This window comes from Podarcis raffonei, chromosome 6 (genome assembly GCF_027172205.1).
Source record: "Podarcis raffonei isolate rPodRaf1 chromosome 6, rPodRaf1.pri, whole genome shotgun sequence".
NCBI lineage: Eukaryota > Metazoa > Chordata > Lepidosauria > Squamata > Lacertidae > Podarcis > Podarcis raffonei.
In genome coordinates this window covers 67780639-67896139 of record NC_070607.1, presented here as the reverse complement: position 1 = coordinate 67896139, position 115501 = coordinate 67780639, and the positions used below count along the sequence as shown (strand labels likewise).

At 41.9% G+C, this 115501-nt stretch overlaps 5 protein-coding genes across 26 annotated transcripts; 2 read left to right on the top strand and 3 right to left on the bottom strand.

Moving 5' to 3' along the window:
- Positions 1-3796: 3796 nt before the first annotated feature.
- On the top strand, positions 3797-36270 carry DENND2D (DENN domain containing 2D). Its single transcript, XM_053393743.1, has 12 exons — positions 3797-4087; positions 10452-10633; positions 14885-14997; positions 16420-16489; positions 24483-24560; positions 25089-25229; positions 30792-30940; positions 31491-31668; positions 32651-32692; positions 33758-33842; positions 34957-35196; positions 35765-36270. Exons 1-12 carry the CDS (start codon positions 4024-4026, stop codon positions 35824-35826), a joined length of 1404 nt encoding a protein of 467 aa, XP_053249718.1. The 5' UTR covers positions 3797-4023; the 3' UTR covers positions 35827-36270.
- A 2215-nt stretch (positions 36271-38485) lies between these two features.
- On the bottom strand, positions 38486-65011 carry CEPT1 (choline/ethanolamine phosphotransferase 1). 5 transcript variants are annotated; one of them, XM_053393736.1, is made up of 9 exons: positions 64901-65011; positions 62644-63049; positions 56389-56536; positions 53885-54026; positions 45601-45685; positions 41598-41729; positions 40522-40680; positions 40040-40165; positions 38486-39555 (listed from the first exon to the last, which is right to left on the bottom strand). In XM_053393736.1, exons 2-9 carry the CDS (start codon positions 62980-62982, stop codon positions 39436-39438), a joined length of 1251 nt encoding a protein of 416 aa, XP_053249711.1. In that variant the 5' UTR covers positions 62983-63049; positions 64901-65011; the 3' UTR covers positions 38486-39435. The 5 variants fall into 5 exon arrangements, with proteins under 5 accessions (XP_053249711.1, XP_053249709.1, XP_053249708.1 ...); XM_053393734.1 differs by having other exon boundaries at positions 62644-63053; positions 64901-65007; XM_053393733.1 differs by lacking the exons at positions 45601-45685; positions 64901-65011 and adding exons at positions 50396-50480; positions 64771-64894 and having other exon boundaries at positions 62644-63053.
- Positions 65012-65146: 135 nt separating this feature from the next.
- DRAM2 (DNA damage regulated autophagy modulator 2) lies at positions 65147-81884 on the top strand. 5 transcript variants are annotated; one of them, XM_053393739.1, is made up of 9 exons: positions 65148-65229; positions 66178-66304; positions 70410-70567; positions 73120-73187; positions 74030-74169; positions 75000-75177; positions 76581-76663; positions 79142-79234; positions 81190-81884. In XM_053393739.1, the coding sequence occupies exons 3-9, from the start codon at positions 70437-70439 to the stop codon at positions 81295-81297; spliced, it is 801 nt and encodes a 266-aa protein (XP_053249714.1). In that variant the 5' UTR covers positions 65148-65229; positions 66178-66304; positions 70410-70436; the 3' UTR covers positions 81298-81884. The 5 variants fall into 5 exon arrangements, with proteins under 5 accessions (XP_053249713.1, XP_053249714.1, XP_053249717.1 ...); XM_053393738.1 differs by lacking the exon at positions 66178-66304 and having other exon boundaries at positions 65147-65229; XM_053393742.1 differs by lacking the exons at positions 65148-65229; positions 66178-66304 and adding an exon at positions 65242-65265.
- A 1468-nt stretch (positions 81885-83352) lies between these two features.
- Positions 83353-94035, bottom strand: LRIF1 (ligand dependent nuclear receptor interacting factor 1). Of its 10 annotated transcripts, none has more exons than XM_053393725.1 (5): positions 93884-94035; positions 90483-90643; positions 88071-89565; positions 86202-86453; positions 83353-84567 (listed from the first exon to the last, which is right to left on the bottom strand). In XM_053393725.1, exons 3-5 carry the CDS (start codon positions 89415-89417, stop codon positions 84103-84105), a joined length of 2064 nt encoding a protein of 687 aa, XP_053249700.1. In that variant the 5' UTR covers positions 89418-89565; positions 90483-90643; positions 93884-94035; the 3' UTR covers positions 83353-84102. The 10 variants fall into 10 exon arrangements, with proteins under 10 accessions (XP_053249700.1, XP_053249701.1, XP_053249698.1 ...); XM_053393726.1 differs by having other exon boundaries at positions 93896-94035; XM_053393723.1 differs by lacking the exon at positions 93884-94035 and adding an exon at positions 93701-93807.
- A 7609-nt stretch (positions 94036-101644) lies between these two features.
- Positions 101645-114902, bottom strand: LOC128416248 (cryptochrome-1-like). 5 transcript variants are annotated; one of them, XM_053393715.1, is made up of 11 exons: positions 114683-114902; positions 112695-113158; positions 112246-112362; positions 111049-111199; positions 109458-109598; positions 107357-107527; positions 106908-107048; positions 105951-106102; positions 104136-104233; positions 103407-103517; positions 101645-101881 (listed from the first exon to the last, which is right to left on the bottom strand). In XM_053393715.1, the coding sequence occupies exons 2-11, from the start codon at positions 113105-113107 to the stop codon at positions 101775-101777; spliced, it is 1602 nt and encodes a 533-aa protein (XP_053249690.1). In that variant the 5' UTR covers positions 113108-113158; positions 114683-114902; the 3' UTR covers positions 101645-101774. The 5 variants fall into 5 exon arrangements, with proteins under 5 accessions (XP_053249690.1, XP_053249693.1, XP_053249691.1 ...); XM_053393718.1 differs by lacking the exon at positions 109458-109598; XM_053393716.1 differs by lacking the exon at positions 112246-112362.
- Positions 114903-115501: the final 599 nt, after the last annotated feature.

The window sequence follows — 115501 nt, the reverse complement described above, 5'->3', positions numbered from 1 at the left end:
TTGCTTGGGGGGGGGAAAGCCCTGACTAAGAATAAATATGTGCTGGCGTTTGAGCACCTCTTGAGTTTGCGAGGCTAAATCCAAGAGTATAAACCTTCCTATGAAAAGTAACAGAAATAATTGACCAGCAACAAGCAAGTGGCAGATGAACCACTACTAAATGCAAAATAACGTTGAACTGTTAATATAACCGCAGTTATAATCACACAATTTACTTAGGAGTTGCTGTGAATATCCCCAGAAATACTGACGCGACATATTGGAGCCAATAAAAAAAGCTGGGGATTATTAGGAAAAGTACAGAGACTGCTGTAGAGTGTATAATTAACAGTGCACAATGAGACTTTAATTTATTTTGGCATTTATACTCCAGCCCAGAGAGTTCAAGGTGGCATACACAGTTTTCTCTCTCCCCATTTTATCTTGATAAAAGATTCCTGCACTGCAGAGTGTTGGGCTGGATAACCCTTCCAACTCTATGATTCTGTGATTAACCTTGTGAGGTAGGTTAGGCTGAAAGATAGTGACTGGCCCCAGGTCATCCAGTAAGCTTTATAACTGAGGGGGAATTGGTACCGTCTTCTCCCAGGTCCTGCAGCAGCAGTGTAACCATTACATTACAGTGGTACCTCGGGTTACATACGCTTCAGGTTACATATGCTTCAGGTTACAGACTCTGCTAACCCAGAAATATTACCTTGGGTTAAGAACTTTGCTTCAGGATGAGAACAGAAATTGTGTGGCGGCGGTGCAGCAGCAGCAGGAGGCCCCATTAGCTAAAGTGGTGCTTCAGGTTAAGAACAGTTTCAGGTTAAGAACGGACCTCCGGAACGAATTAAGTTCTTAACCCGAGGTATCACTGTACACTGGCTCTCAAATACAGTATAGCAGTACCCAGTATAATACAATAAAATGTATAGTGCAGAATGTATAGGAACAACCCAGGCAAAGCTAAGCACTTCTGCTGATTCACTGGGAGACGGAGTGAAGCACATCAACCATTGTTTCACTTCGGCTTTACAGTCTACAGTTTTAGCACTTAATAATAAGCACCTTAAATACTTATTGCGAGGTAAGTATAAGCGCATAGCCGGGTCCGTTCTTTAGCAGGGACCACTTTCCCTACTTTCTCTTTGGGCATCATAGAGTAACTATGACTGAGTATAATCGCTTTACATCACATATAACATTCCTTAATGTTCCATAGAGTGGGTGCCAGGGTGAGACCATGCATGCACTTTATGAGTGTGAACTTAATGGATGTCAGTTGCTAAATTATAGTTTCAAGGACTTTTGAGTGACCCCAAAGCATTCCCAACCTGCCACCTGTTATCTATTTACATAGTCTGAGAGCAAGTCATTTCGTCAGGGAGAGTACAATGTTGACAGAAAATAATTACCCGGCTTCTGCTGATGGACTCTAGAGAAAATGTCTCCCTTCTGATTGTTTCTTCTGAGAATCAACGGGGAAAGTGACCTTGCTGTATGTTCCGTTGCTTCTTTGGCTACCAGCCCAGTCAGCACAAGAAGCGTCCTATGAGGGGACCATTCATCCTTTCACACTGTGGGTGGCTGTTATTGTCTCCCCAGAAAGGGAATTCAGGCCAATTTTTCAAACTGAAAACTTCAGCTGTACTGCCCATACAAAGGGGGTCCTTTTCCTAGGGTAGCAGAGCATAAGAAACGTTAACTCTGTTCATGAGACCAGTCCTATCATTAGGCTAGTAAGTCAGTTGAATCAGGCAGCAGATTCTGGGGAGCAGCTAGCAGTAGTGAGGTAGTGGAGAACAGATCTGTGTATTGGTTGCCTGGGATGGTGCACTAAACTAGCTTGCTGCCCTCAGGTGTGGTGGAAGATGCTCACCCATCACCTGTCACCAGGGCTGAAGTAAGATTCAACTACCAGTCTGGTTGGCTTAGGTACATGCAATGGAGAGGTGTTGCCATCTTTTCTCTCAATTCGGGCAGCAAAATTACTCTGATTGGTGTCCTTGGACCAAACAGAATTAATCCAGATGCTTTCAACCAATCACATTGCAGCTGCCACAATTCTGTTCTGAGAGAGGAGCTTGGCCAGGTAAAAAGGTAAAGGACCCCTGGCCAGTTAAGTCCAGTCAAAGGCGACTATGGGGTTGTGGCGCTCATCTCACTTTCAGGCTGAGGTAGCCGGTGTTTGCCCACAGACAGCTTTCCGGGTCATGTGGCCAGCATGACTAAACCGCTTCTGGCGCACGGAAACGCCATTTACCTTTCCACTGTAACGGTACCTATTTATCTACTTGCACTGGAGTGCTTTCGAACTGCTAGGTTGGCAGGAGCTGGGACAGAGCAACAGGAGCTCACCCCATTGCACGGATATGAACCGCCGACCTTCTGACTGGCAAGTCCAAGAGGCTCAGGGGTTTAGACCACAGCGCCACCCACTGGGAAGCACCAGTTAGATTGTGTTGCTTTGGTTAAAAAGCACAGAAGGAAACTATGACAAGAAGATTGTTTGATTTGCTGTGCTGAGAGAAACAGATGTCCTTCCTTGCTGCAGAAATAAACCCACCTTTTCTCTCATATGCTAGCAAATAGCCTTTTTCTTTCTCCACACCACCTTTTAACCTATTCTTTCCCTTTTTCAGCCCACAGCCTTGCTCTCTTTCCCACATACCCCTATGTGCACATCTGTGTCAAGTCTTCTCTCCCTGTTTTAACTTCTGCCTGTCCTGCCCTCTGCCCCACAAGCTTCAGTGGACAGTCACCCCTGAACATTACTAATGCAAAGTCCACACTGCCTGGAACAAACCATAACAGCATTTATCCAAATGGCAAATTCGGTCTGTCTAAACCCAGCATTGTAAAGTTTCTTCATTCATTCAGATATATATGTTACATATGTGGCTCCCAGAGTGGAAGATCTCATCCAAGAAGCAAATAATTACAACCAGATTAAAGAGAGTTCATTATAAAACCACAGCACCAAAACAGACAGAATATGTGGATTAAATAATATTAGACACAGCCCTTCTTTAATGCACCAGAACGCAACAAAACATATTACTTTCATTATCAGTGCGTAATTGGGCATATGACATAAGGCCTTGGCTGGACAAACAGATTTGCAAACTAATCCTATCCCAAATACATGTTTAAAAGACTATCTTCTTGTAAGAGACTGGAATCCTTTGGGAGTTTGCTCTGCTTTAATCTCCTTTAATTTACCAGTTTAACTCCTGAAAGCAGCGCTTTCATAATTGGAAAATTAAGGGAGACACAATAGAGTCTGAATGTCTATGAAACCCACATAAAATTGTGCATTTCAAGGGTGTACGTTTTCCCAGTGTGTGCAGTTGGGAATTGAGAAACTTACTATTGTGCGTGTTTTCAATAAGATTGATATTTTCTTACCTTTTATAGCTGTATTTTTTACTGTATTATGTGTTTGTATAGTAAGTATTTGTTTTCTGCTCCGTAGACTGTATTTCATGCTTGTGTTGTTGTTGTTGTTGTTATTATTAAAAACACGTTTTGCAAAACCACCTTGCTCATAGTTTCTTCGCAAGCCTGCGAGTTATTAAGAAACTCTGAACACCGTTGGAAAAACGGTTTAGAAATAATGCCAAGACGAGACAAGCGCACCGTCTCCGGGCAGCAGAAGACACCCACGTGCGCGCGCGTACTCGTCGAGTGGGTTTGGACTGCGCCCTTTGCCTACAGGAAGGGCCTGGCCGTCCAACTAACCAATCCGGGCAGGGTCCACCCCACCTCTGCTCAGGTGCTCTCCCTGCGGCCTCCAGGGGATGCTGCTCCCTTGGCTGCTCCGCTCTCGTCCGCTGGGGAGCGACGGGGCGCCGCCTCCCTCTCCGCGCGGCACCGGCTCCTTGCGCGCCTCTCAGGTGTGCGGCGGCTCCGCAACTGCGGCGCCAAAAGCGAAAGCGCGCCAGGCGGCAGAGGAGGAGGAGGAGGGCAGAAGCTGAGCGCCCGCCGAAGAAGCAGAGGGCGGACCGGCCGCCCGGGGAGTGCGCGCGGCTGCGCGCCATGGCGGGGGAAAGCTTCGTGCGCTTCTTCCGAAACAGCCTGCGCCGGAGGTCGTCCAGGAGAGGTGAGCAGAGCCGCGGCGGCGCCCTTGCCCGGGCTTCCCCACCCGGCGACCCCTGTCCGGCCGCCCGTCAGCCTGGCGCCAGTTCCGGGTCTCCTCGGCGCCTGGCTCCCGCGCGCGTCTTTCGGAGGCAACAGGTCTCCCCGGTAGCAAAAAAACAAAGCGCGCGCCCGACCCCCCCCCCCCAGGTATCTGCGCGCGCCCCCGCGTGTGAAATGCGGGGTGGGGGTCCATTGCCACTTCCAGCGTGAACTTCGCCGCCAAAGCTTCCAGGAACAGGCCGAGCGAGGCCCGCCCCGGGGGGCAGCCCAGCCAGCGCTGTTCCCGGACGCCTGGAGAATCCCGGGCTGGCTCTCCAAGAGTCGGAAAGTCCCCACGCGTGCTTGGCTCTGGGGAGGGAGAGAGAAAGCGCCGTTTAAGCATACGCTGTGTGGGGAAATGGGTGTAACTACCATGGACATTTCGGGAATGACCCCGGGAAAGAGTGGGAATCCCAAGGAAGGGCGATCCCTCGTTGGAGTGCTTTTTAAAAAAGACAAGACGGAAACGCACAGCTCCCTTATCGACGCATTTGCAGTGTGTTTTCTTTAAAGTCGTCGCTGCTGCTTTCAAGTGCGCGTAGGATTGCAGCCTCAGGCTCGTTTTCACCGTCAAGGGGTGTAGACAAAATTACGTAAAATGGGCTAGTTGCTTCTTATTCCCCTGATGCTAATAATGGGATATTAAAATAGGAGGCGGGTGTTTTTTTTAAGAGCACTACTATGCATGCTTGTGAGGACAGGAATCTAATTATATTTATAATTGGAAGTACCAGAGCAGATGGCTTTTGTTGTTCTGGGTTAATTAAAGCAGAGAACAAAAGCACAGCCTGCCAACTTATCATTGCAAATGATTTTTAAAGGTAGCCTTTTTTAGAATATATACTTCTGGAGGAAGTACTAACTAATGCAGATTAGTGGTTGTAATACAGAATACGAATAGAGGCTCTCTAAACTGTGTGGTAAGGAGGGATGAATGGATCTGTTAATTCTGGTTTCCCAATCTTAAATTCTCTACCAATTAGCATTTTTTTAAAAAACCAAACAAAAAAGAATTTGCCAGCATTTTAATGTAAATTTCTCTTAATACACACATTTTTGCAAAGCGCTTTCCTCTAATATAATGCTTTTGGGGTTTGCTATTTTCACAAATACATGCATTTTTATGCACACTTTACCCTAGACTGATGAGATAAACATTTGAGTACAGAATAAAGAAGAAAGTCAAAAACCACAAGGCCACAACTTTTGCTAAAGTTTATTGTGTGGCTGCAAGTTGGCAACTGTCGTTGATTTTTCCAGTTGTTGCATCCATTTTACAATTACACTGTCAGTACTCCAGTTTCATACTTGTAGTGGTTCTCAGAGGCCTGCTATTGACAATTACTTGGCTGGCAAACGTTTTTGTGTGACAAGAGGAACAGAAACATACCTTCCCCGCAACCACATGAAAGATGTTTCATATGAAAATGTGCTTCATGAGAACCTCAAATCACACAGACTTCCAGTAAGGGAAGGATTGCATCTTGCCCCCCTATGTTCAGTGCAGCTGCCAGGTTTTTGCAAAGAGGACACAACATAAGAGTCCTGCTGGATCTGGCCAGTGGCTCATCTGAGAGCCACTGTTAAGAGCGATAGACTTGTAATCTGGGGAACCAGAAGGAACCAGCCGCTTTGAGACTCCTTCAGGTAGTGATAAAGCGAGATATCAAATCCAAACTCCTCTTCTTCTAGTCCAACATTCTGTTCTCACAGTGGCCAGCCAGATGCCTGTGGGAAGCCTGCAAAAGCATTCTCCCCCCCCCCCGCACCTGGCATTACTATCTCCAACCATGGAAGCAGTGCATAGCCACCATGGCTCGTAGCCATTGATAGCCTTACCCTTCATAAGTTTGTCTAAGCCTCTTTTAAAGCCAGTCAAGTTGGTGGCCATTTCTTCCTTCTACAGGAGCAAGTTCCATCGTTTAAAAACAGGCAAGTCCCAATTTACGTTCCAAGGCACCACACTTTTAAGTGTAATCACATACATTGGAAACACTATTGAAAAAAGCCTGAAAACCTTTGGCTGTACTGATAGTCTTGGATTCCGAGCCCCCTTCAGGGCAGCCAGCACATAGCCAATGGCCAGGGATGATGGGTGCTGTAATAAAACAATACCCAGACACAGATTCCCCATGACTTGTTTAGGGTTCATATTGACATATTTGGCTGGAGAATAATATATTCTGGATTGGAGCCAACTGAGTTCTACTTTTACTATTAAAAGTAATGGAAATAAGTTAAATTCAGTGAATCTACTCAGAGTAGACAAGCACCGGCTACAACCCTCTGTCTTCTTGAAGGAAAAAGATGATCACAGCCACATAAAAGATCACAGCTACAAACATTTTGCATCTCTTTAAAGAGGAATAAAATGTCTGTCTTCCAAATTCAGCCACATGCTATGTGCAGCGCTCTATAAAAGCCTTAATACATGTTTGCAAGCACTCGCAATCATACAGGTACACTCACTGAGAAGTCCATATTGACGGACAACTTGCCACCATGTCATGTATGAAACTATCTCATGCCTGTCCAGACACACCAACCTAGTGTAGCTGGGGGCAAGGGGGCTTAACAGCCACTCAATTTTATGTTGTGGTCACAAAGACTCGTTCCCAATCTGCCCCAAGATTTCAAATGCTGTGTTGTTAGGCTTATTTCTATAGGGATAAGGTACCGACTTGTCTAAATATCAGCTTAGAAACCAGCTTGGTAAACTCTCCCTGGCAGTTATGCTGGAAGAACAGTAACTCTATTCAGCAGCTGTTCCTTCTGCATACCCACATACATCCCATGCTCTATAATAGGCACTCATCACCTCATTATCTGCAGTGTCACCTGCCTAAGGCAAACACGGAAAGGGTTCTCCCTACATACCTTCTGCTTAGAGATCTTCACCTTTGCTCCCCAGACTGCCGAATGCACCAATTGGAGCAAGCTGCTTTGCATCTTATGCCATCATAAATGGAGACTAATCCCTAATCCAGCCCTAACTAGATGGGCACTATGAAAATTGGATGTGTTTTTATCTGCAGATTGGTTCCGTTTATTTTGGCCTCGTGGCGCAGATCCTTTCCATTCCAGGAAAGAGAACCATTCCATTATTAGGAAACTGTGTATAAATAAAGCATTTCTGAGGTTGTTTTGCAAAGGTGTGGTGAGCCCCAGTTGGTGGCTGCTAAATTCATGTAACACTCAAGTGAAGTGTTTTAGCACAGTGTGTAACTTGGCTCTAAACCAGCCGGGATGTTGATGGGGCTGGTGTAGCAAGAAGCACCAGAAGCCCTCTGTTTGTATCAACCCCCCCCCCAAAAAAAAAACTTGCTGTGGAAAAGCCCAATGAATCTATATTGGAAAGCAGCCAAACTTTCCCCACATTTTTGGTGGTTCAGGAACTGCAGAGACCAGAAAGCCTTGCAAGTTTACCAAGGGAGGGTGGAGAGAGAACATTTCCTTTGTTCCAGTCTATTTCTCACAGTTACCTTATTACTGAAGCTAATGTTGGGGAGATGGCACGGTGGTGAAGCAGGATGATTGAGTTGCACCTAGTGGCGCTGTTAGCGTAGGCACCCAGGGCGCCTCAGCAGAACAGGAAGGAGGGCCTCAAAATGCGGCACGGCAGGCTTATTACAAATGGAAGCAAGCAAAGCAATACACATTACCACCATAAAACGGTTAAGTCTAGAATTGTGCCAGTGATGACTCCCTACATAGAAGCGAAATAATTTGGATTTTTTAATTTTTATTTTGATCAGTAGAAGGTCCCCCAAAGGGGAATGAATGTGACATTCATACGCAATAAATGCACAGTAAAGGTACAGTTCAGGCAGGTCTTAAGAAGCAGGAATAAAACTTTTAAGGGTGTAATCCTTAAAGGGGGGGCACCACAGAAATTTGTCATTGGTGGATTTACCCTGGACTAAATGGTGCAGCTGAACCAGGTTGCACAAAAAGGCTCCCACAATAAATGAAATAGATAGAAACAATAAAAATAATAATGAAATAGTAATAATAGAGATGAATGATATACATTAATCCTGGGAATACAACAGAACAGAATCTGGTAACTGAGGGCACCAACATCTTTTAAGTGCTTAGGGCCTCTGAAGGTCTTAATCCAGCCTGTCTTTGAGCCAGTTACTTGTTCTCATAGGTGAACAATCCTGTCTCCACAGTCTAATACTAGCATTTAGTGGTCTCAGTGGGTGATTGCAACAAGCACAATTCCCCAGTGTGGAACAAAGGCCTGATTTGTTTTCCTCCTGTGCAAACAGCCGCCTATAAGTTTCTTGAACTTGCTGCTGTTTAGGCAGGTGGGGGAAAACCTGCTGTAGCAGCAGCCAAAATCAGATTCTGAAATTAACCAAAACCGATCCCTAGCTGCAGAATTGCTGCCAAACCTGTTGTAACAAATGACGCAGGCTTTCTGTTTGCCCTGTTTCCTTTCTGGGTGCATTCAAGTGAATTTACTTCCTGGGTGGTGTTAATTCTTTATTCCTCCACCCAGTCTTTCTGATGCAATTGTGATTTTTCTCTTTTTGGGGCTTGGACTCAAGCCATCTAAACTTTCTTGCTGCAATCAGTCAGTCAAAGAAAGAAAGAAAGAAAGACTCACTCCTCTGTGCAGCAACCAAACACCTGTGCAGAGAAAGCTGTAAAACCTCAAGATCCGGTAGCATTGAAAACAATTGCGCAAGTCACCTGACTTGAGTGTTTTGTGGCAACCCTGGGACGTTCCACGTCCTGTAGCCGTTTCTGAGGAAAGAAGCAGGTCCTGTTGTAAGAGTGAATTTGAGATTTCTTTGGTTCAAGCTACAGCTTGCATGAATTTACCAAGGGATGGGAAGTTATGGGCTCTTCTCCAAAGTACGGAAAGAGTCTCCTAGTGTGGGCTTTTTTTCCCCATTTCAGGAAACATAAGGTTATTTACAAGGCAGGTAAGTGTGCATTTGATGGGTCAATGAGCCATGCTTAATAAGCTAGCTAAGGGAAGGATCCAGACATAGCAAAGCTTGTGGGGGATTTACAGCTTGAGCATAAAGTCTAATGAAGTACCTTGGGGCTTAATCAGTAACTAGTTTTAGAACTATAGCCTTATTCTCATATTTATGCTGGATCATGCCCCATTCTGTTTGTTCAAAGGTTAGCATTTTTGTGGCTGTTTGCATAATCTTATTCCGCTGAATTTGGCTCCTGATCCTAGTAGCATTCTGGGATGTGTTGATCATACTTTTTGCCCCATAGGCATCTCTGGCACGGTGAACATTTTTATTTTTCCATTATTCCACCTTTCCTCCAAGAAGCTCAATGCTTCTCTCCCTCCTCATTTTACCCTGACTCGGCCATGTAACTCACTGGGTGGCCTTGAGCTAGTCACTGCATTTTAACCTATTTTACCTCACAGGGGTTGTTGTGAGGGAAGATGCATACACAAATACAGTTGTATATGTATAGAGCCCCTTTTCTCATTGGTGCCAAAGATGTGGACCATGGGGGCGTTGACTAGTGGCATTGTGGGTATAGTCAGTAGCCTCAGAGGGGTCTGGTCCATTAGGGCAAGTGGAGCCAAGTAGCTCCTGCCCCCGCCTGCCTTTTTGCAGGGCTGGCCCAAGACATTTTTGCACCTGAGGTGAACCACAAAATGGCACACGCAGACACACACACCCCAGCCAGGAGAAAAGGGGTGTGTGAAGATCTACATCCAGAACAAGGGGAAAACAAAATTATACATTAGGAGCAAGGATGGGAGGAGACCAGCAGCGCCCCCTATTTGCCACGAGGCTGCTTAGAAGAAGAGGAGGAGTTTGGATTTGATATCCTGCTTTATCCCAAAGAAGTCTCAAAGTGGCTAACATTCTCCTTTCCCTTCCTCCCCCAAAACAAACACTGTGAGGTGAGTGAGGCTGAGAGACTTCAGAGAAGTGTGACTAGCCCAAGGTTACCCAGCCGCTGCATGTGGAGGAGCGGGGAAAGCGAGGTAGCTCTGCCCGTCATTGGCTGTGGTTCCAGCTACTGGTCTCCCCACCTTCCTCCCCACCAGTTCCAATGAGCACTAGCCACTACTGATAGGCAAGGCCCAGCTTCCACCAATGAACACCCTGGAAGATACATTCTGAAGCAGTTGAACACAAATTCACTGTCTCCTGAGGCATTTGTTTTCCTTTCCAGACCACTTTCCTTGTGCGCAGGCCATCATCTGTTTGGTTTTTTTCAGAAATGGTTATGTATCCCTCAAATCCTTCTGTAAGGCCTAATTCTTGTTTTTGTGTCACTGTCATCTTGTGCAGCGGATGAATCCCGGGATGCACACCCTACTGAAAGCAAACCTGATATTGGCGAGAGGCCGGGAGAAAGAAGCAGCTTCCCCAGCTCTGCAGGACACTTGTTCTTTGAATATTTGGTTGTGGTCTCGCTCAAAAAGAATGCTAAAGGAGATTATGAGCCCAAGATTACCTATCAGTTTCCAAAGGTGAGATACCCAGCATGATTCTTTTGCCAGATGAGAAAACTGGAGTGCATTAGTGAGGAACGCTCCTCAGATATTATACCTTGGAGGGATGAATGCTGGAAGCAAAGCAGTGCCATGATGGCAGGTTCTTCCTGAGCCTTCCCTAACCTGGTGCTCTCTGTATGTTTTGGATTACAGCTCCCATCAGTCTCAGTGACCAGGGCCAAAGGTCAAGTATGAGGGGAGCTATAAATCCTTAGCAAATATCAGCAGGGCACCAGGTTGGAGAAGGCTGCTGTACTCCAACCTCTCTGTTGTTTTGAGATGAGCCTATGCCCAGGCAAGTGTATGTGTGTATCATTCAGAAGTTGAAATGAAAACACACAAGTTGGAGTGAAGTATGATTTTTAAAAAACAAACAAACCCAGATTGCTTCAAAACAGAGGGAAACCGGAATGTTGGGCCATTTTTGCTGTTGCAATTCATGACGGCTGGCCCAAGCATTCCCTGAAAATGAAGGCAGGGGAGGGGGGTGCTGAAAAAAAAATGCTGATTTGGATCCTACATCTTTTAAATTCTCTTTGCCTGCCTTCCTCTCCACTTCCACAGAATTTTGCCTGCATTGCAAAATTTTGCCTGCCTGTAAAACTCCAGTAGAATTGATTTATCTTAAGAAATGCAGAAAATCCTGCTAACAAAAACCAGTGTCTGCAGCAATCTTTCTCTTTTGAAGTGTCCCTCAGTGTTTTGCTTCATGGTGTATCTTCTCTCTATCCATTGGAGTTGTGCCAAGGAAAGTGCTCCCTTGGTAATTGTGAAAGTAGGAGGGATGCTGCTGATGGAGCGAGGAAGGAACATCAGGCCCAGCGTGTCAAGAAGGCATGAGAAAAAATATCAACATAAGTGATCTCTGTGGCTGTGGAATATAATCCTAGGCCATCTGCAGGGCAAGCCATCTTTGTTGCAGGCTACATAAATCTTACATATCTTTTAGACCTAGCGCTGACTGGGGCCTCTTTCTGGGCTGTGCCACTTCAGACCGCAGGGGTTGGAGCTCAAATGAGTGAATGCTTCTCCGTACCAAAATAAATAAATCCCTCCATGTAGCAAAGCTGAATGGCAGGAAGAAGAGTTCTAGATTAGTATCTGAAGAAATTTACTTATTATTGTGGAGGCACATTCTGTCTTGTAAGCCCTTACCTGCAGCCTGCAATGGCATACATCAGAGGTGGACTTACTCCCTAAGTCACTAAGCTAGGACAGAAATGACGTTGCCTAGGCCCTTCGCAGCTAGTGCCTCCAGATGTTTTGGTTTACAACACACATCAGCCTCAGCCAGCAAGGACATTGGGCAAGGCTCGTATAAGCAGGTGTGAGAGCAGTGAAAAGAGCACACAGCAAATGTCCCAAGTGTGTTGGCACTTCCGCACTCATCTCTGGGTTAAAATCATATCCTAGAAGATGAGGGGGTGGGGGGAAACATCTTCAGCTCAGGGACTACATTCCCTTGAGGCAAAAGCAGGCAGAGCAATAGATGTGACTCTTAATTTTGTGCTGCATGTTACATTCCATCCATGTACGTGTCAGAGGTTTCTGCTCACACACCTCATGCATCTTTCCATGCTCCTTCCAGGCATGCAAGAGGCATGTCACAGTTCAAGGGACACATTGCAGCCAGGCAACAGCACCCAGGGAGCATATGGCCTGTGGGAGAGGGCCTGAGGAGAGTCCTGAGGGCCAAGCAGAGGTCTGCTGGCCTCTGGCCTGAGGTTACTCACTCCTGCTGTAAGCTTAAGCATCTCAATGAAATAATTTCCAGTTCATATGTGTGGAGTTGTGTTTAAGGAGATGGCTTGTGTATTCTTTACCTGACTTTATCTAGCACTGCTGGCGCAGCATTCAGTGCCACATTATATCTAAATGAAGCACCCTGACCGCTAGAGAAATGCAGGGGTCTTCCACAGAATGCCATGCTGTCTTGATCTAGTGTTGTGTTTTACTAAAGTAGTTCTGCCTGATTGAAAAAACTCATGTGAGGCTGAAATCCTTGTCACTGAGTGGGGTGGCTGGTCTTTGCAAAGTGATCACAGAAATAGGCTTGTTACTCTTATTGTTGTACAAGATGCAACAGCCGTTCCGAAAGTCTGTGCCTCAGCGTTTCTTTTAAAAGCAGAATAAAACCATGTTCCTTTGTGGCTTCGCTTCATGCAGCATGATTTCACACTGCAGCACTTTCATTTTATCTGGGCATACCTTCTCACCACTCGGTCTGCATGGAGAGGAAAAGTACAGAATTGCTTCAGACTCAGATTTTCTTTTTAAAGTTATTTCATGCATGTGTCCTGCAGGCTGTGTAGTGACACAATCCACTGCTCAGTGTAGTATGTGAATTTAATATGTGACCTTCTGCTTTAGGCCCAGGTTGAACTTTATGCAGACAGCTGTGCAGGTGCCCTTAAGTCCCATGCTCAAGTACTGCCTTGCTCAAGAGAACTTTCAGTGAAATCACCAAACATCACTTGCAAACTAGACCCCTCTTCATCTTGCTAGCCAGCAACTGTTTTCCTCTGCAAAGTACTATCTGCTGCTAGGTTCCTGTCATCTCAGTCATAGAAACATCTTCAGTATGTATTTGCCACGTGTCTTCTTTTTCCAGGACACATCCTCTCTTTCAGGGGTAAAATTTCTGTCTGGGTGGATTTTTTTAAGTTTGCCAAAATGTCTCTAGCTATGCATTCTGGATGAGACCTAGACATAACTGGTGGCTGAAGACTTGCTTTCCTCTTCTCTTCTCCTGCCCCCCTCAGCAATATATTACAGCTTCTGTAGCCTACATATAGTAGGGGTATTTTGCTCTTCAAAATATGGCAGCCCTAGTATGGCTATGTAAAGCTGTCTTATGCTGAGTCAGATCATTGAGCCGCTATTGTCTTCTTTGACTGACAGTGACTTTCCTGGAACTCCAGCAGAGGTCTTTCCCTTCATTTGCAATCTGACCACTTGGCAGGAGGAAGCCTGTTTCCTGAGGGTACAATAGGATATTTGGTTAAGGACCTCTACCTCAGTCAACCTCTAGATAGCCAATCCTTGCCAGTTTTTGCCTTATTCTCCCCCCCCCCCCCGAGTCAGGCGGTCTGATCTTTAAACACTTGTCACAAAATGAGAGTAAGGGGTCGGGGGGGGTGATCCCATCATGCCACACCGGCCTTGCCAGCTTCTCAGTCCGGTGTGTGAACCAAAGAACAGGCTGCCATGAGCTGCCATGTTAACGGTGCAGTGTACTTCGTATATAGGTAAAGGTACCCCTGCCCGTACGGGCCAGTCGTGTCCGACTCTAGGGTTGTGCGCTCATCTCACTTAAGAGGCCGGGGGCCAGCGCTGTCCGGAGACACTTCCGGGTCACGTGGCCAGCATGACGAAGCTGCTCTGGCGAGCCGGCACCAGCACAGCACATGGAAACGCCGTTTACCTTCCTGCTAGAAAGCGGTACCTATTTATCTACTTGCACTTTTTAGGGTGCTTTCGAACTGCTAGGTGGGCAGGAGCTAGGACCGAACGACGGGAGCTCACCCCGCCGCGGGGATTCAAACCGCCGACCATGCAATCGGCAAGGCCTAGGCACTGAGGATTTACCCACAGCGCCACCCGCGTCCCATGCTTCGTATATATTCTCTTATAAATCCTTACCGTGGTGTACCGTGGTGTAATACTGTACTTACAAATACAAAAATGATGGTCCACACATAAGGACTGAGGACTTTCTTTCAAAGTCCTTTCTTACGGCTACATTTGATCTTCAGTCTTATAGAATGCAGACAAATGTCACTTGAGAATGGTGGTATATCACCTTATAAGACTGGCGGTCATATGCATCTGTCAGAATTGACCTCGGAAGCAACTCAGATCTTCTGTGTGGACTCTTATACCCCATAGCAAGTGAGCCAGTGTGGTGTAGTTGTTTGAGTGTCGGACTAGGGCCTGGATGACCGAGGTTCACTCTCCCATGAAGCTTACTGGGTGACCTTGAGCCAGTCACTGCCTCTCAGCCTAACCTACCACACAGGACTGTTTGGGGAATTATATGAGGAAGGGTGACCTGTGCGTGCCACCTTGAGCTTCTTGGAGAAAAAAGTGGAATGAAAATGCAATGAATGAATCAGTGAATCAAGTAAGAAAGTAAGCAAGCTAGGCACTTCATATTTCACCAGAAATCTCCTAAGTATCATGGGATAACTTCTTTCATTTCTTTTTTTGCTTTTTTTCTAATTTCAGCGTGAGAACTTGATGAGGGGACAGCGTGAAGAGGAGGAAAGGTTGCTGCAGGCCATTCCCCTTTTCTGCTTTCCTGATGGCAATGAATGGGCACCGCTCACAGAGTTTAACAGGTAAGCGCCGTGCGACTTGTGAGTCAGCAAGGGACTAGCGCTGTATTGTCCCACAAGAGATTAGGAAAGCAAAATAGACACCAAGGGGCAAAGACGTAGTGCTACATACACATGATATACGTTTAAACCACATTTAAAACATTTGGCCTCTCCCAAAGAGTACTGGGAACTCTAGTTTATCCCTCATGGAACTACAGTTCTCAGCCACCCTTAAGAAGCTAGTTTCCACGATACAGCTTTAACTATATGGTGTGTACTTCAAATTGTATGTTTGTGAGCAGAACCTTCTTTTCGAAATTCTGTAAAACCACCTGCTCATAATCGGTGGACCTTTATAATGATGCTTTATAATCCTGTTTCTAGTTTAGCCAGCATCTGTTGAGTGCAGAGAGTGTTTTGTTTTGTTTTTGCAAAGGGCTGATGTTAAACTGTCATTGTAATCTCTCTCTGCAGATTGTGATAATTGATTATTTTTGCACAATCTCTTACCATTCTCTCTGATGATTTAAAATCCTGATAGTCCTCCCTTAAGACAAAAACAGATGCTACATTTTTCAGTGTGATAAAAATCTTAGGGTTTCCCCTGCCTCTGAAATGCACTGGCCACACATAACAAATGTAAAAGTTTAGTTCCGAGTACCTGCTCATTTTTTTCCCTTCTACACAACTTCTGCATCTGACTGCCCTAGTTTTGAGTAAGCCTTTGTTATCTTCCACTTCCCTTCACAGGAAGAGGTAGTAATGCTTGCCTGTTGCAGTGCAGTTTGCTAAGGGAAGCTGGTAACACCCGTAATGTGCCTCGAAAACGTGACCTTTGTATGTTACCCAGTTTGCGTTTATAACTTAAAGATCTTCAGGGGAATACTGCTTTGCTGGTTTCATTCTTGTAGTTAACAGGTTCATTGGAATCACTTGTCATAAAAAAACCAAACTCCTGCTTTCCATGCCACTGCTCAGCTTATGTTCGGAAGAGTGAGGCTGCAGTGCAAAATCGTAGTTTATGCTTGCAAGAAATGGTTCAGATGATCTGTTTGCTCCCAGAAATGTTGCCGACCAAGCAGGAAAAAGAATACACTCTTATCTTCTGCTGAGTGGTGTGAAGGCACTTCTGGGGGAGCGGGGCATGTTTTCCACATGTTTGGGCCAGTCATAGAATCTCTCTGACACATGGATCGTAAGGTTCCTGAGTTATTACCTGAAGACTGTATTTGCTGAGCCCTGAAACATTCAGAGACTAATTAATCTTGTCTGCTCATAAGTAAGCCCTATTGAATTCAGTAGGTTTTACTCACAGCTAAGTTGGGTGAGGATTGCAGCCTGCTTCCCAAATCTTCATTTAAGTAGCCGATTTGTTCTGCTTTCCCCCCATACAATAGTTAGCAGACTGGTAAAACTCTTAAGTCTTTTATTCTTTTTTTACAGTGAAACCTTTTCTTTTGTTCTCACCAATGTTGATGGAAGTAGGAAGATTGGCTACTGCAGGCGACTGTTGGTGAATATTTCTTTTACTACTATTTTTTAAATGTTCCTTTTAGTTTGTTGTTTAGGCTCTGGGGGGGAGTGGGGCTGGCTAATCCAAGGAGCTCATGCAGTTTTTGCAGTCAGGCCCAACCCCGCACTGAGTTTGTAGTATGCCAGAATAGGCATAGTTTTTCATATTGACCAATAGTTGTAAGACTTACAAAAGAAGGAAGTTGCTAATACATGTATGAATCCAGTGCCTTAGCCCCAGTCCTTACTGAAGTGCCAAATCTGTGCTTGGGTGTTTACCAGTTTAAACTGCACTCCCCTCTCTAAGCACAAAACACACTGATCACGCTAATCTTGGTCAGTACAGGAAACATGATCCAGTGTTGCCCTGTTGCATATTTTGGATCCAAGGTGGCCATGAATCGTGATCTGCGCTTCTTAATGTTGAAATTGCAGTACCCTAGTACTGTTCTTTAAGGAGTCCCCAATGCCATGCCCAAGACAATCTCACTGCTCACTCAGGGAGGGAGGTGGTTATGACAACAGCAGGATCCCTGTTCTGTGCCAGATGCCCAATACCAAGTGTTCATAGTCAAATGGATTGTATCTTGGACTGGGCATCTGGCAAGGAGGAGAGGATCCCTAGGCACTACTACAGCAATCCCATCTTCCCACCCAATGACCATAAGTTGCTCTTGTACAAAATAACTGGCTTGAATTGACTGGGACCAAAAAGGTTTTGCAAGGTCTGGATAATACATACCAGCCAGTCAGCTTATTCATCCTTGATCGTATCTGTAGTGATGCACTACTTTGTACTTCTTTCTAAAGATGTGATTTAGACCCACAGATTTCATTTAGTCCTAAATTCACTATCAGAAAACAAGGTTGATAAATTCAGCAAGTGGAGAATACAATGGACAAATGCATTAGTTTTGCTGTAATGGGATTTTTGTTTCTGAAGCCTAGCAGTGCAGGCAAGGGCAGAGAGTGTGATGGAAATTCTTGACTCTGCAGCAGGGTGTTGGGTGAAGGAACTGGGGCCTCTCTAGGGCATGAGAACTTGTCAAGTCCTTGTCAGCCCTGGGCTATTGCTGGATTTGGCAGGGATTCTATGAAAACCACCAGATTCTTCCCCAAAATGTACAGAGCATTAATGAAAGAGCATTGTCAGGTATAAAAAAGAACTTACACATTAGAGGAGAAAGGCAGAATGAAAGTCAAGTACTTATTTCAAATGATAAAAACAACCCAAATTAGTAGTAATAGTAGCGATGGCAGTAGGAGAGTGGGCTAGACTGCCAAAGATCTGGGTTGCTTCTCCATCACAGGCATCATCATCATCATAATAATAATAATAATAATAATAATAATAATAATAATATATTGTAGACTGCCCTTCATCCAAAGATCCCAGGGCAATTCACAACCTTCTTTTTATATGAACAGACCATTGCAAAATATGTGCCCTTATCCAAGCATAGTGTTACGACTTTTATAAAATGCATCATGGGACAACTGCTGCTGCAGAGTGCCCAGCATGCCCCTTGCCCTTGCCACAGTCCCTTATCAACTTAAAAGTTGATAAGGCTGTTCTTTTGCGGAGGTGGAAAAGAAGGTTCCCCTCCCCCTCGTGTGCAAGCAGCTCTTTCCACATGAGTAAAAACACCCACTGTTTTTTAAAATTAAATGTATAAATAAATAATAATGGTAAAGGGTCTCGTGGGGTCCCAGCCCTGGTGAACACTTACGTAGAATCCATGCTTAGAATGGAGCATTTGTTATGTCCCTACAGCCTTCCCCAACCTATTTGGCTGGGGCTGATGGGAGTTGTAGTCCAAAACAGCTTGAGGGCACCTGAGTGGCAAAGGCTGCTCTGAGCTATGTCACTGGTGCCCTTATCTTTAAAAATCTGTGACTGTGTAAGCAGCTATGGTGTGTGTTCCTAATGTTGGACCTCTAAAAAGGTAGAACTCTTGTGTTGGAGAGTGGCTGGGGCAACCCAGCCAGATGGGTGGGGTATAACAATAACAACAACAACAACCAGATCACCTCTTCCAAATAAAATAGGAAAAGAGAAAAGCAAGTATCCACAATCACATTTAGGTCCTGGTTGTGGCTAAGAGTTTTGAGAGGGGAGGAAAACAGCCTTCTTTTTGAGTGACTTGGATCTACTCCCATTTCTGTAGAAATCAAAAATGACCAGCCAGAGCTCTGCACTGTATGTTACAAAGGACACTTGGATCATAGTCAAGGCCCTTTGCCTCTGGAGACATCTAGGCTTACATTCCAAGGCAATCTGATGCAAATTCTGGGGCAATTTCTCAGATAAATGAAACAACAACTGATCTTTTTTTCCTTGTTTTTTTTTAAAGTGTGTTTGTATCAATCACAGCACAGTTGCCCTTGAGTTGCTTGCGGCTTTATGTTTATTATGTTTGGTCCTTCAAGGGAACAGTGGGAGGGGAGGGGGGGCTTTGTTGTGCAAAGAGTTGGACAAACACACTGGGATCAAAATATAAATAATTAGCTTGAAGGATATACAGCCTGAATAGACAAGACAGACATAGAGAGAGGGAAGCAGAGAGGACCAGCAGAGACTGCTGGTTCAGGCAGCTACGTATTTCTGACCAGGGGTGAACAAGGCGAGGTGACTAAAGTATTTGTTTGTTTTTTTAAAATACATACACAAGGTGGGATTTTTCCCTAGCAGCAGATAAGGCAAGAGCAGAGAAAGAGAGAGAGAATGGGAGGAGACACCTTCCTGCTACCAAAATCACTGTCATTCACCTGGACATTGTAGGGACAAGTCAGGGGGATGGTGAGATTGGGGTTGTGTGAGCATGATGACCTCCATCAGGTCATCATGCTCCATCAGGGCATGGCATACACAGCCCCAATCTCACTGCTGCCTGCCCCCCCCTCCAGTTAAGTGGTGCCAGTTCAAGAGTGCACCTCCATGGCACTGACTGCTCTTGGTTGCAACAGTGACCATTTCTGGAGCACTCCCTACGTAAGTTGAAGGGAAACCTTGGCGGTGTGGTGGGGATTTTGGCATTGGCTCAGTCTGGATCATGCCAGTGATGGTGGGAGGCCAGAGGCAAATGTGGATGAAACATGGGCACAAGTGCGCTCCCACTCCCCCCCCCCATCCTCCCCTCCTGTTTCCCCACTTGCTACCCACATGAAATCTGAACAAAGGCTGCACATAACCTCCAGTGCCACAGTTTCTCTATTCCTGCTGAAGATACAGAGCAACCAGAAAGTAGGACAGGAAATCAGAGCCTTCATTACTGGTTCTTTAACTCAGATGATAACAAAGGGACAGGCTTTTGAAAGATGTGAAACTCCAAGTCCCGGAGGGCGGGGGTGGGAAGCAGTGAGCCCTCAAGTAAGGGCTGCTGTGAATAAGGCCTCTTGACCACTCTTTGTACAGATGAAATGGGGGTCTTCACAGCTACCTCCACCCACTGTTCAGCCTTAGACTGAACAACCATCATTCATTGCGATATGTTCCTTTTTCAACACAAGAGAGTGTCTGTTGTCTCTTTCTATTCTGCAGGGACAGTTGTTTTTTGTCCTCATTTCACTTTCACGTAAACTTTGTGACCTCTTTGAGGAAGCCTGTTCTGTGCACTTCCTTAAATTTGAGGTGGGGAACTGGAATATTCATATCTTAAATTAACTTGTTAGACATTCTGCACTGCCTTTCTTCCTTTGCCTTTCAGTTTATTTTGAATATTCTTAATATCCACCTGTAAATGGGAGATGTAGATGATAAGGGCTTTCTCTTTGCTTGTTTCCAGTTAGCCGAAAACAACACAGTCTACTAGTTTAATTCTGCTACAAACTGATTCATAGCAGTCTGATTCAGAAGTTGGTTTGTATGTTCTCAGAAGTTTACATGTTGGCATTCTGTTCGCTAGTGTAGCCAACACCTTTGTTTGGGTTGTTTGCTCTTTTGACAAGATATGCAACATTCAAAGCTTACAGTCAGATTTCATTGCGCTTAGAAGTACAATGAAAACTGGCTGCAAACTGTGCATGTCGTAGATCAGGGCTGGACCAAGAGATTTTGCTGCCTGAGGCAAACTACAAGTCAGCATGGCATACATGCCCATTCCAGGTTGGCAGTTGAATCTTCCTTCAACTCCTTCCCTGCACCTGAAGACTGCAAATTAGCTTAGGGGATGCAGGCCAGGCCGCATGGCACACACAGCTCTTTAATCACCTTGCCACTGCTCTAAGCCCTGAGGCAGTTTCCTTCCTCTGTCTCATGACAAGACCAGCCCTGTATTCTATACTGTTCTGAAGATGTTCTGGTTAACATATGAGGCATGCTATGTACTTTGATTTCTGCATGTCAAACAGTTCCAGTTATTTGTTAATAATAGCATTTATGTGCACGTGGAATCTGGACTCACTTTAAAGCAAATTGATTTCTTATGTGTGATTGGAAGCTGAAATGGAAAATTATCACAGATTGGGAATCAGTATTTGTCGTGATAATGTCCGACATTCAGATTATCTTTTTTTAAAAAAATAAATATTTATTAAAGTTTTACAAAACAAAAGATTCATCATTTCAAAATGTATCGTTTCCATACATAAAGCTCATATAAAAAGCAAATACATAAAAAAAAAACAAAAATATATAACAGAAAAAAGAAGAAAATAGGAAAAAAGAAAAAAGAAAAACACACTTTCTTGAATTTATAGAGTTCCATGCCCCTCTGTCTTGACCTCCTCACATCCCCCTTTTTTGTGTTCCACTTTATTCCAATCAAATTCAGCAAGTTCAAAACCTTGTTTAAACCATACTTAATTTTATATTCTAATTATTATGTCCCAATTTTCCATTATTTTAGTCCATACCTCATCTTATATAGTATGACATAATAATGTTCTGTTCATAACCCCCTATCCTTTTTAACGTTCTTCTTTTCATTCACATTTAACCAAAATCACACAAACCCTGTTGCCTTCACTTCCCACATCATATTAACACTCAAAGATTTTACAGTATTTTTGTAAATAGTCCTTAAACTTTTTCCAGTCCTGTTCCATCAGTTCTTCTCCCTGGTCACGGATTCTGCCAGTCATTTCAGCCATCTCCATGTAGTCGATCACTTGCGTCTGCCATTCCTCCACGGTGGGTAGATCTTGTGTCTTCCAGTACTTGGCTAGAAGTATTCTTGCTGCTGTTGTTGCATACATAAAAAATGTTCTATCTTTCTTTGGCACCCATTGGCCAACTATGCCCAAAAGAAAGGCCTCTGGTTTCTTAGGAAAGGTACTTTTAAATACCTTCTTGAGTTCATTATATATCATTTCCCAGTAAGCCTTGACCCTTGGGCACGACATTCAGATTATCTTGTACATTCTTGAGAAGTAATTTACTGAATGAACGAATGCGTTTGTGCCCTACCTCTTAGGATACAGACCCACACCAAGGGGATTGCAACACACACTCACATACAGCCAATACATTTTAAAATAACAGAACAACCTGCAACCCCTCTCTTAATGAACCAGATGTGGCTGTTTCATTTGCTGTGGCTGAAGAACCCATTGTTGCCTAGTTGAAGGTTGGTGATCTGGTTCAGATCCTTCCCCCAGAGGATCTCAGTTGGAAAGATGAACTCTAGTCCTGGGTAGCTCAGTTGCTTAGAGCGTGGTGCTGATAACGCCAAGGCTGCAGGTTTGATCCCCATATGGGACAGCTGCATATTCCTGCATTGCAGGAGGTTGGACTAGATGATCCTCAGGATCCCTTCCAACTCTACAATTCTATGATTCTTGGCCAAGGTGCTAGCTGGGTCTCAGTTCTTGCATCCGTACAGTGAGGTTGAAGCTTGAGGCAGAAGTACCTCCTTTCACTTCCTGTGACACAAATACTTGGCTCCTCAGAAACCTGGTTTTCTCGCTTGGCATGCACCCACACCATAACACTTCGTGAGGACAAATGTTGTGTGCATAAGAATTTCTGCATAATAATTACAGGGCACAACTTTCCAGCTGATAAAGCTTTGATGTTAGGCAGGGGAGGGGGGAGGAGAGAGAAACACATACACATCTTTCAGGGCAAATATTTCAATTGCTGCTTAGTTGAAAAGTCAACAGGAAGACTGAAGGCCTTGAAAGGTAAAGAAAAAAGAAAAGAATGAAAAGCTGACTTTGACGGGTTTTTGCTTTATTTCATATGTTAACAGAACTAGTCATCCCATAATTCCTCCATCAACCCATGGAGACCTGTGGAGAGACTCTTTAAGTTAATCTACAGGACTTCACAGTGAACACTATTGCAGCAGATATTCTGTGGTTCTGTTTGATGTTGATGTTTGCTATTTGTATGTTCAGAAAACCACTCAATAGAAATATTTACAAAGAAAAATTCCAAACAGCTGAAGGGACAGTTTGGGGGGTGGGGGTGGGAAATACTTGAAATGTAGTGATTCAGAAGAAGGGGGAGGCAGTTGGATGTGTGACCATAAAGAAGGAATTGTCTTGAGGCCAAACAGGGCATGACATGGGGGGGGGGGTCCACCAACAAACCCCCACAACTGGGTGTGTGGTTCTTTAAAACATACCATAGAAGGGGTCTGAGCTTCTGCCTCCTTACTGCCTTTTTAAAAAGCCATTTCCCCCCTCCCAGTGGTATTCTGTGTCCACATATAATCCACTCCACACACATAGGGAGAAAAGTGGCTGAAGTGGGGCTTTAGGAGAGGTTTGTAGGTGAGGGAAATGCTTCACTCCGACCACCAGCCCATGCTACCCTTTAAATCTGTATATTCACATTCTGTAAGGCTCTTGTATGACTCACTTTGAGTTATGCCATCATTGCTCCTACCTGTGTTCTGAGGAAACTCCAGACTCAGAACCAGGGCGTGTGCCCAGGGAAGCTTTCCTTGTGCCTGTTTCAGTGCTTTAGTGTGAAACTGGAAGTTCAGGAAGCAGTGTCGCCCCTGCCTCTCCAGCCCCCAAAAGTAGGTATCTCATTGCAGTGCCCTGGACTTGCATGCTGATTTCTATTGATTTGTCATGTGGACTACCAGGAAACCTGCCATGCTTGTGTCCAGGTGCTATGTCCTACATGCAGTGACAGTTTGCTCTCACTTGGCAGCACAAGTCCTATGCACATTTTACTCAGAAGTTAATTAACTTAATGCAGCTTGCTCCGCAATAGGTGGGTTTGGGGCTTCAGAGCTCCAAAGGAAACACCACGCAGATGCCTTCTGCCCAGTCAATATTCATCCATGCAGAGCTGTTTATACTTGGTCCCTCCACAGCTTAGGTTGTTTTCTATGGTGACAAAGAGCTTAACCATCTGTTCACCATCCGGTTTATTTCACATCTACTAAATTCTCATGTCTCAGGCTGTGGGTAAGGGGGGGGGGGAGGAAATCACTTGAGGCTCATTTTGTGTCATGAGGATGCTTCATGGAAATGCGCAGTGTGACTTAATCAGGACTCGGCTAAATTTAGAAATAAACTGTTTAGTTAGCTTATAAAAAAACCAGGAGATTCCCCTCTCCCCCTCTGTTGGCATAGTGAAACTGCATTGCTTCCTGTTGCTAAACCCAATTTTCAAGTTCCGTGGGTGATTTTCACAAAACTGGGTCATCCAGAATTCACTTTTCTTCTGTGTTCAGTGAGTTAAGCTGGTGTCTTGTTGATCTTGAGAGAGAGCAGGAGGGCGTTCAAACTGGTCTAGTGTTCAGGGCTTTCTTTCTGTCCTTATCATCCTAGATGACAAAATGTGTTCCATCTGCTGCAGAAAAGAAGAAATACACCCCACCCCAAAGAGGCTTGTTGCAAATAGCCCTGTATTTTTGCTTTCACCACTCCATAACCAACAATCCAGTTTAGGGGCCTTGAAAGTTGTGTTTAGTGACTTAAGCCACCTCTTCTTGTTGCTATAGGAATGTTTTTGTGTATTTGCATACTATAAACATGCAGTTTGAACACGACGTTTAGTGGTGGTTAACTTTTGTGCAAAATGATTTTTTCAGCCATCTGGACGAGGTGCACGTCTTCCAGAGGTTTACTGCATTGTAAGCTGCCTGGGTTGTTTTGGCCTGTTTTCAAAGGTAGGAGTTCTGGACTATCTTTCCCTGCACCCCAGTCATCCCTTTTACTCTTCAGCACATACAGAAAAATAGACTTGGCTCAGAATTGCTTGTTTCGTTATTCCATGGTTAAATCTACCAACTTCTGGTATTCCCCTTATGAGGAACCAGTACAAAGAAAGAGGCTCCATCTCACCTAGATGACATGCCTTGTAATCCCAAACCTATTGATCAGTGGAAATGTGCTCTGCACATCATTATTAAAATTAAGAGCCAGTGTGGTACAGTAACCTAGGTATGGGAAGCACTGCCACTCAAGCTCCCCAGTCCTGCAGAGTGGTTGGGAGGATGAGATGCCCTTAGAGGAAAGGCAGTTTACAAGAGGAGTTGGCACCAAGATGTCGAAGAAGAAAGAAGCAAAATTAAGTCTTGTGCATCATAATGTGGCTTCCTTGCTGAGAATTCTGTTTCTTTGGTAAGTCCCTGGTGGGTTGCAAGCAGATTCGGAGTGGCTGTCAAGTGACTGATACCCTTCTTTTTTCCTATTAGATTTTGGATGAGGTGGAGAAAAGGCGGCAGATCTCTGCAGCTGTCATCTACCCCTTTATGCAGGGTCTACGGGAATCCCCTTTTCCAGCACCAGGGAAAACGGTCACCATTAAAAGCTTCATCCCCGACTCAGGGACAGAGGTTTGTAGCTGCTGATAATAACCTCAGCTGGTTCTATCATGACTAGTAAATAAGTCAGTAATGGTGGTAGTTCAGCAGGGAGTGCAATAAGGCAGGAGCTGGTGATCACAAAACACTCTGTGGCTGGGTTCAAATGTTAACTTGAAACCATGGTCTGAATGTCACGGTTTCATGTTAACATCTTAACCCAAACCTGCCCCAAAAACGTAGTTCTTGGGGATAAACCAGGTGCTGAAGCCATGGTTTGAAACTGGTCTGCAAGTTGCAGTTTGAGCTAACTATGGTTTCGCATTACATCACAATTCACAGAGCATTGACAAACCACTCTGAGGGCCATGCTTCCTCCTGAAGAGACTACTGCACAGTGGAGATGGCAGTGAATTTAGGAAAAGGAATGGTGGATAGATGGAAGGGACTGGTCAAGAAGCTCTAAACTATGGTTTGCCCGTTGTACACATGGAAACTAAAATGGGTTGCTCACTTAACTATGGTTAGCATCACAAAACATACATCTGCACTACATTTGAAGTGAGCCTTTATGTGGCTAACTTTTGTTTATATGTGTCTACCTGGATTTTATCATCTTGAAACCCATGGACCACATGGGTTGTTAGTCATGGACACAAACCACAATTTTCCACTTCAGAAAGTGGTATGACTAACAAAACTGATGACTTCTCCACTGCAAGCGCACTGCAGTTGAGATAGGAGGCAGGGGAAGAAAACTCAATTGGCATGGGAAGATTAGACACAAGAATTGTCCAATGTGTGCTTTGAGAGGCTTACGTGCCCACAGTCAGGAACTTTGGAAAGTACCCTATACCAGGTCAGGCTATTTGACTGTTGTTTGTTCTGACTGAAAGTGGTTCTCTAGGACTGGGATGGGGAACTTGTGCTCCTCTTGATGTTGTTGGGCTCCAACTCCCATCAGCTGCCTCCAGCATGGGCAATAATCTGGGATGCTGGGAAGGGCCACAGGTTTCCCACTGCTGCTCTAGGATCTCAGAAATAGGCCTTTCATGTCACATACTACCTTACCTTCATTCCATCTGGACAGGTGAGGGATTGAATCTGTATGCAAAGAGTGTGCTCCACTACTGTCATTCAGGAGGACAAGAAAAGACTCCTAGGCTATTAACAGTTGCGTAGGAGAGGGAATTTATGTAGGTGTAGTCGTACCTGCCAAAAACACCCTGTCGTTTATAACTATTAGATATCCAAAATCTGTGACCGCTTCTGCATCTACCTGCCCCATTAGTATTGCTTGTCTGATCATAACAGCATGAGTGGTTTGGATTGATATTGGCATGCTGAATCACAGGGTAAGAATATCCCTACAATGAGACGGGAATGTGGTTTTCTACTTTGTAAAAAGTTGCCAGATACAGTGGAGGACAAGACTTGTGTACATTTTAATATTTGCACAGATTCCCTCCTGCCGTACTAGGACATGACAACAGCACCTACCCAAATTTCCTCTTTGATGCAACCATGAAAGGTGTAAGAGACCTGCCCTCTAATGTGTCTGGCATCTCTTCTAGCCCATAGCAAGTTTCCTCCCTAGGGAGAGGTCCTCTTACTTAGAAATATTAGTTAGGTCCTCGGCCACAAAGCGTGACTTGCCTTTCTGTGCTAGTGAGTTTTGACTTCCTGTTATGATGTCAAAAGTTTGTTTCTTTCAGCTGCCAGAGAATGAAATTCTGGTATGATTTCCTGGCTTGCTCAATGTTTAAGGCAGCTGGAAGAGTTAGATAGTGGGTGCAGCCTGCATTTTCCTCAAAAGCATCAGCGTCTTTTCATTATCCTTAAATGGGCATAGCAGTATGTTTCCACCAGACACTTTTCGACTTGGCTTTTATAGAGCAGGAGAAACTGCGCACAGAAAACAGATTATTTCAGCAGTCACACCCTTGTGGAAGTGCCCTTGCTGCCTTTTGTGCACATGTATAAACCTCCTCTGCAGGATTTTGCTCAGGAAACCAGTTCCTTGTGCTTGCACTGCAGACTTTGCTCAGGGAAGAGCCAGTTTCTCATCTTTGCGGTGGAAGCTAGGGCAAGACGGAGTGGCTGGAATGACGTCATTGTCACTAAACTACATTTTCTCACCCCATTACAGGAATAGTTGTGAAATGTTTTAAAGAATGATTCTGCTTTTTTAAAAAATGAGAAAGGGGGAACAAATGGAATAAACTTCATTGTGCTTTGAAAATAAATTTTAAAACCAGATCATTTAAAGCATGAGAAGTGGGAAAAGGCCCGCCTCCTCCAACCTCCTGGTTTTATAATGCCTCAATAGATGCCTGTGGGAAAGCAGGGGCTGAACACAGCAACACTCTCCATACCTGGAGCTCATAGCAACTGGTATTCAGAGGTCTACTGATTCTGACAGGACAGGCAGAGCATCTGCCTGCTGCACACTGCAATGTCAGGAGGAAACAGAATGGCGATGGAAGGGCAGGCAAACCTACAGCAAGTCCTGTATGGTGTATATAGTGTGTACTTTTGGACCTACCACACAGATTTGTCTTCTCTGTGCAAATTGTCAAAAAGCTTTTTCTGAGTCCATGTGGCTTTTTTCTGGCCACTTTGGCTGGGATTACTATGGTCTATTTTGTATTTTGTTTTATTTTAACAAAATAATCATTTATTTGTTAGCCCAAAAAAGGAGCAAAAGAAATAAAAAGAATATAACATTATAACCCATAAAGCATCACAGCCTGAAAGGACAAAAGTACAAAGATAAGGCACGGCCTCAGAGAGGTAATAAAGTATTAACTCCTGCAAAACTTCCCTTTGCCCATAATAAAGATATGGAAAAATAAAGTATTCTCCACCTGTGAATTCCATCATTATTGAGAATAAAGCTTCTATAACATCTTAGATGCACCATATGTTTGCACAAGCTGATGGCAGCGAGTCACCATGGACCTCAGTATTCGTTTCAGAAATAAAACCATGCCACGTAACAAAAAAAAAAAACTCATTCCAGCTCTGCCCTTTAGATGCTTGTAGTTTATGAGATATCTTTTCAAGAAGAGCAATTTGCCAAACCTTAAAGTACCAGCAATCCAAATTATTAAGACTGAAGGACTTCCAGGATTTGGTAATAGAGCCCCGAGCTACTGTTAAGAGATGAGAAATAAATTACTTGCTTTCAGACCCTGTTCTGTTTCCATATACAGGTTCAAAAGTGTCAGGTGGAATGATGGCTTAATAGTTAGTTTAGTTATCAAAGAGAGAGAACACCTCATCCCACATTTCTGCCACTTTTGAGCAGGCCATTGTCTCTCTTGTATGTTTTTGGTGGGCAGCTGAAATTAAGATCTGGGTTTTAACTACCCAGTCCTGCTAGGAGAAGGGACGCGGGTGGCACTGTGGGTTAAACCACAGAGCCTAGGACTTGCCGATCAGAAGGTTGGCGGTTTGAATCTCCGCGACAGGGTGAGCTCCCGTCGCTCTGTTCCTGCTCCTGCCAACCTAGCAGTTCGAAAGCACATCAAAGTGCAAGTAGATAAATAGGTACCGCTCCGGCGGGAAGGTAAACGCAGTTTCCATGCACTGCTCTGGTTCGCCAGAAGCGGCTTAGTCATGCTGGCCACATGACCCGGAAGCTGTACGCCAGCTCCCTTGGCCAATAAAGTGAGATGAGCGCCGCAACCCCAGAGTTGGTCACGACTGGACTTAATGGTCAGGGGTCCCTTTACCTTTACCTTTTATCTGCTAGCAGAAGCCAGCACAAGGACTGTCAGTAGCACGGCAGAACTTTGCCCGCCCTTGCCTCCCCCTGCACTCCCACCCTCCCCCAGATCTGCTCTAGAGGGTCAGGGGAACCCCCAGAACAGTGCAGGAGAGGAGAGAGGGGAATGTTGCAGAAATGCCTGCGCCCATGAAATGATCTGGTTAGGACTACACTGCATTCCACCCTAAGCTTGCAAAATAAACAAGAATAGTTAGTTCTGCCTGGAATCAAGCATTTGCTTCTCTGCCTTGGCTGTAGTGAGTCACTTGCAGTATGGAAAGTCCAAAGGTTACTGAAGCTGTTGCACCACTGTTGCCTTTTAAAATAAAGGATTATGGGCAAATGACAGGCTTAAGAGGAGGAAATAGATGTGCATTCCACTGGTTTTAATGGGACATACTCAAAAGTAAGTGTGTGGATGTGATTGCAGCCAAAGTTGGCACAGTCCTCCTTGCTTCCTGGCTGTCTCTCTGCTCTCCAGTCAGTGATGATGGCCGATGGGCTGCCTCTAGACATTGACTGATGTTGCTGAATGGCAAGTAGCCTGTGGAAGGATATGTCAGTTTGGGTTCTCAGGTTCTCCTTTTTCCGATCTGAAATTCAGTTCTCCACATTTCTGCAGCAAATTGCAGTTGTTATTATTATTATTATTATTATTTAAATCCTTGTGAAAATTAGTCAGCTTTTTTTGTTTAATTTCTCTCAATAAACACACACACACGGTTTTGAATAATATGCACATTTTCCCAAATATAATGGACTATTGTATGGTATTTTCACAAAGATTTTAAATGCACATTTTCCCAACAATATGTGCATTCTTGGGATCACTGCAGCTCCAAATTCAGGTAAGTTCGAATTTTGAATGACAGCTGTGCTTTTTTTGCATTTTGCTTCAGAAAGCTCAAATTTGGCAAATTCAGTTTGAAACGCAAACTGGATCAAGTTTCTCCACCATCCCTCATGGCAAGCAAAGGGAGTGGAAGAGGTGTTAGCCCAGCCTACCCCATTCACACCAGTTCCATTCCACTTGGGAGATGCTCTTTTAAGCCTGTGCTCTGCCTCACGAAACTGCAAGCGGTTGAGGCCCACCCTTTGTGCACAGCTTGCTCTTGTTTTACCTATTAAATGTATCCTGGCAGGTGTAAGGTGTATGCATATGGCCCTGGCTTGTTGGCTGTCTCAGCTTGTGGATTTTCAGACACATGATTCTTGCGGTGCCACTGGTATAGCAGGAATGTTTGCACACTGCCCTCTGCAGGCGAAAATTAGCATTATAGTATGGAAGTAAGTAAAATATATGAAACTGTTGTCTAAAACAGGAGGCTACAAGCAGCAGCAAGCCTGGAGCTCAAGTGCCGTTCCTTCTCTCTCTTCCCTGGTGTAGCTACAAGGAGATAAGTAACATTTAAGCTAATTGGATTCTCTCACTGTGTCCAAACTCATGGGGACTCTGGTTTGTTAAAACTAACTGAGAACGAATCTGGATAATAATTCACTGTTTGATGATCTTGGTCTATTTGAACAAGCCTTAGTTCTCCCGAGTTCATATGTAACGTAGAACTCAAGCCCAAGACTTGCTGCTCCTTGTGCACATAATGTAAAATCATAGTTTAGTGTTACATTCAAAAAGGGCATTTAGGTTGAATTCTAGGGCAGTAATTTTAGTTGATCATAATGATTCCTCTTCATTGAGTAGCTGGAGATAGTGTGTGGGGGAAACAGGGAGTGTTTTTTGCTAAGCCTATGATACAAAATGCACCCACTCCTGTCTCCATAGATGAACATAGTCATCCTGCCATGTCTTGCTTTCTTCCTCACAGCATATTGAGCTGACACGGCCTCTGGACTCTCACTTGGAACACGTGGAATTTCAGGCCCTCTTTCAGTGCCTCAGTCCCGAGAAGATCCTCCAGATATTTGCCTCTGCAGTGCTGGAACGACGGATAGTATTCCTGGCCGAGGAACTCAGGTGAATTTCTTGGCTTCAGTCTAGGCCGAAAACTAACTGCGCTTCAGCCCCACTGAAATCAGTGGGATGACTTTGTTGTTTGTACTTTCAGGAAGTGTAGTGATTAGTCAGAATTTCTTTTCCTGTTGGTGTAGATTGGAGTGGAGGATGACTGAATGTGGCCCATCTAGCCACTTTGTTTGGCCCTCTTTACTGGCGCTAAATGTAGTAATGAAATAAGGGTATTTGTGCGCCATGTTCAATTGATTCCGGCCTGGTGCACACCTAACCTTTCTGAGTGTTTCTCAGTACAGTGGTACCTCTGGTTACATACGCTTCAGGTTACAGATGCTTCAGGTTACAGACTCCGCTAACCCAGAAATAGTACCTCGGGTTAAGAACTTTGCTTCAGGATGAGAACAGAAATCGTGCTCCGGCGGCGCGGTGGAAGCAGGAGGCCCCATTAGCTAAAGTGGTACCTCAGGTTAACAACGGACCTCCAGAACGAATCAAGTACGTAACCAGAGGTACCACTGTAATAATCTCATCAGCATTATGACTCCCTTTTCAGCTCCCTTTCCAAGTGCATCCATGCAGCTGCAGCTCTTCTTTACCCCTTCACCTGGGCCCATACGTACATCCCGGTGGTTCCAGAGCAGCTTCTCAGCACCGTCTGCTGCCCCACACCCTTCATGGTTGGGATCCAGAAGCGCTACCTAGACGAGGTTCAGGATCAACCCATGGAAGAGGTACTGTCCTTCATGTCTCTGAGTAAGGGGAAAGTGGCATTGAATGGCAGGAGAGCAAAACATGACTCTGTATTTGGGGCTATCGCAGCACCCAAGATGGGCATTCGTGGTGTCCGCCTATGTCCTCCTGCTGGCAAGGCTTCTATTCTTCATCACTTCCACCTTCATATCCAGTTCCATGTCATCTTACAAGGCTCGGCATGGTCATTTGGCTCTCATAAAATCAATGTTGGTTGTTCCATCCAACTGCAATGCGCCTAGATTTTGTGTGTGTGTGTGCAAATATTTCACTTCGGCTCCTGGTTTAATTTTATGATGGTGTCAAAATCCTCAAGGACTCCTTCTCTCCATATGAACTAGCCTGGATCCTCTGGTCTTCATCAGATGCCTTTCCCCATGTGCCTTGCCAGTAGTAGGTACAGAGTGTGGCCACAGAAGAATGGCCTTTTCAGTGGTGCCCCCCAGTGCAGTCTGTAGGATACTCTACTTGGGGAGATGTGCCTGACACCGTCTTTGTCGGTCTTTAGGTGCCAGGCTGAGACTTTTTTGTGTGCTCAAGCTTTTGATAATTAATTTGCCTTTTACAGTGCTGTTCATATTTTAGCAGGTTGGGTAGGCCTTATAATATTCTACTGAATGTCTGTTTCATATATTTTCTATTGTTCATTGTTCCACACTTTTCTTGTTTTGAATTGCTTTTATTTGTTGTATTTATATCTTGTCAAGTTGCTTTGGGACTTTTTATTTTGTATAAAGTGACTAATCAATGCAGATAATAAAAATTAAAACTTCCATGATTACTGGGCATCAGAAGCCACAATATCAGTGAGTGTTTTGGCACAACTTGGTTGAAGCTACTGCCTTCTGAATCCCCTGCATTCTTCCATCCTTCCAATTTTGAACATTCTCTGGATAGTTTGCTCATTCTTAAAGTAGTTCTGGATAAATAAAGCTGGATCTTATTTTATTTTTACCTTTTTAGGTGCTCCTTGTTGATCTGTGCAAAGGAAATTTCTTAAAATTGGTAAGTTCAATCCAAATCCAACATTATCCTTGGGTCTCCTCTGTCTTTTATGTCAATAAGAGTCTAATGTTTTATCCATGGTTTCTTCTCCCTCCAAATAAACTTAGACAGATCTTTTTGCCAATCATTCAGACATCGTGTATCGTTAAGTATTGGAATTGTTTGGAATAGAAATAGCATTTTAACCAAACTCAGACCTGCCTAGCCTCCAAAACATTACTAGACCATGTGCTTTCAGACAACACCCTGGGATCATTTAGACAGTCTTCACTCTGCCAGGCTAGGCCAGTATAATCTGATGGCAAATCCAGCTCTCAGGTTGTCATGCTACCTGTTTCTTGGTTTCTTTGTGAGATAATCTTTCTGTTCTCCTTAGTACCCTCTCTGATACCATGAGATGGCTCCTGTTGATAGCTAATGAGAGACTGCATATCCATGCTGTCAGATGCTGTTGTGGTTGCTCGAGAGTAACCAGGCAGGACTCCCACCTGTCTTTTACAGCCTTTATTTTGGTGCAAACTATTTACAGTGAAGAGTGTCATAAGTTCATGTCTGGCTCAATCGCTAGCAGAATCCGGGAGTAGTCTGTTCTTGTACCTCCGTCACCCCCAGCCTTTTCCGCCCCTCCCTGCGCCTCAAGCTACTGCACATGATGGGCGAAGGCAGGGGCTTGCTTCCCTCCTCTCCGGCTTGCTCAGGCGCGGTGTTAAGGCTCTTTCTAGCATCCCCTGGTCCTTCCACCTCTTCTGCACTGGAGGTGGGGGTTTCCTCCTGGCTGGAAGAGGAACTGCTTCGCAAGATTTTCGGAGGCTCCCTGTAACACAATTCCCCCTTTATCTCTCACCTCTGCGCCGATGGCAATTCCCTACACATATAAATTACATCTGTTTGTACATTGTGCAGAATGTGTCTTGGGGGAGCTAGTGGCAAGACGTGTTTATAGCCCTGCAGACCTGAAAGTGCCATCAGAAAGGGGTTATATTTGAGTGACAGCCCCTTGTCCTCACATCTGCTGCTTTTCAGTGGCCGGCTGTTGTCTAAACTTCCCTGTTCATAATTCTGCAGGTTGGTGACGAAGAAGAGATTTTGCCTGCCAAGCTGCAAAGCGAGATGCTGTCCTCTCTGCCCACGATGAACAACAATGTACAAAGTAAGCCTGCCTGTCTCCGTCTCCCTTTATATACATAAAACAGAGCTATTTGAGAAATGTTATGAGGGAAGGGCTCCAAAATGGCTGTGCTTGGACAGATGAGCTCAGATAGGAGACCCTTCTTTCCAAAGATGGAGGAGACGATTTTGCATCTCTAGCTCTTTCTGCCATTACAGATTATATGCAAGCTAGTAATGCAGGTAGATCTTCCCTTTGGAGCCCTATGTTTCCATGGCAACAGCTCCTTAGCAGTTTAATGGTAGGGGATTGGGTTTTATGACTTAAGGACGCCACAGTTAATTGATGAGTTAATACGCCATACTGCCCCCACTGTGTGTAAGTGGTCAACATTTCCTCATTAAGAAAATGAGTATGCAGAGCTTTAAAGCTCTTTGATTAAAGGGGGTGTGAGAGTGAAGAGTACCTATGTTCACGTGAATTCTCCATAATCCCTATTAGCGATTAATGTCTGAGAACTCTGAAGAACTCAGCAAGGATGAGTAATGTCTGTTCCCTGGGGTCTGTGTATTTGTATATGTCACCAAGCTTCTTCTATTAATCTGCAAGGCCCTTAACAGCTTGAGTCCAGGATATCTTAAGGACCGCCTGATCCCTTATATCCCTGCCTGATCGCTGAGATCTTCTGGGGAGTCTGTGTTGTTTGTTCCCCATGGCTCAGAAATATAGCTTGTAACCACCAGGAATGGGGCACTCTGTGTTGTGGGTCCAAACCTGTGGAACTCCCACCTGGCTGAGATTAGGCAGGTGCCCTTCCTTATTGTAGCAGGCATTTTAAGGCAGCCTTCAGCTTTATGGTGTCTCTTTACTGTTTTATTCTCTGCATGGTTTATTTTTATGTACACCTCTTAGAAATGCTAAGGATTGAGGGGGTATATAAACGCAATCAATAATAAATGGGCATATATTGAACCATTTGTGTGCATCCGTGTTAAGTATTGGCTGACTCTCTCCATGCAAGAAAACACACAAGAGAGACAGAGAGGCAGGCAGACAAAAAGGCCGTCTGGTCCTGTATCCTGAGGCTTGGGAAAGGAGCAACATTTGTGCTAGACCTGAACTGTACATTATCTCATTTTCTCTCCCTGCTCCCAAGCATCTGAGGAACTCAACACACGTGTTTCAGACGCCTTCGTGCAGTTTTTCGTCAAAACAATTGGCCACTATCCGGCACACATCAAATGGGGCAAGAATGGTCAGGGCAGCTTCCAGGAGAGGTCGTTCTGCAAGGCCCTCACCTCCAAGACCAGTCGCAAATTTCTGAAAAAGTTTGTGAAGACGCAGATGTTCTCCTTATTTATTCAAGAAGCAGAAAGGAACAAGAAGAGTGTTGAAGGTAAAACTGGCATAAGTGAAAGCATTCTTCCTTTAAACAGTCCTTATAAATATAGTTTGCGTATGAGGACTCGCATTTCAGGCTGAATAAATTGGGAGTTTCTTTCTCATAACCACAATCCATACATAATTACTTATCACAGTTGAGAGCTAGGTGCAGCAGGGGGGACGGGGGGGCATTTCCCACTGAGAAATCATCCAAGTTTGTATGCTGCAAAAATGAGTATTATGCCCACCAGTGTTCTTCTGACAGCTGAATCCCCTGCAACAAATAAACAATTGCTGCACACCTGTTATGGAACTCATCTACCCAGATTTCGCTGAACATTTAGGTTTCTGGGTCCTAGTACCCCAATCCCCTTGTTCTTGGGGTTTACTGCCCCACTGATTCACTGCTCCTCACCTCCAGACAGAACTGCCTGTCAGTGAAGACAGCATTTAGATGGATCAATGGCCTGACTTCCTATGTCCCTAACATTTTACTGCAATGTGGAAGCAATGTGTGGCAAGGTTCTTTAGGTGGGGAAATCCATATGTAGTGATTGATGCATTTTGTTTCTTATTCACAGGATATTTTCAGAAGAGATTAAATGAATATGAAGAACAAAAGAAGCAAAGGAGACTCTCTTGAATTTGGGCTCTCAGGATTGCTCACCAGCAGATGGACAGGCCTATGCCTAAAGTAATTGCCTGTTTGGACCAAGATAACTTCCTAGGAGGAAGAACATCATTGGATACGCTGGTTCTCATGAGAGGCCAGCTTGGCTTCAAGCTCTACTTTTTAATCTTCCCTTCCTTTTCAAGACTGGCACTACAGAGCTTTTCTATTACATAGTTTAAGTTTGGCTGCATTTAACAGCCCAGCTTGGAAGTAGGACTGCAGTTCTTTAAGAAAACGGCAGCATAAAACTGAAATGAACCAAGTGATCATCTTGGTGAAAACAGGACTCTAGAAATTCAGTCAAATGAAGGAGATGTGGGGTGGTTAATAATGACAAAGATTGTATAGCAAGTGATGAGAAAAATTATATTAATTGGAAACATTTCTGTTCTCATTAAATGGTTTCCAAATCAATGGTTTCATGCAGTGTTTGCTTCTAATGGCATCCTTTTGTTGGAATCAAATTTCTGTTTTTATTTCATTGCTCTTATTTCCATTTTTGTAAAGTTGTGTTTCTGCACTCAGCCAGGTAGCAGTGGCTCCACTTGTTCCATATATTTTTTTTCTTAAGGGGAAAAAAGTATTGAATTTCCCTTCTTACCTAGGCTTTTGGCCCTTAGTTTAAAGGATTTCTAAGTATTTGGTGGGGCAGAATTTGCAGGACTTGTCTTTTATTTGTATAGATGGATTTGTTTTGTTTAGACTTTCATGACTGTGGTAATTGTCATTGGTTTTAGTGTTTGCATTGTGTTTGTAAATTGCTTTGTCATTTTTATGAGTAAAGCACCTAAATAATAATAATACTCAAGGGGTGTGGTGGCAAGTAGTAGCATGCAAAGGAATGAAAAGAAGGTTCTCAAACTGATTTGAAAGGAATTAAAAAATAGAAAATGTAGAAGTGAGACAGGGATTTAAAAAGCAACCTTCATGCTATCTCATACTGACACTATGAAGGGGAATAAGCAGCCTAATCCTGTTGAACCACACAATAGAGAGGTGCTAGTTCAAAGCATCCTTTTTTTTTAAAGGGACCCTTTTACCTGGCACATAAAATGTGAATTATAAATTGGGGTTGGCATGTGATTGAGCTGGAGATTGTTCCAATGGGAACAATAAAACCGCTGAATGCTATTTGAAGGACTTTGAGTTGAATGCTATTTGAAGGACTATGGCAGCTTAACCATACAATGAGGTCAACGGATAGCAAAGGCTGCTGTGATGTGACACCATAAGTGATTTTTTTAAATCAAAAAAGTTACATTTTCCCAGCTGGCCTGGTATTTTAAGGTTTCAATGAATTCCAGTTAACTCTTGTTTTAGAACATCTGCAGATTCCTACATTGTTTATTCTAAGACTTGCTTTTGTATTTTAAATATCTGTTTTCTTTTTAGAGACAAATATATTGAGAATCCACTTCTAAAACTTCAGTCCTTAATCACTAACTTGTAGAGTCCGAGTATAAGAGTTAAATCTTCTTTGAGGAAGTGCTTCTCATGTACAAAGGTAAGGATGAAACCACTTTGAAAGGCAGCATACCAACCTATTTAACTACAGGTGGAACAACTGGAATTGCTATTGCAGTTCGTCTTACCTGACTTCTGTGTTCAGTTGCTGTGGACTCAATTGCTGCTGTGAAATGCAATGCACTATATTCACAATGCCACTGGAACCTACATAATCTCAGCTGTGGAGTGTGTGCCTCACTCTTCAGGTTCCACAATGGTGTTCATCTAAATTCTTGTTCATATAGGAGAGAAGAAGGGCAATGGGGAAAGGGTGGCAATCTGCCACATGTACCAAAAGGAAAGGCTGCTGGTGCCTGCTTCATTTGAACTCAGGGACTAGTCAACCAGCAGATGCACCCTTAGAAGCATTGGTGACAACAGCTCTGCCAAAAGCCCTCTTTGTTCCTACTCCAGCTCTATATTCAGTCCAGCATTCACCTTCTAGTGCCGAGGCTCAGTCACAAGAATAGATTCTTTTGAAACATCTACTTACTTCAGAGGGTATCTCTTCCTGAAGTTTCCCTCATAGTCTGCTTCATTAGTTCCCCCCTGGTTAAACCAGCAAGTGCCTTTGCTGCTACCAAAGGAGTGGAAATCAGAATTGCCGAGATTTACCTGTATTTACCAGTATTTATATCACTAAAGAGTAAATATTACCTGTATTTACCAGTGTGCTGGGAGGAGCTGCCAGCCCCTAAATCCTTTGCCCTATCAGTTCACTGGGACTTAGGATATGGTATCCCTGTGCCCTTCATCCCTGATATGTGCTGTGCACATCCTGTTGCACCTATTCTGCCTGCAGAACCTCAACCTGATGGAGCTTTCCACAGGCAGGCCAGAGGACTTCTAGCAATATTGCCACACTGGCATACCTCCATTTTTGCACTTGGAGCCACCATTCCTTGTTCCTGAGGCCCCTCAGCCACCTTCAGCCTTCAGAATGGTCAGTGTCCTTCCTTGTCCACAAGGCTTGTCCCAGTTGCTTCACAAGAAGCCTTTGCTAGGAGAAACTAAATATTTTATGTGCAAAACATGGAGTCACTTTGACAGCAGGAATGCACTTTTATGAGTTCAAATAAATATTCCGCAGAATGGCTCAAAATAAACACAAGGATGGTCACAGTTATGAGAATTTTCTTATTTATTAAAGAGCAGAAATAAATTTTTGCATAAATTTTATACAAAAAAAGTAACTGTAAATTTTGTATAGACTTTCCACTGAAGAAAACAGAAATAAATTCTTTAAATGTTTATTTTTTAAAAAATAAAATAAACTGAGATAACCACACTACCGCATGCGGACGCTCACCCCCACATCACAGGGTACCGGGGGTAGAATTTTAAAGATAAAAGGTGCAGTTCAACAAGCACAGCAGCTGAGCAACTTGAATTCAGCAGACACACACCACCCAACTGAAATGAACAGAGACTGCCCAGCCACAGTGGATTGCTTGCAAAGATGGCACTTTAGATGCCTGGCTTCCAGTGACAGTGCTGTGCCTAAGTGTCGTTTTGGATTCTTAAAAATCTACCTCTGGTATCAGTAACAGGTGAATAATGAGATCACAGTCCAGACTCAAAAGTCAAAGACATTCCAGCCACAAAAGCTAGTGGGGGATCTGTGTTTCACAAGCTCAACTCTTATTTTTTGAGTGGGTACTAAGTGAGTTTTTTTTACTAATAGATGATTTCTTAAAATTAGAAAGCAAATTGTCTTACAGCTTGTAATCACACTGTATTAGAGTACTCTGTTATTGGGAATCCATTTCCCCAAGAGTTTATGCCGTGTAGTCAAGGTAATTACAAAGACAAAGCTTTACTCTCTGCATGCTTTCCTGGGCACACAACCAGCAGAGCAGGCAATATGCATGTTTGACTGGAGAGTGCTTGGGATTCCCCTTTTGTTGGAGGAGGCTAGCTAAGGAGTAACAAAGAGTAGAAGTTATACAACATTATTATAAATTAGATTTGTTCCTATCTGCTCCAGTTTTCATAGTCTCCTCAGTATGTTTGTAACCTCTCCTGTAGAAAACAGTTGTGAGTTATTTCTTATTGTGTCAGTGACCAAGTTAACTAATGATGATTAGAATATGTGGAAAAGGTCTTGATCCTGAAGACATGGATGTGAAGGTGGGAAGCGATCTGATTGCAAACACTGACACAGTATCGGAGCAAATCAAAAAGGGAAAAGATCTGGAAGAAGAACATAAGTTACATGTGACATCCAAACATAAAGGCTCAGAAATAATTTGTTCTGCAAATTTTGTATCCATCCTCTATGCAATGGGTTCCTCTCTTCAGTTAAGTGTAGAATTATCCTTGTCTTTCTGAAACAAAAGGCTTTTTCTAAACTCTAAAGCAGCCTTCCCCAACCTCCAGCTGCAGGTATGTATTCCCTATTCATTGATATTCGACTCCTCATAATGAATTCTCTATGTTATGTACAATAAACTAAATATAAAACAAGATTAAAAATCAAATCCAAAACAAAAACCCCAAATGTACGCCAGCATGCAAGAATAAAACAACTGCTTGGAAACTTATCTATGCTGCCCAGATTTTTTCTGTACCATTCCCTCTTTTTCATTAAACTGCTGCAAAACTAAAGTTGCTTACATTAACGTGAAAGAACACACAAGGATATTTTTCATGCCCAGAAAAATAAGGAAATACTTACCAGGGCAATCCAAAGTACAATATACTCATCAATAAAGCTATTAAAATATTGGTCCAGAAACAAGAGTGCTGGGCCTATGAATGCTGTGTCGTGCAGATGCATCTCACTCTTGGTCATATGTGCAACCTGTTGGGAAAAATTAAAACTCATAAATATTCTATTTCAGCATCTATACTGAATAATTTAATATTGGAGGGGAGGGGTAAACAACTGAATTCTGATTTCTCTTTATAGCTTGGGATATTACCAGTTCCCCAGGGCATACTCTGTTGGAAGCAAATGAGGCGTATCATTACATATACCACTATACAGCTTTTATAAATGCAGTATTTGAAAGAAGTTTGGAAAATCATTGTTTGCAGCTGGAGAAAGAAAGTAAACCTTTCACAACAAAGTATACCATATGAGACCAGCAAATAATAAGAGTTAAGTACTTTGTTTGTATTTATGGGACACCTCATAAAATAAATTCTCTAACTTACCACCAGTTTGTTAGTTATTTTAGCAGAAACAAAACCAAAAGTCAGTATGTAGAGGCAAGGATGCTTTTCAAAGAGTTGCACAGCAGATTTCTTGTAGATCATAGCGGCTAACGCAATGACGGATCCAATGTGAAGAAAGGGTGAAAGGACACTTGTTCCCTACACAGAGAAAGAGCTTTGTATTTATCAAGGGCATATTACAGAAACAAATATCTCAACAGAACAACTGGAGGCTGGCTGACTGTCCTTTTGTAACATTCTAATGCTACCTTCTTTAATCCACTCAGCGGGCAGTAAGAAAGTGCAGAGAAGGATGTCAGCTGGCTGTGTGGTTGGAGTCTCTAACAGAAAAGCAGGCACAGTGAACTTTGTGCTGCATGCCCGGCCTAAGTGCAATTTCAGTCACAAAACAGCTTGATGAAATGCAATTCTTACCCAGTTCTAGCCTAACAGATGTGAACAGATGAATTTTTAAAGCACAAGTGGCCCAGATATTTTCATCTGGATGACAAAACAAAAACAATGTCTATCACTACATACTAAAAAGTCAACCATCTTAGTTTAAAATGCAAAATCCACAAACACATGTATTGGAGATCAACAGTTGTACTAAAATCTGAAAATAAGTGTGGTAGATCAGAGACATGGTTATTTCATCGTCAGTGAAAAACGGAGAACCGTTTACCATGTGAAATCTATGAATCTGCCCTAAAACAACCAGCAGGCAAACAAAAATAAAAATGATGTCAGAAAATTATAGGCCTTCTGGGTCAGATTTTTTTTTTTAAAAAAGCAATTTCCTCATTTCCAAAGCCCCTGAAGCATTTGCATGTTTCATTTAGATTGGGATAGGGAATCAGCAGCTTGCTTGGCTTCTGTACTGAGCAGAGAGAAAGAGGTTTTGATAGGCAACAGGACTATATGGCCAAACTCCTTCCCAACTGTGTTCCTTACGCCAGTATGCAAAGTAGAAGACCGTACCAATAAAAAAGAGTCCACTCAAAGACATATAGCATTCTAAAGACTGGCAGGGGAAAAGGGAGACTGAGTTACCCAAAAGGTAAAGAAAAACTCACTGCTATAGTTGATCCATTTTTGCCCACACCACCTGTGAAGATCACACCAAAGTAGTTTGTACAGGAGAATATGGTTCCTGCTACAGTACAAAGAGCTGGAAGTATTTTCACTGGGATGTTTAGCACTGGAATCTTAACAGGGGAGGAAGAAAAATATGAACACAGTTTAAAGAATTCTAGATTTCAAGTAAACTCAAACATTCCACTTTTCCAAATCTAGTATTTGGGAACTACCTAGAAACAACGGGGTACAATATTCTTGCACACATTACCTTTCAGAAAGCTGAAGACCTGTATCCATGACACACAGGAGAAATATCAGTATTTAAGAACTTATTCCTGGGGAGAGCAGACAGTACTGAATGCACAGAGGAGTCAGTATTTAGCTTTCCATTCTGAGGTGGTCAGAAACCAGGATCCATGAAGTATGGTGTGGTAGTTAATGTTGACCTGCCACTGGCAGGAGCAGGGTTCAAATCCCCACTCTACTCTCACCCTACTCTACCTTACAAAGTTGATCAGAAGGAAAAAATGGGGCGAACCTGCACATCCCCTTGAGTTCCTAATAATAATAATAATAATAATAATAATAATAATAAATTTTATTTATATCCCGCCCTCCCCAGCCGAAGCCGGGCTCAGGGCGGCTAACAACAATCAAATAATCAAACAATCAAATAAACCAACATTCTAAAAATATTTCATTATAAAAATTAATTAAAATCAAGTTGATGGCAACCATTAAGCAAAACTCTGTGCAGGTTGCCAGAGGAGGGAGTCAGGCTGCGCCCTGACCAAAGGCCTGGTGGAACAACTCTGTCTTGCAGGCCCTGCGGAAAGATGTCAGGTCCCGCAGGGCCCTAGTCTCTTGTGACAGAGCGTTCCACCAGATTGGAGCCGCAGCCGAGAAGGCCCTGGCTCTAGTTGAGGCCAGCCTAACCTCTCTGAGGCCTGGGACCTTCAGGATGTTTTTATTTGCAGACCGTAGGTTTCTTTGTGGGGCATACCAGGAGAGGCGGTCCCGTAGGTACGAGGGTCCTAGGCCGTATAGGGCTTTAAAGGTTAAAACCAGCACCTCCTATAGGGGAGGTGAGATATACATTAAATAATATGAATAAAGAAATTGGAAGTCACATAGAGGCCAGACTAGACAGGATATGTCTAAAGAATTAGGAAAGGAAATTTCAATATATTTCAAATTTTCATGTTAAGAGCTTAGAAATGAAGAAAAGCAAATAGAAAAATAAATACACGGGGCTGCAGTGCTGGGTGAAAACATGGTCAATTTCTGTACCCTGGACAGTGGCCAGAGAGATGTTCTTGGGATGCTCGTAAAGCTAAACAATAGGGTGACGACATTCCTTGTTGTTTGTCTCTGGCATCTGACAAAGGTATACTGTCCCTGAAAAATGATGGTTCCATTATCAAGCATAACAGTCATTGTTGATCAACCCTCCATGAATTTATCAAATTCTGTTTTTAAGCCACTTATGCCTGTGGTCATCACTGGATCTTGTGGCATTCAATTCCCTAGGCAAAATAGCATTATGTGGAAAAAGAACTCCCTTTTGTCAATTCTGAACAGCCACTGTCAATCTGTTTTATATAATCAATTTGCAAAATCCTGACCACCACCAAACTACAACTGGTAGGGATGTTGCACTTACTCTACGGTATTATTCTGAAACACTTCCCCTGAAATTTGAACTAAGAACGGTACTTGAAAAACAGTGATATGAACTTAACAAAACCAAGAGAACTGTAAAGAAACAAAAGGGGCTTGTTATTTAATTTGAAGATTATACCTCACCTTTCAATCAAATGATTCTCAAGACAGTTTACAAGTAAGGGCTAAAAAAGCAAATTCACCCAAGCTCACAAATACACAGCCATGTAAGCTGATGGATGCTCTCACAAGTCCCAGGGCAACTGACAGTTGTAGCAGGGTTCTCTTTAAGCGTAAGAGGTGGGGAACAAATTTCCTGGAACAGCTGTTTCCTTGGCTAATGGATGGAACCAGGCTGATCTTCCCCTTGCCATGTCTTCTTCCTGGCAGGCAGGGGGTCCAACATCCCAATGGCCATTAGTTCCTTGTCAGTGGCAGACACTAGAGGGTGGTCTTGGCACACTGGCAACACACGCACACACAGATGGTGCTGCAAAAGCCATTTGACAAATCAGTGGGGAGCAGGACGTCCCCGCCCTTTGGCATTAAATCAAAGTCCCACAGTTTGAGTGTAACAGCATCTTCACACCAATGCTGGCACACAATGAGATTAGGGGAAGGAGTGGGATACTCAACCCTAATACACGCTTTTGGCTAATTAAACCATCTATGGCCTTTTAAAATGTGGTGCAGGGGATTATTGTTGTTTGTTTGGTATGTATTTTTGTGTTTTTATATTGTCAACTGCCCTGTGATCTTTGGGTGAAGGGTAGTATAGAAATTTAACAATAAATTAAATTAAGTAAATACTGCTTCACAGCTTCATAAACCATGTTTTATGATGACTTGAACAATCATCCAAACTAAGCCAAGACTTGGGATGGCGCAGTTGGTACAGCATGAAACTCTTAATCTCAGGGCCATGGGTTCAAGCCACACATTGGGTGAAAGATTCCTGCATTGCAGGGGGCTAGACTAGATGATCCTCATGGTCCCTTCAAGCTCTACAATTCTATGAGTCAATTAATGACAATCAACCAAATTTTCCTATTATCAAACAACTTTGTAAACAAACCATTTTTTAATTCTATAATGGCTGCACACACCACCACTGCAGCTTTAAAAAGTGCTTTTAAATTTCTTTTTAAAAAAGTGGTGAGGAACAGCATAACCATCTCTCTCCCAGCATGTCGTAAACATTTATGCAGGCATTCATTTACTCTTTGGGAGGCTGTGCACTTTCCATCTCCCTTGCTGAGCTGCATACCTAGTAGCAAGGTTAACAAAAGGCATAGAAGGTAACAGCAGTATAGTATCATCTCTCCCCCCCCCCCCCGCCGCCTTCTGCCTCTCTTCCATCAGCTGTGAAGAGAATATTGCTCTATTGTCTTGTGAAACTATTGGGCAAATGCTGAAGTGCCACAAAAAGGCCCTAGAGAGAAAAGTGGAATGATTGAGTACATGTGCAATTGAAATAATAAGCAAACATTTTAATGATACATTTTCCTCTATACAAGTGGAGTTGTGTTTTTTCCCCCCAGTATAAGAAACCACCAAAATAAGCAGCGGTTGTCAAGAAAATCTAAAAAAACCCACTGTGTATATAAATAGCACATATTAAATTTTCAGAGCAGACTTCAAAATACTTTTATGTGTTTTATACTTCAAAGAAAGCTAGGCTTACTTTTAACCAGCCTTTTCTTGACACACCACTTCCTTTTAAGCGTAACTCACATTAACATTAACTCACATTTTGCAAGTTCCACATTATTTATTTATTTATTGTATAATTAAATTGTAGCAGAAATTTGATTTGCAGCAAATTAGCTTTTGATTTTAAGATAGCTTACAAAACAAGACACACACAGCTATGTTATGGACCAAATTTTTATATTTTAGTAGACATACATATAGCATGCTCAAGCAACTATGGCAGCCAAATCATCTTAAAAAATTATTTAGTCGGACATAGTTACCAAAGATTTACCACTGCCATCGCATTTACGCTCAGGATCTGCATCCAGTTGCAATAGTCCTCCCTTTCCAAATTTAGCAGATTTGTGAACTGTCCATCAAGATGTGAATGCTTTGTTCAACCAACAGACCAAGTTTCTCCTTAATGAATATGTGTTGGGCTCCCTCTGCCTAAATGGCAGCACATAATACAAAAGAATGATGGCTTTAAATATCTTGAGGGATGAACCTGTGCAATATAGCCAAAATGGGAAGGTCTCTCCAACAAAAAGGAAAGAGATACTGTTCTAAATGTATAACAAAATGGGCTGGGGAAAATAAACAATGTAAGTTACATGTGATATACAAGATGAACAGAATTACCATCGCTTGCCAAAATGTTGGTCCTCCAATCACTGCCAGTAAATGCATGGTTATTATGAAGACTTGAACTTCAGTCACATCAATTCTGATTAGGTACAAAAAAGCCAAAAAAGCACAATTACTCAAAGCCAATTATAATCCATCTGCAAGCATGGCAGCGCTCCTCTATCATGCACAAGGTAAAACAAAACAATGGAGAAAATGTTTTCTTGATATACTCTTGCTGTACCGCTGTTTGTTAACATCACAGCACAGAAAATGGAGATCTAGTTAGGGGTCGCAATTCTAGACAGTTGTACAGCAGGCATGTGTCAAACATACATAGCCAGAGGTGTTTTAAAGGTTTCTTGTGAAGTCAATCAAATGGCTGTACAGGCAAACTGGTTTTAAGTGCAAGATAGATTTCCCATTCCACCGATGACTGGCTGCTGGACAAGTTTTCAAAACCCCTCTGGCTGCACCTCTGCTTCTCTCCTACCTACACCATGACTGTCTAGGAGTGTGGCCAAAAGGAAATGTTGGAACTTGTTTACTTCTTTCAGCTAACCATAAGCAGTTGCAGAAATGTAAGCATTAAACCTTGCCCACCAAAAAAAAGAATTCCGAGTCTTACTTTCTTGAAAAAAATGTTTGCCCTCATCACAATCTTTCTCTTTGCATTCTGTCCTGCTATTCACATAGGCATGGAACTGATATACTGCTACCAGTCTCCTAACCATGGATAAGACTTTAGGACCCTCACCTCTCAATAATAAATCTTCCCTCTTTATTTTTCCCCATGGTTAAATGTGATACCTTCGGGCAGTGACCATGCTTAACGCTAACCTGGGTTTGAAGCAGGTTTGCAAACTCTGGTTAAGAAGCATCCCTGAGTAGCACCAAATTGGTTAAGGCAAATAAGGTAAGGGGGATTTGCACTGGAGAAGGGAGGAAGGGTGCAAGCCTGCAGCTTGCTACCAATATCTTAACCATGGTAAAGAGCTTGGCAGTGTTACACCTTCAGTGAACCATAAACACCACTGTTTTCTACTAGTCTTAGCTAGTGCTGTTCTTTTGAAGGGCACTTGGTTGCAACTCTGAAGTTTGTGGGGTTTGGGTCTTCCTTAATAGGCCAACTGACACTTATGGGTAGTATGAATAAGCCATACTCAGAGTAGCCCCAGTGTAACGATGTAATGACTGCATGCAACATACATGTGTTCACCATTTATTGTTAATTATGCAGATTCATTAGCTAAGAGGCCATGGTTGGCTATAGGGTACAGTGCTCCTGTTAAGCAGGTGACCATGTTAGAAAGTGAGGGCACATTCCTTGGCACCCTCCCCTCTTCTCCTGTCTCAAAGGTGAGCAATGCCAACAAAGCTGTCAGTGCTGACTTCCTGTTCGATGGATTAAGATTCTTCCATGAGTCACAATAAAAGTTTTATTTCAGATAATCCTGCCTTGTCTTTCATGTATGAGAAGGAATGCTGCTGAATTCAGAGAGTAATAAAAAAGTTGCATATGTGTACATACTCCATTTGTATAATGATAAAGTATATAATTGTATGTACATAATATAAAGAAAAATAAATAAATCATGGTTTCTTAATTTGCCACATGCTTTCTACTCTCTTTCTTTTCCACAGGCATTACTAATGGACACCAACGCACTCCCTTATTTTCATGCTTCACAAGAGAAACATAATGTAGACCTTAGCATTAGAAATGAACTGCTTGTTTATATGTACTTTATACCTACAATCTACATAGGTTCAAGTTCCAAAGCCAAATGGGGATGTGCCCACATCCAAGGGCCAATTAAAAAGGAAAGTGTCTTCACACCCAGCATGAGTTACATAATTTCTGAAGGCACTTGCTTAAGTGTATGGCTAATAACTTCTAATAAAAACGTTTAGCCTCAAATCACTGCTAACATAACATTTAATACTCTGTTGTGGCAGATGCAATTACTGGTTCAGAAACTTTAATTAGTTTCATCTATGATGGCAGGAGGGGAAATATACACCAAGAACAGAGAAGAACTGGATTAAGCAAACTTGTGTAAATCACACTGTTAGTCAAAGAGAAAACTGAGGCAGCAGAGAGAGTACAGAAGAAGAAGAAATATCTGAAAGTGGGAACAGGATGGGTTTGTGAGAAAATATAATAGATTAACATATGAAGTCTTACAATGAGAGACTATAACATTTTCAAAACACTCCGTTCAAATACTTACAAACTGTGTTAAACTCATTTTATGTCCCACATATGATCAGCATTTCAGGACCACACTTGCACTATCAATTATGTTTGTGTCAGGGAGAATCCCTATTATAAATTGACCTTGTGAAAGAAATAATGTCTGCATTTCAATTTACTATTTTTGCTTTAATTCAGATTTTATTAACCATTATTTTATGTTTGAAGGTATTAAATGCATCATTTACATCTTTAAAATCTAAGATGTGAGATCTCAACTTTTTTACATTAAATGTAGAAAGCTGAGGTGCCAGTTAAACTCACCAGGCACAGGTTCAGATATGAACTTGCAGGACATATTACTGGCCTGAAAGAGGCACATACTGCAAATCACCAACTTATTCATTGGTTCTGATAAAATCTGAGTCAGAATTTCTAGCTTACTCCCAACACACACACACACACACACACACACACACACACACACACACCACCTACTAAACGACAACTTTGTACAACCAGAAGTCCCACTGGGATATATTTCCTGGCTGCACGAAGGTGTCAAGGGTAACCAGGGTCAGGGAGAGTTGCAGGCCTTTCTAATACCTGTGTCTTTGATGGCAGTATCCGTAAAAATCAATGGGGGCAGGTAAGCCCCCACAAAGAATACTGCCAACCCAGGGATCTTCAGGTGGGCATTGGGTTTCCCTCCAAAACTATTTTCATGGGTGCAAGCTTTTAAATCTTTCTATTTAGTGGAACGCAGCTCTATTAGACTGAGATGGGGAATTTTAAAAGATTGCCCCTGCGAAAGACCACTTGTGGTGGTGCATACTCTGAAACAATGTGGGACACCTTCTGTCTAATAGTTTTCACGGGTGCAGCTTATTTACCACAAAATGCTCAGTCAGTTATGTGCAGCTCCAGCAGCCATTCTACCTCAGTCCTCATTTCTCCATGTACTCAATTTGTCTTGCTTTTTAAAAAAAATCTGATCAGATGCATATATGAAAATAGAAATAAAAATGACAGCCGCTCCACAGAGTTGGGCCAAGTTAGTTGTAAAACTCGTGAAAAAAATATTCAGGGTCCTGTTGACTTGTCACAGTTTTATTACGGTATGAGCATCCCTCAAACCAGGAGGCCTTCAGTTCAAATGCCACCTCAACCACTACTCACTACAAGGTTGCAGCGAAGCTACTATGCCCCAGCATCTGTCCTCCTCAGGACCTTACATTGTTCCTATAAGGATTACAGACCCCATGTATGCATTTGAACAGCTGAAAGCATGATATAAATGCTATTCCCCCCCCCCCCGCGCCTTACTGATACTACATGCTGGCACAGCTGACTCTCTGTTTCAAACTTACCAGCAGTCTGCTCTGCAGCTTGTTTTGTGCCCCACACCAAGTCATCCAAACTTTATGATGCTTCATACAATATGCCAGTTATGCTTGACCAAGGTAATCAGTATTTCCTTTCGGTATGAGCATAGTACAGCTAGCTCCCATGCCCATGTGCCTGAGAGTTTTGTTTGGAATGGGACTCCCCAACCCAACCCCGCTTGACGGTATCAGGAGTGAAACAGACTTCAATCCCTAAGTTTAGCAAGTACTGAAAAAAACAACACCCATATGCTACTTGGCAACAGGTACAAATTAGACTGAGAAAGGTTGTTCCAGCAATCTTTCTGTGTGAAATGACTTTTGCTTTCACAAATAATATTAATAGAAAGAGGTGCAAGAAAAGGACAGCAAAGTTAAGCAAGATATTGAGAGATTCAGAAGACCCAAGTTAAGTTGCTTTCTTAGAATTATGTCATCTTGAAGAAATAACATATTCATACGGGATTCTACCAAGCAACAGGAAGCTCAAAACCCCTTCTAAGAGCTTGAATTTACTTTCCTAATATCTAGGTAAAGGGAAGCTGGCAATGGAACTTCGGTTTATGAGGAAATTACATCACTATTACAAAGATGGTTAGGAAAGATCCTATAGCGCTCTTTCCTAAGCGTGAGGGCAAGGAACTCTAAAACATGACTAAAACTGCAATCCTAACCCCACTTACCTGAGAATAAGTCCCACTGAATTCAGTAAGACTTACTTCTGAGTAGAAATGGTTAGGATTGCCCTGTAAAAATACTTTTCTAGCATCAATATATTTCACGATAGCTAACTATGTAAACAATTCTTTTTCCTGGTGGAAAGGTTTCTAGCAAAAAAGGGAGGAAATATTCCAAAGGTGTTCCAACAAAATTAATCCAGACCTTATGTATAGAGATGGTTCCACCACTCTGGCACTCTGCTCTTCAAAGAGGTGAAGTCAGTTCTGTATATTTTACAGTAGCCAATAGGGGAGAAAACACCAGAGTTTCAAAACAAAGCTTTTTTTGTTTTGTTTTAAAGTAAACAGGGGCGGAAAAGTTCGATAATCTGAGTGAGTTTTTATTTTTCATTCAGTCATTATGAGTTGCCTTTAAAACAAATGTCCATGAAATATCACCAGGAAAACAATTGGCATTTTTGCAGTTACTCTGTGCATGACAAAAAAGGTGCTGCTTCTAGAGATTTCATGCCATTGTTCATTGGGTAACACTGATTTGTATCTGTTACCGTGTTATTCCAGAACCCAGGTCCCAGAGTTCCTGTGAGAAGCTGAATTATTGCAAGACAGAGTTCAGACTCTGTAACATCAAATCTATGTGTGAGGGAAAGAAACATTTAAAAACAGCTTGCTTAGAAATCTTCAGCTTAATAGTTCCATAAGAACAGATTTTCATACACAATTAAGGATACAGACTTGAAATCAGCGTAATCTCCTTCAGAATGATATGACAGTTGCAATTACAATTATAAAGAGAAATGAAAAGCAGTAGTAAATCCACATCGCATACAATTCAATACAATCCCACTGACGTCAATGGTAAAGTGCCCATTGAGTTTAATGGCTTTGGACTTTGTACTCATAAGGAGTCTGAAAATATTATAAAAGCAGTACATAATTCAAATACAAATTACTAGGCAAAGACCACAGAAATTGAAATTAAAGATTTACATTTTCAATAACAATACTGAATTAATACAATGAAACTTGAAACTAAATATTATGTCAGTTGTAACAATAATATTTTAACCCAATGAATGCAAATAAAGATAATATGTTTACAATCATGTTACTTAAACTTGTGTGTAAACTTTACTTTTACAGTGGTACCTCAGTTTACGAACAGTCTTGTTTACGAACTATTCGGTTTATGAATTCCGCAAAACCAGAAGTAGTGTTCTGGCTTGCAAACTTTACCTTGGTCTACGAACGGAAGCCAAACAGTGGAAGGGCACCGGTGGCGGGAGGCCTCATTAGGAAAAGCACGCCTTGGTTTAAGAACAGATTTGGTTTAAGAATGGACTTCCGGAACACATTAAGTTCAGAAACTGAGGTACCACTGTACTCAGGAAAAGCAGCTATAAAAAGGAAGCTTTACTCACACTAGATTCTTTAAGCACTTACCCTGGTCTCTTTGTAAATAAAGCAGTAAGAAGAATGTAAGGGGGCTGTGCATCTATTTTATATTTATTAAAATATTCCACGTTAAGGCTGAAATGGTCTGCAGAACATTGAACTCACGTGCAACTTACTTCTTTCTTTAGTTCACAGAACACTATTTGTTCTGCACCAAGCAGACAGTCTACTTTCAAATTTAGCTAATGTTTCGGTCACCATGTATTGTTAAGGCTTGTTTCCCCCAACTATCATTCCTGCTTTAACATTACCTGTGAAGCTTTGAATCTAGTAAAAATGTACTCTTCAAATTGTATGAATGGTAACTGGTGACACTAGCAATGTGGCACCGCAATGAAGATAGGAGACAGAAAAGCTGAATGCGAGAAGATGTCAGGTCACTTATTGCTAAACAAGATTCCTACCCTTGAGATGGATGTGGACAATAATTTGCATGTTCCGATTTGATTAGTCAGTGATTTTATAACTTAGGAAGAAACGATACTTTTTTTTTTTTTGCCTTTTAAACCTGCTAAATCCTTAACTAGTGATCTGTAATCACTATATAAAAAATAGGCACTAAAACGTGAATTGTATTTAGGAAAGGAGAAACATTCCATGATAGGTAAAGCTAAAGAAAGGAACATTTTAAAAAATAATGACAGCATTCAACATGCAAAGTAAACAATTATTGCAATCTAAGCAATGCATCTGATTTTTTGAATGCTGTGTTTAAACATTTGGGTAATATTCAGCATTAGTTATACTCAGCGCAGCTACTCAAGTCCATTTTTAGGCCATTACAATCAAACATTTGCATTTAAATAAAAGAGAAGACCTAATGAAACAAAGCTAGCTGAACTAGCACAGTCTACCAGATTGAAATGAACTAATCATATTTTTTTTAATGTATAACACATTTTCTTAAAGGTTACAGAACAGAATGCTTGTTCTTTCTTGCTTTGTCAAATAAAACAAAATTGGTTAATCAGTGTACATTTCAAACTGTAAAAATGTAAATGTATAGCATATATTTAAAGATGTGTTATTTAATATTATTAGTTCTTTTTGCCAGCAAAGCTGCTAAGCTTATGTCTCACCTCGTATTACACTCAAGCTTGGGTTTCATTTCATGATATGCACTAACTAACCTAGTGACAGCCTAGTGACTCCCTAAGCTGGAGTTCAGTGAGCTCACCAAAATCCAGAATTGTGGGTCAAAGACAATTGCATGAAATCACTGCATAAAACAGCTACATAACATTTATCTTGAGTTGGAGAAGGGTGGGCAATAGAAAAAATAGACATATACACAGATTCCAGTAAGCATATCTTAGAATTTGCAGAAAGAAAGTTAGGCTGCAACACTTCAGCCTGAGAGAAACTCTCACTTCAGCCTGAGAGAAACTTTACTTCCATACTAGCAATTGAATGGCCTACATTTGTCTATTTTTTACTGCATGTATGATATTATTAATTAAGTAATTAACACACCACTGTAATTTTGAGGGACAGAAGGGATTAATCCTGGCAACTGTCCTTCCTTTCCCCATTTTTTTTAAAAGTTTACCCAACACTCTTGTTTGCTTGAATTCCTTTTGCCCTTCAAAGCTAGTGTTGCAATGTTTTTATGCAACACTGAACTCTAGTGCACTCCATTAAACTTTCCCACTCATTTCTTCCCTCTCCTCTGGCCTGTATCTGCATACCAAAGCAGGTAAAGCGGGAGGCATCTAAAGAAACCAGTATGGCTGTATAAGGAGCTTACAGATGAACTGAGTTTTAAGAAGGCCATGTATAAGAAATGGAAGAAAGGGGAAATCACAAAGGAAGAGTATACCCGAGTAGCCAACAGTTGCAGGGAACGTCTGGTGGGCCAAAGCTCAGAATGAACTTAGGCTTGCAAGAGAGGTTAAAAATAATTTTTAAAGTGTCTTCTTTCTTCTCCCCCTCTCCGCCCCCACCTTCCACTGTGGCCACCATGAGCAGCAAGTGCAAAAGTTGTTCCACAGCTTGACAAAGCCCTGCTAACCAGAGGAGGGAGTTTGGACTGTGGTCTAAAATGGAAAAAACAGAACTGCATGGCACCTAACTATGTCTCTAATTCCTACACTATTCCTAATCAATCTGTGCTGTTAATAAACTCTATGATCAGGGACACCATGGAGGCCGAGCTATTTTGGGGGGCCCAATTTTGAGAGGGTGGAGGAGACAGAGCGTGGAACCGAGCATGGCACAGCTTCAGTGGCCAGCTCCTCCTCCTACCACGGAAAGAGGCCACATGAGAGAGAGGAGCCACTGGCCACTGAAGCTGCACTGCACTCAGCACCATGCTGAGCCGCCTCCTGACATCATGTGCGTGACACTGCCCCAATCTCTGGTGCAAGTTGGTGCCTCTTATTTTCAACCTGATTATTCACTATGATGAAAAGGTGCTGAACTGAAAGAACAATTTAATTAGCACTACTTTTGTTTAGGCCAAAACATTGCTTCCATATACTCTTCCATAGATTATAGATTTGCATATATCTTCTGACTGACTTAATCACTTAGCAGTGTAATGTTTGGCAATATTAGGTTTCTCTCTTAGGTGGTTTACTTACATTCCAAAGCGCAATGTTCCAGAGACATATGTCTGCCAGTGTGCGCAGTAAAACATGAACGTTCCAGCAAAACAGCAAAAGAACATCCAGTCAGGATTTGTCCCCAGCTGCACAGCAATACACGTTCCCAAAACCACAAACACTGCAGAAAAAAATCAGTTAAAATGAGCATAGATTACAGATTTCAAAAGCAAAGAATGAACAAACAAATGTGTTCAATAGTCTGTAGTATGCAGTTGGCACTCTCTTTTATTTACTGCTCTGTATTTTTGATGTATGGTCATAAGAATTTTAAGATTCAAGATCAAATATATGCATAAAGTATAGTCAGAAACAAATTTCAACAGTCAAAGTAACTAAACTAGAGAAAACTGGTGGGTTCTCAGTTCCATCAGAATTTATACTGTTACACATTTTAAATATGAAAATAAAATTACCATTGAGTTTTAATAACTGCATGATTTAGATTGCAATTTTTAAACACACTTGTCTGGGAGTAAGTCTCATTGAATGGAGTGAGATTTACTTCCAAGCGGACACACATAAGACAACTGCATGGTAAGTAACATTTCATAACCACTGGGCGGCCCAATTCTGTTATGGTTAAGTTAATGTGGCACTACAGCAGATCCAGAATTGTTAGATTGATACTGTAATTCTGCAAACATAATAGGAAAGAGGAGAAATCTATTAGGATTAAGCACATTTGTTTCCTTTTCTTGTGTTATAATTCCTCCTGCTTCCCCTAATCAAGGTAAAGGAGCGTGAAATTGATGAAGCAGTATTTGAAATAGCTTTGCTCACTTTGCTGCCCTTTTGTAGCAAAGTACTTAGTACACAGGTTGTTAGACAGGAACTCAACTACCGGTACTTAACGTATCATAGCATTAAGCATCACTTTAAGCAGCACAGCTAATTTTGGTTGCAACTGGATGAGACTGTTTATAGTGTTTTTATCAGAGGTTCTTCATGTTTTATTCTGTTTAGTAGGTTTAGGGGTGCTTAATAATGTTTTACTAAACATTATTTCTTAACTAAAAGTTTTATTCTATTTTATATTTAACATCCAACTTACAGCAAAACTGTGCTAAAATATCACAATTTCAATTTTCATGTCAAAATTTGGATGTTCAGTGAGTTTAACAAAATGGTCCAACAGCTAAGAAAATTACACATACAGTTTCAGAGTGTGTGTACTTTGCACCCAAATTTTGCACACTAGTCACATCTTAGATAATGTTTTTTAAAAACCTGTTAAAGCTACTTTGGGAGCTTCAAGGAACTGGGCAGTCCCTGAGCTAGCCTACAGGACAGTTTGTAAAGCTTCTGAGTCTTAAGCACTTGCAATCACTGACCATGTGTGGATAGGACTGGACCAAGTTAAAGCAAAGCAGGGTTTCGACATATAATCTCTGTAAATCCTTTCCACCTACAGGAACAGGGCTGAGACTAAGGGAGGTCCATCACATGGACACAGGTAAGAGCTCACAGAGACTCTGCCTAAGGTGCAGTTGGCTTCAAGTTTGGTTGGACAAGTTGAGGGATTGCACAAAGCCTTTATTCCTGAGGCTCAGGAGCTTCCCTGAGTTGTATCATGTAGGCTAACTCAGTTTCTGGCATCTTATTAAACAACCTTATAATCTTTCATAAACTCCCTTCTGATGTCTAGGATTTGTTTGGAAAATGGATGAAATTCCAGGGGAACTGGAAAACCATGGTGCTTTTCAACAATAATGAAGTGAGAATGAAACTAAAGGACTCAGATCAGTTTGCACATCACATTGAACCATAATTCAAATAAGCTATTGTTTAATGTGAATGTGTAGCATCCTAAGTGCTCCAGCCAGGAAACAAACCACGGAGTGGCATAGCATTACCCCAGAACCTGGGCTTGTGGTTTGTTTCTCTCCAAACACATGGAAAAACCAAGGTATGCTAACCACTTATGGTTTGTGGGGGTTTTTTGTGGGGTGGGAAGGATTCATGAGTCCAGGTTTGGATGCAAGACTAAACCAGACTATGTATGGTCTGCATCTCAGCAACAAGGCAGGTGCAGGGGTGAAGTGCCTGTGATTTCAGTGGCATGTGCAAGCATGCTGCACGCTCACATTAAACCATCACTTCTTTTAACTATAGTTTAAGGTACTCAGCTTTACTTTTATTGCTTCTTTGTTCAAAGAATCTGGACAGGGGGTAGATTAAAAATCTAAATGCCCAATCATATTTCAAATATTTCAATATCTTAGATTTACTGTCATTTTAAAATAAGAATTTAAACTATTTACTATGAAATTAAAATTACCTAGTGAAATTTTGATTCTGTATTAAACGTACTAGCTAAACCTTGAAAGATGGCACAGGATTATACAATCAGAGTACATTATTTTCATTCTGCCAGAGCGCCAACAGTTTTTCTTTTTGTTTGCAGTTCAGTATCCCCAGTATCCTTCAAAGTATAAACCACTTAACAGACCCTTATATTTCAGTAATATATGACATAATACCTGTGGACAGTGAATCACAGCCATGGTCAAAAAGTTCTCCCAAAGGGCTACTACTATTGGTTCTTCTCGCTTGCTTCCCATCTATAGCATCCAAAGACTGGTATATGAAAAGGCCACAAGCACATGCAATATATGCCCAAGCAGGTGCCTAAGAGAGAAAGTATGTGACTGCAGTTAATGTCAATAAAAAATTTACAGGGTCTTAAATCAGATGTGGTTCTCCCATGCTGCAAATTTATTCCCAGTTTTAACTACAGTGGTACCTCGGGTTACATACGCTTCAGGTTACAGACGCTTCAGGTTGCAGACGCTTCAGGTTACAGACTATGCTAACCCAGAAATAGTACCTCGGGTTAAGAACTTTGCTTCAGGATGAGAACAGAAATTGTGCTCCGGCAGCGCGGCAGCAGCGGGAGGCCCCATTAGCTAAAGTGGTGCTTCAGGTTAAGAACAGTTTCAGGTTAAGAATGGACCTCCGGAACAAATTAAGTACTTAACCCGAGGTACCACTGTATCTGTAAAAGGTTATAAATATTCCCACTTTTCTGGAGTGTGGAAAACCTAGCTGTGATGACATGGTTTGCCTCAAGTACAGTTTAATCTGACACATGAAGCTAGTCTCACTCTGCTCAATAGGTCCCACTCCCAAATACCCATGTATTGTGCAGGATACCTGAGAATAAGTCTCGAAGTCCAACAAGTCCTAATTCTGTAATGGATCTCTGGTACATTCATCCCAGAAAAGCATACCTGGCTCCAAGCATAACACAAGAACATAAGAAGCTGCCTTATGCCAAGTCAGACCATTGGTCCATCTAGCACAGCACTATCTACACTGACTGGCAGTAGGTCTGCATTATTTTTAGACAGGGGTCTCTGCCAGCCCTACCTGGCTATGCCACATATTGAGCCTGTAACTTTTTGCATGCAAAATGAAAGCTCCACCACTGAGCCACAGACTTTCCCAAAATATTTTCTGCACCAGGTTGTGACTTTGTTTTATACACCCAAACACTTGAGTGTTGACATCTGTCTCTTACTCACTCTCAGTGGGTGGTTTTTAGCTGCTTGCAGTTTTATTGTGATGGCTTGTAATAGTTTTATAGCAAGACATGTGTACTTTGGCAACTTTGTGGGAATGTTTGATCACTTGTAAGTTTTTCATATTTGTTTACTATGTAAATCACCTCAATATCTTGGAGTATATGGTGCCACATAAATAAAATAATAACAAACTATGCACTGTTATTGTCTTAGTTTTACAGTTTATGTAACATACTGGAAAGAAACAAATTCTCTCAAAATTTACCCTTAGCACAGATTCTATGGCACACATTTTTACCAAACATTTACAATGTCTAGGATTAGGCTACTTCCCAAATTTCTTAGATTTTTAAAATTTCAATACTATATAAAACCCTCAGTAAATAACTTGTTCACACAATTACTTCTTCAGCATTGAGCACTACATTAGCTTTCCTATAGGTGATTCTTACCAGGACTAGAAACACTGCATCCTACTTGCCAAGAATGTAAAAAGGCAATCTCTGGCCATGCTTAAGATACACAAAGGAATGGGGAAATTTTCAGAGCTCATTTGGGCCAAAGCCTCAAATAATCTAAATCACTATTTCAATACATTTTCAAAAATGCATAGAAATTTCAAAGGCCCCATGTCAAGTGGGAATGTTTGATTCCTGCATTTTATTATTGCATACCACCCTAGAAACAAACTGGCACCCATTCTTGAAATAGTTAACATTTAACTACCAATGTGTATTTAAGAGAACTGCAGTAAAGGGGAGAAAATTTCAACAAACCTTTGCTATATAGATATGAGTGATCTGGGTTTTGGTGAATGTTTTTTCTGTTTTTTGCCATTTTTTGGTTTTACACAAAGAAATAATAATTTCTTATAAGGTATGAAGCCTGTCTGCTTTACTGGGTGTTGTATACTGCAGTAACATTATGCAAAAAATATGCTGATCCAGCCATCAATCCCACTCTCAAAAGGAAAACCAAAACAGTGCTCTGCAATACAGCAGTATATCATAAATGCTGATCTAGATCTTTAATGCCTTGATGAGCAACAATGCCTAAGTCTGTATCAATTAATCTCAATTTTGTAATAAATACTATTGCTAGTCATTTTACATATTTCTATGACACTAAAATGTCGCCTCGAACTATAATTTCTCTGCTCTATTTTTCTCCTCCCCCTCTATTTAAACATCATCAGAAGCCTAAGTAAATATTCTTTCCCTGTCTTACAGAAACAACTCTGTGCATGTCTCAGGGTGTATATACAGATAGTTACTCAAAGAGCTGAGGCAGGATTTTAACTGTAACTCAATATATGTCAACTTGTACTTCTCAAGGATTGCTAATCAACTGGATGTTTGCAAAGTACTATCTTACATACTTGTACTACTTGAGAATAACTTAGTAGTAGTAGTAGTAGTAGTAGTAAAGCAGCATTCTTGCTCATTGTTTAGAAGGTGACATTGAATCACACATGTATATTTATGAAATGAGTATGAGGAAGACAAATGAAATAAATAAACAAGACAGATGTAACTAAGTAACTTCAGCATATATGGGGTTTCCAAGAAGTACCTTAAATATTTAGGGAAACAAGAATTACAAGATAAAGGATGTGTCTCAAGGCCTTCCCAATTGTGTTCTGAGAGTCTGATACAAAGTACAACACTCACACTGGATTGTTGTCAGGAGGAAAATGCCTCTATTGATAGCAGAGTTTAACTGTGCTTATGAATAAAGTGGTTCTTCTAAAATGCCAGATCCATGGGATCTTTTACTTCTACAGTGCAGGTCCAGAAGTACTGATCCCCAAAATCTTATGACTATTTGCACTCCTAATTTTGCTCTTGTCTAGATGAGTAGCAACTGGAAATACTCAATAATACTAAAAGGTAGATGTAGTACTTAATGGATAGATTAAATATAAGAAATAAGTATTACCTAAGTGGAGTTATGCAAAGGCCACAGTGCTGCTCTGTGCCCTCATTAATTATCTGGATGAAGGAGTGGACAGCAAATACACAAAAAACACAGATTAGGATGGATAACCAACACTTGTTGCAAAAAAATAAAAATTCAAAGGGAGGGAAGCTATAATAGAGAAAAGTGTGAGTTTTGAAAACAAGATCCAGACAAGCAGTAGCATTACTAAAGATTTTTTGGTAACTAACAAAAACAAAATTAGCACAAGTCAACAATCTGACCTGAAATCAAAAGAGACAATTAAATGCTTACTTTTATTATTGAAGCAATTCCTCAAAGACTATGTAAACCAAAGATGGAGAACCTTTTTTAGTCCAAAGCCTGCATTACCTTGTGGGGAATATTTCGGGGGAGCACATGCCAAGTTGTACAAGGGTCCAGAAGTAAAAGTGGGCAGAGTAAAGTGACTCTTAACTTTCTTCCTTTCGACCATGCAATGCAAGTCATCGCTTCATCCAGGCAAGCAAGAGGTGTCATCACAGTTTAAGGTCACATTTCAACCAGACAAAAACACATGAAGAAGTGTTAGGCAAAGCCTTTAAGAAGTGTGGCCTAGGAAGACTGGGTGGTCTATGGAGAGTCCCATGGGCTGCTGATAGAGGTCTGCAGAGCTATATCTATGGCTCAGTTTCACTAAATAGTCCCATAAGCAGAAGCCCCCTATCCTCCCCCCACGGCCCCACAAACAGGTGTTGGGGGAGGGTTGGAAAAAACCCCAGAACAGCACATGTGGGAAGGAGAAGACAGTTCATTCTATCAAGAAAACAGTAATGCTTGCGCTGATGGAGCAATCTGCTTAGTGCTACGCTGAATTCCTCTCTTAGACTCTGGGTCTGAGGTTCCTCACCCCTGCCATAGGCAATAATATTGTTCTGTTGAGCCTATAGGCCCTAAGCGACTTAGGACTCAAATATCTTAAAGACTGCCTCATTCTCTACAGACACCCCCTCCCCCCAAATGTGAAGATCAGCAGAAAGGACCATCTTAGTAGTTCTACCTCTCAGAAGTTCAGGGTGGTGGCGGCCTGGAAAAGAGAATTCTGTTGTGAAATTCCCTCCTCACAGAGGTGAAACTGGCTTTTTCACTATATAGCTTCCAGCAAATGCCGAAGACTCACCTCTTTACCCTGGCCTTTGATACTTGAAATGGGTGTTTTCAGGGCCCACTTTATGCCTTTGATTATAATCAATTTTAACAGTTATAACACTGAATTTTAAATTGTTGTAATCCACACTGGGACATGCTCATGAAGGGTAAGCAATACATGTAATGAACAACAACAACAATAGCAGGGGTGGGAAACTGCATCCAGATAATGGGCCAGATTCTTATCTCTTCTAACTCATGGGCCAAATTTGACACATGGGTGGGGCTGCCCACCTCTCAAGCACCTGGTGTTACAATGAGGTCAAGTGATACGGGGCTTTGAAGCCCTGACAATCAGCTAATTGTTGGGACTTTAATGCACTGCACAGAGCTCTTCAAAGTGCTGATGACCAGCTGATCATTGGGATTTCCTAGCAGATCTGAGGATTGCAAAGAGGCTTGCAAAACTGCTGAGGTTGTGCTTGAAGTCCTGACAACCAACTAACAGTGGTCTTCAAAAGCTACCTTTGGCCCAAACCAACCACCTTTTTACCTTCCCACACCTGACACCATACAGTAATACCTCTGGTTACGTACCATCCTCCTTGTGAACGCTTCAGGTAATGAGCTCCGCTAACCCAGAAATAGGTGCTCCTGGAAGCGAACTTTGCCCCAGGATATGAGTGGAAGTCACGCACTGTAGGCGCATGCGCAGCGGGACGCCCTATTAGCGAAAGAGCGCCTCAAGTTAAGAACGGTTTCATGTTAAGAATGGACCCTCCGGTTGTAACTGGAGGTAGCATTGTATATGAAGTCAAGGCCTTGGCCAAAATGGTGTGGCAGGCCAAATGGGGAGGTCTGGTGGGCCAGATTAGGCTCACAGGCTGGAGGTTTTCCACCCCGATATAAGGCCTCATTTGGAGTACCATGTGCAAAAATTGGAAAAGATCCAGTGAAGAGCTATAAAAATGATCAATTGCCAGAAGAGTAAAAAGAAGAAAGTATGGTTATCCTAGGAAAGAACCAAGATGCAGGAAGGGAAGGAAGGGGGGGATTATTTACCTATTGATTAGAGTCAAAATACGGGAAGGTATAATTAGAATTCCCTAATATTTGGAACAGTCACTGAACTAACTACTTGAGAAGTTGGAGAATCTCCATTATGCGCAGGCATCTGTCAAGAAACTTAAGGTGAACCTGCTCCTTTCTTAGAAGAAGAGAGATTAATTAGGTAATACTTGATGATGCTTTCAAACCTTAAGATTCTATTTTTAACATGCTATTTATATTTTATTTATTCAAGAATTTATATAATCTTCACTTTATCTATATGGATATACATAGGCACCTGGCAAAGCACAATACAGATCAGTAGTAATCCCTTTCACATATAAGTTTTCAAGCAGGAATCCTGCTAAGCAGCTGCTAAACACTATATAAGTAAAGGCAGAAAAACAAGTATCTCAGCATAAACAAGTTTCATTAGTAGGGTGCTGAGTCACTTAGAGCTTATTACATATATATTTCACAGCAGTACAGATGGAAGGAAAACTGAGATCATGTAGTACAGAAAGCTTCTTGAATTAAGGAAAAGAGATCTATTGCAATGGTGTGATGTGTGCAGAGTCCTCCAATATTTGATAGCTGAATTCCAACAATAAATAGCTCAACTTTTGCTTCCCCCCACATATATTTTAAAACATTTTAAATCTCCAGATCTCAGAGAATGACAAGAGCCTGGTAGTATCAGACCTTGGGAGAGAGGCATTTTGATATTCTTCATATTTTTCATGTTTATGTTTGATATCTCTGCCCTTGTTACAAATTTTATGAGCTCCACTGCTAAACTTTCTATCATTCTCACATTCTGTCACACATCAGTCAACATGCATTGCATAGTGCTCATGATATTATGAAAACCTTTGTGAAAATGAACAATGTATCTTATTTTGAAATAATTAAGGATTGTGCAAAAGTATTATTGGGAATTTTAGAAACATAATTTAGATCCTTTAAGAGCAAAAATTACATACATAAAACTCCAGATATGTCTGTTAACAGAACACCAAAGTAAATATAATACTGAGCCGCTCAACAGGAGTACAATCCCTTCCTCAAAGAAATGTTAAGAGATATTTAGCTTACCTGCTCTGTAGCTGTCGGACAGTAACACACTAATATTATGGTTGTGCAGATGTTTATTATCAGTCCAACTATTGTAATCAGATTAGGGGCAATCCAAGCTGGTACTCTTCTAACTAACCATTCCCAGTAACCTTGCATTAGTGGTTCAAGCAGGGACCGTCCAGCACTTTGATACTTGTGTTCTTCTAACCGTTTTAGCTGATGTTTTGTCAAAGGTGGCGTAGGTAACTGAAGCAGTTTGCTTAATGTACATCCTGCTGAAGGAACATGACCATAGCGCACAGGGGATTCCAACTGCAATTCCCCACATCGTTTCTTCACGGATCGATTCCCACTCATGGGTTTATTAGCCTTGATGTTGTATTTGACAGTTTTTAACCGTTGTAAAGTATCTCAAGATCCTGGTCTATCTGGAACATAAAGTATTTAGATTAATGTAACAGGTGGAAAGCTGTCAGGAATGTCTCGAGTGTTTCATAGCAAAACATGAGATATTTGAAGGCCCAAGCCTACTCACAAACAAAACAAACAGAGATTCACGTGACAGAATAAGTGCCCCCACTACAATTAGACAGGAACGATAAAATGAAGTTGCAGCTGCTGTTGATCTCTTTATTTTAATGTGTTCAAGACAGCAGAAGTCATGGTTAGTTTCTTCCTAGCACTAACAGGGGCGACCAAAGCATGTGCAATCAGCTCATGCATGGTAATCCATGGCTTACAGTTTACAATGACATGTGAGCATGGCCACAGTGTCTGTCCCAGGCTATGCTGTTCTTCAAGTTGGCTCTGGATAGAGAAAACAGATCAGCCAAGACTTGCTATTAGTTTGTGGCCACCAACATGGCATTTAGCAGCCATTAGTCACAACTATAAGCTACTTTAGGAGAATCTGGACATATTCAGGGACATTGGACAAGGACTAGAACTATCTGAGGGTAAATACAAGGAACAAGTTTAATAAGCAGTCTCTTTTTGATTTGGGGTATTTAGACATGCCAATTTCTCTAAGTGAAACTTAAGTTTGTACTTCAAAGAACACCTTATTATTTGTTCCTTGCTATTAATACAAGCAGAAAGCATCCATCTGGTGCATTATGAGAAGTAGTTTTGCAAAGAGTGACAAGAAGTACAGGAAAGGTGAAAACTTTTACAGTATTCAGCAAAATAAATAGAAGCTAAAGAGATAAAACTGAAGAAATCTTATTCAAGTCTTATGGGTTATACAAAATGAAAGCATTTCCCCCCCTTGAACTCCCTCAGGTTGCCTAGAGTTCCAGAAATTATCTATGCCTGAAAAGTACAACAGAAGCTTGCCAGACCCTTGCTAATAATTCACTTCAGTTAAATAAGCAGGTCAGAAGCACTGAGTCAATACAGTATCAAAAGTCACAAACTAAAGAAAAAGCACAGTGCCAAGATCCAGTCCAAAGTCTCCTCTCTGGTCACCAGACTACAGAAATTACTCCAAGGATGGGGGTGGGGAATAAGGAAGCCCACACCTGCCCTTAGGGAAGTGAAAGCACCACTCTTTCACTGTCAGGGCACATACTTTGCATGTAAGCCTCCTGTAAAGAGAACAGGGATGCCATAGCGGCTGAAGGGAAGCAGGCGGCGAGGGTGACAGAAAGACCTACACCTGAGACCTTGAAGGGCCGCTACCTGGGCTAGATGGGCCAACGCTCTGGATTCCATGCAAGGCTGACCCTCCTACGGTCTTGAGACACTAGGTGCAGCCTTGTCCTGAGCCTGCCACGCCTGTACCTGACGCAAACTGTGGCATGCCTGCGAGTGTGTTTGTAGCACGGAGGGTGGTTGTTTTGACTTGTCCCAGCAGTGGCACCCGCTCCGGTTACACGGCTCCAAGGACTGACTGGCATGACACGAACTGCGGCAGCCCACCCCCCTGTCTCTCGCTCTCTCTGGCATCGGGAGCCACGCACCTTCTCAGGCGCGGCGGCCGGGGAGAGGAGCCAACGGCAAGGGCAGCCTCCGGGCTCCGCTTAGCGCAAGCCACCCGCCCACCATCTCCTGCGCAGATGCCCCGCAGGCTGAGCGAGCGAGAAGAGACCCCCGCGGTCCGCCTCGACGAAGGACCCCGGTGGCTGAGGTGGGGGGAGAACTCACGTTAGCCAACCCTCCGCTGGGCCCGGAGGAGACCCGGCGCCGTCGAAGGCCGAGTTCCCACCACCAACACCGCCCCCCGCCCGACAGAGACCATCGCCCTGAACCGCGCCGAAAAACACCCGGCATTTACCTCAACCAGCCTCTTCGCCCAGGCGGCGCTTTTACGTCCCTTTTGCGGCTGCCGTAAACAAGGCCGGGTTGGTGGTTGCTTAGGACGGGCGCGCGAGCGGGCAGAGGCTCTTAACGGGGAGCCGGCGGGAGCGTGCGCGGGCCGGCGGCAGGCTGCTTGGCTGGCTCCAGGGACGCGCCTGGAAGGGAAGGCGGGGGTTGGCTGAGGGAGGAGGGAGCGTCGCGCGCGCCCGCCCCTGACCCGTTTCCTCCTCTCGCGTCCGCCCTTTCGCTGCTCCCCCCTCAGAGAGGAGGCGGCTGGAGCAGCGAGATGAGGGAGAGAGCGAGACGGTAAATTAACACCTCCCTGGAGGGTCGAATATCAAAGTGTGTACTTTGGCGTGAGGGGGACAGGGTCACCTCAGGTGCCGCGGGCGGGGAAAGGGAGCGCGCCTGCCTCCCGCCTTCCTCCTCCTCCTCCTCCTCCTCAGGAGGGTCGCATGAAAACGACTCTTCCGTGCCAAGGGCACCTTCTCCCCGCCCCGAGAGAGAGGGAGGGAAGGACTGTGGCTTTAACAGCCGTATGACAGGCAGACGTTCAACGGATTTAGTTTCCCCATTAAACACAGCCCCATACGCAGAATACCCCCCCCCGTTTGAACTTCTGGTAGCTGTTAAAGGCACACGAGTCGGGAAAGTGGAAGGAGAGGTAGCAACTGCTGTTGTCCCCTTTCTCAGCCTAAAGAGAGCTGATGGCTGGTAAGAGTGTTTATTTTTCAGGGGTTTTTTCTTTTGCCCGAGAATGGTAACTTTCTGGTAGCTTTTTTTGATGCAAACGTTAAGACGTTCTCATTTGAGGTATGACTTCCTGCATTTGAGAAGACGAAATTATCATTATGACTATGCCTTTGTTTGTCCCAATGAAGGCTTTTTTTGTGTCTCCTAAATTAGTTGGGCTCTGCTTTGTAATCGAATGACTGTGCTGGGAAGAGTCCTTCTTTGCACTCTTAGAGGGTAGGGCATTAGCTCTGTGCTATGTTCTGCAGTCATGTCCAGCTTGAAGCTGTCTTTATTGACTAAAAAGCCACAAATCTTTTTTTTCTTGTAGCATTTTTTCTTGTTTTGAACCAATGAAATAGCTGAGGAGGAAGAGTAAAATAGTAGCAACATCAGTTTAAATTAAAATCTGGGAGCCATGGAACGTTCAGAAACCAAATTTCCTACCATAGATCTACAGCTTAAATACTGCAGCTTTTAATGTTGAAAAGGAGTTTAATTTTTATCCATTGTAACTTAAAGATGCAGGTGAGATCCCATAGTCTGAAATACTCAAAGAGATGAGAGTCAAAAATGGATGGATGTTTCTTAAAAGTGAAATATTGAAGGTGCAAATGCAGACAATTCCAACAAGAAAGAAAAATGGGAGGTAACTAAAGAAACTTTCTCTCACAGTGGCCAGCTATATACCTGTGGAAAACCCAAAAGCAAGACCTGAACATAAGAGCACTCTGCCCTCCTGTAGTTTGCAGCAACTGGTACTCAGAAGGATACTTTTCTGACCATGGAAGCAGAGCATAGGCATTATGGTTGGTAGTCATTGATAGCTTTATTCCCCATTAATTTGTCCAATCCTTTTTTAAAAGCCATCCAAGTTGGCGGCCATCACTACCTCTTGTGCGAGTGAGTTCCATAGTTTAATTATGTGCCACATGAATAAGTACAGTACTTCTTTTGCTCTGAATCTTCCAACTTTCAGCTTCACTGGATGTCCACAAATTCCAGTGTTACGAGAGAGGAAGTAAACTTTTCTCTCCACCATGGCACCTCTTACTTGCCTTTCTCTAAATGAAAATGTCCCAAATGTTGCAACCCTTTCTCATGAATGGCATGTGACCTACTGCCAGAGCTCATCAGTATTTTTTATCTGCAACTAGTTTCAGAAACTCCTAATTTTCCTTTTTCATAGAGTCGGACACATCCACATTCATCAGAATCTATCTCCCGTATCTTGAAATCTGCATTAACACCTGCAGCTCCACTCTATGTTGTGTGTGTCATACTTATTTCAGGGAAAATAAAATATTTATTTTATCAGATTTATGCCCAATGTGGAGCCCCAGAAGCCTTACAATATAGAAACTTTATAAACAGTTTAAAATGATAAAATCCTGCCGCTATTCCCAATAACTAAACTTTCCTGTACCCTAAACTTTCCTTTACCCAACAGAATTGGGAGTTTTATCATAGACACTGAGAATCTGATCCTGGTTGGCGCTCTGTGCATACCGTAGTTGATTTAAGCTACATCCTACATACAACTGTTTTCCTTATGAGTTGTATTGCTAAGCTGTGGGATGCATGGGGAAGTAGTTTAGTAGTACCCACTACAGCCAAAGAGTTGTGCTATGGTCCCTGATTACTTTCTAGTTAGACTTTGTGAGCTAAAAACAGCATGCACAGTACTCCTGTGGCTTCAGCATATCAAGTGTAATGATCAAGTACTCCAGCTAGAATAAACCTTTCACCACACAATGGTAAAAATTGTAGTTGCATTTGACAGTTCCAGCTGATGATAAGTGTTTTTGGTAGGTGGTATGACCAGTATTTTTGTGAATGGACATCCTGCTCTTCATAGAATTAATAGGCTCTTGAGTCCAAGTGTTGGCAGCAGAAAGGGTCGGAGCTTATTTGCCAAACTAGAATGCCATACCTAAGGATATGTGAGGATTTTCCATTGTGGGAAAGTGAGGATTTGTGTTCTGTTCCCAATAGATCCAATTGTCAGTGAGCTCTCAGGATTCCTAGTATTTTCAAAATACAAAATATCCAAAGCTATGTGGTTGGAGTTCACAGGATGGTTAAAAGAGAAACTGCCATATTTAGGACCTGGCTACATTTTGCATGCAAGTGTATGGAAACCTGGGGGAAGGAAATGTGGCTTTGAATGAAGGGTGATTGGTGTGGAGTGGATAAGTGGTAGGTAGAGAGAGGTTTTAACAGCCCCTTTCCCCTTACCTCACCATTTCTCTGCTTCAAATCTTTCTCCTGCATCTAGTTTTTCCCTTTGGAAAGCAGTTCTCAAGTTTTGCTATGGATATTATGTGTTTGCAACATATATTCCCGCCCTTAGATAGGTGCATCAGATCAAAGTCAAAGAGCAGGTTTCACCATTGTAACCTGGGGTCAGTGGCCCTGACAAAGTAGAGTGCTGATATGAAAAGCAAATAGGGGGATAGGATAAGACCTAAGCCAAGTTCTAATTGTTTCTGTTACTACTTTATAATTTATACAACTTCTAACACTTTAAAGTGATGCACGTTTACTAAAAAACTGCCCAAATGTTTACAGTAGACATGATAGTAAAGGAAAAGGAGTGGAAAGGGAAGGGGAAAACAAATTAAAGTACTAATTTTTAAAAGTTATATAACTGGTGACCTCCTGGAATAGCCGCTGAGAAGATTTCCATGTTCACTATTAGAGTAATTCTGTGGCTGTGTTAAACTCTTTAATTCTTTAATCTATATAATTTATTCAGATTAGAATGTAGTCCGCTTCGACCTCTTATGGAGAAGTGTAAAGATCCATGCAAGGCATTAAAACTCTGCCCCCCCCCCCGGAAATACTCCTCCTCCCACCTGAGACTCATCATGTATTGCTCACATACTTTGTGTCCTATTTTTACAACCACAAGGGAAGGAAACACTTTTTAAAATGAAAGGTGAGGCTCTCAGCAAACTGAATTCTGCCCACAATGCCATGTACCACATTTTCATGTACTTGTATGAATTTGGAAATTGAACACATCTACCTACAATCTATGGTTTGAAATCCAGGAAAGCACAACCATGTTACAGGTCTTCTGAATGTTCTCTGTCTCTGGTGCTGAATGTGTTAACTCTTTTTCTGTGGGACACCTGCTGCTGCGGGATATGAGGAATCCAATAATATATGCTTTTCTCATCTAAAGGAATTACGTAGCCTTTGTGCAGAAGTATCAGTATCTGAGAATAGTCAGAGGCCCATATAGAGCCCCCCCACTGTTAATGCTTAAGAAATGTTAAATAGTCCCATTTGTTAAATAGTCCCTACCATCAATTAGCAGTGTCCAGTGCTATTCAACTATCGTTTACTCTAAAAAATACATAGCAGTGGAAAGGCTTCAAACAGGAATGAATTGGATTCCCTGTTTAAATTCTTATCTTGGATAAATAAAAACAGCATGCTGGTAATATTAAAATTAATATTCTTACAAAAATTTTTAGAGCAGGGGTAGGCAACCTAAGGTCCATGGGCCAGATGTGGCCCAATCGCCTTCTCAACCTGGCCTGTGGGTGGCCTGGGAATCAGTGTGCTTTTACATGAGTAGAATGTGTCCTTTTATTTAAAACGCACCTCTGGATTATTTGTGGGTCCTGCCTGGTGTTTTTACATAAGTAGAACGTGTGCTTTTATTTAAAATGCATCTATGGGTTATTTGTGGGGCATAGGAATTTGTTCATTATTTTTTTCAAAATATAGTCCGGCCCACCACATGGTCTGAGGGACGGTGGACCGGCCCACAGCTGAAAAAGGTTGCTGACCCCCGTTTCAGAGCTTGGAACAGATTCAGAAGAATATTAAGGGTAAAGCTAGATGGTTCCAGCACATTACCAAATAATGGAGTGTAGAAAGGAAGAGCTGCATTCTTTTCAAGCCCAGTGATGCTCCCCTACACTGTGTTGTCCATTTTTAAGCAGAAATCTGAGCAGCATTAGCTGGATAAACCAATATCTAAGGCTGGGATTGCTGTTGTTACTGTGTAAACATGAAGTTATGCTCACAGTTAGATAAAAAAGGACCCCACTTTTACAATGCCCATATTTTTTCTCCAACTTTAGGTGGAGATTGACCCAGGTTATTCCAAGTAGTATCAGTCTGCTCCTGTCTTGGAAACAATAATTGCTCTTTTCTAATGTGTTTATTTCCAGTCTTTAGTCATGGTACTTGATTTTTTTTAAATCCTCTTAACAGTTATGCAGGTTTTCATATGTTCCCATTGTTTATTAGAAGATTATTTTTCACTGTATGTGGAATTTGTTGTCATGCCATCCATCTCTTTTATGCTTTTACGATATTGCACATAATTGGTAAAACAGTGATCATTTTTATATCTCTGCCAAGAGATAAAACAGCCAAGAAAACTAGGAAGATTTGACCCTGTTTATTAGATTCTTTCCCATGCCCCCATCTCCTTTTTCTAAAAAAAAAAAAATTAGTCTTGCACATATTCAAAATACATTTCTGCTTTCTAGTTTCCATTCAGCTTCTGTATTGCAGTAACTTTCTGTTTCCTGGTTTGTGTTGGTATTGCAGTGCAGGCACGGAAAGTGAAACAAGCTAATCTCTCGGGACAAAAGTCTTGAGTCAGTAAAATTGTTTGCCTGGGTGTGTTTCTAAACACAAAGAAGACTGCATACGAAAAGAATTGTTTGCTTTCAATGGCAAGGCAGGGGAAGAGAAAACATAGTTAATGGTATCTCTTCATTCTTCAGTGTTTGAACTTGGAAGATGATTTTGAAATGTGGTGGTTTCAGCAAGGTCTGAGCATCTTGCCTTCTGCCCTCGTTATTTGGACATCTGCTTCCTTTGTGTTCTCATACATTACTGCAGTCGTCTTACATCATGTTGACCCTTTGGTGCCCTACATCAGGTCAGTAAGACTTTTACTATTGCATTGTTACATACAGCGGTACCTCTGGTTATGGACGCTTCTGGTTACAAACGCTTCAGGTTACAAGCTCCGCTAACCTGGAAGTAGCTGCTCCTGGTTGTGAACTTTGTCCCAGGATGTGAACAGAAATCGCGCACCAGAAGCATGCGCATGGCAGGAGGCCCCATTAGCGAAAGCGCCCTTCAGAAGAAGAACGGTTTCAGCTTAAGAACAGACCTCCAGAATGAATTAAGTTTGTAACCAGAGGTACCACTGTATAACAAAAGATCACTGCATAGGAAAGCACTCCCCCTTTGGGGGGTGTGGAACTCCTAATTTTTAAAAAGTCATATGCATACCAATTTAAAGTTATTTCATTTCTATCTAACAATGATGAAAAACTTGTTCCTCTCCCCTCGGCTTTGCTGGACGGTGAAGTTTGTATACTTCCCAATTCCTTACAGAGGAGTATGGCAAAATCAATAAATGGTTATAGGTTATAACTTGCCTGCAGCCATGTTTTAACTATAGGAGACTGCAAGAATCTGCAGCTGTAATAAACCGCATACACATTTTGACTAAGATACAGATTCCTATTTGGCTATTCCCAGGCAATGTGGGTGTAGCTGCTGTGATCACTGGAAACCAAGAGGCAGGGAGAAACCTGCATCCGAGTTATCCATTTTCTCCATTAACATGCCAGCTACAGGTCCTAGAGCAGGTCAGTTAGATCTCTTTCCTATGATGCATATATTGCTTGTAACCAAACATCCATAAGAGCTTCTTACTGTTTTAATTAAATATATAGTTTTAAATGCCATTGGATAAGTATACATTTTTACAAGAAAACTGTTGTGGGGTGGTGGTGGGGCGAAGTGTTGCAGAGTCACTGCCTCTCAACCTCCACTACCTCACAGTGTGCTTGTGAGGATAAAATGAGGAAGTGGGAGCACCATGCACTCCACCATGAGCTCCATGGAGGAAATGGGGCATATAAATATAAAGATGAATAAATAATATAAATAAATAATATTAGTACTATAGAAAAAGGTAATCTAATGTGTTCAGATGAAGAAAAATAATATTGCTGATATGAACACTCTCTCCTTTCATATGTTTTCAAGGTCCTTACTTCATTATTTGTAATGCCTTATGTCTGGGGTGGTAGATAAACCTTAGAATCATAGAATTGCAGAGTTGAATGGGATCCAGAGGATCATTTAGTCCAACCTCCTGCAATGCAGGAATATGCAGCTTTCCCATACAGGAATCGAACCTGCAACCTTAGTGTTATCAGCACCATGCTCTCACCAACTGAGCTATCCATTTCTAGGCCTTGTCATGCCTGATGTCAGGGAACCTTTTTTCAGTTCTGGGGCTGCATCCCCTTTTGGGCAACCTTTCAAGGACCACCTGCTAGTGTTAGGCTGAACTAGAGGCTGAGCAATGAAAGGCTAGTTTCTGCACATACTCATACACCCCAGTGTGGTGTAGTGGTTAAGAGTGGTAGTCTCGTAATCTGGGGAACCGGGTTTGTGTCTCCGCTCCTCCACATGCAGCTGCTGGGTGACCTTGGGCTAGTCACACTTCTCTGAAGTCTCTCAGCCCCACTCACCTCACAGAGTGTTTGTTGTGGGGGAGGAAGGGAAAGGAAAATGTTAGCCGCTTTGAGACTCCTTAAAGGGAGTGAAAGGCGGGATATCAAATCCAAACTCTTCTTCTTCTTCCTCTGTATCTCCATACAGAAAAGCAAGAGGCATTATCAGAATACATGGCCACATCCTAGCCCGGCAAAAATTGTTGGGGTGTGAAGCAAGGCCGGTGAGGTGTTGTGGCCTAGGGAGAGCTCCAAGGGCCACATTTGGCCTGCCAGCCTGAGGTTCCCTGCTCCTGCCTTATGTAATTCACTGGGCAGTGTTAAAAATCAGAGATCCAGCATGCTGTAAGCAAGAGAAAGGATTACTAGCAAATATTTTCAGCAGATAATTTGCAAGTGGGTGGGGGTGAAGGTCTGTGTTTCTGAATGAATACATAGAGATAGCATATAGGCAGCCTGATAAGACTGCACTTTGCTTTTTAGAACTTTGCCATTATTCAAGTATTGAAATTCTTAAATGACTTGGAGTCAGAAAATTTGTCAGACATTGGTAAACTTTAGCCATGCATAGCTGGCTATTATAAATAGATAGATAGATGATAGATAGATAGATAGATAGATAGATAGATAGATAGATAGAGAAAGGCTCTGTATTTGGCAAACAACCTTTTATAAGTCTTTAAAAAACTTGTTCTTTTAATAAAAACATTTAATAAAAACATTAAAGCATTAAAAACTTACTCCATGCATTTTGAAATAATACAAAAACCAAATGAGTCGTGCCTCAAGTACTTCATGGGCATGGATTTGTTTTTGGTTGCTTCCCTTTTGATAGTTGTATTTTTTCTTCATCTACTGCTTATTCTTGATACTTACAAACTGGTATTTAAAAATTTAAATGTCTCCCATTTGGTGAGTTTTAGAGTCACTGTATCTTACATTGCTTTTCTTTCAGTGACACAGGAACAACACCCCCTGAAAGATGTTTGTTTGGGATAATGTTAAACATTGCCGCTCTTTTGGGTAAGTACGGGGGCGAAGAATCCTAGGCTTCTGAAAGATGCTTAGACTTAGGCTTTGTGAGACTCCAGAGGGAAAGAATTCTGTCTCTGTAGCATAGCTATTGAGATGCCCTTGTCATGTGGAAAAGGTGCACTGATGGAAGCGAGACAAGGACACCACAACAACTGTTCTTAAAGATTTCCATGGCAAATACAGGTGGCAATATGATTATTGACTATTCATTATTCCATAAATAATCCTGCTAAATCTGCCTGTCTCATAGTAGACAAGTAATTGTATATGACACAGAATCTTGTGACAGCTTAAAAACTTACAAATGCGTTAAGGTGTAAGACAAAGGGTCTTGAGATACTACATAGTTAATAGCCATACCAATGCCAGGATGTTTGTTATAAACAACTGTTTGTGAATTTTCTCTCTTAATATATGATTATCACTGTTTTGTGCTTCCTGTATTTCATTTCCTTCTGACCATACTGTTTACAGTTTTGCTCCTGCAAAACCATGTGAATATATCCCTATAACTCAGGAGAATACTTCATGCATCTAACAAAATGAACAATCCATGAAAGCTTCTACCCTAATCAATTTGTTAAGTCTTTTAAAGATGCCATGATAATCTTTGTTCTTTTTGCTGCAACATACTAACATGGCTACTCTAAAATAATACATCATATAAGTAAAATTCATCTGCCCTCAGGGCTGCATTCACAGACTTTCTTCCCTCCTATTGTATTTTGAGTACCTGGCAGCTAGTTTTAGGTGGCCACCAATTATACTTGGCTTCTTCCAATGGCAGTCTTTTATACCATAGTCTTACTGTGCTGTATTTGGATTCACAGGCATGGCAACCATGTATGTCCGATACAAACAAGTTGATGCTTTGAATCCTGACAACCCCAAGATCTTCAAGTTAAATAAAGCTGGCTTTGTGTTAGGAACAGTTAGTTGCTTTGGGCTTTGCATCATTGCAAACTTCCAGGTTTGTACTTCATCTTTAATTGTTTTGGAATATAGGATATGATAGGCTTTTTTTTTTTCTCCAGAGATTGTCTGGACCTATTGATTGTCTTCCAGCATAAATTTGGGTAGTGAATGCACATGAAACACAATTTTTCATCTGATAATAGGTTTGTGTTTACAATTGGGCTTTGGTTGTCAGGCCACAATTGTACGATTGCCATGACCTTGCTGTACATTTACGTAGTAGCAATTAGTGCTGTTTAGTTTTATTGGTGTGAATTTCAATATTTACACATGATTTGTTAAGCAACTTGCCTTTTTTGCTGTAAGCCTCTTGGGAGATATTCAGGTGACAAGTGACTGATAAGTCTAAGAAATGAAATGAAATGCTCAGGCACAAAGCTTATTGGATGGCATTGGGCTGGTTGCAGTCTCTCAGCCTAACCTTCTAAGAGTTGTTGAGGTTAAAGTGCTATCAGAGTTCTAGACACACATAATGCAGCAACCTTCAAACTAGACATATCTATGGTAGTTGGGTGAGAGACTATCTGGAAACCACATGTGTGCTACTTTGAGCTTCCTGGAGAAAAGCTTGTATGTAAACTATTATTTTCCACTAAAGAGTAGGGCAAAAATGTTTTAAGTGTAAAAAATACAAAACATGAATTAAGTCTGGGAGACAGATGTAAGAAATAGGTATATGATTTTGCTATCAAACCACATTTTTTTGAAAATGTGAACTCTCCTTGGGAGCCACCCCTCTAAAGTCTCAGTTTATTGACTGAATTGTTCAGCTTTCAAATATTACTTGGTCAAACCAGCTTTGAAACCTGTGTTCTTTTCCTCCAGAAAAGCACTTTATTTTCTATGCATGTAACCGGAGCCTGTCTCACGTTTGGAATAGGAGCCATTTACATTCTGGTTCAAACAGTTCTTTCTTACAAGATGCAACCAGGGATTCATGGAAAGGGCATTTTTTGGATCAGACTGACAGTTCTGCTGTGGTGTACATTGAGCATAGTGAGTAGTATCCTTTGTGGTGAAATGTCATTAAAACAGTGAACATGTATAATTTATATTCAAATAGTAGAATGTGAACATAAGACTGCAGTTCAACTCACCCATGTTCTATTTGGAAGTCTCTGTGACTTCAGTGGGTGTTAGTATAAGAACATAAGAAGAGCCCTATTTGATCAGACCAAAGGTAGATCTAGTCCAGTATTTTACTTCCGGCTGACTTTTTTCCTAACGCAAAGGTTTTAAATGTTCTAGCCTTTCCTTCTATGGAAGGTTCTCAAGCCCTCAGATAGTTTTTGTTCTTTTTATGCATCTTTCCCAGTTCTGTGATGCTTATTTAAGTATACGTAGGATTCAAAATGCAGCTGCATCATATATTTGTATAACAACATTACGTTGATGCCACTGGTGCCAATTACAGCCTCCCTCCCAGGAAAAATAAAGCATAGGGATTTTCATAGGGATTGCAGCACAGAAAGAAATGGTTAGCCTCCCTTCCTGCACATCACAATCTGCAGCTGCTATTCAAAAACATGCTGAATGTATTCATACTTCTCTGCATAGGGACTAGGCTGCAAATCTATTTCGTAAATAAATGACTAAGATAAAGTTGAATGGTTTCTCAAATGCTGAAAGTGCAAAGCAGATGTTAGGGGTATTTGAAAGGAAATCCATTTGTGAGTCTCTAAATTTCAACTATATTGGTATACATTTCACAAGAGGTAAAAAAAATATTCTGTTTGGCATTGATGGGGAGAGCAATCAAACCTGTCGGAAGCCAGTGTTAATTGCACTGGGGTAAATTATGCTGCTGTTAATTCACTCCTATTCCAAACTCCATTCAGGAGTAGGACTGAGTGAGCCCAAGCCTGAAGAGGGAAAACAAGTCTTTAAATAGAGTTTGTCTTCCACCACCCTTTTTGCAAGTAAGATTGACCATTGAGCAGTTAAATCATGTGACTGAGCTGAATTTGGAAAAGAGGCAAGTCTTCTGCCTCTCCACAGAACACAACTTTTTCAGGACTCATTCCAGTGCTGGCTGGAAGAGTATTCTCCAGTTGAGCAAAGCTGAGGGTCTTCAGCCGGCTGAGCTTAGGCTTAGCCCAGAGATACACCTGTTCCAAACTCCACTCATCCTGGCAGATCTTGGATTTGGACTGCTCCCTAAATCTCAGCTGAGGCATTTGGTCAGTTTATGGTTATCACATTTTTAAAGGACATGGACAAACTGAGGAAACCAGCAAAACTGAAGACCCATACCAGGAAAAATAATATCTCTTCTATTTCTTGATATGAGTCAGCCAATAAACCAGAGCTCCTAGATCAGAGAAAAAGCAAATAAAGGCAAGCAAGGATGAATGTAAAGTGAGGGTGCTCCATATGCCTCATGGGTGTTCCTTAACCTGCTAAAAGTGTTTATTTCTTCAGTCATTTTGTACAGTGGCCTGTGTGGAACAGGTTTAGTACAGAAGCTGCATTGGGACCCCCAGGAGAACGTAAGTTTCATATTCTTATGAGAAAAATTGAAGACATAATGGAAATTGGTTCTCTGCATTGTAGCATATATATAGGGGGGGGGAGGGAGAGCTATGCGCACACACACGCACACACACACGCACACACACGCACACACCCTAAAAAACAAACAGCTAAGTAGTCACAGTAAAAAATTACCAGGGCATACAAAAGTAAGGCAGTGGTGATGTAGGGAGCTCAAAGCCCACTGTTGGCTTGACTATTTGAACCAGAAGGTACCTGGAAAATTAAAAACCAGATTGCATGACAGTTGCCCTGCCTGAGCTTCTGCCAATTTGCTAGCTCCTTTGAGTAGTCCGCCCCCCCAGATAAAGTAGCACATAAATTAACAAACATAACCCTAAAAATAATATGAGACAAGTGTTTCTCACATTTTCTATAAATATTGCGGCCCATTTCATGCCAGTCCAGTCTAGAGAAATGTGTAAGAAGAGCTCAGTTGGGTCGGCCAGATGTCTGTGGGATGCCCACAAGCAGGGTATAAAGGTAATAGCCCCCAGTTACTCTTCAGCAAATGGCATTGACCATCTTCAGTTATAGTGCTAAACCATGGTTTAAGCGCAGGGATGGAGATTCTCCAGCTCACGAGCCAGACTTTACCCACCGGAGGGGGGGTCAAAGTTGGCCTTGTTAAAACAGGGTTTCCTCCCATTATGCTACATGAATAAGTGTAGCCTCCTCCTAGGCTTGCATGTTTCCCTTCCTTCCTTTCACATGGAAGTGAGGCTTTTGCTTTCCTTAACTCTGGCCTGTTTTTGTCTGAACTGTGAATTGTGGTTCAATACATTATGGTTAGCTTTAACACAATATATCTTTATTTGAAGGAGGCTTATTTTGAAATTAACTGTAATTAGTATTAACAAACCTTACTTAGCTTTTTGGATGAAATGACAAACCACAGTTAAGGGAAAGAAATAGCTAGTGTCTAGTGCTATATGAATGAGGAACCTAGGCTCATTCACATAGCACTAGATGATGGTGTAGCATTCTTCCTTAACATGGTTATTCACTGGCCTATTGCCTCTGAACCTGGAAATAACCCAACAAAAATGTATGGAGCGCAAATCAGAACTCATTCACTGCCATTCTGTATACAGTGGTGCCTCGCAAGACGAAATTAATTCGTTCCGCAAGTTTTTTCTTCTTGCGAGTTTTTCGTCTTGCGAAGCACGGTTTCCCATAGGAATGCATTGAAAATCAATCAATGCGTTCCTATGGAAACCGCCTTCAGACCAGGTCCGGGGACAGTCTGTCCCCTGACCTCTTCTGAAGGCTGGGGGGGGGACAAGGGCTTTTCTTCCCACCGCCAGCCTTCAGAAGGCTGTTCTGAAGGCTGGCGGTGGGAAGAAAAGCCCTTCTCCCCACCTCCCACCCCGCAAGCTCCGGGGACAGGAGGGCTTTCCTCCCGACTGCCAGCATTTTAAAAGCCCCCAGGACAGCGGAGACTTCTCCGCTGTCCCGGGCGATCTGAAAATGCTGGCGGGCGGCAGTGAACGCTTCGCTGCCGCCTGCCAGCATTTTAAAAGCCCCCGGGACAGCGGAGACTTCTCTGCTGTCCCGGGGCGATCTGAAAATGCTGGCGGGCGGCAGCGAAAGCTTCACTGCCGCCCGCCAGCATTTTAAAAGCCCCCGGGACAGCTGAGACTTCTCTGCTGTCCCGGGGTGATCTGAAAATGCTGGCCGCCTGCCTTCAAAAGCCGTCGGGATAGCGGAGAAACGCGCTGCGCTTCTCCGCTATCCCGGGAAGGCAGGCGGGGGGGAGCAAAAACTTTTGCCCCCCGCCGGCCTTCAGAAGAGGTCCAGGACCTCTTCTGAAGGCCGACGGAGATTTCCCTATGGGCTTTCTTCTTGCGAAGCAAGCCCATAGGGAAATTCGTTTTGCGAAGCACCTCCAAAATGGAAAACTCTTTCGTCTTGCGAGTTTTTCGTTTTGCGAGGCGTTCGTCTTGCGAGGCACCACTGTACTGTCCAAATAGGTGGCTATGGGAAAATCAGCCCTCAACACACTTTCCATACACTTATTATCTATGAGACTATTTTAGAAGGAACAAGAGAAACCTGCAACAAAATGCTGCAGTGTATCCCCAGTTGTAAAAGGGTGGTTTGCATTCAGGGTTTCATCCCCCCATCCTAATTTCCTCTAAATACAGTATTCAACTCATCCCCATCTGTTCCATTTTTCTTTTCCAACTATTACTTTAAAGGCTATGCCTACTGAGCATGCTTAGTCATCCATGAGCTGATTTTATAGGGTTTGCCCCCTTAAGTGTTCATCTTTTCAAAAACAATTCATACCTTTTTGCAATCTGTAGGATTCCCCTGGGCATGCTGAAACTTCCCTCTTGTTTTGACTACTTGTTGACAGTCACTTAATTGCTATTAGTGATCTTTCACCACTAAGATGTATTCTCATAGAAATCTGTTTTTGTCTTCTACAGGGTTACACTTTTCACATCATGAGCACAGTCTCTGAGTGGTCTTTGGCTTTCTCTTTCCTCAGCTTTTTCCTTACTTACATTCGTGACTTCCAGGTAAACCAATGCGAGTTTTTAGTTGAATAGCTTCTAAGCGATAATAGATATCCTTAACCATCCTGAAGTTTTGGGGGGTGGCTTAACACAACAAGGAAGGCACTTCATGGGATAATATGAAATGTGAATTTCCATAGCAAATCGTGTAAGGTAAATACCACCCCATGCTAAAAGCTTGTGGCTTTTGATCTGTAAACTTCCTCTTTGACGTACATGACTGGCCACTGTTAAAGACAGTATGCACACTAGATAGCCACTATTAAGACAGTATGTGCACTAGATGGAGCACAGAAATTAAAATGGCTGTTTTTCTGAGCTACAAGAGAAAAAAGAACACTTCATACAAGCATAGTTTACTTTCAGAGGCTGGCCTTGCAATATTACCTTTTTCAGAAATCTGTTTTTAAGCATGAAGAACAACATTTTGTCTGCGTTGTCTCCCTTGCTTATGAAAACAAACCCAACTCTGTATACAATGAAAGTATAATATGCACTGAAAGTCCCAGTGCAATTGGTAGTATGACTCAAAATAAAATCCACACAAGGCATGTATGTAGTCACAAAGAACTTGACAAGAATATATGCAGTCTTGCAATTTGCCATTCAATATAAGCAAGAGTTCAGCTAGGTAGTAAATCTTTTAGATAAGACTGTGTACATGAAGGACTCTGGCAACAAGGCTCCTATGTATGGTCTTCGTTTTGTTATGTCTTATTCAGGTTGGTTCAGATACACTGATAAACGTCAAGTTTATGCTCATAATGAGGCCAGCTCCTGACTTGCATGGGCACTTAGCTCCTAGTAAAATCCTTGCTTATGAGCCAATACCAAATTACAAAGCAATGCATGAAACCTTTCTTTACAAGTGTCTCATGGATCACTGGATTTAGTGATGGAAAACCATTAAAAAATTCATTTCTGCTACGCACTGCAGAATGTTATTCTATATGATGAATTTATACCCTACCTTCCCCCTTAAAGGGTGATTCCCCACCACGAGCCTTTTTTTGAGAATTAGGACACCTTTAGTGCCTTGCCATATCTGTTCATGTCTATTTAAGCCAGGTAGGAAGTCCAGATGACACTGGACTCCCCACTTCCATCCTCCCCAGCAAACATGGCCACAGGTCAGATATTATGGGAGTTCAGCAACATCTGGAGGACCACGGGTATCCCACCCCTGGTTTAAGTGTTCCAACAAAATCCCTCCAGGTACATCTGTAGCATAGCTGGGGAACCTCAGTCCTGAGGGTTAGATACAGCTCTCAAGGCTTCTCTATCCAGTCCTTGTCACAGCCCTACTCAACAGTGGCGTAGTGTGGGGGGTGCAGGGGGGGCCGGCCGCACCGGGCGCAACATCTGGGGGTTAGGGTTAGGGGGCGCAAATCCACGGGTTAGGGGGTGCAAATCCACGGGTTAGGGGGTGCAAATCCACGGGTTAGGGGGTGCAAATCCACGGGTTAGGGGGCGCAAATTACTTGCCTTGCCCCGGGTGCTGACAACCCATGCTACGCCACTGCTACTCAATACCCCACTTGAGTTCTTTTGCCTTGCTAGAATGTGTCCTTAAACTGTGATAATTCCTCTGATTTATGTGGATTGAGAGATGTGGGACTTGTATAGCTGGTATGTAGCCTACTGTAAATAGGTAAGAGTTGTATCCATTATTTCACCCGCTTTTACCTCTGGCCCACCTATTACTGGCATGCAGCTGCTGGAATGTTCCCCATGAGGAAATGCAGCCATTGAGCTGAAAAAAATCCCACCACACATCTCTGGAATTAAAAAAAAAAAACAGCCAATAGTAATCCAAACCAGTGAGACCCATCAATTCCACCATCACCACCCAGTGAAGGAAGATCTAGTGGAGGACTGTTTGATGTTGCAGTTGTTGCTCTGCGAAAATGGATTGACAGACTTTATTCATTCTTTTCCACCATTGTTCCCTTCTTCAGAAAATCTCCTTGCGTACAGAAGCACTGCTGCATGGGCACAATCTTTATTATACACATCAGCAGCTACTAGCAGATGACCAAGGAATGCCAACCACAGGGAATATATGAGAAGATAACAATGGAGAATGAGTATGAATTGGATCTAAAGGTGGAATCCGTCCATCAGAGAATGGCTTTTTCTGTCAGAAGGGAAACTTTGGATCAAACACTAGCTTTTAATATCTGATGAACCTATGTTGGTTTTGTGTCTAAAAATCCAATGTTGCCTGAGTGCACTTCTGCTCACACAATGGGACTTCCCTATCCTCTCCCCAAATCTGTCCTGGAGGGTCACCTAAGTGAAGTGCCATTGCTCTTGAGCACAGACACCATTGGATTTCACTCAGTTATGCCATCACTCTTAATATGCAACTAACAAGATAGATGCCTACTTGTCTCGTTGTCATCAACCACATCTACAACTCTATAAATGTGTTTTAAGATTTAGCACATTCTGTGCAAGCAGTAAAAATGTGTCATTTTATATGCAAATATTGATGAAGGATTGTTAATGAAATCTGTCACTTATGTGAAAATATTTTTAATTAACCCATAAAGCAATGCAATTCCGAATATGAAGTAATACTGCCAGTAGCATCCTGCAACATTTCTTCCATATTTTTATAAAATGAATAATAAAATACAGATTAAAGTTTGCTGACTGAAGTCCATGATTCTGCATACTCACAAAAGGAGATGGGATTGAAAGATTTCCATGTATAGGTTAAATTAGGGGTCAACCACGTTTCTGGGCCAGTGGGCACACCTGGAATTTTGAGAGTTCTGTGGGTGCCAGCCACAACATAGTTGCCACGTTAGGGGGGAGACACAGAAAGGTACAGTCACTGCACAGCTCCTTCCATAATTGTATTTGCATACTAGACCTTGTAGAATTTCTGAATCAAACAGCAACCTTCTCTTTGCTAAGCAACATGTGGAAATTTCCTTCCAAAGCTGATGGTATCACTTCCCCTGCAGCTTAACAAAATTCAGATGGTGTTTTCAAACTATGTTAAGATAGCCAACTTGCTTTTTCCTGCTCCAGAACATGAACCAATGGATTCAAGTTACAAGAAAGAACCAACATCAGGAAGAACTTTCTCACAGTGGAACAGATTCCCTTGGAAGGTGGTAGATTCTTTCTCCTTGGAGGTTTTTAAGCAGAGGTTGGATGGCCATCTGTCATGGATGTTTTAGTTGAGATTCCTGCATTGTAGGGGTTTGGACTAGATGACCCTTCCAACTCTTCAATTCTATGAGAGGACAAGTTGGGATATGCCTGTTCTAAACTTGGGTGGATTTTAAAAATCAGAACCCTTTGTCTTTTCGAAGAACAAACATTTTCTATATCCCACACATATTCTGAGATCATAAGCCGGTATCAACAAGAAAGACAAGTTAAAATTTTGTTTTCATAACAAACGGGTGGGACGCGGGTGGCGCTGTGGGTAAAACCTCAGCGCCTAGGACTTGCCGATCGTATGGTCGGCGGTTCGAATCCCCGCAGCGGGGTGAGCTCCCGTCATTCGGTCCCAGCTCCTGCCCACCTAGCAGTTCGAAAGCACCCTTAAGTGCAAGTAGATAAATAGGTACCGCTTTATAGCGGGAAGGTAAACGGCGTTTCCGTGTGCTGCGCTGGTGCAGGCTCGCCAGAGCAGCTTCGTCACGCTGGCCACGTGACCGGAAGTGTCTTCGGACAGCGCTGGCCCCCGGCCTCTTAAGCGAGATGGGCGCGCAACCCCAGTCAGTCACGACTGGCCCGTACGGGCAGGGGTACCTTTACCTTTTTACCGCCAATGTCAATGGTACCCAGGTAATGGGGCTGTCTTCTCTTACATAGTAAGAGGGAACTGAACAGTAGGCAACTGAATAAAACAAAAGATTGTTATGAGATGAACTCGTTTCTATATATTTTAGGACAACCAAAACCATTTAAACCACTTGTATTCATATACAATTCAAGGTAGCTGGTTATTAATGGATTACCAATAATAATTAGCTAAGGGAACATATTCTATATGGCATTGTGGCCAATGGTTTAAATGCAACCAAATTTTGAGAGTGCCAAAAAAAACAAACGAACACTACTGGAACATTTTGTGGCAGGAATCTACATATGCAGTGTCTTGATGAATACATTTTTACCGTCAAATATGTTCCAACATGATATAAAACATACCAAATTAGACCAGTAAGTATTCTATTCAAACTAAAACAGAAGATACATACACTTCAACGAGGGCAAGAGCTTTATAGATAAGGGAGAGAGGTACTTCAGAAAAGAGCATGGCTGCCTGTCGGGCATCCTGAATATGAACATTACAGCACACCACTTTGTTGCAGATCTCACCTGCTCTAATTAAAAACTGAACTGGGTGAAGTTAAAGAGTTGATTTTTTTCAAGCTGGCTTAAGGAAATTCAATCAAACTGTTTTATCACTAAAGAAACTTGACGAATTCAATACTCTTACCCCATTCATTGACATTTGATTCCAAGTACCCAATTCAAATAAGTTAATACTAGCAATTTTTCTAGAAATTTCATTTTTCTGAAACAAACTTAAGCTGTTCCTTTTAACGTAAAGCTGAAAAAAAATCATTTACATTTCATTCTATGAAACGACCTCAATAAACAACAAGAATATAAACTGCATTTACTGAAATAATGAGAATATATTGAACTAACAAGTATCACATTCTGCAAACAATACTCTGCTACATAAGTTCCTAGGCTTGAAAATGTTTATACTTGCACTCAATATGTAAACATAAAAAACTAGATTTTTTATTTGCTTTATATGCAAAAAACAAGAAATAACATTAAGTTGCAAAGGGGTTGCAGCAAAATTTGGGGCTAAGTAAGGACTAGACTTGTCACGTCTGCTGCATTTTTTTACGAATTTCCTCTAGTGCTGCCTCTCGTTCCCTCAGCATGAGTTTAAGCTTTGCTATTTTTTCATCTCTTATTGTTTCCTCCAGATCTGGAGGGTTAAATGAAAAATCTTCTCTGAAAGTACCCTTGCTTAAAGGAGTTTCATGTTCACTGTAGTGTAAAGCAGAGGTTGAAATTTTGTTCTCTTCATTACTTTGAACACAAAGATTTGAGTGTGGGTCCACCCTTTGAGAGAACTGCAGAATGCTTGTAGGATTTCCTTGCTCTGATACAAGTTGTGTGCAAGAGCTACTCGGGTTATCCACTACTGAGTCAGAGTTGCCACATGTCAAATTTGGCTTTGGTATAGATTGTATTTCTGTTTTCTGCTTCTTTGTATTTTCTTGTATTGGTAGCATTTTTGCCTTCCTCTTTATATTCAACTCTTCCTCCTGTTCCTCAGTTATCTGTAAGGGGGAAGGGGGGGGGAGAAGAATATTAGGTAATACTATATTATTGCAACATTATAATTATTCAAAAAAATAAAATATATAGTCCACAAAGCTATTTTATAACTTGAACTATTCTAATTGCTTAACTCTACCACCAGTGTATTCCATGCCTTGGGATTGTATAAACCTCTATAGGCAATGATAGTTTTCAGTATCAGTGGAAAAGGAGTGGGTTAGATTTGTATGAAAATATCCACCTAGCATCGTGGAATATGCCCTACTCACAAATCATGTTTTTTTTTAATAATACTAAAATTCTTTAATGTTATTTCCCCCCCCCCCCACTTACTGCCACTCACTTCCAAAGCTCAGGAGGGACTGCAGCTCAGCAGTAGAGCACGCATAAAGTCCCAACCAATCCCTGGACAATACTGGGCTAGATTTTCCTAAAATTCTGACCTATATTCCTAAAATCTACTGAACGTGTACCAACTTTTGTTAATTTTATTAACAAATTCATAAACTACTTCATAGCATAAAGGCATCCAAGTAGCGTGCAGAATAAAACATGAGTTCTAAAACCAAATCATTCCAGAAAATAATAAATCTCTACAAATTCTAAAACATTAAAGCCATTTCTTCTAAAATATTTCCAAAAATTTAAAAATAAAGCTATTTATTCAGATACACTATTGTTCAACCAGTGACTTCAGAGAAAGGCTTCTTAAAAATGATTTAAGTAGGCGACTAAACATCGTGACACTAAGCTGTCTAATTTCAGCTAGTAACTGATTCTAGAAGGTTTAAACCAAAACACTAAAAGTCCAGTTTCTAGTATAGGTAATGACCATTTTAGGCATGTCCTGCTGATGTGTGATCGCCGACATGCGGGTCCTTATGTACCTGGTGGGGTAGGGAGCGCTTATATGTGCTCCGCTGATGCATGTGGGGGCTGTGAACAGAACACCCTGCACAAAATTGTCGCCGCCTGTAAAAAAGCACATTTCTGGGGCAAGGTGGTCCCTTAGATACCCTGGTCCCAAATTGTTTAAGGCTTTAAATGCTAACAACAAAACCTTGAACCGCGCTTATTAGCATATTGACAGCCTGTGCAGCTCCCTCAACCAATATTTTCTATGGTGTTGATGGAGTGCCACAATCAACAACCTAGCTGCTGCATTTTGCACCAGCTGTCACTTTTAAATATATGTCAAAATATTTCCCAAGTTAACATAATCATAGAAATTACTTTTGAGTGCTAGGGCCCCATGAAGATTTTTCACAATACCTTTTTCTCATTTTCTCTACCTTTCTTGGACTCGTTTTCCCTCGCCCAATTTACTCCACCCATCCTCTCGGGATTCTCTTTTTCTTTTTGTACACAGCATACTCATTCTCCCTTCTCCATTCATTTTTCTCTGCTTTACTACGTGTCCACATGGCTCATTCTATACCTATTAGTTTATTCCAAACCAAGCAGAAGTTGGTCTGCTTGCTCAGCAGTTAGAATATTTTGAAAACACTGCGACATAACAATAGCTCAGCCAATCATTGCATGAAGCTTCAATGACTGAGTAACAATACTGATGAATATGAAAATAATTCAAACAACAAAATGGTATAGTGAGACACATAAACATTTCGGATACCTCTTCCTCTTCCTCTTCCTCAGGTCCAGGTTTAATAGGTACTTCCGGTGGCAATTTGCAAGAGTCACTCATCTGTACATTGTTGGAACACACAGTCACTTCTGATTTTCTGAGAACAACTGATAAAGGAATTCTCTGCAGATATACTCTCTCTTCTCTATGCAGGCCAAATTTTTTTCTCAACTCATGACAGAGTTTTCTCTGTTTCCTTTGTCTGATCTGAGCAGCCACTCCTGCAAGTATCCTCTCCATCTGAAATAATAAACGTTCATCATATAAGCTTGCCAGAACATCACAATGATTAAGGGTATTGTACACAAAGCTTTAATTTTCGGGGGGCTCCAGGACTCTCAATTCAGCACTCTGGACTCTCCCAAGTCATGCTCCTCTTCAAGCCAGACCCTTTACTAGCCCTGTTCCATAGCCTTCATGAGTGGTTTTGTCTGGCAGGAACATGTAACTGAGCAATGATAATGCCTACTGCTCACCTGGATGGAGAAATGTTTGCATGTAGAAACCTCTGGCTTTTATATGGTGAGACTGTAACTACTGTAACAACTGTTACTGAACCCATTTTGCTTCTGGATCCACTCAGTTTACCTCTGAACCTGCCCGCCACTGGTATATGGCCCCTGGAAGATTGTCTGTGGCCGAAAAAAGGTTACAAAGGAACATATACTGAAGCTTAATCCATTAGCCATAATCCAGTGGACAGACAATCCATGATACTCTGTTGGTGGTGTTGGACTCCAACTCATAACAGACCCAGCCAGCATGGCCAAGTCATCAGGGAATGATGGCAGTCCAACATCTGAAGGGCCACAGGTTCCCCAGCCCTGCTTTAAGTGATAGCCCTAGAATTGGATAGCCTTGGACACTTGCTATTTGTGAATGCTGGTTTGTAGCTTAAGGAAAACTAACTTCTTTTTAGCTTCCTTCTCCAGTGCATCTGTACTTTTTTGAAACAAATGAAGACATTTTTGTTTTGACAAGGTTTTCCAGCTAGATGGAAAGGTCTCTTCTTTAGGTGTTCGTTTTGAAATCTGTATTGTTTTGTGTGCTTTTCAAAATTATGTTAAAAAAAATGACTGTAAATCGCTTTGGGGCGTATTTGTGAATTGCCTTCCACATATATATGTATAAATAATAAATAGCTATGGGGCTGTATTGAATGTAACAGAATGCGCTCCCCCTCTTAAATATATTTTAGTGGTTTTCACAACCTTCCAGAACAGATCTGGGGACAGTGCAGGGTACACATACTAGGAGGAGAGGGCTGGAAGTCCTGGTACACTATCGTAATCCTTGTGTTTGCACAATTATTTAGTTCAATACTGCCCCAAGTAAACAAACAGGACCCCTTCCGAACTGTCAGAACATTGCCCCTTTGGATTAAATATCAAAATTGCCCAGGGCAAGCAGTACACCTAGCCCCAACAGCTTGGTAGCTTGCATGGTAGCTCTCTTTCAGTGCCTCTGTATCTTAATACTATAGACATCACAGAATCATAGAGTTGGAAGAGACCACAAGGGCCATCGAGTCCAACCCCCTGCCAAGCAGGAAACACCATCAGAGCACTCCTGACATATGGTTGTCAAGCCTCTGCTTAAAAACATCAACAAAGTATTTTTTGCTGGAGAAACACAGAACCTTACAACAGCTGATGGTTCAGATTTTATTTCTTTTCAGTGAAAGACTTGAGGCAGCAGGCAATGAAAACCAGTTTCATTTTTTTTTACTCTCACTTGTCAGATAGCCTATTAAAATCCTCCCTATCAAAATAATTATGCAACAGTACTCATTTAAGGCAACTGACACTTCAAATCATAGACAATTGTACCATTGGTACAATTTAGCGAGAAAGTTACCTTTTGATCTTGGTCTTCAGAAGTACCATGCCTTGTAGATGGCTTTAAAGCAGCAGCAGGTACTTTTGGAGGAATAATTTTCTGTAAGCAATGCTTTATCCTTTCTTTTGTGATTGATATTTTAGCAATATTTCCTCCAGCTAGGACGTTTTCTGGTGTGGACACTGCCTCAGGTTGGCTGATGCTGCTTACTTGCAGATTCCCATGTGGTGGTGGTGTGAGAGATGGAGACGTAACTTTAAAATCCTTTAGTTCAGACTGTGGGAAAAGTCTCATATTCTCACTGGATTTTGGATCCTTTGCATAAGGGGCAATTCCTTTGTTCTTCGACAATACTAAATTGACAACTTGGTTGGTTATTGTACTATCTGCAGCTGAATTAATGAACGGTAATGCATTTTTTCTGAAATGTGTTTCAGCACCGAGTGATACTTGGCTGCCACATTTGCTTGCTGATGTCACAGTGGACTCTTTCTTAGTCAGTAAATACACCTTCCCATTGAACATCACCAGAGCATTATCATTAATCGAGGGCATTTGTGCTTGGCTTTCATTCAGGTTGTTCGAACAAGTAGGCAGAATACTGGCAGGGTTGTTTATTCCATCTTCAGGATTAACCAATGTTTTTAAGATATTTGATGCCACGCTGTTTGACGACTTTACAGGAACAAGGCAGGATGCTGACTGTGGGTTTTCTTCAACAACCCACTTCATAGGAGATGACTGGTTTCCCAGGCTATCAGACGTTACCAGGGCAGAACTACTGGCTGCTGTTTGTGCCATTGTCAGCACCAAAGATTTTGATACTTCCCCGACAGGCTGTGGACATAAATTTGGCAATGGTTTTGAATGTGTTTTCACTGTATTTACTGGCGACACATATATAACAGTTGATGCGTTTGTAACTTCACATGTTCTAAAGGCATTTGAGGCTGCTGTGGCCAGTATCTTCTGTTGAATTGTTGGAGGCAAAAAAGAAGCTGGGACAGATTTTACTTCTGCGTGCGCTGGTATTTGGAGGTGATGTCCAGAGGGCACTACAGGACTCTTCACAGTAACTGGGAGTTTTTTATTCACAGGTACATATTCCGCACTGCTCTTGTGTGGGGAAACTAGAGTAGCATCCTTTTCCCAGGAATTATCAGCTGAATGATAACTGCTGTGAATGGTAGAAGTTGATGGCGTAGTTGGGTTCTCTTTTGCAAGAGGAGCTACTTCCATATTTTCCATTTCTTCCAATGGCTTTGGTAAAATTAATTTTCCAGGAGTAGCTGTATTAAGTTCAGGAGCTTTAACAAATGAAGACGGAGTTATAAACAGGTCCTTAAGATGACTATGACCAGACATGGAGTCTTCCCCTTTAGCATCAGATATGACTGGTGGCTGAACCAACGACACAATGTTTCCTATACGTTTAGAAAGTGGAAGCAATTCCAGAAGGTTTTTTCCATCCAGACCAGTAGTGTGAACTACTTTGTATATATGACCTGTAACACTTGAAGGGGAAAATGTCACGTAAATAACTATCACTCATACACTATTATTTCACATTAAACTATGTACTGTGAATGGTACATCTACACTGAACATATCAGAGGCTTATCTGAAAAGCCAACTGAAAAGCATCTTGGCTAATTTGGAAGGCAAAACCAGTGTAATTTGTGTTATTTGTTAGCTTATAGTCATAACAACATGGCATGCTTCATCACTGATCACTAGGAGAACCACTTTCTCTCTAATTAGCTGTTGAAGGTCATCAGATTTTTTTCCAATGGAAGCCTTTATACAGCTACATGCCAGGTAAAAAAATTAAAAGGTGCTCCTTACTAGAGATGGGATAATTTCTGCCTTCAGTGCCCTTGCTGAAGGCACATAAATTTCTGTCGAGAAAAAGACACCAAGCCTAACAGATTCACTCATTCAATCTACAATACTGAAGCAACAGGGGAAAGCACACTGTAATAAAAGGTGTAGAAAGGAAGGGCTCCCCTTTCCAAAGAAAGATGCTCACCTGCCTCATTCAGTTTGCCATTCATTTTTGAGGCAGAAAAGAAAAATGGGAAGGTACCAATTGCAGGAAAAAGAAGGAAGACCGCCTCCAAGTGTTCAAGATCTATTTATGGATCCAATATATTCTCAGGGACACTCTTGAACAGTCAATTGCAACAGTGTGTAGATAACAAGTTCAAACTAGTTGTTCAAAAGTGCTCCTAAGGAACAACTCGTCTTGAAACACACTGGGAGGTCATTATTTAAAAAAATGTTCTTGCACACTTGAGAAGCCCGTTACCTTCAAGGCACTACTAGAGCAAGAGAATGGAATGAAAGCAGCTGGAGAAGGGGAAGAGGCTGAAGAGAAAACTGGGGCGGTGGGGTGTCCTTTTTCCATCCTTGGGACTCTGGGAAACTCACCAAACCTTCTGCACCTGAAGCTGTGTGTGGAGAGTGCAGCTGACTGCTTAATGGGGCACAACTGTGGGCAGCCGAGGAAATGCCATCTCCCTTGGTGCCTCTCCATAAAAGCAAGCCCTCTCTATGGTGCAATAAAGCAGCTGGAGGAGAAAGGGGCAGAACTGTGGAGAAAGAAGTGTGAGTAGAGGGGTGGCTAATGTTTGTTTATTTATTTAATACAATCTATACGCCACTTGATTAAAAACAACCTCAAAGCAGATTACAAATGATAACACAAATCAAGAACAAATTACAATGCTATTTTAAAATGTAAGTTAACATACTAAAACAAATTAAAATTACTTCAGCTTTCTAAGCATCTGAGTAAGTGTGTCAAAACAGGAATGTTTTTAGCAGGCACTGAAAATAGCATAGTGAAGGCACATGCTTGATCTCAGTAGGCAGGGAGTTCAAAAATGTAGGCGCTGCCACACCAAGGAGTCCTTAAAAATGTGAAACGGGTATTATTTGTCACCTGTAGCAGTACCAATTCCACCGATCCAAGTGGTCAAGTAAACACATGTAGGGCAAGGCGATCTCATAGGCAAATTGGTCTCAAGTTGTTAAGAACTTTATATACTAACAGTAACTTTATATACTTTATATACTAACAGTAACACCTTGAACTTTACCCAGTAGCAAATGGGCAAACAGTGCAGATCTGCACCTTCCCCCCAAAACAGGAATTGGCAATTGGCTGATAGCTGTTCCAATCTAAAGGAAGTTCAGGGTTTGAAATTAGCAGGGCGCCAGGCACATTTTGCGCCTAAAGGTTCTCCATTTGCGAGCACCTCAAAAAGTCTGGGTGCCATTTTTTGCGCCTGGCTGACACTCAAGGATTACTGAAATGTTTATGCTTTGAAGCCTCAAAGTAAATGTTAAGAATAGATAATAAGTTAAGGAGTTTAACAATAAAGAGTATAGAGTGTTTTGAAAACGGAAGTATGGTATTTTTATTGTAAACACTAAATTAAACATGTGTTCACATTTTCTGCTAAAAATGTTGTCACTTATGTGACTTGCGTATTAATTAATGCTTCTCAAAATAATGAATAAAAAGTATTGCCAACCCACCCACTCCGTGACAACTAGACATTCTGTTTTGGCGCCTATAACCCAGGTCCCAGAAGCCATTTGGCTCCTAGCTTTTCTATCCCAGTTTCTAACACTGAAAGGAAGGGCCCAGAGCTGGTTTTGTTAGGAGTGGTCACATGAGTGACTCACACCACTGCCTCTTTCAAAGCAGAAAGAACCATCCCCTCACATAGCAAAGCATTAACCACACTCTGATCCCAACTAGTTATCTCCCTCTGGTAGATTTGATAAACCAGGAGGGACAGGAGTTGTGGTGGCACATGGTCAGAGGCACTGCCCCCAGCATCTTGTCCACATCAACTGATTGCATAAGGTGACACTGATCCCCCAAAACATCCTCAATAGCAACACTGGGTACTACAACCAGAGCTGCAGCAAGTGAAGAGTCAATATCACACCAAAGTTTACCGACTTTCACTTCAAAGGGTTCCAGAGGTCCCTTCCCCAGAGAGTTAGTCACCTCTAGACTGTGTGAGCTGGGCAGTTAGTAGAGGACACAATACGAGCTGCAAAATTAGCCACTGTGTCAACCATTTCATCTCACCATTCCATAGCGAAACCAGGGCTTCAATAGGGTCACCAGCTTTCTCCACTGGAAAATCTCCCAGAGCACTCCAGAACACATCCAGTTCCATCAGTCTCCAAGGGTGGGGTATTCAAATGGGCCCACGACCCTTATGGAGGGCAGGGAATTGCCATTGCCAGTCCAAACTTAACCATATAATGGTTTGACCATGACAGCGGAGTGTATTGCATACACTCTATCTTCAGTCCATCCCTCATATCACTTGGATAAAGATCACATCAAAGGTGTGCCCTGCCTGGTGTGTTGGACTGATAACCATCTAAGAGAGACTCATGGTTGTAATAGAGGCCATGAACTATTGAGCTTGCCTGACAGCATCCTCCGTGTGGATACTGAGGTCACCATGAATTATCATTTTAGGGTCTTCCAACAATATCCCAGAGACTAACCTTAGCCAGCCTACCAGGGATACTGCTGGGCAACAGGGCAGTCAGTAGCCTAACAGCACCCCCAATCTGTCTATCCCAACACCAACCATCTCCTTGGCCATCCCTGGTCAAGGAGATGGTGTCCTTATAGACAAGGGTAACTCCCCCACCTTGACCCCCTACTTGGTCTGCTTGGAGCAGTACTGAAAATCCAGGTGGACAGAGCTGGGTAAGGTCCAGTCCACACAACTCACTCACCCAAGTCTTGGTAATGCAAGCCAGATGAGCCCGCTCATCCTCAATCAAATTGTTTTATTATGGTTTTATTATGGACTGATCTGGCATCCAGCAACAGCACCTCCTGATCAGAGGACTCAGTGGATATGCTACCAGTTATATGTCAACTGTATTTTTGTAATTAAGTATAGTTTGTTTGTTTTTTTTTTAAAAATGTTATTTCAGTCTTCTTGTGTATACTGCTTAGAAATACAGTACGTTGTATCTATTAAGCGGTATAGAAACAGTGTAACAAAACAAGAAATCAGAGCAAGGTAATGAAACCAGTTTCAGAGGCTAGTCTCCTGTTTTATGACACCACTGAAGTCCATATAATTTTTTTATCCATTATTATTTTGCTTAACCACTAGGAGCAGAGCTGGGGCAGGGCACTATTTTGGTTGACAGCCTGTGATGCCTTGTTACTGCCTTACACGCATTCTGTGTCTGTGTGCGTGTGTGTGTTTGGTGGCAAAGGACAAGAACCTTCCCCGTAACTCTTACCTGGGGGAAACCACCCACAAAGGCTGGTCGCGCTTTCACCGAGGCAAGCGGAAGAGCGGCGGGTTTCCTGTTTCAGCTGTTTTAAGCTCAAGAAGCCCGCAGGGGGCATCCAAGAGCGCGCAGTGCCAGAACCCAACGCTACGCGGCGCTGTGGTAGTTACAGCGCGAGGGCCAGACAACGACGTCGCGGAAACAAAGGCTTTGTTTCCCCCTTCAGTTTCACGTCTCCGCCAAGGGCATCCCCTCCCCCGCCGAAAGGCTCCGGAATCCGATACTTCCAAGCGCTCTAACCCGCCGCCCGCCCCCCAAAATAAGGCAGACCTGAGGGAGCTGCGAAGCCCGCTACTCACCAGGGCGAGGCGGCGGAAGCTCCGGACCCCTCGTGCCCCTCGCCCTTCCTGTCCTGGCTCTGAGCTGCCTCCTGAGGCAGTCGGGACATAACGACGAGGAAAACGCAGCCTAAGTGCCTCAGTCGCTTCCCCGTTGTCAACTTCCCCCTACCCCCGCCGCTAGCTTATTAGTCTGAGCCCAACCTTGTGACGTACTTCCGGCTTCGGGGAGCTTCCGTCGAAGCTACTGGATCCGTCTCCGGTGCGCTTATTGCTAGGCACCACTAGCAGGTGCTTTCTTCCCTATCAACTTCCGCCACGTTCCTTCTTGCTTCCTTTGCACGCGCCACCGGAAGTAGGCTTTTTTGCCCGAGCGTGTCAGTTTACAGCTTCCGGGAAGTCGCCAGAATGACTTCCGGGTTGCAGCTAGCACTTCCTGTTGGGGGGGGATATTTAAAACTGGAAGTGTTGGCTCTGTTGTGCTACTTTCTCCTGGTGTCCTTGTTTCCAGGTTGAAGTCTAACTAAGGCTGGGGAAACTATGAGATGGACATAATTGACAAGAGTAAAATTTCAAATTTTAAGTGTCTCATTCTGGTATAAAAGATTCATAATAAAGCATACTTAATTAAACTCAGCTAATTAGTTCTTTAACAAATAATATGTTCAGATTTAACCCAATGCCCTGAGTTCCCATCATTCAGAGGCTTTAGTAGTCACTGAACTTACCTAGTCTTTATTTCAGGCATCAAAGGTGAAAATAAATAAATAAATAAAGTCCAAAGCAGTGGCCCATGACCAGTGGGGAAATGATTATAGCACAATCATTACTTCATCTTTTCATTCTGAACAGTGAGCAATGAATTGCAAAATTCATCTTAATTGTACTATTAACTCCAGTTCACACCAACAATTATCTGTTGAATGAATCAACTTCTATTTATTCATTCCTCACTGCCCTCCACATTACAACTGGTGAGATTTAAACAGCCTTAGCCTGCCATGTTAGTGTCAGATAACTGAAATAAGAAGATGAAATGTAACCAATAAAATCTTATTTCATGGTTTAGTGTTGTTTTTATTTTGAATTATATTTGAGAGGCACCATAAGCTTTTTGGTGCTCAGGACCTCTTATGGTCTTGATCTGGCTCTGGTCCTGATCCTGCAGGTAGTAAACATAGCTGCATATTTTTGTATCCATAACAAATGAATAGTGTGGCAAGAGGAAAGAAAATGGCATTTATTCCCAAATATGTGTGCATAGGTTTGTTGCCTACAAAACTGAACAATAAACACCTCTCATGGGAGAGCTTCCTTTAACTCCTCATTTTGTAAATGATCAACTCCTCATTTTGTAAATGATCAACATTGATATAAAGATTTTAACAAAAATGTTGGCAAATAGGGTACATGTAGCTGATATTGTCTATAATAATAAATGATCAGGCAGGATTTATAAAATAAACTAGGCAAACATCATACAATATTAGACCAGTAATAGATTTAATAGAATTAAAAATAGACACCAATTTGTTATCATTAGATGCTGAAAAAACTTTTGATAAAATTTATAAACATTATATGTGTTGTTGTTGTTTAGTCGTGTCCGACTCTTCATGACCCCATGGACCAGAGCACGCCAGGCACTTCTGTCTTCCACTGCCTCCCGCGGTTTGGTCAAACTCATGTTGGTAGCTTCGAGAACACTATCCAACCATCTCATCCTCTGTCGTCCCCTTCTCCTTATGCCCTCCATCTTTCCCAACATCAGGGTCTTTTCCAGGGAGTCTTCTCTTCTCATGAGGTGGCCAAAGTATTGGAGCCTCAGCTTCACGATCTGTCCTTCCAGTGAGCACTCAGGGCTGATTTCCTTAAGAATGGAGAGGTTTGTTCTTCTTGCAGTCCATGGGACTCTCAAGAGTCTCCTCCAGCACCATAATTCAAAAGCATCAATTCTTCAGCGATCAGCCTTCTTTATGGTCCAGCTCTCACTTCCATACATAACTACTGGGAAAACCATAGCTTTTACTATACGGACCTTTGTTGGCAAGGTGATGTCTCTACTTTTTAAGATGCTGTCTAGGTTTGTCACTGCTTTTCTCCCAAGAAACAGGCGTCTTTTAATTTCGTGGCTGCTGTCACCATCTGCAGTGATCATGGAGCCCAAGAAAGTAAAATCTCTCACTGCCTCCATTTCTTCCCCTTCTATTTGCCAGGAGGTGATGGGACCACTGGCCATGATCTTTGGTTTTTTTTTTATGTTGAGCTTCAGACCATATTTTGCGCTCTCCTCTTTCACCCTCAATAAAAGGTTCTTTAATTCCTCACTTTCTGCCATTAATGTTGTGTCATCTGCATATCTGAGGTTGTTGATATTTCTTCCGGCAATCTTAATTCCGACTAGGGATTCATCCAGCCCAGCCTTTCGCATGATGAATTCTGCATATAAGTTAAATAAGCAGGGAGACAATATACAGCCTTGTCGTACTTCTTTCCCAATTTTGAACCAATCAGGTTTCCCTTGGATCATGATACCATATGATATACCTACATCAAGTTAAAGCAAATGGCATTATGTCCAAAACCTTTCCCCTATATAGAGGAACTATATGAGGATGCTTCCTATCCCCCTTTTTGTTTAATATCTGCTTAGAACATTTGGCCTGTGGTATTAGACAATTTAATGAGATTTGCAGAACAGTTCACAACTCAGTTGAATATAATTTTGTTTTACTTGGGGATGATATAGGTACTTTTGTTTATTACAAAATCTCACTGTTATGTACTGAAGTTCTCACCCTGGGCCAGCAGGGGGATACTGTAGATAGTTATGCAAACGAAGGATCAAAAGTGACGTTCAGTGATTGGATAGTTTGTATGCAAATGAAGGATCGAAAGTGACGTTCAGTGATTGGCTAGTTACAGAAAATGGTTACTGTTGCATTCTAGTGGAGCTCTATATAAGCAGGCTGACTGAGCTCCTCAGTTCAGTTCTGTTCCAGCTTACAGATAAAGAGCTGCTTTGGAAGAATCACTGTGTCGTCTGATATGTTCGCCCACAACTTAACACTCACACTAGTATACTAAGGCTGAGGCAAACAATATACTTTTGGTCAAATTTACTGGCTACTCTATTAACTGGCTTAAATCAGAATTGATGCCAATAGGTGAAAAGGTGCTCACTTACTCTTTTAAGAAATCGAAATTCCATATTTGTTCAAAATCCATTAAATATATCGGTATTTTAATACCAAATGACATAACCCAGTTATGTAATATTAATAAAATAATCAAAAAGTTTTATTTAGATATTAATAGATGGGAGGAACTAACCCTTACCCTTTGGGGAAGGGTGAATGTTCTCAAAATGAATATTATTCCCAGATTAAACTATATTCTGAAAGGAATTCCAGTTCATATTCTGAGAAAATAGTTCTAAAAAATAAACTCCTTATTAAGGAAATGCCTATGGGCTTCTTCAACTCCCAAGTTTATTGTTATTAAAAATGCAAGTACAAATTAAACAAGGAAGATTTGGCATTACAAAATTGAAATTATATCACCAATCTTACTTATTGTCAAATACTAGTTACTGGAAACAATAACAGCAATCTGCTGCAGGTGAAATAAGGAAAATGCTGCTTTGAAAAATACGTTTTATGCAATGTCTGATGCTTATAAATTTTTGGAGGAATGTATTAAGATAAATATTACTTTGGGCGGGAATTAAAAACTGTCAGATGAAAGTTCCAAACCAACCACATGTGGTTTGACAGTGGGTTGACATAAATGGACTTTTTGCATCCTTGACTGATATTCATACATTAGAAAGATAATACCATGGCTCCCTTGGAATGATGGATATTCCTACACATACAACATACAGATTGCTTGTAGACGTAGATTGTATAAGGATAAATATAAGGAAATTTTGAATCCATTTACAGAAAAGCATAATGATGTTATACTCATTAGAATAATTGTAATACTTCTATACAGTGGTACCTTGGGTTAAGTACGGTACTTAATTTGTTCTGGAGGTCCATTCTTAATCTGAAACTGTTCTTAACCTGAGGTACCACTTTAGCTAATGGGGCTTCCTGCTGCCGCCGCACCGCCGGAGCACAATTTCTGTTCTCATCCTGAAGCAAAGTTCTTAACCCGAGGTACTATTTCTGGGTTAGCAGAGTCTGTACCATAACCTGAAGCATATGTAACCTGAAGCATATGTAAGCTGAGGTACCACTGTATTTACATACATATATATATATATTTACAGATTGTATTATACCACAGTTTCAAGTAATTTTCTTTTTGTTTCATTTTGTTTTGTGTTCACTTTTCCTCACCTTTTAATTCTCTTTCTCTACTGAAAAGTTTCAATAAAATATAAATATAAAATATAGAGAATACTGTATTGAAGAACCCACAGAATGGGTTAATTCTCTAATCATAGTCCTGAAAAAAGATAAGCATCTATCGCTGTGTCTGGGTCCTTAAAAAGCTGAATAAATATTTTAAAAGAGAACATTTTCCGATACCCGCTAGTTCTTTGGTCAAATGTTTAAAGGGCGGCAAATGTAGCATCCAATGGTAAAAGTAACAAGGAACTTCACAGTTTCACTTTAGTCCTGGAAACACCCCTCCCACGATGTTGCTCAGTCCTTCTCCTGCAGCAGCTTCTTATAAGGCTTCTGCGTTATTCTTGAATTAATTAGATTAATCTTCTTCTGTTTATAGTCTTGAAATGTGTATTTTTTAATATTAATATTATTATTTGCTATTAGTTGTTTAGTCGTGTCCGACTCTTCGTGACCCCATGGACCAGAGCACGCCAGGGGCTCCTGTCTTCCACTGCCTCCCGCAGCTTGGTCAAACTCATGCTGGTAGCTTCGAGAACACTGTCCAATCATCTCGTCCTCTGTCATCCCCTTCTCCTTGTGCCCTCCATCTTTCCCAGCATCAGGCTTTTTTCCAGGGAGTCTTCTCTTCTCATGAGGTGGCCAAAATATTGGAGCCTCAGCTTCAGGATCTGTCCTTCCAGTGAGCACTCAGGGCTGATTTCCTTCAGAATGGAGAGGTTTGATCTTCTTGCAGTCCATGGGACTCTCAAGAGTCTCCTCCAGCACCATAATTCAAAAGCATCAATTCTTCGGCGATCAGCCTTCTTTATGGTCCAGCTCTCACTTCCATACATCACTACTGGGAAAACCATAGCTTTAACTACCGTATATTATTATGAAATTGTTATTGTTATTGTTTTGTTTTGATATTATCAAATTGATTTTGTGGTGTTTGAAATGCATTCCTATTTTCTTTGTTAAGCCATTTTGAGCATTATTTTTGTGGAAAAGCAGCATACAAATAAAATAATCAGAACTAGCAGCAAAAGAAAATAAAACAAGACTAACATTATTATTGTCAGTTTGTATTTCTTAGTACAGAAAGTATTGAACTAATGTGTAGAGATCTTTTCTAGTCTAATTAATTCAAGAGGGCTCTGGAAGCTTGTGTGTGTGAAAGAAACAAGCAGAAGGTTCATGTTTGGGTTATTCCTTCAGCTTCCTTAAACTGGTTCTGTTATATCTTCTGTTAAGGTCATGCTGACTGTAATATTGAGGCCAGAAGGAGCCTGGGTTTCACTTTCTCTTTCTATCTCTCTTTCCCTCTGGTGTGGTGTTCTGTATATAGTATGCTTAGTGTTAAAGTTTAAGTTAAGTCTGCTGCAACTGGATTTCTTATAGACAGTGCCAATCCTGAATGTATTGGATTTGTGACCATTATGCTCATGTTGCCTGCAATAGCAGTGAAGCTCTACTGGATGAAATACAATTGCCTCTGGTCTATTTTTTGGGGAATCCTGCAACATGTTTAAGTTTTTACTCTGCTAACTATATGTCAGAGTTCTGCTCTGGACCAGTATCAAGTGGAATTTCATGACAATTATTTCATAAAATTTATACACTGCTTGACTGTAAAAAACAAAAAAAAAATCAATGGCTGTTACGGGGTTTTGAGGATATGCAGGAAGGCTGTTGAATGCAGGGCACCGAAGCAATGATTTGTGGAATGAAAAAATGAACACTCAGTCATGAACACCTTCCGTTCGCCTCAGAAGTGAAGTATGTATAATCCTCCATCTCACATGTGAGAATTTGTTTTTGTTTTTAAAAAATGCAATCACTTTCCTCATTCATTGAAGAATTATTGGTTGAGAGGGTGTGGGAAGATATAAATATTTTTGGCACAGAACCTTTTCACTCAAACATGCCAGGGTTTGGTTTATGATCCTGGCTTGATGCTGGCTAATTTGGGAGCAACAAACCTGGATGTTGGGTTTACATGTCATGGGAAGCCAAATTAATTAAAGTTTCTCATTCAGAGCATAGCAGAAGGAAAGAGGCTCTTTGCCCTAGCACACGGTTTGTTCATAGCAAACCAGATAAGCCAGGCGTCTTAGCTTATTGTGACATGGAAATGGAGCCATGTTAGGTGCTTTTGTGTTGCAATGAAGGAACTCTCCAACTAAAATCAACAGTACTTAAAAGTACTGCATGGCTATATTTCATCCTCTGTTTTTTCACTGAAACATATCTTTATTAGGCTTTCAAACTAACATCAGAATAAAGGCATTGCAATGGTATGACTAGGTAAGTGGAATAACAAGATCCTTCCCCTGCTCTCTAGAGTAGGAACTGAACCAAATTTTCAGCTAAATACCAAAAATGCTCATGTGAATGTGGGGGATGCCAGCTTAGTGGAAAAGGTTATGAAACAGTAGCATATATCTATAAAATCATCTGAATCCTGTTTGCCGTACATGACTTTCATGCTTGGTGAGTTTTTCCATTAATGTCATTGTCCATACTTTTTGTCTCTACGTGAGTAGTTGCAAGTGTTCCAGATGGATTGGTGATGAAATGAAGTATTTGGTGGATTAGAACCAACACATCCTTCCCTCTCCCAATTCAGTTGACAACTGGTCACCTATTAAAGGGAGGTTATTGTCACAGAAGTCCCTAATTCTAGAGAACCCCGCATCTCCCCTTATGCTGAAGGGCTGACCTCCCTCTTTACTATAAAATAGTGGATGGAACACAAAAGGGATCAGTGGCAAGATTGGGGGCCACTAACTTGGAGGTCCAAGAACACTAGGCCCAAAGGTGTGCAGTGGTGAACGGACTGGTGATTGAGTGCAAGAGGCTTTTATGGTAGATCAGAAAGGGCATGGCTGAAAATCAGCTGAGTTCTTCTTTGTAGTGTTGCTTTTCAGCTTCTTCAAGCTGTGCATAATTCATCCCTCATGATCTAGTTTTCTGCTTCTTTGTTTTTAAACATCTCCTTAATATGCAGAATCTTTCTCCCAAGCACCACAGATGAATTGGTGTTGCTTGTGTTTTTTTAGGTTTCCTTCCTTCTTGCTGCAATTAATTAGCAACTGTTTCTTGATTAGCCAGTCACTCTAATGATTACTTGTAGTTTTTAAAAGGTGCTTTATGTTTTAGTGTTGTATAAAAGCATTTCTATAACTACTGATATGGTGGTTATAGAAACACTTTTCTAAAATAAATATATTGTTGTCCGAATTGTAAATCCACTGGAAAACGATTCCACTGGTTTCATATTTTGTGGCCAGCTTTTGTCTTCAGCTGTTAACACAGTGGTGTGAAAATAATTTATTAAAAATAGCCTACATCTTTTCTCAAAGCAAACATTTGACTGACCACTGATCAGAATGGAATCCTGTCAAAGGAGTATATCTATGTAAACTAATCAGAACTCACACACTGAACCTTTTTCCTAGAAATGATTTATTAACCATCTGCATAGCAAGTTATTCTATGAATTATTTCAAAATTAGCTGTTTGGGGGGTGGTGGTTCTGAAGGAGAAAATTCAGGAACAGACAAAGGACCAAATTATTTGCATAATATAAATAGCACAAATTAACCACCTCATTCAGCTCATCACTTCTTTTTGATTTTGAAAAGTCTCTAGGAGTTTCTGTTGCCTGCTTAATGAGTGCTTGGAAGTGTGTCCTAATGAATAAAGTGGGACTTACTCCTGAGTAAACCTAAACAGTATTGGGCTGTCAGTCAATCAGTTTGTCCTTGTTCATTGCTTCTGGCAAGTTTTTTCTTTTGTGTGGTCTCTTCAGAACGTCCACGCTTTAGCTGCATTTCCATTGGATCATCCACATCATCTAGAAAGGAGGTGAATACCATATTACTGCAAAACTGCTCAGAATATGTACACTAACGAAAACTCGAATGCTAAGATTCACTGGTGAAGAGATGGAATACTCTTTTTACGTCTCAACTGAAATGTCCCCTTGGTCAAATCCAATAGCATCTGACTAAATGTAATTTACATTAGCACTTGAAATGTAATTGCAAATAAAATACTTAGGCTGGGTTCCAAAAGCTACTTCAGGCATACTCAAGGACTTGAGTTTGCCAGGAGGGATTTTTTATATCTCCCCCATTGTTCCCCCCCCCTCCTTCTTCTCTCTTCCCTCACCACCACCACTAGCATCTAGTTTTGAAAGTTCCCTCCATTTCAAAAGTGGTTTAACATATTGTGAGAAAGTCTCACTGGGCACGTAGAACCAGCTGTGAAAATTTTAGAATCCTGGCTTTAATATCTTTAAAGATACATAAACAATATTAAATATGCCTCCTGGAGGAATTAGTTCCTTGTACTTTAGGAAGTAAAAGACATGTAATGACTTATTTTTCCCAAGAAAAAATTCCTAAGAAAATTCCTTAAAATCTTGTGAAAAGAAACCCATTATACATTTTCATATTTTTTTTTAGCAAATCCTTTCCTGAATCTCCTTACAGCCTCTGCCATTTGGCATTCCTTTCCTTCGCATCACTCCTCATTATCAATCTCTAACCTCCTGTGTTATCCATATATAATGCAGATTATAAACTAACTGGGCAGTGATAAAAACAAAAGGCTAAGGGTGACATCTAACACTGAGCAAATGGATTTCTGCTCGCACAATAGGGTTTTCCTTACCCCTGCTGCCCCCCAGCCCTCTGGAGCCGATTTTGGGGGAGACAGTACATTCCACCAAAGGTGCCTGTTCCACTAGGGGACAGGCATAACTGGATTCGTCTTAATTTTTTCTGAGGCTCTGAAAATAGTCTTTGAAGTGCATAAACAATGCCTGGAGAAATCTCTGAAGGGACTGAGTAGCAGGGCTTTAATATCCTGCAGAACTATGCACAATTTGCACATATGTTTTAAAGGCAGAATGGAACCTTTCTTAATAAAGTATCTGAATTACTTAGATGCAGATTATAAAGAGAGATCTACAACATTGTTACTTTTAATTGTAGAGACGATACCAGGCTTTTACAGTCGGGTTAAGAACTTAACTCATTCTGGAGGTCTGTTCTTAACCTGAAACTGTTCTTAACCTGAGGTACCAACAGAAATTGCCGCCGCCGCACAATGTCTGTTCTCATCCTGAAGCAAAGTTCTTAACCCGAGGTACTATTTCTGGGTTAGCGAAGTCTGTAACCTGAAGCGTCTGTAACCTGAAGCGTCTGTAACCCGAGGTACTATTTCTGGGTTAGCGAAGTCTGTAACCTGAAGCGTCTGTAACCTGAAGCGTCTGTAACCTGAGGTACCATTGTACTATGGTTAGATTTCAGAATCAAGAGAAACCCACAATCCCTGTCAAATTGGAAGAGTTCAATACCAGCTTGCAGACACACCTCTTGTGAGCTGAGCCGTTTTATACTGTTCTTCTCTAACCTGTTTCATCAGCTGTAGATTGTGATCACTGACTTCTTTGTGGTTTACAATAGGAAAGGGATAATCTTTACCTAATGGAAAACATAGGAAACAATGACAGAAAGGAAACAGAATTGCTAACAGTAACTCTTCAAATTAATTGTATCAGATCTTGGTAGAACCTTTTCAAATTCCTGGCTGAATACCAAAATGGGATTCCATCTCTAGCTGCAGGCAAACATACTGGCTTAATAGTTAGACCAAATAAACATAATGGGCAGATAAAGGCAGTCATGGGAAGAAGGGCCCTTCCTTGCTAAGTCCCTGAATGAGGAGAGAGAACAGGATTTGACACCAGGGAAGCAGAAACTTCAGAGGGGCTAAGGTGAGCTGGGTGCAGTGGTTAATGGTACTTGGGAAACAGAAAGCTGCACTCTCATTGCAGCCCAGGGAATAGAGGAACATGTCAATTCCAAAGCTGGGAAACTGGTCATCTGACCCAGCAATGGGGTCATTGGAAGTGAGTAAGTGCAACACAGTATGGTGAAGGGGATACTCTCTGAGAGCCTGCCCTGACTGGAGGGGGCAGACAGAAAGGAGGATAGGAAGCTTAGGTACTGAGAGGGAGGGGGAAATATGGTAAAAGCAGGGAAAGCAGGGCCCTACTCTGCTGGGTACATAGTGAAAATTTATTTTGTTTTGAGTATTACCTATAATGCAGCCTGCCTCTATCTGTATCTCTTCTGGTGCTACCCAAGGTTCATAAATGTACTGGGAGGGGAAATTCTTCAGCACTGGGAGGTATTTTCTGAAAAATATAATTAGCACACACCTTGTGTTGTTAACTGTTTCTATTATTATTATTATATTATAATTATATTATAAATTATTATAACACTTTAACTCTGGGCAGCTCCCAAATGAGTGTTAAAAACAATACAGCATTAAATATTAAAAACTTCCCTAAACATGGCTGCCTTCAGATGTCTTTTAAAGATAGGATAGCTGCTAATTTCCTTGACATCTGATGGGAGGGCGTTCCACAGGGTGGGTGCCACTACCGAGAAGGCCCTCTGTCTGGTTCCCTGTAACCTCACTTCTCGCAATGAGGGAACCGCCAGAAGGCCCTCGGCGCTGGATCTCAGTGTCTGGGTTGAACGATGGGGGTGGAAACGCTCCTTCAGGTATACAGGACCGAGGCCATTTAGGGTTTTAAAGGTCAGCACCAACACTTTGATTTGTGCTTGGAAATGTACCGGAAGCCATTGCAGATCTCTCAGGACTGGTGTTATGTGGTCCCGGCGGCCACACACAATCACCAGTCTAGCTGCCGCATTCTGGATTAGTTGTAGTTTCCAGGACACCTTCAAAGGTAGCCCCACATAGAGCGCATTGCAGTAGTCCAAGCGGGAGATAACTAGAGCATGCACCACTCTGGCGATACAGTCCGCGAGCAGGTAGGGTCTCAGTCTGCGTACCAGGTGGAGCTGGTAGACAGCCGCCCTGGACACAGAATTAACCTGCGCTTCCATGGACAGCTGTGAGACCAAATTGACTCCCAGGCTGCACACTTGGTTCTTCAGGGGCACAGTTACCCCATTCAGGACCAGGGAGTCCCCCCCGCCCCCCCAAACAGTACTTCTGTCTTGTCAGGATTCAGCCTCAATCTGTTAGCCGCCATCCAAGCTCCAACTGCCTCTAGGCACTCACACAGGACATTCACCGCCTTCACTGGTTCTGATTTAAAAGAGAGGTAGAGCTGGGTGTCATCTGCATACTGATGAACACCTAACCCAAGCCCCCTGATGATCTCTCCCAGTGGCTTCATATAGATATTAAAAAGCATGGGGGAGAGGACGGAACCCTGGGGCACCCCAGAAGTGGGAGCCCAGGGGTCTGAACACTCATCCCCCAACACCACTTTCTGGACATGGCCCAGGAGAAATGAGCAGAACCACATTATTTTTTATTATTATTATTATTATTATTAGTAGTAGTAGTAGTAGTAGTAGTAGTAGTAATGCTGCCCTCCATCTGAAGATCACAGGTTAGTTTACAGTAAAAAAACACAAAAATACATAACATAATAACAAATATAACACTATTCCCTCAATTTAAAAGATTATAGATTGTTTAATTAGCCAAAGGCCCAGGAGAAGAGGAACTTTTCAGATTCAGGACAGACAAATGGAAGTAATGCAATTTTAACACAATGCCTATTTAATTTACAGAATTAGCAAGTTGCCTGCTTGGGCCACCTTGTAAAATACCATTGGGAGAATGCAGATTCACAGAGAGAACTTGCTCAGTCCAACCTTGAGGTGCGGATCAGGTGAGTTTGCCCTCTTAATACATACTCTCCAAATTCTTCCACTATTTCTGCTTGCCTTCTTGTGGACATCTTAAAAGGCGTCCGATTGGCTACTGTGGGATGTGGACAAGATGAACCACTGTTCGTATCCAACAGCACTGCTCTTACGTTTTATAGCATGATAGACCCTGACGTATCAACCATGTGTACTCACCGGATGTATTGCCCTTCGGGATCTGTGCGCTTGCCAAAGCGAACAGGACAGAAAATGCGGGAGTACTGGTGGAAGAAAGCGCTGGCTGACAGCCACATCCAGTTCCCGGCATTCACGCTATAATCTGCATCCAGAAGCAATTCTTCAAACACCTGTAGTTGAGGAGAGTCATACCATTAAAATAAGACACAGTACGAAGTTGGGCTGAACTGAACCCACATGAAATTGCTGACTCTCCTCAAATTGCAGGGGGGCGGGGGATTTTGCAAACCTGGGTGGTAGTGTGACTGGGCAAGATGTTTCAGGGGAATCCTAGGAAGTGAGGAGTTACTGAGTGGACTTCCTTTCCATCCCCCCCCCATTGTCTTTTTTATTTGTTTCAAAGCTGCCAGCAGCAAGAGCTACGGCTTCCCAGCATGCCTCAGGAATTATGTCTATGCCGGCAGTGGAATCATGGGATCTAACGTCCCTGTGAAACCGCCCCCCCCCAAAAAAACCCAACAACATGGACATAGAAGACTAGATATAAGGGACAAGTTTAAGTTAGAACCTTTCCCTGTGACATCAATGTGAGGAATTATTATTAACCTTTCAATCATGTAAGCCATCACTCATATTCTGAACTGGTATAGATTTACCACCTTAGAACTATATGTAATTTTTACCATGATTTACTTAACAGTGCAATCCTATACGTGTCTACTCAGAAGTATATTCTGCTGAGTTACTCACAAGAGAGTGAGCGTAGGATTACAGCCTTAACACCTTTTCATTCCAAAGAATACTTGCTGTTCACTCAGATCAAAATTACGTTTGCAATAAACTCCACCCCCACCCCCCAGTTTGCTAAGGGGAATGCTAACATTATACACTGAGGTTGCTTTCAGATTCCCTAGAAAGTCTGCATTTTACAGGACTATGCTAATCAGGGCAGAAAGCAAATTAAGTACTGCAAACCTGCATTCCTTCTTCCCAACTGATCCAGAGGTCTCCACGTGTGAGGAAACAGGCCACTGCGTGGCGAGCAAGATGGTGGACCCAGCCTTCCTGATGGAGCTGAGTCATAATGGCATCAATCCAGGGAAATCCAGTCTGTGCCTAAGAAATTGAACAATTTCCATTTTCTTGATCTGCTCAGATGCGCTGCACTCCCACCTTGTAACTCTCACAATAGTTGACATTCTCTCTTCTTACAGAGACTAAGGACCGAATGGATGTGATGACAAATGCTCCATTATTGATTTATTTCCCGTATTTGAGTCTGCCCTTCCCCCAAAAGTCCCAGGGCAGAAAAACATAGCAGAGGTAAAGCATCTTAAACCATAACATTTATATAATTCCAGCATCAGCAAAATACTGTAGACAATGGCTTCAGAGTACTAAAACAGTCCAAGGAATCAACATACCGTTTTCCATTTGTGGAGTTTCTCTGCATCTTGGTACCAATCTATCTGAAGACAGATGGGATTCCCAACCATTTTTGTAAAGTTGGGTGTTGCTGATGCTACCGTATAAAAGAATTCCCTCCACAGTAGCTGTCCTTGAAGAGATACTGGTGGCAGGGAATGGTTCTTTGACTGTAATATTGATAATGGAACATGAAAAAAATGGGAAGCATAATTTAGCTCAACAATTTGTAACATTCAATGTGGTTTAAGCACTGAAAGCAGCAAGCCAGAACCTTTCACAAGCTATTTTGTTCTTCCAGTGTTTTATATATGCAATGTTTTATGTTTTTATTGTATTGTAAATCGCACTGAGATGCCTCATAGAAGAGACTCAGAGATGAAATTAAATAATAGTATTTCCAAGCCTATTATGGGATCCTAATACCTCGCTGTGCTCAAAATGGTATCCTAACACTTTATAAAGCAAACTATAAGTATTTTAAAACCTTATGAATTGGGCAAATATAACAAATATAAATGCTTTTTAAAAAATCAGTATACACATAATTGTACATACAGTATATTACGTCATCTTAATCCAGATAATCCAATCAAGCAATTCTTGGTAAGACCACTGATTTAGATGGAGATTTACAAAAGGTTTCAGATGGGTTTTACTGCACTCGCTTACAAATTCAGGGATGGAACTGGGAGATACTCTTGGACTCTGTTAACTAGGGAGGTGCAGGTGACATCAGTTCCTAGGAGTGCCTTTTACCAGCAAAGACTGGTTCACCAACTGCAACCCTAGCTGCAGAAAGCAGACCTAGCCTCAATTACATATACATGACTCAAGCTTCACCAAGGGCAATGAGCAAGCATGCAACTTCCTGGACCAAAGATTGCAGCTGCTGTGCTCCTTTCCCAATTCTCCTACTGCTGGGCTGCCCACAGCTAAGCCTTGGTTTGACTTAGTTTTACATCTGAACACATGGTAACTCTTGCTCAGTCAAATCACAAGCTGTAACCAAGGTTTGTTCTTGATTTACTCCTCATGGTTTGTCTTGGGAAAAGAAACCACGAGCTTGGGTTTGGAAACCGCACCAAACCAAACCATGACCTAGCCCTGGTTAGCACAGCTGGACTGGAGGAACGATGCAGTTGCCATGATATTCACTCCAGGAACTCTTACATTTCATCATTTGTGCTAACCCATGATTTGCATTAGTGTTATATGTGGACTGGACCAGTGGTTACATCCAGCCTAGAGTACTGTGATGCTCTCTATGTAGGGCTGCATGTAAAGACAATCTGGAAATTTCAGCAGGTGCAAAATTCAGCCTCCAGCATGCTTATGTGCAGTTTGAGCATGTCACACAACAGTTTTGCATCAGTTGCACTGGTGAACCATTTGTTTCTCGGCTTAATTTGAAGTGCTAGGACTGAGCATTAAAGCTCTGAACAGTTTGCAACCAGGTTATCTGAAGAACTCCAACTATGCCTATACGAAATTGCTCAGGTCCTAAGATTGGCCTCCTCTCAGACCTGTCACTAAAGTTGAATGGGTACTAGGGTCATAGACCTTTTCAGTGGTGGCCCCACATCTGTGGAATTCCCTCCCCTGAAAACTCCACTTGGCCCCGTCTCTTGTAGACAGTCATTAAGCAATCCTTAAAGACTTTTCTTGATATTATTGATGGCCTGGCCCCTATATACTTTTTTTTTTTTACTTTGCTGGTGATTTTATCATGTTTGTGCAAATGTTTTGGTTTTAACTTTTCGTATGTGGGCCTGCACTAAAAGATGGGGTAGAAATAATAATAAATTTTTATTTATACCCTGCCCTTCCCTGTTCAGAAAACCGGGCTCTGGGTGGCTAACAACAAATTTAAAACACTTAATTGTGATACAACAAAAAACAGCATAAAATACAGTATAAAAGCGTGAATAACAATAAATTCAAAATTCAAAAACCAATTTAGGGGGAAATCCATCCAATATGTTAAAGAAATAAATCATGCCTAGCTGCTGTAGGAAAAATAACATGCTTTTTCTGGGAATGGAAATTTGTCACATTTCCTTGCTTAACATGTAGCTAAGCTGCATACTGCAAACTTACCTGAGCATAAATTTTTGACAGCCTGTGAAAAAACATTCGAACTGATAAACAGCCCAAGCTGAAATAGGGACTCAAGCCTGTAGTACTTGGAAGCAGAGAATTTGGGATTGTTCTTGGCTTAGCAAACTTTGCTACCCAACCCTAAAAAGAGAAACACAAAGCAGAAGAAGCACAGCTGCTATAACTGGAATGACAGCTGTGCTACAATGAGGCAGTGGGTTCTATAAGCAAACCTTATTCCTCTTTGTTTTACCTTTGTATGAAACCCTTTATGTAAGCCACCTTTGATAAAATTCAATGGAAAGGGCTAGAAATACTTCAAAAACAAGTAAATCTATAGCACGCCTATGCTCGAAGCTAAGAACACAGCCTCCACACTAGTAGTAGTGAAAGTGGTGCCATCCACATGCTGTGGGCTACAACTCCCATCATCCTTGACCAATGATCACACTAGGTGGAGCCGATGGGATTTGTTGTCCACAACACCTGGAAGGCACTTAGTTGGCTATCCTTGCTTCACACTATAGTTATGTGCTGACAAACCTGAGCCAAAACAAGTTCAATACCTTGCTTTGCAAATACAGTTGTCACAATACACAAAGTGCAACAGGCTGCATGATAATAACTGTGAAAATTTTACTATTTATTTCCTATCGTAAAGGTCTAGCCCAGTATGTGCAACATATACAGTTCATATGTACGGTGTATAACCTATGAGGCTAATTCCAATATTCATACATTTCTTCTTTTCTTTCTGCTTCTTCTTTTAAGTTCCTGTATAACACAATCCTTAGGTGAGAATAGAAAAGTCCCCAAGGTATCGAAAACAACACAGCTGATGTAGACTGCTGACACAGGCAAGCTGGTGCAAACTGCTAACTCGAGCAGAACAAGGTTTCCGGATATCTCCCATTTCACCCCAAAGGGCTTCCTCAGCTGATATTAGATCGTCAATGTGTATAACAGGTACATAAGTAATTGTACATGAACGATTCTCAGTACTTGTGCCAGCAGTCTACATCAGCTGTGTTGATCTCGATACCTTGGGGACTTTTCTATTCTCACCTAAGAATTGTGTTATACAGGAACTTACAAGAAGAAGCAGTAAGAAAAGATAAGAAAAGAAAAGAAGAAATGTATTAATATTGGAATTAGCCTCATAGGTTATACACCGTACATATGAACTATATATGCTGCACATACTGGGCTAGACCTTTACAATAGGAAATAACCAGTAAAATGTTCAGAGTTATTATCACTCAGTCTGTTGTGTTTTGTGTACTGTGACAAACCTGAGCCAGCATAATATAGTGGTCAGAGTGGTAGTTGTTAAGAGACCTCAAGAGCACTATTGCACCCATGCACTGGTGCCGCACTGGTGACCCATGATATGCAGAATAAAGATAAATATTGGAAGGCGATTTTTAAAAAGGAAACAAAAACCTGTGGGACTTTCTAGATGACTTCAGATATGAATTCTTTAGGAGACGGTAAGTGGCTTGCATTTAGATTGCTCTTGCAAAGGTGATCAGAAAGACTGCTGATAATCTTCTCACAAACAACATGAGATATACCTTGAATTAAGACTGACCTGGTTTTTCAGGTGCTCTTCAAGTCGCTGGAGCCCATTAGTTTCCCCTCCTCTCCAAGATGACTTGTACTCTTTGGAAAACCCAAGGTCCTCAGGGAGAGGCACCCTGTAACACTCGGCCAGACCCACTTCAGGGAGAGGACTGAGTTTTCTAAGAAGGAAATAAAGAGATTTATTTTGAAAACCAAATGTTATACTATAATGAGGCAAACAAACACAATCAGCTTGTTTTATCACAGAACAAGTGAATGCAGCAGAAAGTGTTGCTTGTTATCACCACTGGAAACCACCCATGTCCTAAAGCCAACAGAAAAGGAAGAAACATAATAGACTGGAATAGCTGCCTCCCTTGCCTTCCTATCTTTGCACAGTCAGGCCCAACATATCATGCTATGTTTCTAGGAAACATTGCAGTGGTCATGCAAATTAGTGTCCTGAGATGAGCTAACAGGATTTCCGCACCCACAACCCTAGTGGGGAGGAGAGAAGGATTTTTAAAAATTATTATTGTGCTGTAAATAATTAAAGTACAGTTCCCATGGGTCAATTGGAAAGCCTTGGTAATTAAAATAAGTTGTAAGATGACCATCAATTCATAGCCTCAGTTCATAGTTTTTGTACATCTCTGTATTCATGAGATCGACAGCTGGTATTGTGCTAAGTAATGCTTACCAAAAAAAAAAAAATATTTCAAAACATGCCAGTATACTGAGACTGTCTGGCCGTTTGAGATCCCAATATATCAGTCATAATCAAATCCATTGTATGGATAGATTTCAAATTCAAGTACCGGTATTTCAGCGCAAGGCAGATTTTTCAAATTCTGAAATGTTCATAAAACCTGTTCAGAGCCCCAACACTGGTTTTCAAATGTGATTATCACAAGTGGACAGTTTACTAAAGCACTACCACAATATCCCAGAAGATAATTATGTAACAAAACCAAAAGTAATTTGACTCTCAATTTGGACATTATGAAAACAAGGATACATTAATCTTTTCATAAGTCACATGGATCAAACTTTTTTGCTTGGCAAAAAATACTTATTGCAAAATTATTTTAGATTGTCTTTTGTAAACCACTTTAGCTTGAATAGGTGGTATATAAATGGTCTTAAATAAATAAAATCATTTTACAGTGAGCCAGCTATTCCTAGAGTAAAATTTCTATGTTCTGGTGGTACAATTATTCCTTACTGTGAATTCTCAGCTGTAATGTCTTGCACAGGCACCTCGGGATCTCCAAGCACTGTTAGTATTTGAAGAAACCTTTTGTACGTCAATGGTGGTGTCCCTCCATTTAGTTCCACAATCCTGTATAACACAAGATGATTACACTATGAACAGAAACCGCCTGCAAAAGGATGGAACTTGGGTCACAGTAGAGGAACTAAATTTTCTGTAAAACTTTGTTCAGCGATGTTTATTCCCTAATGTGTTTAGCTCTGCAGCCTAAACTCTTCATTTTAATGTCTGCGCTCATAATACTGGCCAGTTCTGCAGCAGAAAGGAGTGAAGATCTGCATCAGCAACAGAAACATATCTATGCTTGCAGAACACAAGCTAGGTTTGCACATTTGTTATACTGTAAAACCACCAATGGCCCCCCAGGAGATAAGCTTTCTTCCCCTTGGTCAGCTCCGTACCGTCTGACGTCATACAAAGTGTGCCCCACCAAAGAAAATACTTCAAAACTCATTTCTTTCCCCATAACTTGGATAGTCTTCTCCATTTCCTTGTAATATGGTTCAATCTCGTCATCGAAAGTCACTTGGGTAATATTCCACTTTTGAACATGTTCCCGCAATACAGCCTCGTACTCCCCTTGAATAATCCATAAGCAAGAGTTCAATTTCTTTAAGTTTGTCTGGAGATCTTCCAGAGTCTGCAGGAGAAAATGCCAACGTTTAGTTCCCATCCTAGTTGCAGATGTCAAAAAATTTCTATCCAATAGGTAAACTGGATATACGATTTCGGAAGACTTCAGTGCAGCTAGCAAAGTGGGGTTGTCATGTAGCCGGAGACCCTTCCGAAAAAGATGAATAGTCCGATGAGGCATGTTGGATATTTATTTCACACGTGAAGGAAGAAATGTGGGGAGAATTCAGATCTACAATAATGGGGGAAGAAAAGAAGTCAGGGTTTGGTATATATTGCAGTGGTATACAGAAATAGTCTGGTAAGGCTGCTAGTTTAAAGAATATAAAAATTAAGTTTTATTATTAACTCTTGGAAAACAAATCCATCCTAAGCACAAGCTCACGTGTCCACTATGGAGACACGATGTTAAACAAAACAGGTCCCAACACTGTGTCAAAATAGAAAGAAAGCCTGAAATTGTTATTTAGGGGAACTGAATTTAATTCTAAAGTATATTCTGGAAATTTGGAAGAAAAAAAAAGTGGCCAAAAAAAGTGGTTACATCGCACGCTATATTAGAAGCAAAAAAAGCTTGTTTTGATGAATTGGAAGAGTCACAAAAAGATTTCACTGAGCATATGGATTGATAATATGGACAGATTAGCTACATACGAAAGAACTACAGATTAGCTACATACGAAAGAACTGCTTGTCGACGCCAAATAAGAATGGATAAATACAAAGAAATTTGGAACAAATATCTAAGTGACAAGGCGGATAACAGTGGGAAATAGAGGGGGGAGAGAGTGGTGATAAACAAGGAGTAGGCATAGGGATATTACTGTATCTAAATTTGTGTTATTATTGTTATTATGGTTTTTGTTGTATGTGTCTTTCTAGCTTGGTGAATATATATTTTTTAATTTTTTAAAAAGAAAGAAAGCCTGGCTGAAGGAGGAGGAAGTAGTAAAGCCTAAAAGGAAGTGATCTACATGCCAGCAAATAGTTACGAAAGAAGGAACCAACAGAAGGAAGATCAGGTTCCCTCACCCCAGTTCAGGTAACTAACTTGGATGTCCCATGTCCTAGTGTTATGAGGGAGTAAATCTTCTATTCACTTTATCAATATCTGCATATTGCAGTAAACAGCAGAGGAGCTAAAGAACAGGAAGACAGATTGGGGTTATTAGCACAATGGCATCTAGGTCGCAGGAAGCCAAGCAGACTCCTCAGAATGGAAAGAATACCTACTTAGGTGCAGCTGGAAATTTGGAAAAGCAGCTTTCAAAAATAATTTTCAAAAAGATGGTATCTGCACCCTGACAGAAAACATTCACAACACATACACTCTATTTGTTGCTTACTGTACTATACTTTTAGACTCTCCAGGCTCAGTCCAATCCCAAGCATGTAGGTGGTAGAAATCAATGTGATTGCAGATATATTGGTTTTGAAGTCTGCACTGGCATAAATTTATGGTGAATTCAGAATGCAGCTTTCCAGCACAGAATCCAAAATCTGGTTGTTCCTGGTCATTATTCTATCCTTGGCCATAGCTCAACGAACACATGCATTGGCATGCATTATATGTTAAAATAAAAAGCTGTAATCGACATTAGCAACATTTATCCAGCAGGATAAATTTCTGCCCTCAGATCAGAGAGACCAGGTGCAAAAAAAGAGACCAGAGCTCTTGCACCTCCAATAGTTAGAAGAGGGAATTTCAGCAGGTATACTCACTATGGTGCTGATGCAGCTTGCATCTTCTACACACCTGTCCAAGGTGCAGATGCCCATTCCTTTTTATCGCCCGTCTCCCTAACCAGTGGCGACTTTCATCCTCTTGCAAATTCTCGCTTCAGAGGATGGAGTTTCTTCAGGGCGACCTCGAGGGAGGAAAAAGGGGTTGCGTTCACTCTCCCTGACTGACCTCGGAGATTATCAAATCCGCCGTCGATGCAGTTTGCTTTTTGTCTATGCAGGAAGAGGGACGGGAATCACGTTGCATGCAGAGACGCATTCGGCGTCCAGACGCGGAGTTTGGGCTTCGGGGGCAGAGAGGAGAGCCCCCACCGCGACGGGGAAAGGGGGAACCCTCCCAGGCCTTGCCAGGAGCGCCAGGGGGAAGGAGGGGCTCGGTAGCAAGACGGAGGAAAGGGGCGTCCCGTTCCCACCCCACTCTCGAGAGGCGGGCAAGGGGCTGCTGGGGACGCGGGGTTACCTGTCTCTCTCTCTCTGCAGCGGCGCAAGGGGCCTTCCGGGCAGCCTCAGCACCAGACCTTCCTCTTTCCGGTAGCGGCTCCTCCAAAGCGGTGGCGGAGGAGCTCAGGGAGGGCGGGGCGGTGTTTCGGCAGTCGCTTTTGCCTTGAGATGCGTGGGGTTGTGTTTGCAAGAAGACCGGGAGCCGACTCGGGTCTGGTCTGGGTCTGTTTAGGGAAGCTTTTAATGTTTGATGTATTACTGCATTTTAATATTTGGTTGGAAGCCGCCCAGAGTGGCGGGGTAATAATAATAATAATAATAATAATAATAATAATAATAATAATAATAATAGTGCTGCAGCCCTAAGCAGGCAGCAGCAGCAGCAGCAGTG

What these genes read in the sequence shown, in the direction of transcription:
- DENND2D (XM_053393743.1), top strand. Translation starts at nt 4,024, where the DNA reads ATGGCGGGGGAAAGCTTCGTGCGCTTCTTCCGAAACAGCCTGCGCCGG. An exon ending in CCGCTCACAGAGTTTAACAG is followed by an intron (nt 14,998 to 16,419) that starts GTAAGCGCCGTG and finishes CTTTTTTTACAG; the next exon opens with TGAAACCTTTTCTTTTGTTC. An exon ending in GAACAAGAAGAGTGTTGAAG is followed by an intron (nt 35,197 to 35,764) that starts GTAAAACTGGCA and finishes TCTTATTCACAG; the next exon opens with GATATTTTCAGAAGAGATTA.
- CEPT1 (XM_053393736.1), bottom strand. Translation starts at nt 62,982, where the DNA reads ATGAGTGGGAATCGATCCGTGAAGAAACGATGTGGGGAATTGCAGTTG. An exon ending in CAACATTTTGGCAAGCGATG is followed by an intron (nt 41,730 to 45,600) that starts GTAATTCTGTTC and finishes TCCCCTGTTAAG; the next exon opens with ATTCCAGTGCTAAACATCCC. An exon ending in AAATAACTAACAAACTGGTG is followed by an intron (nt 40,166 to 40,521) that starts GTAAGTTAGAGA and finishes TTTTCCCAACAG; the next exon opens with GTTGCACATATGACCAAGAG.
- DRAM2 (XM_053393738.1), top strand. Translation starts at nt 70,437, where the DNA reads ATGTGGTGGTTTCAGCAAGGTCTGAGCATCTTGCCTTCTGCCCTCGTT. An exon ending in GCATCATTGCAAACTTCCAG is followed by an intron (nt 74,170 to 74,999) that starts GTTTGTACTTCA and finishes CTTTTCCTCCAG; the next exon opens with AAAAGCACTTTATTTTCTAT. An exon ending in CTTACATTCGTGACTTCCAG is followed by an intron (nt 79,235 to 81,189) that starts GTAAACCAATGC and finishes TCCCTTCTTCAG; the next exon opens with AAAATCTCCTTGCGTACAGA.
- LRIF1 (XM_053393721.1), bottom strand. Translation starts at nt 93,789, where the DNA reads ATGTCCCGACTGCCTCAGGAGGCAGCTCAGAGCCAGGACAGGAAGGGC. An exon ending in GCTTCCGCCGCCTCGCCCTG is followed by an intron (nt 89,566 to 93,700) that starts GTGAGTAGCGGG and finishes TTCCCCTTCAAG; the next exon opens with TGTTACAGGTCATATATACA. An exon ending in CTGAAGACCAAGATCAAAAG is followed by an intron (nt 86,454 to 88,070) that starts GTAACTTTCTCG and finishes TTATTATTTCAG; the next exon opens with ATGGAGAGGATACTTGCAGG.
- LOC128416248 (XM_053393715.1), bottom strand. Translation starts at nt 113,107, where the DNA reads ATGCCTCATCGGACTATTCATCTTTTTCGGAAGGGTCTCCGGCTACAT. An exon ending in GTTGGGAAGAAGGAATGCAG is followed by an intron (nt 106,103 to 106,907) that starts GTTTGCAGTACT and finishes CCTCAACTACAG; the next exon opens with GTGTTTGAAGAATTGCTTCT. An exon ending in AACGGCTCAGCTCACAAGAG is followed by an intron (nt 101,882 to 103,406) that starts GTGTGTCTGCAA and finishes CCTCCTTTCTAG; the next exon opens with ATGATGTGGATGATCCAATG.